We start from the raw sequence: 130,412 nt of genomic DNA on the forward strand, positions 1-130,412 counted from the left end.
GAATCTGGGAATGTGCAACAGGGGATGGATCACTTGATCATGACCTGTTAGGTTCACTCCCTCTGGGGCACCTGGCATTGGCCACTGTTGGAAGACAGGATACTGGGCTCGATGGACCTTTGGTCTGACCCAGTATGGCCATTCTTATATTCTAATCCCATGTTGTCTGCAGTGTTGTTTTAGCCATGTTGGTCCAAGGATTTTAGAGAGAGAAGGTGGGTGAGGTAATATATTTTAAAGCAATATGTTTCAATCCTGTCCACGAAGGATCACCCGTAAAGGTGAATGTGTAGTCCATCCTTCTTAACCACTCTCTGCTCAGACTGCAAACAAAGGTGCTAAAATGTAGGTTGTGGTAGGGGGGTGTGATGTGGACTGTCCACTAGAAATTAGACTGAGCACACAAAGTCATTTCACATAGGTCACTGAACACCAATTGGTAGATTACCACTTTGTCAGTACCAATTTGGGCTCGATTTTGAACTGCTGCTGTAGAAATGAAAGAATCCATAATCCCATTATCAAACCCCGAACCATCCCATCTTCCAAATACTTTGTTTTATAATCTGATCAAATCCTCCTTCTCTACCATGGATTCAGACAGGGTAAACTCCGAATTTGTTGAGAAGATGAAAGAGGAGTAAACAGTAATGTGTCTTCATTGTTCATGTTCCACTGGGAACCAGGCCTCACTGACTAATACAATTTCTTTTAGGCAATTCAGCACATTTTAAGATTTTCTTTTAAATTATTTCTGAGTAGATAGTGAGGCTTCGGAATGTGATCTTTCAATTTTGAATATTGCATATATGTTTTGTAGTTGGGTCTGGGTTATTAAATATGCTGTTCATGGCTGGTAATATTATTATTCACAAATTAAACAAATCTCAGCATTTTGATAATTCAGTCCTGGGTGCTATAACGAACGCTAGGGTAAACAGAAAAATAAATGTCCGCTTTTCAGTAAAAAAGGCTAAACGACATGCCTCATTTAGTTCTATTTAGAAACAATTTTATCTCTGCATGTGATGCTATGATAGTGCTTGTTGAACTGTAATTTTATTGGTGACAATAATGCATTTTTCTGTAATGCTATTACTCTATTTCTCACCCCCCCAACACGCTTAGCTCCAATTTTATGATTAATAATTTCAATATAATTTTCATTTTAAAAAAGAATGATAATCTAGGCCATATACATTTTGTAAGGTTTCCATGGTAACAGTTTCTCTGAGTGGAGAACTGGCTGTTTGTAGTTTCCACAGAAACCACTCCCTGCTGAGACAGGTGCCTTGAAGGGAAGGGTAGAGAATATAAATGAGAGAGACAAAAAGACACACACAGGCAGAGCAATGTCATATGATCTCTGCAGCATCTGTACACTGTAGCAAAGTCAGTCATATTTTTTTTATGTTTTTAGTTTATCGTTTTTCATTGCAAGACCAGCTTCCCTATTCTCCAGTCATGTAAACTTTGATTTGCCAATCCCTCACCTCCATGGAGCTGGCTTTGTGGCCTGTGATTTGGAAATGTTCCATGCCTACAGAGAACTGAAACTGGTTACGTCAGATGTTAAGGTCCAGGGCTCTAAGAATCACTGCATGGGAACATGTAAATGGTAAATGAGAGCTTTCATTTTTTTTTCTGAAAGATTCAACAAAGCTGGATATGGAAACATTTCCTTTTAAAATGAAGAAGGGGAGGGGAGGAGTAATTCTTTATTAATTCTGAAGAAGGTGGGTTTTGTTCTCATTTGGGGGTAAAAATGCCTTGTTAAGGAAAATGTCTGGTGAAAGGTCAGATAACAGTAAAAGATAAATGAACTTTGTTGTCAGCTTTTGCTAGGTAAGGAGTGTTTCTATTTTTAATGGCATTGTGAAAAAGCATTGAATACTACTTCAGAAGAAATAGTGTTGATTTATTTTATTTCTTCAAGGACAATAACACCCTGACATTTGTTCAAGGGTTAGTGTCGCCATAACTACAGATTAACATGCTGGCTGCTTCATCTTCATCCTATCATCTCTCTGCCTCTTTATGAGGGAAACAGGCTGACATGGTTATTAAATCTGGCAGCTGAGTTGCATGCACGTAGGAAGCAAGGAGAGCAGAGCATATAGAAAATGAGTAGCTTTCAGATAGCAGCCTTCTTTTCACTGCTACCAGGCTTGAAAGGCAGTCTATAAAAAAGCTCTTTCTCTTCTTTGTGCTGGATCAGTGCACAAATATCGCAAACACAATTGCAAATGTAAGTATTCCTGGCCTGTGTGCTGCTTTCAGATTGCTAATTAAGGTTTCTAACTCCAGTGTTCTGGTTGAAAAAGCAGTGAGATGAAAGCCAAAAACATCCCCAGTGAGAATGTTTCTTTGCAGTATTGTAATGGTTTTCAGTGAAAATGTTAGAGAGAGAAGGGGATCCTTGGTAGATTTACGGAGCAAATAGGTTACAATTGTGTCAGTTGATTTTTAGGATTTCTGTACTGCTTTGTTTGTGACAGGAAGAGCCAGAAGCCTGATAGAAATGCTATTACTGTAGATAGTATTTGAGGTACAGGAAGAAAGATACCTCTGCATAAAGAGACTATTTGCAAGCACAAAATAGAAATTTCTCCTGGCATTTTTCACCTGGAATCTGTTTGTATTTTAAAAAAAAAGAACATAGAATTGGACTTCTGATTAAGAAATTCTACAGTAACTTATTATAGAAGAAAAACCAAATCCCCATCATCGGGGTACTATTTAGCTTGCATCTGAACTGAAAAGAACAATGAAAATAGCAGGGTGAGCAATGCATGTTTTTCATTAAATCTCTCACTCTTATGTAGTGGGAGATGAGCTTTGTTTGCTGTAAGGCATGAATACAGAATAACATGGTGGTTGGGAAGCAGTGGAGTTGCAGGTTTCTCAGTGCTGCAGACAGGAATTGTAAACAAGAACACAGGTGTTGGTTGGTATGTTTTGTGCTTTTTATAACCTGATCATAGCATCTTGGTTTACAATCTCCTGTATAATGCAAGCATTTTATAGCATGGTTACTCCACTGCAGTGAATTTCAGTTTATAGCTGGTGAACTCTTAATATGCTATGAATGAAATCTGCATATTCAAAACAATCTGCAACCAGTACTGCTTACAAATTTCAGATAATTACACCAGAAATGCCTGCCATGTCCAGTTTGTTTGAGTTGTCATGTCATGTTTATTTATTTACAGGGTTTGTTATTTACTAGGGGCTGTCACAGTACTGTGAACCCTTTATGACCCATGCAAACATTTAATTATTGCAGTTCTTTTAAACAGGTGACCAGCATCAAGTGATTATGAAGGTTTTGTTTGTTTCATGTATCACTGTATGGCAAATAAAGGGCCAAATGCATCCCTGGTGTAACTCCAGTGATGTCAATGTAGTTACACCAGGGATGCATTTGGCTGTCTTTGCTGAAATTGGGGCACCACTGAACATGTAGATGTCTCTCCATTGCAGCTACTTATGCCTCCCGCCCTGCTTATATATGGCGATGAACATGTGCCTTCACCATTAGCTATATATGAAAATGGTCATCTTTGATCACAATTGGTAGAGTTAGGTTTCCCCAGGCAGATTGGCAGCAAACCAACTGCTGAGGCAAGTGGTGACCTCTAAGGGCTACGTCTATCTCAAACATGTAAAAAGATTAAAATAGCAGAAATCGAGGGTAGTGGAGTTAGGGAAAGGTTGCCAGCTGGGGATGGCATTAACCTAATGGTAGCTTATTCAATAAATGCTGAAAGCCAAAAATAAGTCCCTTGAATATAGAGAAATTATCTATGACTTCACTGAATCTATTCAAAAGTTCTTCCAGGAGGATTTGGAACAGGGTTTAAAAATCTGTGCAGGATCTTTCTATCTGCTGTGCTTCAGTTCAGAATCCAAGATTATATTCTCTCTCTCTCTCTCTCTCACACACACACACACACACACACACACACACACACACACACACACAATGGGGGGGGGTGGGGACAGACTAAGAAAAACTGTTTTCTGTTTCAGTTGTGCTACATATTGTACCAGATTTCATCCAAAAAAGTTCCATCTCTGCTCTGAACTGATCGTGCCTAAACAAAGTTCAGTGATGCACAGATATGCAGTGAAATTTGCAAATATGTGCACTGACTTTTTAGGCATATGCTCACTGAATGTTAAACAACCCTTGCAGTTCCTGGTGCTGCTGCCCAGAGACAGAGCTTCACTTTCTATTATGTGCATTAGTGATATTAGACTTTTTTTTTTTTTTAAGCACTGGAGTCTGAACATCCTTGTGTGTGCGCTACTGGGTTCTACCTCTTTGCAGATAATTTTTTCCCTGAAATGGGAGAGAGAGTACACAAGCAGCCTTCCAATATAGGGAGCACTAATGGAACTAAATGTTGTCTGGTTTGTTTGTTTTTTCTGCAAAATACTTTGGATAGGTGTAAAACTGCCAGATTCGCTACCTTGGTATGGTATGGAAAAGCTAGATTGACTATTTGGCTGAGCTATGGGCTAACCTATTATTTTAAGGTTGGTCTCATCCTGAGAGTACTAACGGGGAGTACAGTCCACTCTTGACATTTACTATTGCAGTAGTTACATTTATCCTGGAATTTTTGGTATTCTCCATTCTAAAGGTAAAGGCTGGGGTGTAATAAATGGCAAGATATTAATTTATAGTAAATCCATAACCATCTTCATTACGCAATGAGGTACTGAAGATGAAGAAGATCCTCTTCTCCATAGTTTCCTTGTTTTTTTTCCCCCCAGACCAGGGCCCTGCCTCCCTCCCAGTTACTCCTCCCCACAAGGAAACTTACCCTTCCTATTTTCTTAGCACCCTTTTGCCCTAAAACTAGAACAAACTTTGCGCCCTAAGCTGACTGAGAGACTTGAGCTCATTGTCCACTTCATCTTTACTGCCAGCATTGAATAACTTTAGTCTCTATGTTGGTTTTTCTTTCCCCTCAGTTCTCTAGGCAACACTCCTTCTCCCTCCTGAATCCCAGCAAGAGGAAGCAAAGTAGGTCAGGACAATTTTCCATAAATATTCTGCTGAATTTTGCAACAAATATTTTTCAGGCCTGTTTGTGTTTTCTCTTTCCATGTAAATGCTGTGATTTGAGCTTTACTAGCATTCATGCCCGAGATCTAACTGGAGAAATAGAATTATGCTGGGGGTGCAATGCCATCATCCTTCACCATTTTGTGACAGGCCGGGTGTTTTCAGAGACCTTTCCCCCTCTACAGCAGTGGTTTTCAAAGCCGGTTTGCCACTTGGCCAGGGAAAGCCCCTGGCGGGCAGTACCGGTTTGTTTACTTGCCGTGTCCGCAGGTTCGGCTGATCGTGGCTCCCACTGGCTGCGGTTCGCCGCTCCAGGCCAATGGGGGCTCCGGAAAGCAGCGCGGGCTAAGCGGACTGGCTTTGAGAACCACTGCTCTACAGTACTTCCAGTTATCGGTGTGCTCGGTCTCTCAACGTTTCAAAAGAGTCTACTGGGTGTGGCTTGTTAATGAAGGTTGGGTACAGCTAGATGCCAGGTCACAGCTTGTCTTACAATTCCTCCCTGCTGCACTCAGCTTATACCTGATCTGGTGGGTCCTTGCAGCAAATACTTGTAAGCTGTCTTTCTCCAAGCAGCTCTGTTGCAAGAGTCAGCTAACTCTGGGGCACAGCAGCTTACCTGCCAGTTGCCATCCCTTCCTATGACAAACTCTCCCTTTTAAGCTTTCTTCCTCCAAGTGCAACAGGCTTGCAGGTGTGCCTGTTTACTATAGGTTGAGCCCACAGGAGCACATTAGTCTTTTCCTGATGGGGGTGGGGGTATGTGACAGCAGAGTGGACCTGGACACCATTGTGCTAGGCACTGTATAAACACAGAACAAAAAAGAGTCTCTTCTCCAAAGAGCTAACAACCTATTTTAAATACAAAATCAAAAAGTAAGTGGCAGGGTAAGAAGCAGTGAACATTTTAAATAGGTCCTGTCAAATGCTACATCACAAATGTACTTTCCTCCAAGGCAAATAAATCCATGCAGTGGCTCTGGGAAATAACTTTATATAATTAAACAAATATATTGTAATAGTTAAGAAACTATACTAGGTTTGTTTATTCCTCTTTCAGGAAACCAGGATCATCTTTGGTTAATTGGGATTATTGTCTATATTTTAAAAAAAAATCAAAATAGATTATTGCAGTGTTACAGGGACACCTTCACTTTAATAATAGTCATGCTTCTGTCTGAGATTTTTTTTTACTTTCTTTCATTACAGCACCAAAGAATTCTTTAACTGAAGTAGATTAGAGAAAATAATTTTCCTCCATTTTTTCACTTTGTCTACTTTGTGCATTTAACAGTGTAATGACTCCCACTTTAGCACTAAAGTACAGAGCTCTACCATATGAGATATCAATATAACTCCACTAACAGGCAGCAGTAGTAGGCTGTTATCCTCTATATGGACTAGCCCCTGGAGGTGGACATGGCATACACTTCGCAGTTGTGTTATAGTAGCACCTTGTTTGTAATCAGGTTCACTGTTTCCCCTGTGTAGTTAATCAGTTAGTTAATCTCAATTGTTGTTTACATGGGTCTTTCACACAGCACTGGATAGAGGAAAATATTTTTTAAACAACCAAATAAATAGGAAAATGAGTCAATGGAGTTATTCCTGATTTAAACTGGCATTAGCGAGAGCTCCAGAATGAAACACTGACTGGTGATGATCTTGAACCACTATAAAATAAGTTTAGGCACATTATGCAAACCAGAAGTGGAATTGGAACACACTTTTCATTAAAAACTGTGATGAAAAATGAAGAAGGTTAGAACTCAATTACAATAAGTAATGAGTTAAGTCTGATACAAAGTATTTCCATTGAGTTGAATGGGCTTTGGATCAGGCCCTTATTATGGTTCCACACAGACCAAATACTCTTGTATTTGACATCTCAGATCACAGAACACATTAGATCTCTTCTTCTGCTCCAAAACCAGGTTGCTTGTTAAATCCTGATAAATAGTTGCTTTAATAATTGAAATTGCATAAATGAAACTCCATTTGGCCGTTGTTGTCCTCCAGTAGCAAAAGACTGCAGAACCTATTTTGTCGTTTGACAAGATGATTGTTTAAAGCATGTTTAAAAAACTTGAAGCTCTCTTTCTCTTCTTATTTTCAAATGTGAAAGGAGATACAGTAATTGTCAAGAAAGCATACACTTCCATTAAAACTACACATCTCCTTACTGTATTGTTAAATTACAGTTTAACCAGTTTTCTCGTTTGCCATTTGAATCTAAGTTACTTACATATATATATATATATATGTAGCCAGTAGTCATTCAGGAGGATACCAAAATCCATTTAGATATTTTTTTTTGTTAGTATATAATTAAAAATGGCGTAAATCTTTCTGTGACCTGATTCAAAATAGTCCTGACCCACTGGTAATGTTTCCCTTAAGGTTTTTAATATCCAACTATTAATTTAATGATGTGTATTCATCTAAATTGAATCACCTCAAGAAAACATAAACATGAATTATGAAACAGTTGGGGGCCATTGATAATGATTCCTTTAAGCCCATTAGTATAGAGTCATTATGTTAATGGAGTATATTCACCCACATTTAATCACATCACCAAAACATTAACATTAAATACCCACATATAACAGCTATAACATAGTTCATGCCCATCAAAGAATAACTTCACACATTCATTCATGCAGGCTCTGATCCTGCATTGTGATCCTTGCAGGTGGACAAGGTGTCTCTCTACAGGAGCAGCAGACTGTCAGCATGGGTTACAGTGCTTTAGTTAGTACTGTCTGATAACACCTAGCCCCTTGCTCCCCTCCCATCTCAGCTGTAGATTTCAGTAGTAGTGCTGGCTGGAAAACAAGAATTCAGTTTCCTGAAAACTTTTGAGGTTTTGGCATTTGGTTTTGTTCTGCACTGGGACAAAACTGGGACCCTGAGAACTTTTAATGAAAAAATGAGGGACCAAGAGACCCTGGGGTGGCCAGTAGCCCACTGGTTAGGGCACTCCCCTGGGATGTAGAAAACACAATTTCGAGTCCCTACACTGACTCTCTCTCTCTCTCTCTCTCTCTCTCTCAGCCACTCTGCGTAAATTATTAAATATTCACTGGGCCAGAGAGCGGGGCTGAGACTGTAGCCTGGTGGTTAGAGCACTGAATTAGGCAGAGAAGGGAGTTAAACCTAGATCTCCCAGAACGCAGGTAAGTACTCCAATCACTGTGTTGTTGGCTATTCTGTGGTCCCTCTCTCCCTTTGCTGGTTTTGACAGAGATTTCATCCTGGACTTGAGAAATCGTCCTGTCAAAAGCAGTATGCTTCCACAAAAAGTTTTGGTTTGATTAATCGGTCTTTTCCAACAGACAAACATTTCAGTGAAAAATTCCCAGTTAGCTCTATACAGTAATACATCATACAGTTGTAAACACTGCCTTTTGCGCTCGCTTTTTTTTTAAAGCCAGTGTGTGAACTAGGAGGCATTTATCATGTACATAAGTTAGGGCTGAACCTGCCATCCAGTCTCAGACAAAACTCCCATTAACTTGCAAAACCATCATATAGTATGATCTTCAGTTCTGAAGGTTGTGTTATCCCATTTATTCAATTTGTACATACTCTTCGGATCATCATCATCCTGGAGAGGGTGGACAAATTGAATAAATGGGATAACATAACTCTGCATATTTCATAAATGTTCCATCTACCTAGACATTTATATTATACCCATCACTATGATTTCTAGCACTGGGTTTTTATTAGGTGTGACGGGGACAGGCCAGATGGCAACATGAGTGGCGGAAGGCAGGTATATTAGCTCCAGGATAAGCAGGTCCCTTTTCCCTTGGTAACTGAACAGAGGTTACTCTAGGTTAATTAGGACACCTGAGGCCAATCAAGGGCCTGCCAGAACCTGTTAAAAGCCTCCCCTCCATCCAGATAGGGGCATGTGATAGGAGCTGAGGGAGGAAGGTGAGCTACTGGAGAGTTGGGCAGTGCAGATGCTGACAACCACCAGGAGAGAAACCACACAGGTACAGAGGCAAAGAGTGGAAGAATCCCCGCTCAATGTGGCAGATGCTCCTTCTGGGCCCCAGAGGGCTGAGGGAAGAGAGCCCGCCAGAGGGGAGAGACTGAAGTGACTGTTGGGTCTATTACCACCATGCCTGGAGGGGCTACCAGAGACTGAGAGGCTCCCCTTCCCTCTCCCTGTCAAGGAAGCTGGGAGGAACCCTGCTCCAGCGGGGGGTGTTGACAGCAAGCCCAGGGGTGTGGGGAAAATTCTGACAGAGAACGGAATACCCTGGCCCACTGCTAAACAGAAGCGCGGGACCCACCAAGTCCGAGAAGAAGCTCTGTCATGTAGGGTATAAACCTAGCAGTGTATTTAGTAATATTAAACACTATGTAAGCACAAGGGGCCCATGCTGCTGTGGCTTTTGGAAGTACACTGTGACTTTGAATGTCCTCATTTTTGTTACTTTAAATTCTGAATTATAGTTGGCAGTAACATAGATTTTTGGATTGATTGATTGTACAATTTATGTAAGTAAGGTAACATACACCTAATCAACAGTCAGGATTGATATCAGCCAAAATCAGATATACCCTCACAGTCACAGGGTTGTCTGTTCAATAAAGCAACTAAACTAATGCAAGCCTCTGAACATGAAGGGCCATTGTATCCCCTTGAATGCCTTTTCGGCATCCGAAGAAATGAAGAATGTTTTTCTTATATTACAGAGAACAATGAACAATGTGGTCTTGAAAGATTACTTGAGGGCATGTAAATACTCATAAATCCAGCTTGATCTGGTTGGATGAAGGGTTATTTTATCAAGCTAGATGGCTAGTAGTTTGACAAGGATTTTGCAGTTCTTATTAGTTAAGGGATAATAGGACAGGTAGCTCTTTTTCTGAGGCAGTAATTTGGTTCCCAAAGGGATAAACTAGAAGGCCAAATAATTTATCCTCATGAGAGATCTTGCTTATTATCAAGAAGGTCAGGGTATCGTCTCCAGTCTTTCTCCATTAAACAGCACCATTACACACGCTAACCCAATTAAAAATATACTATAAACTAGAATGAACCCCAAGTGTGCTTGTTCAGCCCTTGTGCTTGCCACTCCCTAGTGCTGAGTCTAGTTGTCAGCACCTTGCGATTCACGTCCTACTTTAAGTGATGCTGACCTGGAAATCTATCGGTTGTAGTTGTTGGTTAGGGCCACAAACTGAGTAAGATACACAAGAGAAGGTTAGACTTAGTCTATTCCACATTCCTCTAATTCAGTTCTAAAAAAGGGGAATCAAGGATCTGGGGTGGGAGAGGAGTGGGATGTACTGAACAAGGAGGGAACAAGGTGTCATCCAAGCAGTTATGTTCTGGAGTTGTAATGCAGTGATACAGCTCCATGGTTTGACTGGCTGAGAATTTCCCTGAGAGTATAATCAGTGCTATGGGGCAGTAAGAGAAAAGGCTAATATCTGATTTTTCATAATTGATAGATTTATTGGGTGAAATACTGCTCCCACTGAAGTCATAGATGCATAGCTTTTAAGGCCAGAAGGGACCATTTTGATTGCCTAGCCTGAGTTCTTGCCTAACATGTAGAGCTGTTTGAAATTTAGAAGTTTCATTTGGGGAAAACTTCATTTCAAACTTTTCATTTCATGGGTTTTTCATCTCGGTTTTATTATCTTTACATTATTTCATGACACGTTAATAGTTGACCTGCATAATATACGTGCACTACTACTGCTGTATCTCATGATGTAGTAGTTGAAACACTGTATTTTTAATTTATTTTGTTTTTAAAATCATTAAAGGCAGCTGCTACTTTGTACTCATTGAAACATCTTCTTTTCTAGATCAAAGTGACTCCTGTTTGTGTTGTAATGAAATAATTTGACACTTGTATTATTTCAACTATTATGTCAATTGTGGTATGTCCAGACTAATCATGCTGACATGTCGTGAAACAATGCAAAAGTAATAAAAATCAAATGTACATGATAAAAAAAAAATTGAAACCAAACTTGGTCATTTTCTGGGGGGAGGGAGTTTCTAAATGTTTTTCTTTCATGAGAAACTTTGTCAAAATTTGTCCAAAAATGGTTTAATCAAAACAGCTTTTTTAAAAAAAACCGTTTTAATAAAAGTATTCCGATCAGCTCTAATAACACAGATCAAAAAGCCCCACCCAGTAATTACTATGTCAGTCCCATAACTTCTGTTGGAGCTATAGCATATAGAAAGATATCCAGTCATGATTTGAAGACAAAGTGATGGAGAATTCACCAGAACCCTAAGTAAATTATTCCAGTGTTTAGCTACCCTGACTGTTGTTTTTTTGCCATTGACTTCAGTGGGGCAACAGTGTGGCCCCATGGCATTTTAGAGGATTTTAAAGACTGAAGGGAAAGTCTATATACTGAAAGATTTAGTAAGCTTTTTCTATAAAAGGCATTATAATTAATTGACTAGTGTGTATGCCCTTCACTGGATTGAATCTGAACTTCTAGAATGTGTGTCATAAGTGCTATTCTGCAGACAGTGATTCCTCATTAATTCTGGGGGCCTGTTTTAGGAATAGGAGGATTTGTTTTTTTGACTTGAAAATCTAAATGCCAGTGGTGTGCAGTCTAGTGACAAATGTGAAACCCTAGGTGGTCATAGATTTGTTACAATATATTTAGCCCACAGACAAATTTTAAATCAGTCATTAGTAAATGCTCAGGCATTAGGTAATTACTAAGTAAAAGGTAGAGCAATGAGGCTGAAAATTGGTTAAAGAATTAAATCAACTAATGCCCAACTTATATTAGCATATCTGGTGCTCCTGAGGCTAGGTGTTTTATTAACTATAGGCCACGTTTTGTCCTTTATACATAAAAAATGTTCATACTGAATTTTCAAGGCAGAAATTTGGCCCTCTTGTCGTCCAAACTTATCATAATGATCCCCACATCCGCTGATGCCCTCTCTTTTCCCACCAAAATGGAGATTGGTTGATGTAGTTTTGAAAATGTATGTGAGAATTTTTTTCAGTGTATTTTAATTTATTGTTTAATCATTAAAGGTCAGTTTTCAAGTAACACTCAGGCTTGTGACATGCTAGCTTGGTGTAGAGCTCATTATGAACACCAGTGCATGGACTCATGTAAAATCCTGTACTCTTAGAAATCAATAGTTATTGATGAGAAAAGAAGCAATTATTTTCATTGTAATTAGTGGGATGCTAGTGAAGGGTTGGTTAGGCTTTGACCTTGACGCTTCACACACTGAAAATAAATAATTTCTGCTAATTCATTATTCCAAATAGCCTGTCTCAGAAAATGTAAACACAGAAGAAATAGTGCACACATCACTGTTGTTTTTACATCAGGGAAAGCCAGGATCCATCACTGGATGGCAGTGAGTGGTTATGGAAGACTCTTCTGGCTCATGTTCATTTAAAAATAGTTCTGCCCTGTTAAAAAAAAATAAAATAAAATAAAAATAAAAAATTCTGAACATTTTTGTTATGCTTTAAGTTGGAAACAGGGAGGATAAGTAGACACTGAGGGGCAGCTTCTCCCTCCCACCCGAGCTCAGGTGTAGTGGAGAGTGAGGACTGAAGAGAATCAGTTGTTGCTTCCTGATGCTCAGTCACATAGCCCTGGCACAGGGTAGAGGTGCACAGAAGCAGCTCTACTTATGCAACTGTGAAAAGGTTTCTCCAACTTTTCACCAGTGGAGAATGAGGCATAGTGGAGCTCCACTTCATCATGTCTCCAACTTTTCCCTCCCCATCCTACCCAGGCCCCACACCCCCAGAATGCCCCCATCACATCTCCTCCCTCCCCTTATGCCATTGGGGGCGGCAGGTGGGATGAGGGTGGCATGGTTTGTGGCTGGAGCATGATAGCATAGCAAAGATTTTCTAAATTTTTTTGAAGAACAGAACAACTTTTAAAACATAAGCCGAAGGGCAGCAATTGGTTGTGGCACTAGCATCCAAATGATAAGTTCCGGCCTTCCCAGAAATAAAAGCAGTGGTTTGTTCAGAGCCTTATTGTTACGTGGCCCTCTGTACCCGCAATGTAGTATTGTGATTCTATAAAAAGTGCTTAATAAAAAGAGAGAGAGAGAGCACACTTTAAATCGGGGTGGAGAATCTACAGCCTGCGGGCCAGATACAGCCTGCTGCTTCATTTCACCCAGCCCTCAGCAAGTTTCTAAACCACAGGCCAGAAGCCCTGGGTCACGGTGCCCACCCCCCACAAAAGACTGGAGCCACGAGCACCGGCTAGCCCTGTGCAGGGGAAGCTGGGGTTGCCAGGCTGTTAAAAGTCCAGTTGGCTCTGCACAGCTCCCATAAGAACGGCCATACTGGGTCAGACCAAAGGTTCATCCAGCCCAGTATCCTGTCTACCGACAGTGGCCAATGCCAGGTGCCCCGGAGGGAGTGAACCTAACAGGTAATGATCAAGTGATCTCTCTCCTGCCATCCATCTCCACTCTCTGACAAACAGAGGCTAGGGACACCATTCCTTACCCATCCTGGCTAATAGCCATTAATGGACTTAACCTCCATGAATTTATCTAGTTCTTTTTTAAACCCTGTTATAGTCCGAGCCTTCACAACCTCCTCAGGCAAGGAGTTCCACAGGTTGACTGTGCGCTGAGTGAAGAAGAACTTCCTTTTATTTGTTTTAAACTTGCTGCCCATTAATTTCATTTGGTGGCCCCTAGTTCTTATATTATGGGAACAAGTAAATAACTTTTCCTCATTCACTTTCTTCACACCACTCATGGTTTTATATACCTCTATCATATCCCCACTTAGTCTCCTCTTTTCCAGGCTGAAAAGTCCTAGCCTCTTAAATCGCTCCTCATATGGGACCCGTTCCAAACCCCTAATCATTTTAGTTGCCCTTTTCTGAACCTTTTCTAATGCCAGTATATCCTTTTTGAGAAGAGGGGACCACATCTGTCTCCCAGAAGAGACGGGCATGTCCCTGCAGCCCCTAGGAGCAGGGGTGATCAAGGAAGCTCTGCTGGCTGCCCCTGCCCCCAGCGCCAGCTCCGCAGCTCCCATTGGCCGGGAACTGTGGCCAATGGGAGCTGCAGGAGCAGTGCCTGTGGGCATAGCGCAGAGCCCGCTGGCCCCTCCGCCTAGGGGATGGATATGGCAGCCACTTCTGGGAGCAGCGTGGAGCTAGGGCAGGCAGGGAGCCTGCCTTAGCCCTGCTGCGCTGGCAACTCGGCGCCACCTGAGGTAAGCACTGCTTGGCCAGAGCCCGCACCTCGAACCTCCTGCCCCAGGTCAGAACCCTCTTCTGCACTGTAACTCCCTCCCAGACCCCGCACCCCAACCCCTTGCTCCAGCTGGGAGCCCTCTCCCGCATCCTGAACACCTCATTTCTGGCCCCACCCCAGAGCCTAGGGGAAGCCCCAAGCCTCCATGCCCTCCCATGGGGATGGAGCCATGAGCAGTGGCTTGCCCTGCTGTGGGAGGAAGCCCTAAGCTTCCGTGCCCCACCACGGGGCTGTGTGGCCCATGACTGATTTTTTTTTTTCCTGTGGGTCATTGGCCCCTGATAGAAAAAATGTTCCCCACCCCTGCTTAAAATTATCCTCATCGTCATCACTCCCATAACCGCATTGGTCCTTGGGGCACCATCATTGATGAGCAATGATACGGTGATAAGGTATAAAAATTAAGAATAGATACAGGGCTCTCTGTTACTCTGGAGATATAGTTTGTCTATCTATATGCAGGGCAATCCATGGCTAAATGTAAATAAAACTATAATGGAATTATTCTTACAATACACAGAAACAGATGCTGCAATAACACAACTTTAATGAAAGAGGAATTGATAAAGAGCTGGGGTCTGGGTGGTACAAGAAACTCCATCCATCGTTTTCCAAAATACATGCTGAATAACTCAATTGTTGCTGCTAACAGTTGCTGGCTGTTTTATGCATGACAGACAAACTACGAGCTCAGACAGGAAAATACAGTGACAGTGGAGTGTCTTTTTCCATTCACTGGGCCCGATTCACTCCCTAGGTTCCACTGGTTTCCACTGAACCCAGGCTCCATTGGTGAGTGCACTTGAGGGGATTCAATAGCAGAAGCTGCCCACCACCTCCTGGTTCCAGGGGGGAGTCTAACATATGTTAACACAACCCCAAAATTGAGTGGAGCCAGCCCAAGAGGCAACAGAGGTAGGCTGATACTCCTTTCATGGGCCTTCAATACAGCCCTATTTGGGTCTCAAAGCTGCCACTGCCTGACAGAAACTACCCTCAACCCTACCCCTTTTCAAAATATAAGATTCTACGCTGTTTCCTAAAGATGGTCAAACTCTATTCTCATCTAATCTCCTCTGCCATAGCGGGATCCCCTCAAAAGAGAATGCTTTGTTCTCCGCTCTCAAAGACTTCGTCCTTGGCTTTGTAATCTGCATTGTCCCAGAGGAGCATAGCTGTCTGCCATGGTGATTCATAGATAAAAACTTGCTTGTCACTGTAGCTGGAGCTTGATCCCTCAATTGCTTTGAAAAGCCTTAAACTGACATCAGAAGCTGAGTGTGATCCAGAGGAGGGACTTGAGCACAGATCTCATGAACTCGTGGCAGAATAAGCCATAGAGAAGGTGGGCAACCGCATTCTATACCATCTGGACTATCTGAATAATCTTCCCATTCAGCTTCAGATAACAGTGAATTACAGTAATCCATCTTGGAGGTGACAGATGCCTGGAGCTTTGTGGTCAAGTCTGAGAGAAAGGTACAATGTTTCCTGGCAAACTGGAGATTAAAGATGGCTTACTGATGTATGACCAGGTAGCATATGATTTAGAATTCTCCCTTTCTCCGTGTTTACAGCTCTAACTTCTCCTGAAAGCACCAGAAGCTTTCTATAATCAAAACTTCTCATCAGTTTGGCTTTGTTCCTGTCTGGTAAAAACCACTGGGGAATTACCTCTACAATCCTCCCAAAAAAAAAAAAAAATGGGGAGGAAGACAAACTTAAATATAGAAAGGCTTCCATCTCTTCATCATCAGTGCTAATTCTTATTATGCTATGATACCATCATCATTTTTAGAGTTCCTCTTTTCTGTGAGAACTGTTTTCTTCTCCACAGTATTGGAAGGAGCAGGTGAGATTAAATAGGCACAAATACATACATACTCTAGAACAAGATCACCCGATCAGATGGGTTCAGAGAGAACATTTTGAGGCAAGCCCCCTTCAGGTACTGGTGAATTCTGTTACTGGAGTGCCATATAAAAAGTGATATCTGAATAGGTGTGGACAATTAATATTATACACAAAAAGCTGGTCACAGGGAGCAGACGGGCAAGTTTGCCCATGAGGAGAGGCTGCAAGGGACCTAGTAGCCTGGGAAGCCTAGCCCATGGCAGTGGCTACCCTTCTCTTCCTCACCCTCCCTTGTTTAGGGCAGATTGACACTGCAGTCCTGAGAGGGGCTCTGGACATCTGCTCTCTGTCAGTACCCTGTAGCTGGGTTTGAGGAGCAGCACCAGGGACTGAAGGCAATTACACCCAGAAAAGATCCCTGGAGTGGGCTTAAGTCCACCAGGGAACAGTGAACTTGCCCAGTAGTGGGGATTCTTGTAGGGGACCCAGGGGCAAGAAACTGGAAGAGACTACAGCCGATCCCAGGCTGAGGGTCAGCCAGCTGCATATGGGAAAAATGTAGATCTGATGAGAAACCTGGATGCAGAGGGAGACTAGTGACTGGCTGGGCAAAGAGACTGGGACAAAGGGTGGGGGACACTGAAATTGGACAAGAAACCTAGGGAAGGAGACTTGGGCTAGCAGCCAGTGGGACTGGGGATTGTGGGAGGCACCTGGAAGCCAGGCAATGGAGTTGCGGGAGGAGCAGGCCCTTTCAGAGGTCCAGAGAGGCCCAGGCCACTTCCAGCTTTTGAGGCCGCTAGCCATAATAATAATAAATGGTGACACATGAAAACAAAATAAGGCACCAAAAAAAGAGAGAGGCATAATTTGAACATTTCTCTTATTTGCTTAAATTTGCAGCTCTAAGCTGAGAGTGTGTCACATTGTGGTCCGATAGGGATGCCCATAAAAACAAGTTGTGAAACTTACTGAATGCCAAAAAATTAACAAGTGTCTAAATTTGAGGCCCCCTTTGAGCTTGAGGCTTAGGCCAAATGGCCCTCCTGGTGCCCACTCTGATTGGCCCTGGGGAGGGGGAAGAGACAGATTAGAATTGGAGTTGGAAGAGAGGAACTGGAACTGTATGGGTAAGGAGACTGGAGACAAGGAGCCATGAGGATTGTCTCGCCCACTAGGGTGGCGTGCATCACAGTTTGGCTACACCCCAAGTTTACAAGCCCCAGTAAATCCTTCCCTTGGGCCCATACTGGGACAGTCAACATGGGAGAAGTCCCAGTCCTTCTCTTCTGCTGTCCAATCTCTGCATATTCACATTCCACCCATGGGCACTCTTTCCTCATGTGCCCCTGTTGCCCACAGAGTATCCAGTTACTGAGCTCATTCCTGTGGGTTCCTTCCCAGCAAGGAATAGGTTTAAATTTTGAGCAGGACCCACGTCTAAGCTCAAGGACTCCACCCTAGTTGTTTGTGTCAGGTGGTTTATCTGAGTGATACCTCATCCAAGCTTGGCCCCGTGACTTGCTGAGGTCTTCTCCTCTCTGTATGGGTAGCTTGGGTTGCTGGGATGGGATTTGTACATGGTTTTTCATCTTGCCTGGGTTCAGCACCTGCTAGTAGGTATCCAGTCCTGTCGGTGGCCCTCGCCGATGAATGGGCAGAGGCTGTGCATGTTCTATCCATAGTGACCAATCGGCTATGAGAAAATTCTCCATCAGCTGCACCGCATTCAACAATGACTCAGAATAATGCTGGAGAACCCGCTCTTTGTTAGGACCAACTCTGCAATTTGGGCTCTGGAGTGCTCCCTTGCATGAAACCACCACCAGCAATGCTCTTTTAATCATTGTACCAGCACCTTGGAGCATGGCCCTTGGGGTAGGTCTTTGCTCTAAAGCACTACCAATGTCTCCTTGCTTATATCCAGAAAATCTAAAATAGTGGCCTTCACCCAAATGTAGTGTTGAGCCTGCTTTGGATCAAGGTTACAGTAGATCAGCGGTGCCTGTCCCATCAGGTATGGAGCTAAAACTAAGGCCCAATGTTCTGGAGGTTATTGAGAGGCCAGTGCCACCCTCTCAAAGATGGTGATGAATGCCTCCAGAGCATCATCTGGGCCCATCTTAGTTAACTTCACTGGCACAAGTGCCAGAGCTCTCCCTGTTATTGAGCCCTGCAGGGTCTCCCTGGCCAGGGGGCGGTGGTCTTAATTGTTGCAGGAAGTCTCTCCAGAGTTATTGCTGCTGGGACACAACCTCCTTCAGCGGCTGATGTTGTTGCACTACTTGGGTCTGCTGCTGCTGGGCCATCCACTGCTGCAACATCTGCTGCTGGAATTGCTGCTGCTCATTGGCCTGCTGATGCTGCCACTCTGCCACCCACTTACACCAGTGCTCTGGGTCCATCTCGGCAGAAGCGCCCTCTCAGTGGACTTGTGTGGAGCCTGTTTCTGTCTCAGGGCCTTGAAACAGGTGTAGGGCTTAATCACCCGCATTCTCCACCAATTGTAGTCACCAACTTGGCTGTAGTCCCTTCCAGTCTCTTGTCCCTGAGTCCCCTACAGGAACCCCCACTCCTGAGCAAGCTCATTGTTCCCCACGGGAGTTAAAAGCCCACTCCTAGGGTTTTTTCTGGGTCTAATTACATCCAGTCCCTGGCTCTGCTTCTCAGGTCCGGCTACAGGGCACTGATGGAGAGAGCAGACGTCCAGAGCCCCTCTCAGGGCTGCAGTGTCTGTCTGCCCTAAACAATGGGGAGGACGGAAGTCTCAGGCTGGGCTTCCCTGGTGGCTCGGTTCTCTAGCAGCCCCTCTTCTTGGGAAAACCACTCCTGCTGCTCTGTGACCAGCTTCACATTTTTAAGCTCTCCTTCTCCAGGTAAAGCATGCTCTGAAGGTGTGCCTAATTGGCATGGCCTGAGTGCAGAGATGCTTGTTAGGCTTGCTTTTAGTGGGGCGGGGGTATGTTCCATCACACCTTGCCACCACCTTCTTCCCACCACACAGGTTCCCAGTCCCCGTCTCCTTGCCCAGCTAGTCATAGAATCATAGAATATCAGGGTTGGAAGGGACCCCAGAAGGTCATCTAGTCCAACCCCCTGCTCAAAGCAGGACCAATTGCCAGTTAAATCATCCCAGCCAGGGCTTTGTCAAGCCTGACCTTAAAAACCTCTAAGGAAGGAGATTCTATCACCTCCCTAGGTAACGCATTCCAGTGTTTCACCACCCTCTTAGTGAAAAAGTTTTTCCTAATATCCAATCTAAACCTTCCCCACTGCAACTTGAGACCATTACTCCTCGTTCTGTCATCTGCTACCATTGAGAACAGTCTAGAGCCATCCTCTTTGGAACCCCCTTTCAGGTAGCTGAAAGCAGCTATCAAATCCCCCCTCATTCTTCTCTTCTGCAGGCTAAACAATCCCAGCTCCCTCAGCCTCTCCTCATAACTCATGTGTTCCAGTCCCCTAATCATTTTTGTTGCCCTTCGCTGGACTCTCTCCAATTTATCCACATCCTTCTTGAAGTGTGGGGCCCAAAACTGGACACAGTACTCCAGATGAAGCCTCACCAATGTCGAATAGAGGGGAACGATCACGTCCCTCGATCTGCTCGCTATGCCCCTACTTATACATCCCAAAATGCCATTGGCCTTCTTGGCAACAAGGGCACACTGCTGACTCATATCCAGCTTCTCGTCCACTGTCACCCCTAGGTCCTTTTCCGCAGAACTGCTGCCTAGCCATTCGGTCCCTAGTCTGTAGCGGTGCATTGGGTTCTTCCGTCCTAAGTGCAGGACCCTGCACTTATCCTTATTGAACCTCATCAGATTTCTTTTGGCCCAATCCTCCAATTTGTCTAGGTCTTTCTGTATCCTATCCCTCCCCTCCAGCGTATCTACCACTCCTCCCAGTTTAGTATCATCCGCAAATTTGCTGAGGGTGCAATCCACACCATCCTCCAGATCATTTATGAAGATATTGAACAAAACCGGCCCCAGGACCGACCCTTGGGGTACTCCACTTGATACCGGCTGCCAACTAGATATGGAGCCATTGATCACTACCCGTTGAGCCTGACAATGTAGCCAGCTTTCTACCCACCTTGTAGTGCATTCATCCAGCCCATACTTCTTTAACGTGCTGACAAGAATGCTGTGGGAGACCGAGTCAAAAGCTTTGCTAAAGTCAAGAAACAATACATCCACTGCTTTCCCTTCATCCACAGAACCAGTAATCTCATCATAAAAGGCGATTAGATTAGTCAGGCATGACCTTCCCTTGGTGAATCCATGCTGGCTGTTCCTGATCACTTTCCTCTCATGCAAGTGCTTCAGGATTGATTCTTTGAGGACCTGCTCCATGATTTTTCCAGGGACTGAAGTGAGGCTGACTGGCCTGTAGTTCCCAGGATCCTCCTTCTTCCCTTTTTTAAAGATTGGCACTACATTAGCCTTTTTCCAGTCATCCAGGACTTCCCTGGTTCGCCACGAGTTTTCAAAGATAATGGCCAATGGCTCTGCAATCACAGCCGCCAATTCCTTCAGCACTCTCGGATGCAACTCGTCCGGCCCCATGGACTTGTGCACGTCCAGCTTTTCTAAATAGTCCCTAACCACCTCTATCTCCACAGAGGGCTGGCCATCTCTTCCCCATTTTGTGATGCCCAGCGCAGCAGTCTGGGAGCTGACCTTGTTAGTGAAAACAGAGGCAAAAAAAGCATTGAGTACATTAGCTTTTTCCACATCCTCTGTCACTAGGTTGCCTTCCTCATTCAGTAAGGGGCCCACACATTCCTTGGCTTTCTTCTTGTTGCCAACATACCTGAAGAAACCCTTCTTGTTACTCTTGACATCTCTGGCTAGCTGCAGCTCCAGGTGCGATTTGGCCCTCCTGATATCATTCCTACATGCCCAAGCAATATTTTTATACTCTTCCCTGGTCATATGTCCAACCTTCCACTTCTTGTAAGCTTCTTTTTTATGTTTAAGATCCACTAGGATTTCACCATTAAGCCAAGCTGGTCGCCTGCCATATTTACTATTCTTTCGACTCATCGGGATGGTTTGTCCCTGTAACCTCAACAGGGATTCCTTGAAATACGGCCAGCTCTCCTGGACTCCTTTCCCCTTCAAGTTAGTCCCCCAGGGGATCCTGGCCATCCGTTCCCTGAGGGAGTCGAAGTCTGCTTTCCTGAAGTCCCAGGGTCCATATCCTGCTGCTTACCTTTCTTCCCTGCGTCAGGATCCTGAACTCAACCAACTCATGGTCACTGCCTCCCAGATTCCCATCCACTTTTGCTTCCCCCACTAATTCTACCCGGTTTGTGAGCAGCAGGTCAAGAAAAGTGCCCCCCCTAGTTGGCTCCTCTAGCACTTGCGCCAGGAAATTGTCCCCTACGCTTTCCAAAAACTTCCTGGATTGTCTATGCGCCGCTGTATTGCTCTCCCAGCAGATACCAGGAAAATTAAAGTCACCCATGAGAATCAGGGCATGCGATCTAGTAGCTTCTGTGAGCTGCCAGAAGAAAGCCTCATCTACCTCATCCCCCTGGTCCGGTGGTCTATAGCAGACTCCCACCACTACATCACTCTTGTTGCACACACTTCTAAACTTAATCCAGAGACACTCAGGTTTTTCTGCAGTTTCGTACCGGAGCTCTGAGCAGTCATATTGCTCCCTTACATACAGGGCTACTCCCCCACCTTTTCTGCCCTGCCTGTCCTTCCTGAACAGTTTATAACCATCCATGACAGTACTCCAGTCATGTGAGTTATCCCACCAAGTCTCTGTTATTCCGATCACGTCATAGTTCTTTGACATCACCAGGACCTCCAGTTCTCCCTGCTTGTTTCCAAGGCTTTGTGCATTTGTATATAAGCACTTGAGATAACCTGTTGATCGCCCCTCATTCCCAGTATGAGGCAGGAGCCCTCCCCTCACAGACATTCCTGCCTGTGCTTCCTCCTGGTATCCCGTTGTCCCACTTACCTCAGGGCTTTGGTCCCCTTCCCCCGGTGAACCTAGTTTAAAGCCCTCCTCACTAGGTTAGCCAGCTTGCTGGCAAAGATGCTCTTCCCTCTCTTCGTAAGATGGAGCCCGTCTCTGCCCAGCACTCCTCCTTCATGGAACACCATCCCATGGTCAAAGAAACCAAAGCCTTCTCTCCGACACCACCTGCGTAGCCATTCGTTGACTTCCACGATTCGACGCTCCCTACCTAGGCCTTTTCCTTCCACGGGGAGGATGGACGAGAACACCACTTGCGCCTCCAACTCCTTTATCCTTCTTCCTAGAGCCACATAGTCCGCAGTGATCCGCTCAAGGTCATTCTTGGCAGTATCATTGGTGCCCACGTGGAGAAGCAGGAAGGGGTAGCGATCCGAGGGCTTGATGAGTCTCGGCAGTCTCTCCGTCACATTGCGAATCTTAGCCCCTGGCAAGCAGCAGACTTCTCGGTTTTCCCGGTCAGGGCGGCAGATAGATGACTCAGTCCCCCGGAGGAGAGAGTCCCCGACCACCACCACCCGCCTTCTCCTCTTGGGAGTGGTGGTCGTGGAACTCCCAACCTCAGGACATCGCATCTCATGCCTTCCAACCAGCGGAGTCTCCTTCTGCTTTCTCGCCCCAGACATATCATCTGGTCCACTCTCCGCAACGATACCTGTGGAGAGAACATGAAAGCGGTTAGTTACCTGTGTCTGTGTTACTGGAACCCGGACATTCCGCTTACCTCTTCTGGAGGTCACATGTTGCCAAGCTTCTTCACTGGCCTCTTGGCTCCTCTGTGCAACCTGCTCTATATCTGTAGAGCTTTGTGCCCCTAGAAGCCTATCCCGAGTTTCGTCCAGAAAATCCTCAGTTTCCCGTATGCAACGCAGGGTTGTTATCTGTTGCTCCAGACCTTCAATCTTCTCTTCCAATATGGAGACCAGCTTGCACTTTGTACAGACAAAGTCGCTTCTGTCCTGTGGAAAAAAGACAAACATGGCACATCCAGTGCAGGTCACAACAGCTGAACCCCCCCCCCCCTTCCATATCACCTTCCTACTATGAGCTTCCTCAGAGCAGTTTGCCTCACTGGGCTCCCTCCAGGCGAACTCCCAGGCAAACTCCTGCTGTGAGCTGCTCTGCTGTCCCCGCTGCTCAGCTGGTTCTCCGCCGCTCGGCTGGTTCGCGAAGCTCTGGCTATTTTTAAACAGCCAGGCTTCCCTGTCGCAAACAAACAGACACCCTACTGCCCGCCCCCTGCAGGCTAGCAGCCAATCAGACACTCACTCAGGCTCTCACACTGCCCCCCCAGCAAACACACGCTCGGATACTTCCTAGTCCCCCTGCTCCTCTCCTGCTTGACGTCTCAAGGTTCCTTCCAGCCCTACATTTCTATGATATCTTCAAGTTAGTGGGTTCAATAAAATTATTGTGTTCTGAAAAAAAGCTTCCTAAGCCTAGGATCTTAAAGATGTTTCAGAAGAAATCTGAACATTAATTAGAGATTTCTTGGGAACTGGAATTTCCATTTTGTGGGAAATTCCACAATTTCAAAATAAAACTTCACTCTGAATTAGAATGAAATGTTGAATTTTTAAATTTCTCACAATGAAATTTTCAAAAATAATTCACTTTGGATCAATTAATGTTTTGTTTCAATAAAATTGAATCAAAATTTACTTAATATTTTTCAAATTGCATATTTTAAATTTATTTTAATTTTCATATGCTTAAAAATTTATTTTTACAAGTTTTTTTTAATAAATTTTCACTGAGATCGATGTGGAATATTTTGATTTTTGACAAATGGAAAAATGTTCTCAGAAAAGTTTCAACTGGGTCCCATGTTAATTAGTGTTGAAACTGAATCCCGCCCGTGCCTTCAAGTGTTGTTTAGGATGCAAACAAAGCTTCACTGTTCCTGCCTATCTTGGGCTGCTCTCTGCATGTCCCCTATGTTGCTAAGTCTCATTAAGTTTTACCTCCTTAAGTACAGTTTGACAGAGGGATTCTTTCGGTTGGCCCCATTTACATGTTTCTCCAGCTGCTCAATGGGACACCTGCTGTGACAGATGCTCTGCCTTTCTTCTTAACACATGTCCCAGATATTTCCATCTTCTTTTCAGGATAACTGTAGAGCAAATAAGTTGTTCTCTGACAAATCTTGGCACTTGTAAATTCATTTAATGTAATACCTAGTATTTTTGAGGCATTTGCTTTCTAAGGCATTTAGTTGTCTGTCTCCTGTTGCTCTGAATTGTTGAGATTCACTCATTTGTGTGGTTTTAAATTATGCTTTGTGCAGATCCACTACTGTCTTCTTTAGTCCATTAATCTAAGCTTTTACCTCCTGTGTTACACCAGCAGATTAAAAAATGCTATCCTTTAGGCACTATCCTACATAAAAGTGCCAAAGGACTGAGTTCAAATCAAGCTTCTATCCTGGTTGACTTGTGCTGCCTGGTATCTTTTATCTCTCCTATATATAACCAAGAAATATAGCATAAAAACAATTACATTAATTCAAGCAGTTCACATAACCCTGGTAATTTCCAGAGTGGCAGCTCTTACTTAGTCAAACACTATTAGGCTGTCTCTTGGCCTGAGCTCTCTGTGCCTTTCATGTGCAGCTCGAGTCAAACCAGCAGTTAAAAGAAGAGTAATTAATTCAGTGACCAGAGTAAGAAGCCTTTTTTTTTTTTTTTAAACATTACATTGCAGAGACGAGTATTCATGTTCATAAGCAATTGAGGCCTGGTTCATGCACCCAGTTTATGTTGATATAAATACTTCACTTAAGGGTGTGACACAGTTATACCAACCTAACTCCTGGTGTAAACAGCACTTTGTTAGCGGGTGGGCTTCTCCTGTCGACGTAGCTATCGCCTCTCTGGGAGGTGGAGGACCTGCCTAAGTAATGTCTGTACTAAGTGCTACAGTGATGCAGTAAGTGCAGACGAGCCCAGAGAAACACACAAACAGGAACTCTGACATGCTGCTTACCTAACAGGTGGAAAACTGGAAAGAGGTCAAACGTTGCCCTGCTTTACAATTCCACATTCACAAGCAGAAGTGAAGTCTGTAGGTTAGTCTACCCATATGGTAGGGATGGTGAGTACACAGGCCAGGAAGAATGACTAAGCATGCTCCAGACAGGAGGCTCAGAAGCTAAAATGTGATTGTTTAAAGTGAGTTGCTTAGAGAGCCAGCGGAAGAGACAGGATCTGCAGAGAGCCTTTTAGTTGTGGAGAGACAATGAGTCTCTTCCAGAATGTTGGGAGAGGGGAAGGAGAGGGGTATCTAACATCTATTTGTGTGTGTGTGTGCTAGTTAAAAAAAGCAGTATAAGTGAGACTGACTATAACTGGTGTTACTGAAAATACATGATTCAAGCTACAAGCAAAATTGTAAAGCATTTAGAGTGGGATTATAATTGAGATTTTATTTCAACCTTTCTCCTCTTGCATATGCTCAAATGATCTCTACTAATATAGACATACAGCTCACACTTCTTCTTTTGCATTTTTTAAAGATTTTATTTATTTATTTTTGCCAGATGAAAACAATCAACTTGCTCAGACTCTCTTCAGGCTAGGCAATATTTAAAAACACATTAAACTTAACCCAGTGGATAAAATTTGCAAAAAAGGCATCTAGGCATCTTACTTTTCAGTTTAAAAAATAATAAATTGAATTACAACTGCCCTCAGATTGGAAGCAAAATTAAATACCACCCTTTTTATTTCCATTCTTGTCCTTTGTATTTCATTTTAAACTATAGATGTACAGCAGTTAAATGTTTTCTTGTGGGAATACATTGTATTTTCACAACTAACAACTTCGTCATTAAACATACAATCTTTGACAAATGATTTTAATGGAGAACTTGTTTAAAATGCACCTAAAAACATTGTTTAAGGAATTTAACAAATTATTCACTTTTTCATATAAGTGAGAGAGTGTTAGTAGAACATAAAGTCATAGAATCATAGAATATCAGGGTTGGAAGGGACCTCAGGAGGTCATCTAGTCCAACCCCCTGCTCAAAGCAGGACCAATCCCCAGTTTTTGGCCCAGTTTCCTAAATGGCCCCCTCAAGGATTGAACTCACAACCCTGGGTTTAGCAGGCCAATGCTCAAACCACTGAGCTATCCCTCCCCAAATCTTATCAGTTTGCATTAGTTTGGTTGTTATTATTGGATTTAATAGACATGGGTAGGAATTTATGAGAGAGCAGTTCCCTGATTCTTCAGTGATCCATTAATTCTTTGTGTCATTGCCTGTTATAAGATCTAATGAACCTTTGGTTGCTCAATCTGATGATATGGCCTGATCTCTAATTTTCAGGTTCTTTATATATTCAATTATTTGATAAATTACTGTGGGAGTATTTTCAGCCCTGGGTTTTTTTGGAACTGATCTGTGCTGCAACTGTAATGTGATACAACATGGTGAAAAGCCCTCTCCTGGTCCCAGTAAGTGGATTCAGACCCTGTAAAGGCCAAAGCTTTATTCTGATCTTAGGGACACAGTTTGGTCCCAGTTACACTACAAAGTTTATCCATATTGTAACTGCGTCAAGGGACAATTATATTTTGACTGAGTTCTGTTACTTGGCCACAATTGTAGTGTAGGTGGGGCCCTAATTTGTGGAAATCTCCATATTGATTCTTCATGTCTGTTCACTTTGAACTTATTTTTCTTCCATTCCTTACACAGCTTGTAAAATAGGGGTTTGCCTGGCACACTAGGATGGCTCTTTTCATATTTGAGTAAATGATTGTCCTTCGTTACAGCCAGGTGACTCCAGTTAAAACGTTTAATTATTTACATGTGTCCACATGCTAGGTAACTAGCACATTTCTTCCGTTCTTTGATAACAGACTTTGGGGGCCTTACGAGGTATAGTGACTGTAGTGTTTTGCTGATAATGCCCCCAGTTTAGAAAATTATATAGGAACATACCTAGGGTGACCAGACATCCCTTTTTGGGCGAGACAGTCCCCTTTTTAAGCCCTGTCCTGGACATCCCAACTTTTTTTCAAAACTGGGCATTTGTCCCATTTGCTCTTGCCAGCTGATCATCAGTTGGCAAGAGCAAATGGGACAAATCGCCCAATTTTCAAACTGGGGGGTGTGGAGGAACATTCTGGGGGGTGGCCAGTGACCCCAGGCAGCTTGGGCCAGTCCTGCGCGGTGTCCCGTTTTTGCTTTAGGGAAATATGATCACCCTAAACATACCTAACTTTAAACACACAATTAGTCCCACTGAAATCAATGGGACAATTCATGTGTTTAAAAGGTAGGTACATGTTAAAGCATGGTCTGAGGTCTAGGAAGGGGTAAGGAACATAGGTAAAACTAGATTAAACCCGAAGGCCAGAGAAGGGGGTGGAGTGAGGTTTTTATAGTTTTTAACCAAATATTTTTTGGTTTCAGTTGCAGAAAACCAAAAGTTTTTTTTTTTTTTGAGAAATTAAACAATTTTTGATGAGAGTTTTGTGTTTTTTCAAAAATGTCCATTTAATCAAAAAGCCAATTTCAAGTGGAAAAAAATATTTAAACAAAAAAAAAGTTGTGCACTAGTAGTTGCTGCCACGGGGTCAGTAGCTTTGGGATCATGTGTTTAAGAAGTGATATCTCCCAGGGGACTCAGCAGAGGATTAGCCAGTAAAAACACACGCACCCAGTCTACAATTGAGCTTACACTGTTGGTAGCATAAGTAACAAACTTCTGCGGGTAGACAAGGCCCCAAGGACAAGGAGCTAAATTCATCCTTGGCATAACCACTGGTGTAGAAGGAATTCTACTGAGAATGAATTTTTCTGAAGAGTGAGCCTTTTCAGCATAGTCCACTCAATCAGCTCATTCTTGCACTCTACTTTGTTTCTTTATTTGTGGCTACACTGCATTAGCATCTTAAAGAAATTGCCATGGAAATCAGAGACAAGATAGCTACAAACAAACTGTCTGTTCATAGCTATTCACAGCTCTGCCACAAACTCAGGTACAGTGTCTGTGCACTTTATACAAATCCATCGCTGATATTTGTTGCCAGTCCCTACCCCTAAGATCTAATAGTAGAAGAGAATAAGCAATATATGCTATGTGGATGAGAGGGAGATAAGCAAATACATACAATTGTTACATATATAAATATTTTATATAGGCATATTTTTTGCATTGCTTTGTAAATACATAAATATCAATTTCCACAACTGTCCCTCATCCACCTCCCTCTGCTGCCCTCTCTCCCCCCCAACTTAGCTATGACCCATTTCTTGTAAGCACTGTGGCAGAAGTGGCTCATGCAAATGGATTTGAAGGGGAGTGAGTGTCTTCTAGATCTGTTCCGGGAGGGCATTTCATTCATAAGAGGCAGGGTGAAATGAAAGTTTGTGGGAGGAGTAGACAAGTGCGCAACATTCAAAGCCAACATTTTTGATGGAGTGGAAAGGATGGGGGCAATGCAAGAAGTAATTAGAGGCAATAAATGGGGAAGGGCAGAGTTGTGAAGGGCTTTGAAGGTTACAACAAAAAATCTCCCTGCTGTATTTTCCACTGAATGCATCCGATGAAGTGAGCTGTAGCTCATGAAAGCTTATGCTCAAATAAATTTGTTAGTCTCTAAGGTGCCACAAGTCCTCCTTTTCTTTTAACAAAAATCTTGAGCTTGTTATGGGTGGGGGGGATTCCAACAAGGATGGTGAGGTGGTCAGAGTGATGAGATGATCTTAGCAGCTGCTTTTCTAAGGATGAGATAGGAACAATATGCCATTAGGGAGGCCAGAGCAAGGGAAGCTGCAATAACCAAAACTAGAGATGATGAGGGTGTAGATGATGATGATGATGTTAGCTAACTGGATAGAAAAGAAAGGGTTGGTTGTAGAACTGTTATGAGGAAGAAGCAGCAAGATTTTATCACAGCCTGGATGTGTGGGTTTGGTGAGATGATTTCAAAAATAACAGAGCACAGAGGAAGTGGAGAGGTCAGAGCTGGATTAGGGTATAGGCACTAGAGGCCCATGTTTTTGGACCCAGATGCTGGAGTCATGTGATTGCACCAGAATCCCAGTGTTCATTTTAAAAAAAAAGATTCTATCCCTCCTGATTGTCAAGGAAAACAAAAATGTGACTCAAGCTTATCTGATGCAGTGATGTGTGCCTGAGTCTGCGGACAGCCTGAAACAATAGCTCTGAGGGGTGTGAACTACCCCATCTTTCTCAATGAGGTGTTAATGCTAACACCTACCTTTCTAGGGGGCTCCATTCCCCCACCCAAGCAAATACGCCCAGGTTGCTGGAGTAAATGCTGGGGGGGCCCTGCTGCCACCCCTAACTGTCCAGGTGGGAAAGAGGACTCCTAATGATATCCTTATTGTTCCCGAGATTCAGAAGGGCCTGCTGCCAGACTGAGGGGAGAAGGCCCTCTTGGGAAGGGAATGGCGGGCCATGGCGCTGGCAGATGGTCATGAAGGTGGAGCCACACCTGTATCATGGTGTGAATAGGGCAGTGGATTACCTAATCTGGCCCTGAATGAGGAATTTGAAGGAAAGATCAGAAGATCAGATGGGGCTAGGTTAAATTACAATTGACAAGACATCTGGGAGGAGATATCCAAATAACAGTCTAAAATGTGATTGGATGGAAGGAGAAAGGTGAGAAGTGAAAGGGCATAACTATGAGTCATTGACATAAAAGTGTTAGAAGTTGTATGAGACGTTGCATATTACCTAGACAGAGAATAGGAGGGTAACCAAGACCATAGCTTGTGGCACAACCATGGAGAGTGGCAGACCCTCTGGAGGGCACGTTAAAGGCTCAATTAAGTAGAAAGCTAAGAGGAGAACCAGGTGAAAGCTAGCAGGTCACTTGACTTTTAAGAAGGGACGTTTTGCTGTTTATGGGTGAGGCTGGAGTATAGAACTTGAGATTTAGCCAGGAAGAGGTCATTAGAGACTTGATGAGACCAAAGTGGTAGCATGAGAAAAGGACCAAAAGGGCTTGGTAGTGAGGACAAGGGAGAGGAAAGAAATTAGAGTGAGGCTGAGGGAAGTTAGGGGAATGGATAGGGCCAAGAGGGCAGCGTGGGGTGTGGCAGCAAGTGAGAAACTTCAGAGTCAGGGGAAAGAAGGTGATAGAAGGAGAGTGTGCTGGGAAGAGGAGAGAGGAGGAAGATCACAGTGGATTTTGTCGATTCTTTTCTCTGGAAACATCTGTAAGAGTGTGGGCAAGAGGAAAGAAAAAATTCTATAGTGAACATGGGCCACAGCTGTGCTTCTAGTGCTTTTTATTGATCTAAAAGCAGGACCAGGCTAAATGCAATGCAGATGCCTGTGAGATTTTTAAAAATGATTATATGTAAGTGAAGCAAATGGCTTTTTCCTGAAATGACATTGATTTTTTTTTTTTTTGCCCCTTCTGCTCTAAGCCTTTTTCCGGTTAGTTGTAAACAGCACAACACTCACTGTTTCTTCCTAGTCAGCTCCTCTTAGTCCCCTACTTTCCTCTTCTTAGGAATGAAACACAATATCTTAAACAAACAGAACCTAAAAAGGCTAATCATTGGCTCACATTGTCCCCTGATACTGCAGTCCCGCCTTTTTGGCTTGTGCTGACAAGCTGTTTATGTTTTTGCAAGGCCACCCTTTAACTCAGCCGCCTGATGACCATAATGGGACCAATTGTCTGAATGCTGCAGGGAACTGAATCTCCTGATCACAGAGACTGTATTTCAGCCTCTGATGCTCCTGAATGGACATTATGGAACACTAGTAAGTAGGCTTCTAACTATGCCATTATAGTTTTTATCAAGGGCTATGGATAATCCTCATTCAGCAGAAATGATAAAAAACTGCGATTCAGATGTGCAGTTGTTAAAATAAATTATATCCTTCTGTATGAAGTGAAATAACAGCTGCTTTGTATTCAATGTCACGGCTACAAAGAACAGTCTATTTAATTTCAAATGAGGATGAGATCTTCCTGGATAAAACAGGGAGATAGCAGGATGAAATTAATGGGACACAAGCTATTTAAACTTGCTTTTTTTTTTTTTTTTTTGGGTCAGTGTTTAAACTATATACGGGGCTTAAGTTATCAGCATCTAGTTCTCTATCAGACAAGTTTACAATATTGTGGCAGCTTTTGTAACCATAAATACAGGACTTCAGAAAAAGGTGAAAGAGTTAGATATGAGATACCCTAAAATTAATGCTCTGTAAAAGTGCTGAAAGGTGTTATCATATTCTAAGATATATTCCTCCTAACTTAGAAAAAGAATCCCGGCTTTAGTATTCTTTGCTGCCTGCTGTTAGAAATGCGTGCAGTTCCATTAAGCAGGAGACCTCAGAGTGGGGATGGGTCCCCAAATGTACCCTTTCTGGTTTTCAATATGTAAAAAAATAATCCTTGGCATTTGGCTAGTTCTTTACACCTTTAAAGGGTTCTGAAAAGATTAACTAGTTACTCCTAACAAACCCCTTGTGAGATAAATATTGTCATCCCTTTAGAGATGAGTACAGACCAACCCCCTCTGAACTCTGGACAAGCCTGCATCTGGATTTAAGTTTGTGGCTTGAACCCATCTGTAAATATGGAAAACTGAGACACAATGGGTATACGTCTACACAACATTTTGGGGCGAGCAGAAGCAAGTCTCCCAGGCTGGGTGGACAGACGTGGGCTAGCAGGGCTTGTGCTAGAGCTCTAAAATAGCCAAATAGATAAAGCTTTGAAGTTGTGGCTTGGGCTGGAGGAGTTCTGAACCAAACTACAGCCTGAGCCATAACTCAAAGCGATCCCTCTAGAGTTTGTTTTTTGGAGCACTAGGTGAAGTGCACTAGCCTGAGTCTGTCGAACCAGGCTGAGACGTTTACTCCCACTCACTCCAAAATGCTTTGTAGACACAGGGGTGCTGGAATGGATGTGTATAGTGGGGGGTGCTGAGAGCAATTGAACCAAACTGTAAACCCTGTATATATGGGAAGCACTTCAAGCCAGGGGGTGCAGCAGCATCCCCTGCATCCCTAGTTCCAGCACCTTTGGGTACGTGACTTTCCAAGGCCACACAGCAAGTCATTGCAAAAGTAAGTATTATAAGTTTGACTTGTGGCACCTTAGAGACTAACCAATTTATTTGAGCATGAGCTTTCGTGAGCTACAGCTCACTTCATCGGATGCATACCGTGGAAACTGCAAGCTAAGCTATTACCAGCAGGACAGTGGGGTGGGAGGAGGTATTGTTTCATGATCTCTGTGTGTATATAATATCTGCTGCAGTTTCCACGGTATGCATCCGATGAAGTGAGCTGTAGCTCACGAAAGCTCATGCTCAAATAAATTGGTTAGTCTCTAAGGTGCCACAAGTACTCCTTTTCTTTTTGCGAATACAGACTAACACGGCTGTTACTCTGAAACCTAACTTTGACTGGCTCTCCATCTGGTACTCAGTTCACTAGACTACAGTGTCTCTTTTTTTTGCAAAATCCCATCAGATAGCAGAATTCGAAGTGATGATGAGTGAACCTCTGAGGTTGGGTTTGGTTAGGAGAAACACCCACATATTTGGCTACTTATCTAAATGACACAAACCATTCAGATCTGCAGTGGGCTGGAAACCTCAGGAGAGCAGATTCCTGCAATATTTTTAGTGCTTCCTTTTTCTGGTGTGGCTGGAAATATCCCATATGGCACACTGACAGCACTTAATAAATAATAATACTTCCAGGATAGCCTTTCCTGCTGCCTCTTAGCTCTTCCTCTTTCAGTCTCCACCTCGAACCTGGAAGTGCAGAGATCTGCAGAACAAAGATCAATTCAGGTTTTGGGTAAAAGGTATACGGACAAGAAAGACTCTTATTGTAAATTAATATGTTCACCATATTTAAAACTAACCTTTTTTTAAGCCAGAGGTCAGAAGTACTTTTACTTTGATTTGATTTAAATTATCATGAAGTTTGAGTCACAGACCAACCAGTATAAGGATGTTCTCAAGGAAGGCCGGGGGCCCAGTTCTCAGGCCTGAGATGACCTGCAGTAAAGCTTTCCTAATGAGCCAGTTGAAAAGTCATCTAATGTGAGCGATTCCCTAGGGATTGTAGCATCAGCATATAGCCATCTTTGCCATACTACTAGGATTCTGTACCATGACAGCTTAACCATACCTGAGAATCAGGCCTGACACCTTTAGCTCAGGTTCTTCATACTCTTCCATGTGGCATTTAAGATCACTCAATGTAAGGAGCTTTGATTGTGCAAGGTCATCTAAGCTTCAATATCTATGTAAAATAGTGGCTAAATTACTATTCATTTAATTAAATATAAACCCTTGTTTAAAATAAAAATTGTCAAATTGTGGGCTACCATCTCTTTTAGTATGTTTTAGCTGGATGTGATCTGATGGTCAAGAAACTAGGATTTATTGTTGGAATTCTAAAGCAAATATTAACTCGGGTATATGGAATGAGGCATTACAGTAGGCGAACCAATGCTAACTACAGAAATAAGGTGTTTCTATGCCAGGCCAGCTATTGTACGTCATAGGTTTTGTTGTGATTCCATCTAAGCAGTGCTGAGATATTGCAGCTTGAATAGCAGGCTTGATACAAATATGAAAATGGATTTTTTTTGTTGTGTATAAGTCAAAGCACCTGGACCGGACCCCATTGTCTATATCCGGAATAAGCAATAAGCTCCTTGTATTGTCTGACTATTGAAAGGAATGCTATGTGTATCTGGGGTGCCGCACAACATGGCTTCCTGAATAGGAGCTAATTGTACTTGTTTAATTTACTTCAGTCTAAAGAGGCAGCAGATTAAAATTAATTTCTTTCTCTCTCCCTCAGAGGGAGATAATTTTCCAGATATATTCAAAGACATTGATAAATCGGAGCATTGCACCAACATCCACCATAAAAAGAACTGACCACAGTGTACCCACATGTCAGCCTTAGATGACGGACACTCTGTGAAAACAAAGCGTTAACAAATATTCATGAACTGAGACTTAAAATACCCTATAAAGCCTATAACTGCAATAACTCAACAATTAATGGAGAATATTAATTTGGTGTTAACGGTAACCCTGACTTTTTAACTGCTGCCTTCTAAATATCCTTACCAACACCTGAATACATAGTCTGTAAAGCTGAGTCTGATCTTCCCCCTGGCCAGCTTCTTGACAAAATGAATGTTGGATCAGCTCCCAAGCTTAGAAGCCATTTGCAGTACTCTTGAAAAATGATATCCTTGTGACAAGTAGGAGGCAATTTTTAATTTGATTCATTGGGTCTGGAACTGGTGGCATGCTGAGCTCTCTCAATGTGCAGTGAAAGCACGGATTTGAGGGTGCTCACCACCTTGCAATAGCAGCCCCTTAATACATGCAGTGCAAGTGTTTGATGGTTCATATTTTTAAACAAGACACTTTTATCCTTTTTCAGTTAAATTTAAAATCCAAGCTGGGTTGGGAGTGAAATACCTGACCTGCCCAGGTATCAAAGGGTCTAATTAAAATGACAAAGGACAACTGGAAAATTGACTTAATGAGCAACCCAGAAAACTTTGAGTGCCCAAAAGAAATTGTGCACCAAAAATGTGACAGCCTAGGACAGGGGCAGGCAAACTTTTTTTGGCCTGAGGGCCACATCGGGTTTCCAAAATTGTACAGAGGGCCGGCTAGGGGAGGCTGTGTCTCTCCCCAAACAGCCAGGTGTGGCCCATCCCCCGCCTCCTATCTGACCCCCCTGCTTCTCACCCCCTGACGGCCCCCCCGGAAATCCTACCCTATCCACCACCCCCTGCTCCCTGTCTCCTGACCCCCCCTGGACCCCCCCCCCACCCCTGACTGCCCCCCAATCCCCATCCAAGCACCCCTTCTCCCTGTCCCCTGACCGCCCCGGGAACCTCTGCCCCCTCCCCAGACCCCTGCCCCATGCAACCGCCCTGTTCCTCGCCCTCTGACCGCCCTGACCCCTATCCACACCCCAGCTCCCGTGACTACCCCCCTTGGCCCCTTACCGCACTGCCTGGAGCACCAGTGGCTGGCGGCGCTATAGCCGCGCTGCCCAGAGCACCAGGTCATTCCACGGCTCTGCAACTGCGCTGCCCGGCCGCCCAGAGCATTGTGCCAGCCATGCAGTGAGCTGAGGCTGCAGGGGAGGGGGAACAGCAGGGGAGGGGCCGGGGGTGAGTCTCCCGGGCCAGGAGCTCAGGGGCCGGGCAGGAGGGTTCTGCGGGCTGGATGTGGCCTGCGGGCTGTAGTTTGCCCACCTCTGGTCTAGGATTTCCCCAAATTTCATCCGGGACACATCAGCACTCACCTCTCTGCTTTTTTTTGTGCAAAGCAGGAAAGTAACTAGAGAAACATGACATGAAGAAATTTTTTTAATGAAGCATCTGGGATAGAGGAGACAAGGCTTGCACTCTTGGGAATTTCTTCCAATTGTTTGCCTGGGGTGGGAGGAGGAGGCTAGTCCTAAAATAATAGTTTGTGTTCACATTGTATTTTACAACTGCACTGTACAAGCATTAACTAATTAAGCTTCATATCTCTCTGTCAGTATTGATATCCCCATTTTGTAGATAGGGAACCTGAGAGAGACTGGTGAAGTGACCACATAGCAAGTCAGTGACAGAGTTCCTGATTCTCACCCATCTGCTCATTTCTGCAGGCCATACTGTTTCTCTCACTAGTATTTTTGTCAATGAGCTGAATCCTGCTTTCACACTGGGATTTATAGGTGTGGAAGGGATGCAGGTTCAGTCCCAATACATAACTAGCCATTGCTGAGCAAAGGAAATGTGCAGCTATATTGCACAGGACGTTAGGAATAGAATATGCCTAGGCCCTTTTATAATCCAACCACACTATCAAAAGGCACATTAGCAAGTAAGGAGTTAAATATTGGTAGTGCAGTGACTGGAAAGAGAGCCATTGTCCACCCAGCCCTAGTTCATTGTGCTGTACCTTAGAACCAACGAAAGGCAAATTGACTTGGAACTAACATGAGCTTTCACTCAAGTCTCCGTAAAGTTTTGAAAGCCTTTGTCTAAAATGTTTGTTGACCTGAATCTGCTTTTTTTCAGTCGTTAGGGTTGCCTAAAATTATTTTTCTTTTCTGGATCTATTTTCCTGGTTCCTAAATGGAAACAACAGAGCAGACATAGGAACGTAGGAATTATTAAACTATACTGGGAATGGATGCTGCTGCCGATCTGACAGGATGTATTTTTGCCATTATAAAAAACCCAAAAGCGTCCTAAGGATATGATTTTTTTTTTTTTTAAAGCACTGTATATAGTGTTCAGCTAGCACTGATACAGCAAGAGCAAGTCTCCCTCCTTTAATTTACAGCCAATTATGCTGGCCACAAAAACAGAAGAGAGTCTCAAACTGGTATTCACTCTGGGCCCAATCTGAAATTGCTTGCTGGGCAAAAGTTTTTAAACAAAACTCTTTTTGGCGGGGGGCTGAAAAAAAGCAGATTCTGGTCAACAAAAACATTTTGCAAATTTGTGTCAAATTGCTGAATTGTTTAGTGGTGGGGAAAAATCAGAAAAATTTAAATTGCTCAATTACATCATTTTGAATTTTGTTTCAATTTTATTTTTAAAAAGGTAAAAAACATGACGTTTTGTCCAACCCAACACTTTTTTTTTTTTTTAAACATTTTATCTCATCGAAAAATTGGAAAATCTTTTGTTTTGGGTTGACCTGAAACAATTTTTTTCTTTTTCTTTTTCAGTTCAACCATGAAACTGAAAAACTGGTTACTCACACAGCTAAGAGAGAGATGCAGCAGGCTGTAGGGGGAAGGAGAGCAAAAGCAGCGTTGTCATCTTTGCACTGCCTGAAGTCTTGGCTCACATGGCCTCTGGCATAAGTTAGAACAGTATGGGGCTGCTCACACTTACAGCAGCCTCCCCAAGGCTGCCAGAACCTCCACAACACTGACTGCTGTGGCTTCTCTCCCTCCTTTCTTTAATATGTCCTTCCTATCTGACTGTACTCTGGCATGCCCCCTATGCCAGGGATTCCAAGGGGGAAGGGGGAACAGCAGCAGCAGCAGCAGCATAAGGCCGCTTCTGTTGGCTATACACTGCTGCTGAGCTGGAGGAATTTTCCCCATGTTGCTCTATGGCACCACAGCAGTTTACAGGAGCTATGGTAAAAAGAAAAGGAGTACTTGTGGCACCTTAGAGACTAACCAATTAATTTAACCTTAGTCTCTAAGGTGCCACAAGTACTCCTTTTCTTTTTGCGAATACAGACTAACACGGCTGTTACTCTGAAACCTGTCAGGGGCTATGGTGGAACCAGAATCAGTCCTCTAATGCTCTCAGTTCCTTTTGAAATCGGCATGTTGCAGGACTGGGCTCCATTAATGCAAGTTATTGGTAGTTCATACAGTGTTAAACACAATACAAGGAGCCAACTTCTTTTGTGTTTAAGCCCACAGAAATGGTGCAAAGTTAAAGTGCTTTTCTTTACTGTAACTTACAGACAGGCCACTCAGGTTCTCCTCTCTGAATTTCTGTAGGAAGCAACTCTCCCAATACTAGTCCCAGAAAGTAAAGTCCAGTCCTAGGATGGGTGATTTTAAACTAGGCAGGAAATTTTATGGATGCCTTTGCTCCTTCATCCAGAAAGGAGCTTTAAAATATTACCATCTCCTTCCTCTTTGCCTGGGAGCTGGGTCAGAGGTCAGGGGAAAGCAGCAATTTAATCTTCTAGAAAAAAATGTCCTTAATTGAGCAGCCAGCTCTCTGAATTCTGTCCTGGTTCCTAATGTCTGAAAGAATTATCAAACCTGTTTTCAGGTTTTCCCCCTTGTTACCGTTATTTCCCTGTGTGGATATTTGAGAAACACAGGCTGTATAATGCCCATTAAGTTGTAAGACTCATGCTATTATTTGCTCCATGAAATCAAATAGCTATGGGGCTCCCTTCTGTGCTGAATGACAGGTTTCAGAGCAGCAGCCATGTTCGTCTGTATTCACAAAAAGAAAAGGAGGACTTGTGGCACCTAGAGAATAACCAATTTATTTGAGCATAAGCTTTTGTGAGCTACAGCTCACTTCATTGGATGAAGTGAGTTGTAACTCACGAAAGCTTATGCTCAGATAAATTGGTTAGTCTCTAAAGTGCCCCAAGTACTCCTTTCCTTCTTTGCGGAGGCTCCCAGAACCTGAAAACACACAGATCAAACCTGATTGCCCAGGTTCTCTAGGTGTTAGTCAAATGTTAAAGAATGTCTCAGTAATCTCATGGGCTGAAATTCTGCAGGCCTTATTCAGAAAAAAAAATCCTGTCAAAATCAACAGGACTACTGGCTGCTTACAGACTGAGAGAGGACTGCAATGTGTAACTCCAAGATAATATAATATCTTCTGCAATGTACTGTTCCAATTCTTTCACTTTTGTTTTGGAAACTCAACCCTAGGGCTGATCTACACTACAAAGTTAGGTTGGCTTAACTACCTGGCTCAGGGCTGTGAAACATTGCACATCCTGTGCAATGTAATTAAGCTGACCTAAGCCATTGTGTAGACATCACTAGATCAATGGAAATCCTTACTACAGTGATGGAAGAACCCCTGATTGTCAATTACTGAACAGTATTCAACAAATAATTTGTGAACAAATTTCAGCCTCTGAATTGAATGTGAATATTTGTTGAACTTTCTGTGACTACTCTTTCAAATAAAAAATTGAAAGTCTGTGGAAAAATAAAAAGCATCAGGGACACTGAGGTGAATTCACAGGTTTTACTTTAATAAAGTAAAGTTAGCAAATAAAGTCTTAAAGTATTCGGCCTATTCTAGTGAGCACCATTGTGCCATGCAAAGAATTGTTTTTCTTTGCTAACTATGAGAAGGCCAATTTAAAGGATAAAATGTAATGTATGTAAAATGCCATTATTCTGGCAGGAAGAAAATGGTTTCTCTCAGATTCATCTTACTCATCTGGTCTTTTATTTATACTTCAGGTTTCCCTGTATGTAACTTTCCACAACTAATTCTCTCCTACCAGTGCATTAGTAAACATTTCCCATCTAATTCCTCCAGAAAACAGAAAGAAAAGCATGTTGGAGAGGAAAGAGCCAAGGCTGCTCTAGTAAGGAAATGGATACTTGATAGCAGAAGAAAGTGAGGTGGGATGGGAGCTTTCAAGGAAGGCCTAGACACTTTGGTGGAGGAGAGAGGGAGTGGGAAACGAGGCAGCAAGCCTATAGCATAGCATAGGGTTGCCAACCCTCCCGATTTCACTGGGAGTCTCCCGGAATCACACCCTGTCTCCTGGAGGCTACTGAAGCCAAACTGAGAGATTTTAGGTGCTGAAAGCCAGCGGCGCAGCAAGGCTAAGGCAGGCTCCCTGCTTGCTCTGGCCCTGTGCCACTTCTAGAAGTGGCTGGCATGTCCCTGAGGCCCCAGAGGATGCAGGGGGCTCCAGAGCCCACACCCCCTTCCATGCCCCTGCCCCAGCCCAGTGAAAGTAAGTGAGGGTGGGGGAGAGAGAGTGAGCAGGGTGGGGCCTTGGACGTGGGGCAGGGAAGGGGGCGGGGCAAGTGTGTTTGGGTTTGTGTGATTAGACAGTTGGCAACCTTACACAGCAGTGTACAGAGAAGAGGTACAGGTGGGGAGTAGATATAATCCAAGATCAGTCTGGAGGCGAGAGGTTCACCAATGGTTGACTTAGGCCTGGGTGGGGTAGAGAGAAACTATGGCCATGTCTACATAGCCATAGTAGACATAGGCTACAAAATTATGTCAAGGTAACTTAAGTCCGCATACTGCCACACTTGTGTGCACCCTAGGCTCCTTGTGTCGGTGGTACACGTCCTCCTCAAGAATGTTTGTATCAATTGTATTGTCAGTGTTGGGCACAGTGGGATGGCTCCTGGAATCCAGTAATAGTCCATGTGAGCAATGCAGTGTCTCCATTGACACTGCATCAACCTGAAAACGTTGACCATGTCTCTACACCACTCGGGGCAGTGGTGTTACTAAATTGGAATATAGAGGCACTTATGTTGGTGGGAACCAAATTTAAGTGAAGATGCTTCCACAGTTAGGTGGATGAAAGGTAGCTTATGTTGACCTAACCATGCAGGGCCTATGCAATGTTGCATGCTGGGTAGTCAATGTGTGTGATAATAGAGTTCTGGGGAGAAGGGAAGGAAATGAGAGAAGCACTATTTTTCCCCATAAGAATGGTGGCCTCCAAGCAGTAAAGTAAGAGCTATTCACAGACACTTGGGATTCAAAAAGTTTTTCTAAACCAATATTTTCTGGTTTTGAATATTAATGCAGCAATCTTTCATCATAGTTCTCTATCTAGACAGCCTTTAATGTAAACACACTGGAGTCTTCCTTTAAGAGAACACACATAATAGGTATTTCTTAATCTTGAAAAAAGCCTAAACTAGCTTTATTTTCCCAATCTTCCTTGGAAGGGAAAAAAAAAAATCTCAGCTAACACTGCAGCCTCAGACTGAAAGGGTTGATTGCATTCACTTTAATATCTCAATGAAAGTTTGAGAAACAAGGTCGGTAAAGTAATATCTTTTATATCTCTTATTGGATAACATTACCTCTCCCACCTTGTGTCTCTTGTATCCTAGGCCCAGTGCAGCTACAATAACACTGTAAATGTCAATGAAAGTTTGTGAGACCATAAAAAGGAAAATCACTGAAAGTAACAATCACTGAACTTGCCCTGTACCATGACAACCAGGAAGACGGCCTGCCTTGCCCAGCAAGTCATGCTGAAAGGAGTACTTCATCTTCTACATATAAAATGAAACCCTTTCTGGCCTACAGATCACTACAGCAGGATCAGGGCTTTTGACTGCACCAAAAAAATCCATGCTGAGAACTTAAATTAGTCACTTTATTCCATTCATTCTCTAGTCAGCGATGGGATGACTCAGAGCTGCCAACTATCCCCATTTACTTTTATTTATGTAAAAGACTAACCACTTTTCAACTGTACCCCTCCCAAAAAAGCCTTTTTAAGCTCCGTTTATGGCAGGGGCATTAAAAGTGTGTTCTCATTTATAGCTTAAATTGTAGGGAGAACTGAGCTAAAAGAGGAAAAGCTAAAATCCAGTCAGAGCCTCTTCTACATTTTGTACACATGGTTGGTACACGTGTTGTCAGCATATTGGGATATGGTAAGGTTTTAGTTGTTGTTTTTTTTAATTGCAATACATTTAAAGGAGACTTTGTTTTGTGGGGGCTGTGTTTTGTGTTTTTTTTTTAAATGAAATGCATTTAAAGGTGGATTTTTTATTTTTAAGGGGAAAACGGGTGGGGAAAGGAAAACGGGCTTGTGCTCTTTTTGATTGCTTGTTTTCCCTGACGATGGTGTGTGTGTGTGTGGTTTTTTTAAAAAAAAACCCACTAGAAATCCATCAAATCCAAAAACAAACCAAAACAGAACAACAAAAATCAGGCAATGCCTCATCTATATTAAAAAAGTCCATGATGGCTAGTGTAATTATAACATCACAAAAGATGGAAAGTTGAGCAAAGGGGAGGGGAAGGAATTTTTAGGCAGACTGTGTAAAGTGTTTTTTTTTTTTTTTTACTTGCAATGTCTAATTGATGATTTGAAAGAAGGATGCTTCTCTTAAAGGTTTTAACACTTGCCCTTTAATTAGGGTCTGAATACTCCTAATACACATTCTCTAATACCTTTTTCAGGTCTTCCCAGAAAAACTAGACCAGACTGTACACTCCTAATATTTCTAAGTTAGAAAACTAGCAAGGGGAAAACCCCACCTAAATTAAAAGCAACTATTCCACTTTGAAGCCTTCTTTATCCATCATAGAATAGCAGAAATCCATTAAAAATCTTTTGTAGATTGAATGTAGGCCCTGAAGTATCAGAAAAATGTTGATAAGTACTCAAACTCTCGGACATTTATAGTAACTGAACCTTGAAGGATTGAAGGTATGGGGTAAATTTTTGAAAAATGCATAAGTGACTCAGGCTTCTATTGACTTTGAACAGAATTTAGGTGCTTTTCAAAATTTTACTTGTTTGTTGCCTTTCGGTAAGCGAGAGATAGCCCAGCAGCTAGCAATTATTAGGCTGGGTAAATCCTAGGGTTCCTCCATAGACTTCAGGGAGAGTTTGCCTGACCAAGAAAGACCTCCAGGTTGACCCCCAAACATTTAAAGGATGTGAGTAGATCGCTAGTCACTTCCCCATTTGTAAATAATGAGCTATTTTTCCAAATTGCCAATCAGTCACAGTCAGCAGTCTACAATTTTTTTTCTCTGGAAGTGCTGCTTGTGTTTGTTGATGGGGCTGGGAGATTAGTTTACTGCTGCAGAAGTGAAAATGGACCAATGCCTTATAAATTCATTCATGATGGCATTGGTCTGCTTTTGGAGAATGCCTATAGGAACATTTAGTCCTCTGCACTCATGAGACCATTTTGGAGCAGGGCACGAAGCTGGCTGTTGCTTTTCAGTCTTTGTACCTTGGATTAGTTGAGGAGGCCAGTGCTTGGAGAATGCAAGCAAGGCAGGCAGTGTATTCCATCCAGCTTTAGCAGCAATTTTCAGCTTATGAAAAACAGATGACTTAATGCTCTGGAAGTGAAAGCGACTGACATAAGAACAGCTTTGACAGAAAATCCTGGGTTAAGAAGATTCAAGCTCAAGCTAGATTGTTTTTCCTTTGTTTATTTTGATTACGTCACTGACATGGCCCCAAAGAGAATCAGACATACCATTTGGAAATACAAGGGGCTGAAGTTTTAATTTTCAGATCTCTTCCGACTGCAGAGCTACAGGAGTAAATGAAGTGAGGAGGGAGAGGGAAACTAAAAGCCCTTCCTGTGGTTTCCTGCTCAGCTGACAGCCATTTAAAAAAAGGGAGAGGTAGCAACAGCCCTCTCCCATTGTCTTTCTAAATACTGTAAATTCTTTCACAATTGTTTGCTACTATTCTTGTGTTTAATTTACACTCGGGTATTTTCTGGAAGTGGTGAAAATCCACTCTTGGTTGCTGTGATTTCTGTCAGGGATTCTGCTGTGTGAGTGAGAAAGAGGGAATCAGCTTGTGTTGTTTCTCCTCATTTTGGGCATTGTAGACAGTTAAGTATTGGCAGTTTGACACCCCTTTTGTTGATGGGCATGTCAATATGATTTTCGAAGGTTAGGTGCTGTTATCCTTCCTGGCGGAACCTTTGCTGCATTTGTGCAGAAACTGTTTGGGACTTGGCAAAAAGACAACAGCGAATGTTTTGATCAACTCTGTGTGTCGAGTGCTGGAAGAGTGAGCTTTTCAAAGGGAGATTGTGTGATGCTGCATAAACAGGACAGGACAGGACATGACAAGGCAAACAAATATTTTCTGCTACTTAATGTTAAAAGGAAAAAAAACTGAAGCAAAGCCCAGGAGCTTGCATGTGAAACAAATGCAAAGCCATTTATTCAACAAAAGAACATGATATTGTCCTGTCAAATCTGCAGAGTCAAGGTACGCTTAGGAATTTTTAAAATAGTTCTCCCCTATCCTCCCCCCCCATTGTTATTTAACCCTTGGAAGCTTGGAACTAAATTCGATTGCCTTACCGAATTGTTCTTCATACAGACTCAGGCTAGTTTCTGATGGCAAGGTATTAACTGCTGCTTGTCTGCTGATACTGATGGATTGGGGTTAATTTTTATTATTTCTCTTGCTCATACAGTGCACAAGGAGCTTCAGACAATTTGTGGTTAAATATAAGAGAGACCAAGGTCATATGAAATTGATAAGGCCCAGAATTTTAGATACCGTACCCTTGAATCTGATGCTTCCCAATACAAAACAAACAAATAACCCAGCCCCCTGCTGCCAAACCTTTTAACCTTGTAATATGCTCCAATATCAGCCTGTGAAACAAGGAAAGCCATAGCTTTGAGGTCAAACTTTCAATAGGCGCCGCAGGCAAAAGCCATGTACAAAACCATACTGAACTTTCTGTGGGCAAATCAGAAGACTGAAGTGAAGATATAACATAGTAGCTAAATAAATAAGGGATCTGTAGGGCTGGGGGATGCCCTATAGGAGTACAGGGGGAGATGTAGTGGGCACTGTTGGAGCCTTTCCAGATCCTGCTTCTAAAGAAAGGGGAGGGGAGCGGGTTCCTTTCCTCTCCCACTGAAGATTCTGGAATGTGGAATTTGAGGGCAGTGGGATGCCTTTTGGGTAATCCCTTGAAGAGCTGAGAAGGCAGTGTTGCCATCTCTCATAATTTTATCATGGGTTTCATAATAGTTGGCATTTTTCTTAAAGTCCCAGTTCCTGGAGTCAAGTGATTTGTATGGGAATCTCAACTTTATTTATTTATTTTTTAAATGAAAGCTTCTAACCCTCCTGGTTGTGGGGAAGAGCTTGAAAACATTAACCCTAAAGTCTTAAAAAAATCAGAGGCAAATGAAAAGAACCCAAAATGTATTACGATTTTTTTTTTAACCGCCATTATTTTTAAGCCAGTCTTGTGGGGTTTTTTGGTGGGGAGACTAATTCATGTTGTTGTTTTTTTGTTTTTGTTTTTTAAATTCCTGGGGTTGGGAACACTGAGAAGAGAGCATCCAGCTATTGTTGAATACATTTGGGAGATGCTGAAGTAGACATCCGTCTGAATTCGTGCACGAAGCTAGAGGACAGCTAAAGATAAAAAGAATGGCAGGTCCTGTTTTCCGGGAGCATATGGATGATTGGCCAAAAAAAAATTGTTTGATTCAGGCCTAGTCCAAACCCCCTGAAGTGTTCATTGAACCCCAGCAAACCTTTTCATCAACTTCAGCAAGCTTGGGGTTTATGACAAAACCCCCTGCATTCTTCTGTCTGGTTCTGGCCTATGTTATGGGTGGTCCTCACAGCTGTTTCTAAATGGAATTTTTAAACCGTGATATTTGATGCTATATCTATGTATCCTGCACTCATTTACTGATGAGTATTGGTGGTGGATAAATAGTTTTGTTCTAAATATCAACTTTTTTAAAATGGAAATTCTTTTCCATGAACCAACCATATTGCATTCAGTGAAATTCAGATAGCTTATAGTTAACTGACATTAAACAGGTTTCAGAGTAGTAGCCATGTTAGTCTGTATTCGCAAAAAGAAAAGGAGGACTTGTGGCACCTTAGAGACTAACCAATTTATTTGAGCATAAGCTTTTGTGAGCTAGATTGGTTAGTCTCTAAGGTGCCACAAGTACTCCTTTTCTTTTTGACATTAAACAGTTTTCAGTTAGGGCCTGACTTTCTGGTGTACTAGCCATTTGTGCATGTTGCCTAGCTGTGAATGCTGTGTGAATTTTGCTGCGCACAGCTGCGTGTGCATAACTTTGAAAATCAAATTCTTAAATGCCAAAAAATTACTAATTTTTCTGCTCTAAACAGCACTTGCTGTAGTTTTTGTGCATGTATTTTTAACTTGTTCAGTTAATACACTATATAGTTACGTGTTTGCAGGCTGGTTGCATGGTTTTATAGACAACAGTGATGGGGAACAGTAACTTGAGCAGACTGGAGTGAAGGCTTCACTTTTTTTAGTACTAAAATTTTTGAAGGCACCAACAAAGACACAAACAAACCATAATGCTCCTCTCCCCTTTCTAAGGCTTAATCTTGTTTGATTCCCAGCCATTTAACCCCTGGTTGTCTGGTTGCCTACCAAGCAGATCTGGTAGGAAAAATGGGTTGTAGGTTTTGGTCTTACCGGGGTGAACCTGGCCAAGCTGTCTGGGGATATTCCAGATATAGGGGCAGGAGGAATAGTCCTAATCTAGTGATCTGATTTTTAGCTTGAAGAAGATGGGATTGTTCTAGATGATCAGTGCTTAAAATTATCGCAGAGACATACTGGGTATGTCCTTGCCTGATGATGAAATGTTGCTAATTCATAACAAATTTATGACTCAGCAGTTTATGTAAATATATTTCTGTTATTACTGATTCCTTCGTGGGAAATAATGAGTAAAATGAACTACCTAAGTTCAGGGTGTCCTAACTCTGAGAACAGTGTCATGTGTTCCCATATGAAAGCTGAAATTTGTCCAGCTGCATGGGACTTCAAACATACACTGTTTTGTGTAAACATGCTGTATTATGGCTCAACACATGGACTATTTGCACAAAAACAAATGCTTGGTATGGTAAATTAGGATTTGTCCTTGAGCCTAATTTAAAAGGACTGTACGTAATCATTTACCAAGTATATCAGTTCTTCAAAATAAAATATGCCTGACCTTGGGAAATTAATGTAGCTGATTAGCACTATTTGCTTATGTATGTACAGCGGCAAAATTTATACAGATTTCTCAGAGCAGTAAAAAGGGACATAGAGTAATTAGGGCCCAGAACTTAATTTACCTTTAAAATTATTATTTTGTGGTTGGGATTAGTTCTTCTGGTTTAAATATTTGTTTTAGGGAACATGCAGCTCTCAATAATAAATGCAAATAGCCACTAATATTGGTGGATCTACATATGGACTCTAAATTCTAGTTTTTTATGCTTTGCTGGCCCGTTAGCAGAAATTAGATGTACTATTTCCAGATAAAGTCCTAATAATACCAAGCTCTTGTAAAGCACTTTTCATTACTAGATCTCAAAGTGATGTGCATATTCCTATTGCGTTATTAACAATACTTATGCATAGACAAGGAAGCAAGAAACATGAAGACATGATGGTTTGTTCTATAGAATCACTGGAATAAGATCGATGTTTGCTAAAGGGAAGAAAAATAAAAAAGGAATGAAAGTTCACTTTCAGGATTCTAAGAAAAATGATGTATAATGAAGGGAAAATAGGTCAGCTAAATACAAATTTCTAACACATAAAAGTGGATGGTATCCTATTTAAAGCCTTCCATGTGCTTTAATTTTTATCATGTAATACTTAATATGTTGAATTAACAATGTTTACTTATGCTTCTTTAGTTAGAGTTGAGGCAACCTGTTTATTCTAGGTTTCAGAGTAGCAGCCGTGTTAGTCTGTATTCGCAAAAAGAAAAGGAGTACTTGTGGCACCTTAGAGACTAACAAATGTATTTTAGCATAAGCTTTTGTGAGCTACAGCATCCAATGAAGTGAGCTGTAGCTCACGAAAGCTTATGGTCAAATAAATTTGTTAGTCTCTAAGGTGCCACAAGTGCTCCTTTTCTTTTTGTTTATTTTAAACAAGCCATACATGGAGTGGAGAGGCATTTAATCAGTGAACTGGTGTATATAGCTATGAAACTGTGATGCTGAGGTTCTAGTTATATATACTTAGAGGTGGTCAGTACCTGGAAATCCTGTTCTGCAGGAAATTCTAAAATTTCAAATGGTTTCATAATGAACTGGAACAAAAAAATAAAAATTTCCCGCAGAATTTCATTCTGCAATTTCCTTTAAGAAAAATTAGAAACATTTTGTTTCAGACTTACTGAATTATTTTCATAGATTCCAGGGCCAGAAGGGATCATTGTGATCATCTAGTCTGACTCCTGTATAAAACAGGTGATAGAACTTCCCCAGAATAATTCGTTTTGAATTAGAGCCTTTTAGAAACACACATAGTCTTGATTTAAAAATTGCAAGTGATGGACACTCAACCATAACATTTGGTAAATTGTTCCAATGATTAATTACCCTCACCGTTAAAAATTTGTGCCTTATTTCCAAGTCTGAATTTGTCTAGCTTCAACTTCCAGCCATTGGGTGGTGGTATATCTTTCTCTGCTAGACTGAAGAGTCCATTAGCAAATATTTGATGCTTGTGTAGGTACTGATAGACTGTGATCACAGTCTCTCTCTTATCTCTCTCTTTAAGCTAAATAGATTGAGCTCCTTGAGTTTATCGCTGTAAGGCAGATTTTTCTAATCCTTTAATCATTCTTATGGCTCCACTCTTACCCACTCCAGTGTATCAACATCCTTCTTGAATCGTGGGCAGCAAAACTGGCAACAGTATTCCAGAAGTGGTTGCACCAGTGCCAGATACAGAGGTAAAATAACCTGTCAACGCCAAATTAAGATTCCCCTGTTTATGCATCCAAGGATCACATTAGCCTTTTTGACCATGATGTTGCACTGGGAGCATCCACCTCAACCCCCAAATCTTTTTCAGAGTCACTGTTTCCCTGGATAGCATTTCCCATCCTGTAAGTGTGGCCCAAGTCCTTTGTTCCTAGATGTATATGCATTTAGCTGTATTAAAAAACATTATGTTTGCTTGCACTCAGGTTACCAAGTGATCCAGATCACTCTGTATTGGTGACCTGTCGTCTTCATTATTTACCACTCCCTCAATTTTTATGTCATCTGGAAGCTTTATCAGAGACAATTTTATGTTTTCTCTCAGATCATTGATAAAAATGTTAAATAATGTAGGTCCAAGAACTGATCCATGTGGGACCAACAAAAAACATACCTACTCAATGATGATTCTTGATTTACAATTACATTTTGAGAACTATCCATTACACACTTAATATGAGCCATGTGAATTTTGTATCATTCCAGTCTTTTAATTAATATGTCATTAATGCCTTACAGGAGTCTAAATGTGTTACATCAACACTATTACCTTTTTCAATCCAACTTGTAATATTATCCCCCCTCCCCCCCAAAAAAAGGTTGAAATTGTTCCATTGCAAAGTTATTGACCTTTTGTTATATTATAAATTCTAAAGCAATAGACTATAAAAGTCAAAGTATTTTAATCCTATTCTGTCATGACCTGGCAAATCATGTCATATCGTATTATATTATGACATGACAAACTACAATTGTCTAAATGTTTCTATTTTTAAAATTGGTATTTAATTACTTTGCAATTATAATCTATAAAATAGAATGCCAGTCACCAATTTTATAGTTTTAGCTGGCAATGAGTAATCACTATTGAAATTAGTGATTTCTATTATAATTAGTTCGGTAATTGGTACTTAGTTTCTTCATTGGTAACTGTCATTAGTGGTCGTTTGTAATTGATGATTGACTTGGTAACTGGTCATTTCTTATGGGAATTGTTATATTATAAAAATAAGGTAAATATAAAAATAAATAACATGACCTGCCACATCATAGTAGAATATATCATGTCTGAGAGACAGGGATCCAGCCAGCTAGGGGAGCTGGGCAGCTTGCCTGTTCACCAGTAGGTCACCCAGGAAGCTGGAGCAACAACTCCTGAATGGATGCCAAATAAAAAGGAAGAGTTGTAGTTCTAAAAACCTAGACTAGATGATGTGATGAATACAAAGGTGGATGGATGAGCAGTGATCAGCTGTATCTGTTTTAGTGCTAGTTAGCAATAGTAAAGTTAAATGAAGTGCAGCTAATTTAAGACGGTGACTAATCTCAGACATGAAAAATGTTAACAATATGTATTCTGGCACTTGCTGCTCTACATGGTGATCTAGTTAATACAGACATAAAAATAAACCCAGGTTCGAAAATGCTAGCTAGACTACTAAGTTAGTTTACAAACAAACTGCTGTATACTGTTTAACATCAGCTAGCAAGAACTACTAGATAACTAACTTTCGGAATATGTTCTGGTCATTAGAAGAAAACAAATGATTTATAAATGAAATGGGGGAAAAAACTTTTTAAAAAAAATTTAATAGCTGCTATCTGTGATTAGAAATATTACTAAAGAAATCAGTTTGAATAAATTGGGCCCTAAAAGACAATAATGTATGGTAGATTAAAGAGAGTATGAAGGAGAGGTGCATATGATATTAGAGGTCATTCATACAAATTGGAAATATAAAAATACAGTTTCTCTTAAAAGAATGAGTAGAGTGGAATGCTTGTCACAGTCTTCTCTTACCTTTTTGCCTATATGCAAAAGGGCTTTTTCATTCTTAATGTTTTCACTTTCTTGGCATAATGTCAGATGAGTTATTGTACATGACAGTGGATAAATTGTACATATTTTCTTAAATTCATAGTTCTTTAAATTATACATATTTTGCAATGAGGATCCACCGTAAACAATGGAATGGATGGAATTATTTTCAGCTCAGCTCATTTTTAAATACATGCTATAGAAGTTTAGCAAACTGTCTGATTGCTTGGTATAGATTTATTTGGCCGAGTGTTGTTAGTCTGCGTAAACATGCATATGATTGCTTTATTTCTGGGTGGCTTTCTCTCTTTTTTTGGGGGGGGGGTCTATATCTAGCTATTTACTTTATATCAAAAGATGTGCTTCTTGATTTGTTTCTTTTCATCCTGGAAGTTTGGAATAAGAATCCATTCTTTTTAATTAGTTCTGAGGGCTACAGTCGTTGCTGGCTAGTGTGCTTTGTAGACAGTGTTTTCCTTCAGTGATTGAACATGTCAGTTGACCCAAAAGAGGTGACATGTGCAGGATGATTTAACAGAATGTAGTGTGAGTCTTTAATCTTTGCAAATGTTTATACAGTGCTTGTTTCATTGTCTGTCAAGGATTAGTGGAACTAATTTTTTAATCAAAAGCTTGAAATTATGCTGTACCACTGCATAGTAGTTGATTTAAGCAGAAAAGAATGGTGGCTTTGGGCTGAGTTATTCTGACCTACTTATCTGTGAGTAATATGGAAATATTCATATGCAAGTATGCTCCCAGACTTTGTCTGCATACTCAAAAAACAAACGAACAAAGTTAGTTGTGAATGTTTAGGATTATTATGCAATACAATTGACATAAAGAAAGATGGTGGTGTATTATAAACATTCCACTCCTAAAATATTTTGGCAAAAACCAAAGTCCTGATTTTAAAAGTACAGTTGTCTGTCTCTCTAATGTACTCCTCCTTGCTGTACCTAATCCCCTGCACTGTTTGACCCCTTGAATAATTTGGGCCACAGTATTTATTGTTAGAGAATTTAACATGCTTTGTGGAATACCAAACTCCCCAAAGTGCAGATATACATGGCAGGTGCCTCTAAGTGCCAAAGCTTGGTATTTTGAGAACTGTTTAATCTACAGGTGCTCTGACAGAAAACAGCATGATGACATTCACATTCTAGTAAGTGTGGTTACTAATACTACCTTTAGTAATGACAAATCAGGAATGGAGAACTATACTTTTCCCTTCAGCAGTTTCACAGCTAGGATAAAGTTGCCTCAGAGAAGCGTACATTTGTGCAGGACTGGGCACGGTGATGTTTGATAGAAATGGAAGTATTACTTGTGAAATGTTTGCAACTCTCTCTCCTGATCCCCACATGCAGTGATGGAAGTGATGGTGAAAATCTTTATTGGATTAGCTCACAGTAGACATAAATTCTCAAAGCTTTTTAAATTTTTTTTTAGTCACATACCTCATTTGCTATTTAGAATCCAAGTAACTGCACCTATATAGTAGAGCCTCAGTAATTTGTATTCTTCTACTTTGCAAAACTCATCCATCATGCACACACATGGAAATCAGTAATCTTTCTCCACTTCGCAACAGATTTTGTAGCAAAGAGCTGAAGTTTTGTAGTGTTCATTATTTTTATCAAATATATTCTAGTAGATTTGCTATTGTGCTATGAACTATCTGAAATTAGAGCCAAACTGATTGTGAAATGAAATGTTCAATATACATTTTGTCATGCACTATCATTGGTTTTTTTGAGTCTTTTTTTTAAAAAAATTCCTCACTCATTCACAAAATTTAATCTTTAGCAATGGGTCCCACAGTCATTAGCAAGGATAACGTGATTTTCTGCATAATACAGAACCTCAAAGTGAGTTGATATGTAATAGAAGATTGTTTATTTCTAAGGAATCATATTCATACCATAGGCCATATACAGTCAGGGATTTTTTCCCTCTTATTTTTCCTCACTCCAATCAATACTCATAAGTAATGTCTGCTTGGAAGTCAGATGCACTTGAAAATGTGTAATTCTTATGTGAGATCTATCCCATGTCAGTATCTGACCATGTCTATGCTTTTGCTTGTGAGTGGCCCAGAGACAGAGAGGATCTAACTTTAGTTGTCTGTGAGTTCAGTGCCACACAGGATCTTGGGTTCGCAGACAAGCAACCAGCATACTAATATGGCCATAGTGAGGCAGGCCGGCCATTAATTTTATAAATGAGCTTTGGGAATTTATGCATTTCTGCAGGTGAAGCTGGTACTTCATAAGTTATGGGAAACACTTGTTCTGATCTATTGTTCTGGTTAATGAAGTGTCAGCCTTTCCCCATAATAAACAGGAAAGAAAAGGGAATAAAATAAAACACCCCTGCTTGCCTAGAAAGGCCTGTTGAGCTGGACAAAATTAAATTCTTATGTGTTTCTAGCTTTGGATGTGCTGAAGATGGATAATGTTAAATCAAATACACCTCTACCCTGATATAACGCAGTCCTCAGGAGACGACAAAAATTTCACTGCATTATAGGTGAGACGGCGTTATATCAAACTTGCTTTGGCCCCCCGTTCCTTGTTCCCTGACCACCCCCTCCAGAGACCCCCGTCTCTAATCACCCCCAGGACCCCAACCCCCCTGCTCCCTGTCCCCTGATCCCTCCGACTGGGGGAGGGGGGTGTTTGGGGAAAAGTCCCACACTCACCTGTGGTGGGAAGCGGAGCTCCGTGGCTGGGAGCTGGCGGAGTGGAGCAGGCTGGGGCCAGGTTGATCCGCTTCCGCCGCTGCTGGTAAGTGTGTGTGGGGGGGCTGAGGGGATCCCTTCCTTCAAGCCCCCTCCCCCCAGTGACGGGGCTGGGGTGAGGGCAGTGGAGTGGGCTGCTCCCGGCCCACCGCTAATCCGCCGGGCCACTCTAGAACTGCGGGGCCCCCAAAGGTGAGGCCCAGACCCTGGGGGGGAGGGAGCCCCTGACCACCCCCAAGACCCTCTACCCCTTATCCAACCCCTCAGCCCTGGCCTGGCCCGACACCCTTAACACGCTGCTCAGAGCAGCATGTTGGAGCTTTACCACATTGTATGCGAACCCGCATTATATTGGGTCGCGTTATATCAGGGTAGAGGTGTAGAATGAACTTGGTGAACCTTTTTAAAATCTGGGCCAAAGAGTCTATTTTTATTGTTATGGAATATGCAAGGCTGCTTTATCTATTTTTCTTCTCTCCCATCTACATTACAATTACCACTATTTTAGACTACCTACTAACAGCATACAGCAGTCCCCGAACATGGCTTAAAAATGGGTTCTGTTTTAGATACTTCCACCCTAAGGAATGTTTAGTTTCTCAGAATATTCCCTTTGGGGAAGTTCAAAAGTAGGTCTAATAGACATGCTCTTACAGATGTTTTTCTGTGACTGCCATTGGAACTGTTGAATCAATGCTAGCATGATTAGGGATATTTTTTTTCTTTGCTAAAAGCCCCTACTATAAACAAGACTCCATTGTGTAGCTGGGCCCATGAAATGCTTCAGCTTTGGATTTTGCAGAGCTGTAGCATAATTGAACATATGGTTCCATCCTGTCTACGCTGCCAGAGAACTGTGTGTCTGGTATACTGGGTTCTCAAATACTGTAGTTCTATTTCTCATGTGTGGGGTTTTTTGTGTGTTTTTTTTTGTTTTTTCATTGGAATCTCCTCTCTGTGACTAATGTGACAAAATAACATGATACCTCATGAAGAGATTACAAGTAGTAAATAAATGACTTTAAATAGAGTGGTTCATGAAGTACATTGACACTAAGTAATTGCAGATGAACTCTTAGCATTAATGAACATATTTGCCTTTTTTTGTTGTTGTTTTGGTATGTTGATGTCAAATTCCTGTTTGTTTTGAACATCCTCTTCTGTGTGCATTTGAATGCATGGAAGAAGCTTTCTGAAGTATCTTCAGACAGAATTTAAAATCTGCACACCTGCAAATCCTGCTGTACCACTCTAAGAGCATGACTTCTGCTTGGACAGCATAGAACCTCCCTATCATGCAATATGACATCAGGAGGAGGTGTAGGGTTGTCAGTTTTGCTTGGACTTGTTCCTGGAGGTTTCATCACCTGGCATAATCTTTAATTAGAGATTGACCTTTAATTTCCTGGAGACTCCAGGACAATCCTGGAGGCTTGGCAACCACAGGGAGGTTAAATGCATGTGTTCCAGTTTCAAATCAGCAATGTCACTCAGAAATAATGCTATAATCCCTCTTTAGACTATAAACAATTTCGGGCCTTGAATATCTTTATCTCTTCTACAGTGCTAAGCAAGTATATTGACTGTGTGAAACGAACTTTATAACAATCCAACAAAATAGCAGATTCAACCAGTCACAAGATCACTTCAATAATTGGAAAGTATTTTAGAGGTAAAATTGTCTGCTTTGGACTTAATGGGATGCTTTTATACTTCTTTAAAAAGTAAATTAGATTATGACATATGTTAGATCAGTTTTTGATAGCTGGAAGGTAATTATGGTTGCAAGAGGCAATCCTGGAGGGACTAGCAGGTATTGATGAGTTCAATTTGTTCAGAGATCATATGACAAGTAGTGATTAGTGGATGTTACATTGGATCTTGCTGAATGGTATGTTTGTCCAACAAAATCCAATCAAAATAAATAGGAATTGAAGCAGGGTGAGGAGCAATGCGTGGTCTTGGTTGATAAAGAACCTTTGACTAACCCTCTAATATTAATTTAATACGTTACACCCTTTCTGAAAGAAGAACTGGAAAAACTAAGGACAAATCCTACCTTGGCTGGTACAGTAATGGGGCACAGGTGTATGCTTGTATATAGGGATGGGAGGATAAGGAGGGATGCTTATAGAAAGACTGAAGGTAGATTCTTTAAAAGGTTTAATCCTCTCTGTGGGGACCATCATCAGAAGAACTGAGTATTTACATCTCCCACTTACTTCAACTTGCAGGTGCTCAGCACCTTTGAAAAGCAGGTCCTAAAGGGACAGATTTCAAAGGTATTTAGGTGCCTAGGCACTTTTGAAAATCCCACTGGGTGCCTAACTCCCATTGCTGTAGAAAAGATCATTTCAGCAGAGGTGTTTATAGAAGCTACAGTAAATTGAGCCAACATTTCAACCCACTTACAAAGCATTTGTTGGTCTCTTTTGAAGGCATGTGTAACAATAAATGTTGAACAATATCAGCTAATCTGAATCCGGAGTATTTTCATACATACTCACATTATTAGTGAAGAAATTTAGACCCACTTCGATTTGACAGATAGCATTGTTTGTTTGTTCTTTTTTTCTTTTTCTTTTGCTCATAGGATCTCCAGGAGTGGGAACAAGAATTGAGAATTTTAGGGGTGGGGGGCAGGGAGTAGAGAAGGAGAATAGTAAATAACAGCAGACACTTTTTGTTGTAATAGCAGAGTGGGGATTTTCCCCTCCCTCACACAGTGAAGGTGGCATTTTTCTATTCAGAACTAATTTCACTAACTGCACAGCACAAAAGGAGGGTGCAGAAAGTCCCCAAGGGAGAGTATTTTATTGGAAAAAAACTATTTGAAGCAGCCTGCTAGTAATTGGTGTGCTGGGCAGCAGGGTTGTTCAATGAACTGTAAATCCATTTCCTCTCCACTAGGGAAAAGAAACCTACATGTCAAACATTAAACATGCAAGAATAAAAGCGTCAAGGAAAGTGCTGCAGCCATGCTCTGTTTCACTTGCATCGGTACTGTCCCCACATTTTAATTTTTTCAAAGACGAATTATTTGTAGAATGTAAAATCATTGCTGGCTGGCAGCGTCTGGGAATTATAAGAGAACTGAACTTTAACACACACTCTCATTTTGAGTTGGTGACACATTAATAGCTCCTAGTGAGAGTGATTATTACCCCAGTGACTCTCTTGCAATCTCCTCCTTCAGCCATGCAGTATGTTGTGGTATCAGCTGTGATTCCAGGGGTGCATAGTCATTACTGTACATTGTAAATAGCTGTATTTATACTGGCGATATCAGTACATATAAATCTTGTAGTAGTAACTAAGTGACGACAGGTAGCTAAATGATACTTGTGTGCATGTATATGACTGAATGTTTCTGTTTCAGCTCAGGGAGCGCTAGTTATGAATTTTTACATGCTTTTTGTTTCAAATGTGCTTTTTGTTCAACTGGCAGAAACAGTGTCCCCAGGATTTCCTTAGTGTGGGAATAAGGAATTCTGCTGAAACTGAAAAATGTAACTGATTCAATCATAGTTCAACATTGGATGTGGGAAGTGAAGGAGCCATATTTGATACCAGGGGCTGAAAACCCTGGCCCTTCATAAGCTGGTTTACAACATGCTTCAGCCCCATCTATGTTGGCCAGGGAAACCATGTTGGAATCTTGCTGTGTTCAAAACCCGTGTGGCTAACATAAATTAACTGTAGTTTAAATAATATCTGGAGCACTTTATAACTGTATCTTTATTTCAAAGTATTTTGTCAAGATAAAACTTAGATCTAGAGGTGGTCAAAAGTTTTCTGATGGAACACTTTTCTATTGTAAAATGCTGATTCTACAAAATCAAAGCATTCTGTAGGAATAAATAGATTTTGTCTACATTTTTTACAGGAAATTATCAAATATTTAATTTCTATAAGGTTGAAATATTTCATTTACTCATTTAGACTATCTTTGACTTTTATATTGTGATACTATAATTTATGTGATAAGTCTAAACTATAAAGTTGAAATGAAACACTTTTTGATAAGGTCAAAACAATTATTTGGAATGTCTCATTTCAAGAAAAATTATGCTATTTCTACTTTTTTTTGTCCCAGAAAGCATAAGGGGGAAAAGCAAATACTACTTTGTATGCAAAAAGATCATGGCTGTTATATAAGAGGACCATGCTAATTTTATTTTGCTTGACTTCAGTTGTTTCTGTGTACTCAACATCCTTCTGATGGGATCAATGACCTGTTTTGCACACCTGAGGACATAAAACTGAAAACAAGTTTTTTTTAAAGGGTGTGGTGGGGTTTTTTTTGTTTTTGTTTTTAACAGGTAAATGGAATAAGGGATGAGACACAACTCTTCATGACAGGTTTCAGAGTAGCAGCCGTGTTAGTCTGTATTCGCAAAAAGAAAAGGAGGACTTGTGGCACCTTAGAGACTAACCAATTTATTAGAGCATAAGCTTTCGTGAGAAGTGAGCTGTAGCTCACGAAAGCTTATGCTCTAATAAATTGGTTAGTCTCTAAGGTGCCACAAGTCCTCCTTTTCTTTTTGCGAACTCTTCATGAGTGATTGGAAAAAAAATACAAACCCCTCAGCAGACTGTCAGCTGTGATTTCATTGTTCGCTGTTAAGATGATAATGAGGAGAATAATTGTGTCTGAGTGAGATGAAATACCCAGTTTGTGGCACATGAAATTTCTGTTGGTTTGTGCCAGAAGTACAATTTTGATGTGTGTTTTGTTTGTTTTTTTGTTAAGAAACTCTCTTGTTCTTTATACATCTGGGAAATCACACAACACTTTTCTCTCATATCTTAAAGTTGGGGTAAAGAAGATATATTTTTAATACGGCTCTAAAGCCTGGAAAATCAGAGTGAAGTGCATTAGTCTTTAAGCTTTTATCTTCTTTATAAATGTGCTTTCATTCTATCTGCAGTGACTGTCCTGATAATTGATGTTCTGTAATATTCACACTCCCTCTCTAAATTAAATCCTTATTCTGATCTGAGTGATATTTGCATATGTATTTCTTAGCTGCATTAGCACACCAGATGCATGGTGGTAGCTGTCTCTGCCTGCTAATCTTGTAATAACATTCTGGTGACCAAATTCAATGGCTCTGCCTGAGCCTTGAAACAGCTGATTGCTGACTAGGGAAGGGGAGAGAGAGAGGGGGAAAAAAAAAAAAAAAAAAAAACCCAGCGAATCTCATTGCAGCTCTCTGCTGCATCCCTATCCCACAATCCCTTGCACAGTTTGCTGCAGTCTTTCAACACAGGCTGAGTGAGAGAAAGATATGCTAAATAAAGATTGATCGGTTTGAACCGTGAAGGGGTCTCCCACTTGTTAATAACCAAGGGAGGAAAAAAAATTCATGATGACTTCACTGGGCCTCCTATTATTTCTTCCATTTTTCTGCACACCTGTCTTCTATGTGGAATGGAGCATCACCACCTAGAACAAAAAATATGCTGTGCCTCTAATAATGACTGTGCTGTCAGGGATTCTTAAACAGTTTCATGCTTGAGGCTCTTAAAGTTGAAATATTACCAGAATAATGTTTTGCTCGTTTGGATTACTGAGGAACTGCAGCTCCATCCCAGAAAGGATCTTATACGCAGCACTGCTCTGATTAAGCTATTTATCTACAAAGATGGGTAGGTCTGAAATGTTCGTTTGCTCAGTATTATGCCTGGTGACTACTATTAGGTCACTCCTTCTGTTCTGGCACCCTATTTGTTCTTTATGATGCTGCATGCTGTAGTAAATGAAGATGCTTGCTCTATATTTTAAACAGTGGCACCAAACTGATTACAAGAGTGGGAGAGAGAGGAATGCAAAAGTGAGTTTTTTACACAAGTGTACTAGGTTTCTGTATGTTGAGGATGATTAATTTACTTATGTGTTCTGAGACAGACTAATTTTGGAGTTGCTGCTGTTACTGGATTGAATTCCTCATTTTATTCCTATGGAGGTAGGCAGGCAGGCATAGTATCTGGTTGCTGGAAGTTTACCCATGTGTAATGCTATCTCTGAAGCAGCATCATTTAGACTCTCTTCCCCCCTTCTTCCCCACCCCCCTCCCCCGAACTGAGTGTCTGACAGTTCCATTGCAAACGTTGCTATTGGAAACCTATTCATTCAGAATACATGAATAGACCTTCTAGGTTTTATATATCATTGATAAGTAGCAGACAAGGAAACAGCAAATGATTTGGTTTGTTCTGATAGTCTTTCAGTCAATCTAGTTGCAGTTCTGGCTGGGTGGAGTTCTTTGATAGCGCTGTCTTCAAGGAGGGAGAGTTCTCTCCTTTTATGAAAAAGAACTATGGAATTTAATAAGCAATCATAAATTTTCTATTTTTTGTGTGTGTACAATCTTATAGAACTTCATAGATGATTAAATTCCTGTTGTAGAAGCATAGGGGGAATAAGATGTAAATTCTTAATGTGAGAATATCTAACCATTGCAACAATTTAAGAGTTGTGGTGGATTCTCCAACACTGACCATTTTTAAAGTCAAGATTGGATGTTTTTCTAAAAGATATGGTCTAGGAAATATTTCTGGGACGTTATATGGCCTGTGTTCTATGGGAGGCCAGACTACACAATCACAGTGGAGCCTTCTGATCTTGGAATGTATGACTCTATTGAAAGTCTAAAGGCTGGTTTAAAAAAAAAAACTGTAGGAAGAATATTATTCTCTATTAAACTGTGCAGGTTTTTTAGAATAAGTCTTATAGACTTATAGAACCCTAATGGGTTTTATCGCTGTGAAATTCTACTGGGAGTTCTTTTCCATAAGGGTGGGGCTGCATGCTGATATTTCTTACTGAATTTGTGTACTCTTATTAGGGTTGGGATTTTTTACACTATTACACAGAACTGGTTTCACCTCCCCCCACTTCTTTGTGCTTTAAAGGATATTTTGAGTGAAAATTGATACATATTTCCAAACAGAAGGATAAAAGAAAGAGACAAAATTTAATATTTGAGCACTGGGTGGGTGACAAAGAATACTACTTTTTTATGAGCTCTTATTCTGGAATTGGTTTAGCTAAGATGAACTGGGCTTCCAAAGTGGTTCTTGTCATAAGATCACAGGGTGGGGTTTTTCATGTATTTTGATGTGATAGTCCACACATCTTCAGCTTTATTGACATATATTACAGATCTCTTCCCCCCGCCCCCGCCCCGTAGAGCTATATGTGGAGACTCCCAAGGTCTTACATTAATTTTAAACATTGATGGCCTTTCTTATTCCACCTGTTCGAGAAGCTAAATTATAATGCCATTAACATGTCGGGTTACCAATTTTGGTTGGCTGTATTCCTGGAGATTACATCACATAACATAATCTTAAATTTAAAAATTAATTTTTAATTCCTGGGGACTAGAGGCCAATCCTGGAGAGTTGGCAACCCTATTAAAATGCATTGTAGTTGTAGCCATGTTGGACCTAGGATATTACAGGGACAAGCTGGGTGAGGTAATATCTTTTATTGGACCAACTTCTGATTGTGAAAGATACAAGCTTTTGAGCCACACAGTGTTCTTCTTCAGCAGACCTGAAGATATTGCCTCACCTACCTTGTGTCTCTAATGCCGTTAACAGACAGGGGAAAAGATTTCCTAGGTTCTGTAAAACAAAGCAGTAGACTGTTGCACCCAAATGTCAGCCAAATGGCTTTTCTGCAATGAGGATATTTGGAAGTTTTAACTTCAAACATAAAAAGAGTTAAAGAATTTTTGGCTAAATGTGACAATCAGAAGATGGTATTATATAATGTTACTCTGGCTAGATCTTTAATTAAAATAACCCTGAAATATAGGTTAACATTGTGTGGTGCTGCTGCTCCATAAATCAAAATAAAATTAGTCTTCAACCAATTTCTAGGAGGGTTATTTAAGACAGGCAGCTCTTACTTAAACAAGTAGTTCTTGATTACTCCTTTTGTAGTCAGTGGGTAAAATTCCACCCTGGCATAAGTCCATTGACTTAGTAGAATTACACTCAAGATGAATTTTGGCTCAGTGGGATATTTGCATGAGTAAGGGTTGCAGGATCAGCGATTTAATCCCCAATCCCACAAACACCCACACATTAAACTATTCTATGGAACTACTGGTATGTATGAAATTTTATACATAAGTGTTTGCAGGATCAAGGCCTAAGATTATAAGTTGTTGAGCTATTTCAGTCTGCTTATATGCAGTGACAGGTGCTCACTATATTTTTGTTCTTTTTTTTAAAGACTCATGTCTGTCTTGTTTAATTAGAAATAACTTCTCAGTCTGTATACCCCTTGATATATCGGTTTTTCTGAAATCCATAGTCTGTCTCCTAAAAATATACGTAAAGGTGGGGGGAAGAGAAAAACAGCCTTCCATAAAAATAAAAACCCTAACTGGACCAAATTCTGCCCTAAATTGCACATTTGAAAACCCATTCATTTCAGCAGAGTGACACAAAGTGGTAGGCGGTAATCCGGGCTTGCTGTGTTTTAGACAAAATGTGTATTGAACATTTTAAATGGAAGTGTAGTTATTTTTAAACTCTTGTCCATGGTTTCTTTGGATGATTAATATCTTAAACCTAAAGTTGATAGGATGAGATCTGTATACAATACTCGATTTACAATGAGATTCAGAACTGTAATTGATCAGACAGATGAAAGATCTTTGACGATAACTAAGTCTCTGCATTCACTTAAACGTTTTAGCTGCAAAGATCCTGTAATCTTTAATGAGCCAAAATTCCCACTGAAATAGTGAGAGTTTTGCCTGAGTAATAACTGCAGCAATGGACTTGAGGAATATTTTTCTTTTAAGAATTTCATTTACTATGATAAATGCTCTTTATAATAGAGACGTGAAATGACTGAGTGTGTTACTTTTTACACTTGACATCCTTATGCTGTTCGTAACCTGCTTTTTAGTGCGTGCAGGCAGTCTTTCTGCTTTTCTCACACTCCTTTTTTTTAAAAAAAAAAAATTCAGGTTAGTACAGAGCAGATGGAACTGTGAATTAATGATCAAATAAATGTCCTTATAATCAAATCTCTGAAACTCCTCAAGGCTCCCAGCCCAGTAGACTGATGCATTTTAATATCTCATACTCTGGTTTTGATCTCACTTCCAGAAGCTGGTCAGTTAGGCTGCCTTTTTTTTTTTAACTCAAGTTTTTAAGATGTAACATGATCACATAATCAATAGTTTGTGTGTGTATTACGCACACGCACCTGGTGTTCCTTCACTTATACAATTAAGTGCGTTTATATTGTTATGGAGAAAACTGAAAGAACAGTGAAAATAAAGAAATACATTCTTAAAATACATTTATACAGGAACAAAAAATATAGCATATGATTTAAGAATACTGTAACCATTAATGCTAGAACTGAAATAATAAAACAAGGGAAACCAGTGACCAGTTCCCCCTTCTATGCATATAAATTTCAGTGTTATCTCTTCAATTCATACTGCTTAATGTTTTAATTGTGAATAATTTTATGACTCTTTGCTCATTACAAGGTGATCCCTAGAGGACTCCAGCTTCCTACAAAAGCCAGTGCAGCATGTCCATAGCCATCACCACTATCCTTATTCGTGTCACACACAATAGAAAAACAAACCAGTAAAACATACTAATCTTGCCAGACACACAACTCAGAGAATGCAAGCTGGGTTCAGCTCTGTTAGGTTTATGTGCTTTGCCTTTGTAATTGTTGCTTATACATAATACATTCAGTAGGAGACCAGACCTTACAATAATTACAAAATACCATGGACCAAACTTTGTGTAATTCCATTGACTTCTGAATTCATGTGACCATCATCATAGACAGATGGGCATTGTTGTTAAAACAAATATCAACTGAACACGAAAGAAGCATTTCTGCAAGAAGTTTGCCAACCCAAGAATATCTCTAGTGCAGGAATAGTGCTGGGTTTATTGGTTAGAAGGAAAATAAATTATTGCTTTTTGACTTCTTACAACTCTTCTTTTGTACCTGCAGTGGTCACTTGTTTTGCTAGCATTTCCTAATACGTTTTAACATGTAGTTTTCAGTTCCTTTTGTTGGATGCTGCTGCTTCTCTTTTCTTCCCCATGTTTTCTCTCCTTAACTATTACCTGTTTTATATATGTTGTCCGTCATTTCTGTATTATTCCACTGACCCAGAGACAGATCTTTCTCCTTTATGATGACCCCATTTTGTGGCCATTGTCTTAGAGGAGCAGGATTTCCAAGTCTGCTTCTGATTCCTATTTCTTAAGGAGTAAAAACCTGCTGCTGTGTCACCAGATTGTCACATAGTTCTCCCACTTTACATTATTTTTGCCATGGGGGGGATGAGCAGACTTCAGTCACAGAAATGTGGGCAATGCCCACTTCATTTTTGGTATGTTCTATTTCTTACAGCTATTCTCTAACTATGCTTCTTGGATCTCCTTCCTTCCTCTCTGCCAACTGCTGCTGGTGGCATTTCCAATGTGATGGGCAGGATGATGTGTTTATCTCTTAGTTTTGGGTCTCTTAGGCATCTAGGCTCTTTTACTGAACCCATTCATGTGGTGTCTCATCACCTTCTCCTTCTCAGCACTCAGCTGGCTCTGAAAATGAGGCTCCTTTTACCTTCCAGAAACCAAACGTGCCCCATCTTTGGCTCTGACTGTTAGGCAACTCACTTTAAAACTTGTTTTATACTAAAGTAATTTGGCTGGCTTGCGCAGTCCCCGCACAAGCATTCAACAAACTGTCTTCCACACTCTAGAAAATGGTTCTGTTTGTGAAGTGCTGGCTGGAGAAACTGGTATGAAGCTATCTTTAAGAAGACCCAGATTTAAAAATTGTTCTACTTCCAGGGTAGATAGATTCTTAGACCTACTTGAATCGTAAAGTATGGAAGAATTGACAAGGGCTGCAGCACAAGCAGCCCTGTAACTTACAACACCGCTGCAACATACTTTTCCAGAGAACCCACCGAGATACAGGTTTTTATTATTTAGTGTGATAGAAATGGCTGACCATTTCCAGGCTGTAGGTGGTGATATTGCATTTTAGACATTTCCCCTCTGTATTTTGATCTAAATGGAAATATTGCCCTCTAAATCAGGATAAAGTATATTGGAGAAGTAGGTATTAAAATTGGCATTTCAGGCTGATTAAAACCTCCCCTCCCTTCCTCTGTTTCAGCAGTGTGCAGGGTAGAAGGGATTGGGACCCATATGTCAGTGGTCTAGGATGGCCAGTGAAGGCTCCAACATCCCAAGTCCTGTGGTGCGACAGATTGACAAACAGTTTCTGATTTGCAGCATATGCCTGGAACGTTACAAGAACCCCAAAGTACTTCCCTGTCTGCACACTTTCTGTGAGAGGTAAGAGCTGTTTTTTCCCATTTGTAGTTCATGTTTTTTTCTTTCTTTTAGTTTTATCCCAGTGCATACCCGCAAACCTACAGTTGTCTTCAACCAACAATGTACCTTCTGTCTGTCTAGGTCATCCTGAAGCATGATCCTAAATTAAAGATTAGGGAGGTGAACTGGCATTATTCATATGGGCAGTAAGCAGGAGACAGCAACAGAACATTTTTGTTTTTATAAATGAATGATGGACACTTTCCCTTCTTTCACTCCACTGTCCCCTTCTGGTTTTGCCTTGTTAAAAAGAGCCATGACCAAACACAGTAGTTACCCTGTAAGATAGGGCATGTCTAAACTTCAGACAGGTGTGTTCTTAAACTGGAATTAGCTAACCAGCATTGTCTAGCTTGGGTTAAAATAACAGAGGAGACTTAGCAACCTGGGTTAGCAGCTTGAGTTCAAGTCTATAGGGCTGTCTTTAGCTCTCTAAATCCAGCTGAAATACCTGCGTGTAAAAGGCTTCTGGTTAAAGGCGAAGAATTGTTCCTGGAGGAATCTTACAGAAACTTCAGAGAACAGTGGGCCTGATTCTATATTTTCAATGGCTTTACTGTGATGAGTAACTCTGTTAAAGTCTATTAAATTAGAAGAGAATCAGGTCAATGATATTTTAAAATCATTGTCCTTTTCATTTACTGTGGTTAGAAAGATGTTTCTGAATGACAAATATATTGGGAGGGGAATGCCCTTTGCATGTAACCATACCGAAGGTTCTGTATCTCCTATACTGTCATAGATTTTAGAGACCTTAAAGCCTGATTCCAATCTCATTTATACCACTGTAAATTAGAAGTAAATCAATAAAGCTAATAAAGAGAGTTACACCAACATGAAAATGGCGTGTAATCAGAATCAAGTCCTTAGATTAACAGTGTCAATTTTATATTGATTAGTCCATTATTAGAGGCAATAAAAATGTTGTTGTTGATTTACAAAGTAGAGAAATAATTATCCCATTCTTTAATGTCCAAGTTTTCTACATGCCATATTAAAATATTGACTTGTAATTAACTATTATTCTTTCACAGTGTAGGTAATGCTTGGTATGTAAAAATAATTTCTCTCAGAAAGGAAATCTGAAAATATATCTGACTTCCACTTTTGCTCTGTTGACTCTCTCTCTAACGCAGCTAGCAATGTTTCAGAATGATATTTTACACTAAATTGAGGGGAGAAGGAAAAAGTGTTTTTTGAAAAGTCAGTTTAAAAAATACAGTTTAGAGTCCTTTGTTTGACTCAGGAGATTTAGCTTGTGGTAGACTTTCTTGTCTTGCATACAAAACTGTTGGAGAATTAAAGACAAATGGTACTTCATGTTAATATATAGTTCAGGTGTTAAACATCGCTTTCTAGCTCAATTTGCAGTGGGTATTACCAATAACACTGAAGTATGATATTTTCAGTTTTGTATGGGTGAAGAGCAAAATGGTTTCTGGCACGTAGAGGTTCTTTCTACAGTGAGCCAAATAAAATGGCTGAGGTCCTTTGTAGAAGGCACATAGCACGAAATCCTGGCTTCACAGAAGTCCATGTCAAAACTCCCATTGGTTTTATTGGGAATGGGATTTGGCCCTAAAATGTTTAAAACCAAAGATTAAAATTGAGGCGAATTGTATGGGAAAGCTAGCAGCTTAGCCAATAGATACCAATTAAAGAGAGACAAACTCTTGAAGGAGCTTATATTTGTCCTATCAGATCAGATCTTGGGTACATCAAATCCAGTCTCCTGTATCCTTTGTGTGTAGGAGTATGATGTATGAGTGGGTGGGAAAGATTAGAGAAGAAATTCCTTCCCTACCTTCATGATGGCCAGCTTTCACCCTTGCTTTGCAAACAAAAGCTGTTCCTGGTTAAAAATGATTCTTTCTTTAAAAAACAAAATACCTTCTAAGAGACTTTGGGTTTTGATGCTACTCTCTGTTTTCAATCTTTCCTCACAACAGGTGCTTGCAGAATTACATTCCCGCCCACAGTTTAACCCTTTCTTGCCCAGTGTGCCGCCAGACCTCCATTCTGCCAGAGAAAGGGGTTTCTGCACTCCAGAACAACTTCTTTATCACTAACCTGATGGATGTCCTGCAGCGAACGCCAGACAACAGCATTGAAGAGTCCTCCATCTTGGAGACTGTCACAGCTGTTGCTGCAGGAAAACCTCTCTCCTGCCCCAACCATGATGGAAATGTAAGTGAAATGATTTCAGGTAATGCATGCTAAACTAATCACCCTAGCTTATAATGATGATGGTTTTTCAGATAGCAGGGATAATGAGAACCACAGCGGTTCTCTCTCTCTCTGTCTGATACCCATCTCAACAAGGATAAGAAACTTGTTTTAAAGGAACAATACTAGAGCAGACTACCTATTCATTAATAGGTGGGTTAAAGCATCTTATAATATGCAGGATATTCTTTTCTTACTGCTCAGCTCAATTGCTATTGTCTCTATACTTGCTTACCTGCTTGTTTTCTAGAGCACAGTAAGAACACATCAAATTTACAGGTCCTGTTGTGCCAATGTCCCCTTTCTGGCCTCTCTGAATGCCCTCCTTCAGGTGTTAGGCCTTTACCTCTTCCAGGGCAGAATTCTGCCTATCCACCACTCTTAGGCTTGGCCCTGGGATACAGTACCCAGTACATGAACCCTCAAGGGCTTTCAGAAAAGTGGCTTATCTTGAGCCATTTGGTTTTCTTTCTGATTGTTTTTCCTTACAGTCCCCTATTATAATTCATTCAGGAAATGTTCCAGTAACTGTGTCAACACTCAGTTTTCATAAACTATTACAGAGCAGCTCTGATTCCATGTCAGTCATGCAATTTCCAAATGTTTCATTGAACCTGGTTTGCAACATTAATGTTCCAACTCTTCTTACCTCTTAGCCTGTTTCTGAAGTATAAAAAGGAGGCCATGTTGCAAACCTTGTCCTTGTTGTGTTATAAGATGAGTGCCGTGATTGCTATATCACCCAAGAAATTTGACAAAATTTCAAGGCAATTTTTTGAGGATTGTTTTATATATGATTCAGTTTTGGTAGTGGTATAATAGAAAAAAGTCATTTTATCTGATGGATGCTGCTATTATAGAGTAACAGTTGCTTACCTTTCCATTATTGACCTGCTGGCTTGATCCAGATTGGCTTGGAAAACAGACCTATAGTGTACTTCAACTATGAAAAAACATAGACTTTTTAAAAAGTATATTGTATTTCTGTGTATACACTTGTTCCTGATTGACCAAAGTTTCCATTCTTATTTTACACTTTTAAGGATGATTTCTCCAGGAAACTGAATAGAAGTTTGGTATAGTTATATTGACTATATGATTGTGAAATGTAGGAAAAATCAAAACCAAGATGTTATCTGGCTTGCCATCCTTTATATTAAGCCTTACAAGCTGATGCATCTTTAGTTGTCTTGGGAGAAGTTTAGATTGTGTTAAACTGGCCAAGGGAGGAGCTTATTAAAATTTGAGACCAGGTTAATTGTTTTGAATGGTCAGTATTATGTAATCTGAGGTATTTAGTCTTAAATGATGGCTTATTGGGGTGTGGGGAGAATACCTTCAGCAGCCACCACTTTGCAAAGAGGCATCATGGCTGTGACATACCAAGGTACAATCTAGACTGGTGAGTAGCTGTATCACCCCTGCCCTGCAACCTTGAGTGCTTTACAGTGTGTCTATGTGTGTAACTGTAGCCTACCAGCCACACTTAGGTTACAATCTGGCTCTCACCAGCGTTGGTTATACTGCATGGTATCCCCAACCCACCCCCAGTCTCAGATTCTCTCTCCGCGCCCCTCTCCCCCGACCCCCAAATGCATGTCTTGTACTGTCCAGCCATCTCCTTGACAGTACAAATATGGTAAGTCCACTATTCCTTTAAGGGAATAATAGGCCATCTTATTATCTTAAAAAGTTATTCAGACTCTTCCATTTAAACACACGCTGGATTAGATAAAAGAGCAAAACAAGTTTATTAACTACAAAGAGGGATTTTAAGTGAGTGTAAGTAATTAGGCATACAAATCAGAAATTGTTACAAGAAAAATAAAGAGAAGACATTTACTAATGCCTAACTTAAACTATAGTAGATTCAAGGAAAAGTTCTCACCATGTCCATAGATTAGTGACCAAACTCTTGGGTCAGGACCTCTCTCCCAGAGTCCAACAAATGCTTCCTTTGTCTGATTAAGTATAGTGAATATAATGGACAAAGAGAGAGTGGGGTGCTTCGGGGTGTTTTGTCCCTCCTTTTTACAGTTTCAGTCCCCCTCTTGAAAAAAACATTTCCAGCTGGGCACTAGGAGACAAAGAGTTTATGTGGAAAGTTGTTCCCTACTTGTTTTTTGTCACCTGTTTGAGTTTCCTTTGTTTCTCTCCCTGCTTGATGACTTTGTTTACTACTTAAATGCAAACTAAGCAGAGCACACATTCCTTTGTTTAGGACAGACCTGTTTCCCAAATTTCTGTTTCAGCATGTTGTGGGGTTTGTAATGTGTGTTGTTAAAACCAGAGGGGAAATCTTATAACTTCACATACAATGTTGCCACATTTATTTTATAAGAACGATACTGACCAGCAAATTGAGTTTTCACAAGATCCCTTACAAGGCATACTTTGTACAAAAAAGATTACAGTGGAGTGTAGGATGTGAAACAGAGGTGTATTCTGTCACAGTGGCATGCAAATAATTCCTCCTGAGAGCTGAGGAGACCACACTGGACAGTAGTCCAGGTTATGCCTTTTTTAAAAGTTGCAGGCTTCCATCTGTCTCTCCCACATTTCAGCAGCTCTGTTCTGTTTCTCCAAAATATAAATACCCATATGTAATTTAAAAAATTATTTTGAACACTACTGCTTTTTGTGATGGTGGTTTAGTGTCTATTTTCCCCTGGTCTACACATCACGGTTTTGATTACCTTTCAACAAATTCCACCTGTATAAGCCAGTCTCCTGAATTAGTTTGTTGAAAGGAAAGATTTAGAGCATCCTGAACTGGACACTTTTTTTTTTTTTTTTTTTTATAATTTTCATTTTGGTGAAACAAGTGAGAACTGGGACTGGCTGGGCAAAAAGATTGGAACAAGGAGTCAGGGAGTGGTGGACTAGGACTGGCTGGACAAGGGGACTGGGATGAGAAGCCAGGGATAAGGATGAGACAGAACTGGGACAGGGCAGAAGAGCCAAGCTTAGAGAGAACATTTGGAAGACACTGTGCTCACTAGTATATGTTCCCTTGCAGAGCCTGGAATAAAGCTCAAGATTCCTGAATTTCACCATTCCTTTCTTATCAGCAAATATCTGTGAAAGGCACTGGTGAAGTGTGTGTCTCATCCTCCTCTAGTGCTGGTCCACATGAAAGATGACAACCTACTATTGCTGTCAGTTACTCTGTTAGCTCAAGTGGCAGAAGTCTATGTGGTCGAGCTAACGATTCCAGCCCTGAGGTTGTCAATATAATGCCACCTGACAGAATTTCTGTTTTTTTGGTTTGCTTTTTTAAAAAACCTAGGAGATTACACACAAAGAACTATATTAAAAAGAACATAAAGGTTGCAAAGTCAAGCACCCAAAAGTTAGGAAATGCCAGAATTAATTAGGTTCTTGATGTGTAAACATCACGATACAGTCTCTAACTTCATAATGATACTATTTTTTCCCATAAGTTCCCTGCCTCATTCAGTGCACTGGATGGACCTGTTTTGGGATGAATCATGGTTGTGGAGTGAGTGAGGCTGCTGTCTGTAGGACATTTGATGCAGGGGTTGTACCGTAGGACTGGAGAATTGCTAACACAGTTCCTATTTTTAAGAAAGCGGGGGGGGGGGGAAGTGATCTGGGTAACTACAGGCCTGTTAGTTTGACATCTGTAGTATGCAAGGTCTTGGAAAAAATTTTGAAGGAGAAAGTAGTTAAGGACATTGAAGTGAATGGTAGATGGGACAAAGTACAACATGGTTTTACAAAAGGTAGATCGTACCAAACCAACCTGATCTCCTTTTTTAAGAAAGTAACAGATTTTTTTAGACAAAGGAAACGCAGTGCATCTAATTTACCTAGATTTCAGTAAGGCATTTGATACGGTGCCACATGGAGAATTATTAGTTAAATTGGAAAAGATGGGGATCAATATGAAAATTTAAAGGTGGATAAGGATTTGGTTAAAGGGGAGACTACAGCGGGTCATACTGAAAGGTGAACTGTCAGGCTGGAGGGAGGTTACCAGTGGAACTCCTCAGGGACTGGTTTTGGGACGAAACTTATTTAATCTTTTTATTACTGATCTCGGCACAAAAAGTGGGAGTGTGCTAATAAAGTTTGCAGATGACACGAAGCTGGGAGGTATTGCCAATTCAGAGAAGGACCGTGATATCATACAGGAAGATCTGGATGACCTTGTAAACTGGAGTAATAGTAATAGGATGAAATTTAATAGTGGGAAGTGTAAGGTCATGCATTTAGGGATTAATAACAAGAATTTTAGTTATAAGCTGGGGAACACATTACTTGGAAGTAACAGAGGAGGAAAAGGACCTTGGAGTACTTGACCACAGGATGACTGAGCCGCCAATGTGATATGGCCCGTGAAAAAAGCGAATGCGGTCTTGGGATGCATCAGGCAAGGTATTTATAGTAGAGATAAGGAGGTATTAGTACAGTTATACAAGGCACTGGTGAGACCTCATCTGGAATACTGTGTGCAGTTCTGGTCTCCCAAGTTTAAGGAATTCAAACTGGAACAGGTACAGAGAAGGGCTACTAGGATGATCCGAGGAATGGAAAGCCTGTTTTATGAAAGGAGACTCAAGGAGCTTGGCTTGTTTAGCCTAACCAAAAGAAGGCTAAGGGGAGATATGATTGCTCTCTATAAATATATCAGAGGGATAAATACCAGGGAGGGAGAGGAATTATTTAAGCTCAGTACCAATGTGGACACAAGAACAAACAGATATAAACTGGCCATCAGGAAGTTTAGACTTGAAATTAGACAAATGTTTTTAACCATCAGAGGAGTGAAGTTCTGAAACAGGTCTTTTGCCCCCACTGCTTCCCTTGGAAGGCTATCTGGCTTCAAGATTAAGCTCGATAAGTTTATGGAGGAGATAGTATGATGGGATAACATGATTTTGGCAATTAGTTGATCGTTGACTATTCGTGGTAAATAGGCCCAGTGGCCTGTGATGGGCTGTTAGATGGGATAGGATCTCAGTTACTACAAAGAATTCTTTCCTGGGTATCTGGCTGGTGAATCTTGCCCACATGCTCAGGGTTCAGCCAATCGCCATATTTGGAGTCGGGAAGGAAATCTTCCTCCCAGGCAGATTGAAAGAGGCCCTGCGGGTTTTTTGCCTTCCTCTGCAGCATGGGGCCTGGGTCACTTGCTGGAGGGTTCTCTGCACCTTGAAGTCTTTAAACCATGATTTGAGGACTTCAGTAGCTCAGACATAGATAAGAGGTTTTTTGCAGGAGTGGGTGGGTGAGATTCTGTGGCCTGCATTGTGCAGGAGGTCAGACTAGATGATCATAATGGTCCCTTCTGACCTTAAAGTCTGAGACATAAGAACTTGTGTCGTGAAAGGAGGGCATCATGGTTAAGCAGCTGAATGATACCCTGGAGAACTGGATTCTATCCCTTCCTCTGACACAGAGTTCCTATGTGATGTCCAGCAAATCAGTGAAACCAACCTTTTTGAAAAGTGTATTCCAAATTTTTTGGGGGGCCTAATTTCAGATTATGGAGTTTGATCTGCAGAATCGCTGAGCACTCACAGCTGCAATTGAGGTCAATGGGAGCTGTGCTTTGAACATATAAAGTGCATTATAATGCTAAGTACTCTGAAAAACCCAAGTCCTAGGAATCTCAAATTAATGTTTGTGCAGAACTTGTATACTGTCGAGATGAGCACTCTAGGAAAACCCATGATGAAATTAATAATCCTAAATGGGGTTTTGAGTCATGGGCAATAAATAAGGCATGGGATGGTACACTGAGCAATGAGAATCAAACAAAAGATTGAATTGTTGCTCATTAAGTGAGCGCTGTCCATCCTGTGCACTGAAGAAGGTAGGGGTATTGTGGAAAAGATAGCATCTGATCATGAAATTAAAGATTGTATCATAATGCACAGATACAGTGGGGACTGAATTAAGCTTACACAGGCAACCCTAATTCAGGTATTTCCTAACTCTTGAGTGTTTGACTTTGCAGTCTTCATATTCTGGTAACATTGTATGTGTGTAAGAGAGATTATTATATTATTTGTCACTATTGTAATAACCCATTGGAATCCCCATCATGGACCAGGACCCCATGGTGCTATGTGCTGTACAAACAAGACTGTCCCTGTTCCAAAAAGCTTAGCGTCTAAATTAGATTTTTGTAGTTATTCCTACCTCTCGTGGGAGTAAGTTCTATAATCTAGGTTCAGGTACTGTGAAAGTTCTGTCTCTGGCATTCATGAGGCTCCTCCTATTAGCCAATTATTCCACTGGTCCATGGGAACATACTGGTAGCTATGATGAGCGGTCGTGGTCCCTCAGGTGGTAGGGCCAATCCCATGATGGACTCTATTAGAAGAGAGATCCTGAACAAAACTAATAATTGGGAAGCCAGGCTTGAAAGTGGCACACTAGGGTGATGTGTCCACTGTAACCTGTGTTGCTAAGCAGTCGAGCTGCGGCATTTTGTTGCGTTTGAAGCTTTTCCAGGGTGTTAGTTTCTGGACATAAGTTTCTATAAATGAACCTGGATCCTATGATTACTTAGATCACTATAGTGAGATCTGTGGCTAGTTGCAGGTAGAAGTGGGCATCTTGTGCAACCATTGCTAATTTAGAGTATCCAATGTATCCAAATGCATTGAGCAGTCCCAAAGACTTTGAGGGCTGCCGACCAACTTAACATAACTATGTGAGGGTAAATGCCCTAGATGATTCAGAATGTTACAGTGAGAGTGAACTTTTCAGAATGCTTCTCTTTCTACCAGCATCAACTCTCTCTTGTCTGGGCTCAGCTTTAGCAAATGGCTCTTCATTTGGGTGCTGAGTTCAGCTAGCGGGTGAGTAAGCTAGGGGATGGTGCCAGGTGTGAAAGTAAGTTAAAGGATTTACTGGTACTCCGGAGTCCTGAGCAGGGGGCAGGGCCTTGACCGGAAGAGGCGTGGCCTCAACCAGAAGAGGCGGGGCCTTTAAAGGCCCCAGTGCTCTGGCTGCAGGGCTCGGGCGGCGCTTTAAAAGGCCTGGGGCTCCAGCCACTGCGGGGAACCCAGGCCCTTTAAAGCGCCAGCCTGGGCAAGCCGGTCCAGACCATACCGGCTTACTTTAACCTCTGGATGTTGCTCATACTGGAGAGCACGAACTGGCTGTCATCTACATACTGTTGACATCCAACCCATGCTGTTTCACCTGCTATCCAAAAAGCTTTATATAAATGTTAAATAATATGGGGAGGTGGACTGAGCTTTGTGGGAGTCCATTTGCTAGGCCTTTGGTAGTAGGGTTGCCAACTTTGGTTGGATGAATTCCTGGATTTTCATCACATGACATTTAAATATTAATCTTTAGTTCCTGGGGGTTGGAAACCCTATTTAGTAGTTGCCATAATGACCTGAATTCTGTCTAAAGGGAAGTACCTCAGCCATTTTAGAACATTTCAGTTCACCCGTGTATCTTCTGAGAGAAGGTACAGGAAAATATAGTGATAAAATGTATCATTTGCTGCAGAGAGGTACAACAGAATGAGTATGGCTGCCCTCCCCTTATCTATGAACAGCAAGAGCTCATCCAGCAGAACAAAAAGTGCTGTCTCATGCCCTGACTGAGACAAATCCAGGGATGGGGAGATGTGTGTTAAATTTCCCCCCTAAAGTGACGTGTGGACAATCTCTCTGTTAATAGGCTGTCCCAGATGTTCCCTACCCCCTTGCTCCCAAACAGGTGTCGCTCCTGCTTCACAGATCTTCTCATTTTTTCATTCTCCATTGGTAACCGCTAGAACCCATGAAAACTGGTAAAGACTTCTGTGAAAAGTCTCCTTTAGGCTAGATGAGAATGAATGGAGTGAATCTGTGACAGTCAGGTGCTGTTACAGGGCACTGAAAGTGCATTTGACAGTCATAGAGAAATATGCTGAGGGCTGAATGTGAGATTTGAGAGAAGATGGGACTTTGGGCAGGGGGCAAGGCAGGGAGACATTAGGTAAACATGGTTATGTATTTGTGTCACAGTTGAAGGAATGGGCAGTCATTTCTCCATTAAAGTCTCTCTTCCTGCTGTTTATTACTTTTTTCCTTATAGTTTGTGTTTTTTATTATCAAGTGAGAAGGAAAACACACACTTGATCATTGTATTTAAATATTACCAGACTTTGTATTTTTAGTTTAGAAATCAAATATATTTTTATTGTAAAGAAATATTTTTTTCATTGCTCCAGTGATGCTGGATTAAGTGCATAAATATCCCCTTAACTAAAATCGGATAACACTGGTGTGTGGGAGGGAGGTCATAACTTTCACTGGCTTGGTGCCTGATTTTAGCTTAACCTTCTTCAGTCCTTGTAAATTCTGTGATCTCTCTACCTGTGTGCCACTTAATCTAACTCCCTTCATTTTGCTAACTTATTTATATCCCTCTATTGATTTTTTTTTAAACAAATCCTTTGATGTGTCATCTTTTGTCATGTGCTCCCTTGTTATATGAGAAATTCAGTCGTATATGTCAGACTATTTCCTGTGTTTGAACTATGAATAGGTGCTTCCTCCATACTTTTTTCCTTAAAATTAGGATGATAGGTCATATATACAGTACTGTAAAACTTTCAAACCTGAGTGCCTAAAGTTTGACTCCTACATTATATGTAGGCACTGAGATAAGAGAGGCTTTATTTCAAAGGTGCAGCTTCCATTGAGTATAGGAGTGAAACTTTAGGTACTAAGGCTTGAAGATTTTGGCCTAGGAACACAGAAATTAGAAGTGAGGGGGAATTATTAGATCATCAAATTCATGTTCTTGCAACTGCAGCATATAGTACTATGCTAGAGAATATGTGAACTGTTGAATTGATACTACACTTGTTCTTTACGTAGAAGACCAAAAGGAAGTGACATGTCAATGTGCATATACCAGAGCCTGTGTAGAACAGAAGAATTTATTGTAAACTTGTGTGGATGCTACTTGCTACTGTACTATCCACTTAAAAATTCACTTATCCCTTGATGCTCACAAGAAGTGTGTTTTAGTGTAACATTAAAATCCTTGTCATTCCACCCTTCTTTGCACTTCCCAGTATGCCATTTATTTATCTATTTCATTAGACTGTAATCTCTATTATTGTATTCTATCCAGTGTTCAGTGCATTGTTGAGGCTAAAGAAATAGTATTTCAGGGTTACCACTTTTGCGAAGAATCTAAACAGCTGAGGTCATTACTGAGAGGTAAGAGCTTTTTGTCTCAAGGGCAGCATTTAGGATACTGGCTGATATTTAACATAGCTGGAGAGAGACAATATTAGGATTCAGATACTTTTGCCTGTCTGGTTGATTTGAAAAGATGTATGTAAGAGCTTTTGGTGTGTTGTTTGTTTTTGTTTTTAACTCCACTGTAACCTTATAAACCTTTTTAAAAATTATTTAAAGTTTTGCCTACTACATATGTGCAATAACAACAGGTAAATGTTGGTAGGACAAAAGTCAATACTGCTAGGTTTGGTGTATTGCTGCTTTAATTCGAGTGGACACAAGATCAGTGAGTGAAAAAATTAAACACAATACAACTTTGATATCCTAGTATAAATGTAGAGAAGTGAATTTTTTTATTTTTATTTTTTTACTACTGACCATCTTGTCCATATAACAGATGTCAGGCGGCATAACAGCTGAGAGCTTGAGATAAATGTGGTGTTACTGTAAGAAATTATTTATCTCCAGAGTACATATGTACTTCACTGTACAGATTAGCTTGTTGCTATAATTGTCAAATGATGGTAGTCAACAAACTCATAGGCTTAAAAGCACCACATTGTGCTGGCATAAGATTGGATGGTTTTAAGGTAGAGTCAGTGAGTGAGTCTTTCAAAAGTACTTAACATTGGTTTAACTCTGATCTCATTACAGCCAGTGGTAAAAACTCTCACTGATTTCAGTGAAAGCAGAGTTGGGCCAATACTGATTGCTTTAGAATATTCTGCCCAATAAGATCAATTCAAGATCTCTTGCACTTGGAAACCAGAGGTTTGATCACATGTTTTCTCAATATATTTTGCAAGAACATTCAGAATGCAAAGTTGTCATCAGCAGAAATGCTCATATGTTGTCCTGTTAAGAAAAAAGCCATCAAATAGCACAGTGGTTCTCACCCAGGGGTACACATACCCCTTGGGGTATTCAGTGGTCTTCCAGGGGTACATCAGCTCAACTAGATATTTTGCCTAGTTTTTACAACCCGCTACATAAAAAACAGTAGCAAAGTGAGTACAAACTAAAATTTCATACAATGACTTGTTTGTACTGCTGTATATACTATACACTGAAAAGTAAGTACAATATTATTATTCCAATTGATTTATTTTATAAATATATGGTAAAAATGAGAAAGTAAGTAATTTTTCAGTAACAGTGTGCTGAGACACTTTTGTATTTTTATGTCTGATTTTGTAAGCAAGTAGTTTTTAAGTGAGGTGAAACTTTGGGGTTTGAAGACAAATCCGACTCCTGAAAGGGGTACAGTAGTCTGGAAAGATTGAGAGCCGCTGCAGTAGCATATGCCTGTAGTTAGGACTAACTATACATATACAAAAGAACAAAATATTGAAAGTGTTAGCAGGTTAAGAGATGCTAGACAAAATCTGGGGAAATCAGTTAATGTAGGCAGGAGTGACTTTAAACTAAGCCTAAATTGCATAGAAAGTAACTCCCCCCTCCCCTCGGCCCCCTTCTTTCTTTTGCCATGAAACTGTCTAGATTGTGTCATATCAGAATGAAAGATGATTCAGTGAAAACATTTAAAATGTCTCTGAGGCAAAGGGGATTGCTCCTACGGAGGCATATAGGTGTTCTCTCTAGAACACAGCCACTCTTGCTATTCAGGTTTTATGTGATTCTTTGGTATTGGAACAATGAGAGAGAAGATTGTTTGTTTGTTTTTTTTTGTTCTGTTTTGTTTTTTTCTGTATGCCAGCAAGAGGTCTTTGAACAAACTGGAGCATATGTTCTAAACTGTTCCAGTCAAGATCTCAGATGTATGTTTGCAGCAACACATCAGGGTGCATTATACTGTATTAAAAAAGGGATCATTCAGTGTAGTGCAGTAAAAATAGGTATTTTAATTAGGGCTGTCAAGTGATTTAAAAAAATAAATCCCAATTAATTGCACTGTTAATAGAATACCATTTATTTAAATATTTTTGGATGTTTTCTATATTTTCAAATATATTGATTTCAATTACAACACAGAACACAAAGTGTACTGTGCTCTTTATATTTTTTTTACTACAAATATTTGCACTGAAAAAACATAAGAAATAGTATTTTTCAATTCACCTAATACAAGTACTGCAGTGCAATCTCTTTATCATGAAAGTTGGACTTACAAATGTAGAATTAAGTACAAAAAATAACTGCACTCAGTGCAATGTAAAACTTTAAAGTCTACAAGTCCACTCTGTCCCGCTTCTTGTTCAGCCAATCGCTCAGACAAACAAGTTTGTTTACACTTGCAGGAGATAATGCTGCCCGCTTATTTACAATGTCACCTGAAAGTGGGAACAGGCATTCACATGGCACTGTTGTAGCTGGCATTGCAAGATATTTATGTGCTAAAGATTCATATGTCCCTTCATGCTTCAACCACCATTCCAGAGGACATGCATCCAGGCCAACGACGGGTTCTGCTTGATAACGATCCAAAGTAGTGCGGACCAACACATGTTCGTTTTCATCATCGGAGTTAAGTGCAACCAGCAGAAAGCTGATTTTCTTCTTTGGTGGTTGAGGTTCTGTAGTTTCTGCATCGGAGTGTTGCTCTTTTAAAACTTCTGAAAGCATGCTCCACACCTCGTCCCTCTCAGGTTTTTGGAAAGCACTTCAGATTTTTAAACCTTGGGTCGAGTCCTGTAGCTATCTTTAGAAATCTCACATTGGTACTGACACAATGCCCCCATAAGGCTTTATGGAAATATGCTTATGAATGTATATATGACATAACTAGAATATGTTTTATGCTACATATGCCATGTAACATATTTATGTAAAGGTTATGATCTACTGAATATATTCATCCTATTTGTATGTATGTATCATTTTTGTATTCTAAGTTATGAATATTGGCTGTGTACTTGCTTGATTTTTAAGTAGCCTTTGTAAAGCGTTTGATCAGCTTCTTGAGAAAGGAATGTGCAAATTAAGCACCCAATCAAGAAGCACTTAAGGGAAAATGGATCTTGGAAGGCTCCAATCCACATAAGACACGTTGGCATGGACGTTAAAAGTAGCATGTGAGCAATGGCTGCTGCCTGTAAAAACTGAGTCATGTATGGACATGTGACTTGCCCAGGTGACTCCAAAACTCCATCTTGGAGCTGGACTTTGCATAGGAGAGAGGAGGGGGTCTCCACCCACAAGAGAAAGTCTATTTAAGCCCATGGGAGACCCCTTCCATTTTGTCTTCAGCTGGCTCAAGAGAGAGCCTCTCCATCCCCAAGGATACCTAAAAGAAACTGGAACAAAGGACAGTAACTACAGGGGGTGTGAGTGATTGCTGGACCCAGACTAGAAGGAGACTAGTCTGTAAAAGGAAGCTTACTGGAATTCCTCTGAGGGTGAGATTTTTATCTGCATTCAGTTTTCTTACTGTATTAGACATAGACTTGTGTGTTCTATTTTATTTTGCTTGGTAATTCACTTTGTTCTGTCTGTTACTACTTGGAACCACTTAAATCCTACTTTCTGTATTTAATAAAATCCCTTTTTACTTATTAATTAACCCAGAGTATGTATTAATACCTGGGGGGGGGGCAAACAGCTGTACATATCTCTCTATCAGTGTTATAGGGGGCGAACAATTTATGAGTTTACCCTGTATAAGCTTTATACAAAGTAAAACGGATTTATTTAGGGTTTCAACCTCATTGGGAGTTGAGCGTCTGAGTGTTAAAGACAGGAACACCTCTTAAGCTGCTTCCAGTTTAAGCCTGCAGCTTTGGGGCACGTGGTTCAGACCCTGGGTCTTTGTTGGAGCAGACTGGCATGTCTGGCTCAACAAAACAGGGTGCTGGAGTCCCAAGCTGGCAAGGAAAGCAGGGGCAGAAGTAGTCTTGGCACAACAGTTGGCAGTCCCAAGGGGGTTTCTGTGATCCAACCCGTCACAGGTACTTTCTTTGCATTTTGTCAAATCTACAGTGAAAGTGTTCTTAAAATGAACAATATGTGCTGGGTCATCATCCGAGACTGTTATAACATGAAATATATGGCAGAATGCAGGTAAAACAGAGCAGGATACATATAATTCCCCCCAGGGAGTTGAGTCACAAATTTAATTAATGCATTATATTTTTAACGAGCATCATCAGCAGGGAAGCATGTCCTCTGGAATGCTGGCCAACGCATGAAGGGGCATATGAATGTTTAGCATATCCGGCATGTAAATACTTTGTAATGCCGGCTACAAAAGTGCCATGCGAATGCCTGTTCCTACTTTCAGGTGACATTGTAAATAAGAAGCGGGCAGCATTATCTTCCATAAATGTAAAGAAACTTGTTTGTCTTAACGACTGGCTGAGCAAGAAGTAGACTGAGTGGACTTACAGGCTCTAAAGTTTTACACTGTTTTGAGTGCAGTTACGTAACCCAAAAAAGTCTACATTTGTTAGTTGCACTTTCACAATAAAGAGATTGTACTATAGTACTTGTATGAGGTGAATTGAAAAATACCGTTTCTTTTGTTTGCCATTTTTACAGTGCAAATATTTGTAATACATAATATAAAGTGAGTACTGTACACTGCATTCTGTGTTCTAACTGAAATCAATATACTTGAAAATGTATAAAAACATCCAAAAATCAACAGCCCTAATTTTAATTATTAATTAATCATTTAATTTTAATCATTGTAGCTAATGACAAAAATATTAAATCACTAAAGAGTTTTTTGTAAAGTCTTTTAAATATAATCGTCAAATAAGTAAGGAACAGAGAGTTAACAACATCTTGACAGTGATGTAGAATAAGGCAAAGGAAATGAAGAGCATGGCCATGTGGCAAAGACTTTGAGTTGTCTAAAGTCTGATATTTATTTTTCTTCATTGTTGTTAATTTCAGTATACTTTACAACCATGAATGTCTCCAGCCTTTGTCAAGCCTTAAAGTCTGGAGTTACATTTCTTAATCCTACTGTCATCTTGAGACTAAACGTCTTGCTGATTTTTATCTGTAAAACGGCAGCTCTCTGTGCATGAAGAAACACAATCGTGATTCAAAGGGCCTCATCCTGTAAGGTGCTGAGCACCATGAATTCCCAGTGAATTTGGTGGGGGCTGATGGTGCTCACCACCTTTCAGGTTTGCATGACTGGGCCTTAATTTGTAAATATTTTTCCCCTGCTTTTATACTCTTCCTGATGCTCTCTTCTCCAGCTACTCTTTTGTCTTCTCTTTTCTGTAAAATAGTTTCCATGAGCTACCAACAAATAAATAAACCCTTGTCATCTGTGTTGTCCACATCTTGGGAGTGGAGACAAGAGAAGTTTATTAGAGGAAAATACTGACTAATTCTCTTAGCAAATAAAAATCTTTCTTCTTTTACCTCATTAATTCTCAGGACCTTCTTGGTCTTGCTAGTTACTTTGTGCAACTCCTATAGAACTTTCTTGGCTCATGTGAAAATAGCTGACTCACTCTTCCTCTCTCAAACTTTTTGGTGTCAACATACTCTGTGCAGATGGCTCTGTTTAAGAGTTCTGAGTGCCAAAAACGTGGGCCTAATTACATGTGAAACTGACACTCTGTTTATTTGGAATTCACGAATGTGCCGCCAGCTTCTCCCTTTAATGCACATTCTATGAGTTTCTTTATATTCTTTAATAAATCTGACATTCCTTGTACTTTTCCAGCTGGAAAAAACACCCACTTACACACAGAAAGTGAGTGAGGATGGTATATCGTTTCAACTAACCTACAGGTTTTGAACATAGGACTTATCTGTTTGTTGTCCGTTTGTGAATATATACAGCTTCTGCTGCATGACCTAGCAAATGTAACAATCAGTTTTGTCTCTAAATAGAATGTAAACATTGCATTGGCAGTGTAACAAGTTGAAACGTTCTCTTTCCCTTTATAAATGTAGATCACTACTTCGATCAGATCCCCACCTGAGATTATAATGTTTTTAGGGGATTGGAGGGTTTTAGGGCTTTTTCCCCTTTTGGTCATTGGCTCAGATATGATCCAGGTCAGTAGTAAATGAAGGTCATGTTTGGTGATCAGTCTCCAGTTCATGTTGCGACATCATGAAAAACCCTGCTTGGCAGTCTCCACAAAGAGGCTATGGATGAATTAGCACCAAGACTAAAGTGACCTGGTTTTCAGTGGTGGTTCATTCCATCGCTGAATGGAGGTATTGTTATCTATTGTTACACAGTGTCAGGAGAGTGTTAAGGCTAGCTGCTGCTGTATTGGTATTCAGTTTCCAGGGCTGCTGATTTGATGTTTCTTACTAAATTCATTTAAAGCAGTTGCATGTGGTAGTTTGAAATAAATCAATGGAAATATCCGCTTTTAAGGAGTATCACAAATTTTAAAACTACCACTTTCTTAAACACGTATGCTTTGTGCCAGGCTGTAGTCTCAGGATTTTGATAATGTATTCATAACATCCTTCCTGTAGCCTAAGAGATGCTGCAAGTGGTGTTGTTGCTGCAATGTTAAATTTAGAACTGCACTCTCTTGCACCAGGTGATGGAATTTTACTGCCAATCTTGTGAGACAGCCATGTGCCGGGAATGTACAGAGGGAGAACATGCAGAACACCCCACTGTACCTCTCAAGGATGTGGTAGAACAACACAAGGCTTCATTACAGGTCCAGTTGGATGCTGTCAACAAAAGGTACACAAGCTTTTCTGGCTCAACCTTGCCATGCTGCTGTGCATTAGGTGATTGGTCTCGCTATTAGTGAAACTGCTGTCTAAATCAGTTCCCACTGCCCCTTGTGGAACTGTTAGATCATCCAACATGGTCCCCTGACTTGTTTTCCTTTACAATGTGGTTTTGATTAACACTTTTGAATATACAATATTTTAGCAATTTTTTTAAATGAACTTGGTCATCATGAAGGTGAGGGACCAAATACACTTGATTCCCCTGGTCACAGAGTAGGAAGCTGCTTATACAAGCTTCTATATACAGCTCTGAATGTTTACCTCACTGTTCCAGTCCTGGATCCCTTGAGGAGAGATGAAATATAACATTCCTGCTCAGTTGTATGGTGTGTTACTCATTTAGTTGAACTAAGATTGTAAGAAAAAAATACTTTTAAAAGTCCCAGTTCTTAGGGAAGATGGAAAGAGTCTGAGTCTTATGGGTAGGGCATTGACCTGCGACTCAAGAGAAGTGTGTTCAGTTCCCAGTGTAACTACATACTTCCTTTGTTACAGTGGGCAACTGTGCATCAGTCCTTCACCTGTAAAACAGGAGTGTACAGAGGCTAGCCGGGGCTCGCCTCTCTCGGGCAGCGGGGACACACATGTCTCACTAAGTTCAGGAAGAGGTCTAGCAGGGAATTAGCCACAGGAGTCTTCCTCTGTGGCCTTTGTGAAGGTAGAAACAACACAGATAGGCCCTAGGTCAGGGCGGGGCAATGGTGAGTCAGATGCTCAGGCCCTCAGGCAGGGGATGAGCAAGAACAGTTTATCCACAGTGAGTCCAGGCCCTGGGTCCGAAGGCCTGGGAGAGGGAGAGACTGCCACCCATGAGTTGGGTGGCAGCGGGGACACAGGCCCACCCACTCCACTGCATCCCAGCCCGGGGCCCTAGCAGCAGCAGAAGACCCGCTGCTGCATCAGTGGGGATCCTGGCTGCAACACACGGACATGGGTTCTGGTAGTGTCGTAGCCAGACTAGGGTCGGCTGTCCCCAGGCTACTTCCAGACTCCCCCTCTTGAGGTACTTGGGTCAGGGTGGTATCCTCAGGGGGGTCCAGCACCATGGGTTCCTCGGGATAGCTGGCCTGGTGCAGGCTCAGCCACTCCTCCGGGTAGCTGGCGTGGGGCAGGTCCGGCCAGCCCTTGGGTCCACCGCAGGTTGCTGCGGCTTCCCAACCGGGAGGTAGGCCAGAGGCGTCTGGTCTCCCCAGTGGCTGCTCTCTCAGTGAGTTCTGGGGTTGTGCCTTTATACTTCCTGCGCCACGCCTGATCCTCTGTGGGGCAGACTCAGAGCTTCCTGGCTCCGCCCACTCTGATGACCGGAGGGGCTCGTCTCACTCTGGGGCAGCGGGGACCCTCACCACAGGGAGTAATACTTCCCTGCCTCACAGAGATGTGGTTGGTTGTGAGGATAAAATCTATTAATGACTATGATGCACTCCAAACAGTAGAACCTCACAGTTACAAATGCCAGAGTTACAAACTGACTGGTCAAACACATACCTTGTTTGGAACCAGAAGTACCCAATCAGACAGCAGCAGAGACCGACCCCCCTCTCCGCACCCCCCCCCCCAAAAGAAAAGAAAATACAGTATAGTGCTGTGTGAAATGTAAACTACTCTATTTTTTAAAAAAAAAAAAAAAAAAGGGAAAGTTTAAAAAGATTTGACAAGGTGAGGAAACTGTTACTGTGCTTGTTTCATTTAAATTAATATGGTTAAAAGCAGCATTTTTTCTTCAGCACAGTAGAGTTTCAAAGCTGTATTACAACTGAATATTGAAAGAACAACCACAACATTTTGTTCATAGTTACGAACATTTCAGAGTTATGAACAACCTTCATTCCTGAGGTGTTTGTAATTCTGAGGTTCTACTGTATTACAGAGAAGAGGATAAAAAAACCCCTAGCTATCGTTTGCATGTTAGAGGCTGGGTCCTGTTTATGCACCCTAAGGGTACATACCTTCCAAGGAAGGGGTGTAGAATGCTGGGGAGAAAAATATTTGGCATAAGTATTTCAACACAGAACACATGAATGATACTTGATCTTGAAAAATATATTAGAACTTTTTGGGAAAGAGAGAAAGATGTGGGAAAGTTCCAACTCCCCTACAGAAGCATGAATTAAGGATAGACAGCCAAAGTCCCCCTGGTGGAACTCCATCAGTTTCAATGGAGTTCCACCAGAGAGGATTTTGGCCCTACAATGTCATTGGTGCATTATCGATCTTTGGTTTTGTTTTAAAAAGGTTAAACGACTGCACTATATGAGGGGTTGCCAACTTTCCAGGATTGTCCTGGAGTCTCCAGGAATTAAAGATGAATCTTTAATGTCATGTGATGAAACCTCAGTCATACATCCAACCCAAATTGGCAATCAATCCTAACTGTAATAAAAGGAGTACAATTCTGTTGCTGAAACAATCCCATTCCCATGTGGTTTTTAAAGGCAGTATTTTTCATCACAGGATTTTAGGAACAAGGGACAAGACAATGTCTTTTGAGATGCCAGTCATTGTAATTTATTTCTTCCACAGACTTCCAGAGATAGATTCTGCACTTCACTTCATATCTGAAATCATACATCAGTTAGCCAACCAAAAGGCTAGCATTGTAGATGACATTCATTCCACTTTTGATGAACTACAGAAGACTTTAAATGTGCGAAAGAGTGTGTTGCTTATGGAACTGGAAGTGAATTATGGCCTTAAACACAAAGTAAGAGATGTGTTCTTTTCCCAGTGACAGTTATTAATTTAATAAGCCAGTTCTTATAACGGGTGCATGATGCCAACAGGTCAAATTATTGTCCAACTATCCTGAAAGAAGGACAGGAGACACTGGATATGGTGTGTGTATATGTATGTATGTACCTTGTTTCCAGACCTCACTTACCAGTTCTGAGGTTCATATGACTTATTTTTTGTGGATTTTAGAGTAAGGGCTAAAATTGAGTGTATAATGGATACTCTGTTGTAACCTAAGTATGAAGTGGCTACTTAAAATCCACCAAAATTTCAGGCTACTGTCCCTGCCCCCCCCCAACAACTCTTCCCACTGTCCTATTACCCGCGACCTTCCTGGCTGCTGAAAACTGGGGAATAGACTTCCCTCCCTGCTTCCTGATAGAGCAGCGGTGGGCAAACTTTTTGGCCCAAGGGCCACATCTGGGTATGGAAATTGTATGGCGGGCCATGAATGCTCAAAAAATTGAGGGTGGGGGTGAGGGCTCTGGGGTGGGGACAGAAATAAGGAATTCAGGGTGCAGGAGGGGGTTCCGGGCTGGGGCAGAGGGGTGGGTGGGGGTGGGGTTACGGCTCTGGCTGGGGGTAGAGGCTCTGGGGTGGAGCTGGGGATGTGGGGTTGAGAGTGCAGGAGGTGCTCTGGGTGGGGACCGAGGGGGATCAGGGCTGGGACGGGGGGGTGGGGCACAGGATGAAGTCAGGGGTGCAGGCTCTAGGTGGCACTTACCGCAGCTCCTAGAAGCAGCGGCATGTTCCCCCTCCAGCTCTTACGTGGAGGTGCAGGCAGGCAGCTTGGCATGCTGCCCCGTCCACAGACACTGCCCCTGCAGCTCCCATTGTCTGTGGTTCCTAGCCAATGGGAACTGCAGGAGCGGCACTTGTGGCCGGGGCAGCGTGCAGAGCCCTCAGCTGCCCCTACACGTAGGAGCTGGAGGAGGGACATGCCACTGCTTCCAGGAGCTGCACGGAGCGAGCCCCTGGCTGGAGCACTGGAGCAGGGCAAGCCCCAGCCCCTGCTCCCTGGCGGGAACTTGAGGGCCTGATTAAAACATCTGAAGATGCGCCCCCCGGGCTGAAGTTTGTCCACCTCTGTGATAGGGAGACTCTCTTTCCTTTCTCTCCTCTCTTGGTTGAGGGCCACTTTCTCCATTCAGCTATTCTGAGACTCCTGCCCCCGACAACCATGCTTCTTGGGGTCTCCAGAGCTGTTTCTCCCCACTCTAAATGTGGGAGAAGAGGAACTCTGGGGAAACTTGCTGCAGCCTCCCATGTAAATAGGGGAATATCTGGTGACTCCAAAACACCAGGATCTCTGTGTGCAGAGCTCATTGTTTAACAACGTGGCCAATCTGTGATTGTTCTCAGACAGAGGGATGGAAGCTCTACCAGCACATTGAGTGGTGAGGCAGATGGAGCGATAATATTTACATGCTGCTACTGGTGGACCTCTGAAGCCAGTGCTTCAGGGTTTCACATTAGGAGGTCCACACCAAACTGAGTCCTAGTGCTCCACAAATCTTGCCATAGCTTACTGGTGGGTTCCAAGGAATTGACACAGCACTTTTAAAAAAGTTGAAGCGTTTAACGTATATGACACAATAGGTTGTGCTTTAAGGGTTTGCATAGCTATGAGTTTGCAATTCCAGCTTGATGTCACACAATCTCATCCTGACATGACTTGAACCAGCTGTTTCATGTTACTTTCAGGTCCTTCAGACACAGCTGAATACCCTGCTTGAAGGACAGGAGAGTATTAAGAGTTGCAGCAACTTTACAGCCCAAGCACTCAACCATGGCACTGAAACTGAAGTTTTACTGGTTAAGAAGCAAATGAGTGACAAGCTGAATGAGCTGGCTGACCAGGACTTCCCACTGCAGCCCCGTGAAAATGACCAGCTAGACTTCATAGTAGAAACAGAAGGACTGAAGAAATCCATTCACAACCTGGGTACCATTTTAACCACTAATGCCATAGCATCTGAAACAGTTGCCACAGGTGAGGGGCTGAGGCAAACTGTGATTGGGCAGCCTATGTCAGTTACCATAACAACAAAGGACAAAGATGGGGAGCTCTGTAAATCTGGGAGTGCTTACCTCACTGCTGAACTGAGCACACCTGATGGGAGTGTGGCGGATGGAGAAATACTTGATAATAAAAACGGCACTTACGAATTTTTGTATACTGTTCAGAAAGAAGGGGACTTTACTCTCTCTCTGAGACTTTATGATCAGCATATCAGGGGCAGTCCATTTAAACTTAAAGTGATCAGATCAGCAGATGTGTCCCCTACTACCGAAGGAGTTAAGAGGCGTGTTAAGTCTCCTGGCAGTGGCCATGTGAAGCAAAAAGCTGTGAAAAGACCAGCTAGTATGTACAGCACTGGCAAAAGAAAAGAGAATCCCATTGAAGATGACTTGATCTTCAGAGTGGGTAAGGAAAGTATCTTCTATCTATTGGTACTAGGGTCATGGCATTCAAATTGTAATTAAGGACACTTTAGGAAAACTGGGTAAAAAGCTAGTTTTAAATTGTCAACACACAAGTGAAATTTAATGCTGGTCAGGTCTAGGCTTTTGAAGTTGTTAGAACAATAAATGAGGAGTTACATGGGACTTCATTCCATGTGTCCCTAAAGGGAAAAAAACCCAGCTTTGTTCTTGGAATTCCTACCCAATGTGTTTGTCTCTGTGACAACTGGAGAGAGAAGAAAGTGAAAGGATAGAAATTCTCCTGTGACTAATATTTACTGTTGGGTTTAGAACTTAATTTATAGGCTCTTGTGTCCTGTGAGGTGAACAGTACATTTAACAGATACCAAAATAATAATCTGAAGTTTAGTGGGGTGGGGGTGGGGGGAGTCTTAATTGATGTAAGTGGGAGTAGAGGTTTAAAGGCAGGAGATTATATCCTACATGATAAAACACTTAGGGCCAGATTTTTTTGAGTTATCCCAGTGCCTAACTCCCACTGGCACCTAATATCTTTAAAAAATCTGTTTCTTCCAAGTTCTCCTTAAAACAGGACTGAGTAGCATCTTCTTTATCAGGGAATTTGAAGAATAATTCCCCTCTTTCAAAATGGCTTCTATCTCCTATTGTTCTCAATAGAGCTGAATCTAAATACTGCTTTCAGTTTACATGTTCTTCTCAAAAGACATTAGAATGGCCACACTGGGTCAGTCCAAAGGTCCATCAAGCCCACTATCCTGTCCTCTGCCAGTGGTCAATGGCAATTCCCTTTGGGGAATGAACAGACAGGTTATCATCAAGTGATCCATGCCTTGTCACCCAATCACAGCTTCTGGCAAACAGAGGCTAGGAACACCATTCCTGCTCATCCTGGCTAATAGCCATTGATGGACCTATCTTCCATAAATCTATCTAGCTCCCTTTTGAACCTTATTATAGTATTGTCCTTCACAACACCCTCTGGCAAGGAGTTCCAGAGGTTGACAGGGTATTGCGTGACAAAATACTTAGTTTGTTTTAAACCTGCGACTTATTAATTTCATTTGGTGGCCCCTTGTTCTTGTATTTATGAGAAGGAGTAAATAACACTTCCTTATTTACTTTCTCTATACCGCTCGTGATTTTATAGACCTCTATCATATCCCCCTTTAGTTGTCTCTTTTCCAAGCTGAAAAGTCCCAGTCTTATTAATCTCTCCTCATATGGAGGCTGTTCTATACCCCTAATCATTTTTGTTGCCCTTTTCTGAACCTTTTCCAATTCCAATGTATCTTTTTTTGAGATGGGGCGACCATATCTGCATGCAGTATTCGAGGTGTGGGCATACCATGGATTTATATAGAGGCAATATGATATTTTCTTTCTTGATGATTTCCAACATTCTGTTGCTTTTTTAACTGCCGCTGCACACAGAATGGATGATTTCAGAGAACTATCCACTATGACTCCAAGATCTTTCTTGAGTGGTGACAGCTAATTTAGACCCAATCATTTTATATGTGTAGTTGGGAATATGTTTTCCAATGTGCATTACTTTGCATTTATCAACATTGAATTTCATCTGCCATTTTGTTGCCCAGTCACGCAGTTTTGAGAGATCCTTTTGTAGCTCTTCGCAGTCTGCCTGGGACTTACCTATCTTGAGTAGTTTTATATCGTCTGCAAATGTTGCCACCTCACTGTTTACTCCTTTTTCCAGATTGTTTATGCATACAGTATGTTAAATAGGACTGGGCCCAGTACTGATCCCTGGGGGACACCACTATTTACCTCTCTCCATTCTGAAAACTGACCATTTTATTCCTACCCTTTTTGTTTCCTATCTTTTAACCAGTTACCAATCCATGAGAGAACTTTCCCACTTATCCCATGACTGCTTATTTTGCTTAAGAGCCTTTTTGTGAGGGACTTTGCCAAAAGCTTTCTGAAAATCTAAATACACTATATCCACTGGATCTCCTTTGTCTGCATGCTTGTTGATCCCCGCAAAGAATTCTAGTAGATTGGTGAGGGATGATTTCCATTTACAAAAACCATGTTGACTATTTCCCAACAAATTATGTTCATCTATGTGTCAGTCAATTTTGTTCTTTACGATAGTTTCAACCAATTTGCCCAGTACTGAAGTTAGGCTTACTGGCCTGTAGTTGCCAGGGTCACCTCTGGAGCCCTTTTTAAAAATTGACGTCACATTAGCTATCCTCCAGTCATTTGGTGCAGAAGCTGATTTAAATGATAGGTTACAGACAACAGTTAGTAGTCCTGCAATTTCACATTTGAATTCCTTCAGAATTCTTGGGTGAATACCATCAGGTCCTGGAGACTTATTACTGTTTAGTTGATCAATTTGTTCCAAAACCACCTCTAATGACACCTCAATTTGGGACGGTTCCTCAGATCTGTCACCCCAAAAGAATAGCTCAGGTTTGGGAATCTCCCTCACATCCTCAACAATGAAGACTGATGCAAAGAATTCATTTTTGTTTCTCTGCAATGGCCTTATCTTTGAGTGCTCCTTTAGCATCTCGATTGTCCAGTGGCCTACCTGGCTGTTTAGCAGGCTTTCTGCTTCTGATATATTTGAAAATTTTTTTGCTATTACTTTTGGAGTCTTTGGCTAGCTGTTCTTCAAATTCTTTTTTGGTCTTTCTAATTATATTTTTATACTTCATTTGCCAGAGTTTATGCTCTTTTTTTTTTCTATTTTCCTCATTAGGATTTATCTTCCACTTTTTAAAGGATGCCTTTTTGCCTCTCACTTCTTCTTTTACTTTGTTTAACCACGATCACTCTTTTTTGGGTCAGTACAGTAACTATCTAGCCAAAGCCTCAACTTGCCTTCTCCTCACAATGTTCCTTTCCACCTCCTGACACCAAAGGAGGCTACCATGTTCTCTGCAGGAAGCTTAACTCTCTCCTCTTCCCCCTCCCCTCCCAAGAACAATGGAAGGTAGTGGTTATTTTGAAGGAGGACATATTAACTGAAGTCAGTCTGTGGCCCCTGTTCCACTGTATACAATGAGATATGGTAATCCTTTTGGGAGGACAAGTCTTTCTTCATGAGTTTCTCTAGAATAGAAGACTTTATTCTTCAGCCTCTACTTACCAGATTAACTTCAAGCTATGAAAAATGGCAAAAAAATGATCATTAACCCTAATTTCTTCCCCCCATAAACTAGCTATTGCATCAGTTCTGCAGAAAGGACAAAAGCTTTAGATTCGAGGGGGAAATGTGATGTGTGTGTCTCTAGGGAAATATAGGGCAGTAGAAACTATCTTATGTATGAGCCGGGAAAATGGGATGCCAGAGGGAAGCGAAAACTGGGGTATATGAGCAGGAGAATATAGGGTGAGGAGAGAAGAGAAAACTCTGGAAGGAGGAGAAAATTGATGTGTACACTGTGGCTGTTTCATGCTGCTCCAGAACAGTGTAAGCACCCAGAGGGTACTGCTGAATTTGGCCCCCAAAATTTAAATTTAAATTAATATTACATCTCTTCAGAACATTAGAAATAGCATATAGTAATATTCTCTTTGGTTTTCTTGTTTATTATTGTATGAAAATGTTAATATTTTGTTAAAAGGGGAAATGTCAAGACAAAAACTGTTAAAATGGGACTCTGGTTGAGAATGTATATCAGTGACTTTGGATAAAGTAGGTTAAAATCTTAACTATTACGTAACCTTGCTATAGTGACACCGCAATAACTACGTGATTACATGTATGGTCTCAGATTAAACATCTTTGTTAAAATTTTTCACATGGTCAGTGGCGGAAAGAAAAGAATCCTATGTGTCTTTAAATTTTTTTAACTAATCTGGGACTACAAAAGCTAAATGCCTTAATCATATACAGCTATTGCATGATGTCACTACAGGGCAGAGTTAAAGTTGTTTGGATGTCTTAACTGTACATTTCCATACCTTAACATATTTGGGCTATTTATTTTAGTTTAACCTTATCTCTAAATTCCTGGGCTTATAGTGCTTGTTTTGGAAATAAATACAACATCTCGGTCTCATTTACAATTACTCTGTCTTAATTCTTTTTTAATATAGTTTGTGCCTGTGAATATAACAACTCATTAACTAAAAAGGCCTATACTTTATTTTACTGTATCTTAAAATAATACAAGGTAACTAAATATTAAATCTATAAATTTCCCTAGGACTTGGGGAGGGGAAAAAATGAGCAAGATTACAATATTTAAAAAATCAGGTCTACAGAGGTTCATGTATGGAATTTGCTAACAGGACAATATGCTGGCTTTGCCAGTCACTGAAGAGAGTGATTGAACAAATGTTAAAGACCACAATACATTAAGAATTGCGATAGGCATACAATCACAACTGGTTTCTTTGTGCATATGATTAGCCATATCCGTTTGATTACATAATTCATTATCATAGTATCTAGGTTAAAATTAACATTCTCTTTTTGAAAATGGACCCAACAATCTATTTTGGAGGGGAGATATTTAAAGTAGAATGGAGAGGAGTAAAGTGCGTATTGGAGGAAGCTGCACAGAGGATCACCAGAAGAAGCAGATCAGTGTATTGCATTGTGAAATAAATGACCCTGTGAATATTACAGATTCAATATATATTAATGAGTCTCTTCAAGGAGAGGATGGTGCTCAGTTTTATTGGCAATAACATTTCTTTTTATGGGGCGTGCAGTCTCAGAAAATTGGAAACAAGATATAGAGCCCTTCACATTTAGGTCACAGGTTCAAATTCAGCCCACTTCAGTAGTGGCCAGACTTTGTATCCTGATGACTGTTTGGTGGCCTAAGTGAAATGCATTTAGTTCCTGTTGAACATTCTCCAGTTTCTAGTGGGCACGTATCCTTCTCACAAAAAATACTACCATATGCAGCATAAACGCAACTCTTGCTGCTAGTCTCATCAGGGAGACTGGTCATTGAAAAAAGCTGTGGAGATTAAACCTTTTTTTTTTTTTTTTTTTCATCTGGGCTGTGTCCACCAATGCAATTCCATTGGTGATAGCAACAACGGAGGGGTTAGAGTAGACATGTCTCAGGCATTTTTAACACAGTCATCTAGCCCTACTCACAGTAAGCTTAAAAAACAGACGTTTCCCACTGTTGCAGCTACACTAGTGGCAAACTGTGTCCTAACTTTCCTAGAGTACACAAGACACACAGGTCAGTGTTGAGGCCTAGCCTAACAGTGCAGCTACATAAGAGCAGCTGTGCAAGCTTTCATTTGAGATGTGCCAGTTCTAAGAATGAACAGGGGACCTCTGTTACCATGTCTGTCAATCTGACCTCCTTCATGAGCACTGGTTTCTCTGTCGCTCATGTGTGTTCGCTCACATGCACACAGAGCAAAGGCCAGATTCATTCAGTTTACCCAGGGAAGAATTTGGCCCATCCTTAAAATAATTCATTTTCTACAGTGTCAGATAAGTTTTTAAAGTAATATATTTTTAAAAATACTAAAATAGATGAAAATGATAATAACCTTGAAAATAATTAAGAGATCTGGATATATATTGATATTATTTCTACCTGTAGTTTCTGTTAGCACTGCAGCATATCTTGGTTCAAGTGAGCAGCTTGTACCATGAACCTGATATCGGGTTGGATTACAATTCATGGGACAGTCCCAATTTTTCACAGCCCTGTCTGTATACTGCAAGCCTCACTTATAAAACAAGTCCAAATGTATTTTGAAAGTTGAAGCACAGCTTCATTCTGTTATAACAGAAACAACATAATGTGATGTTTTTGTTTTGACTGCTTGAAAAAATAAATTTAGAACTTGAAGCTTTGTCTACTGACACTGGAGTTTTCACCCAATGGGATACATGGGTCACTTCCTCCCATTCTGTGGCGAATGCATATCTATTTATTTAACAGAATAGCTCTTCCAGATTAAAAAAATCTATGGAGAAGTAGTTGCCTTGCTGGCCACTGGACTATGTACTGTGTACTACATGTGCACAGTCCATTAGAGAGCTCCAAAAGCGCATAAGTACTGACTGAATGGTCTTGCAACCACAACTTCAATATCAGTGTGCACTTCGAATGCCCTTAATTAATGAGCATATGTGAAGTTTTACCTGCTATTTTGACCTACAGCCCCATTATTCTAAGATTTTCAAATTCCAGACTCATTTGAAAATTCTGAATTTTGGCTAGTTGTGACTGAAAAGAAGTTTTTCATGGTTTTTAATAAAACCATATATCCAATTCTTGAATTCATTGAGAGGGAAAAGGTTCATGTAAACCCTTCGACAATCCTGGGTTGAGTTTGCAGGTTTAGCAGCGTTCTGACTTTTGCAGCCAAAGGTTCATACAGCTCTATTGGAGAACCATAATGGAGCATGTGGATATTTGTTTACAACTAGGATTTGAGTTTTTTATACACAAGAAAACTCATCAAAATCTGGTAGGAGAGTGCTTTTGTGCTGGCCATTAATACAAATGTGGTATTGATTAACACTCTGTTGATGGGACGTGGCATATGAAATTTCTTTCTAATTTTCTATGCCCATGGATTAGCTTGCTTTAGAGACATGCACACATTTTTAGTGTTTTAAACACTACAGAGTCCAAAAGTGCTCAAAATATCAAAATATTATTGTAGCAAATATGTAATTCTATTGTAGATCCCTTACCAGGTAACACTAATGGGAAGTGGAACTTGCTACATTACAGCAATGAAAACCAGTGAGCATATTACTAGCATTGTAAAAATTCTTCCCTTAATTCTTAAAGCTAAATATTCAGTAAGATACATCTAGGTTTCAGGGTGCACAACAAACGTGCCCTTACAATTTCCAGAGGCAATATTAGGGAGCAAAAACTATTGGTCCCCTGAATGAGAGTGTGGCCTGGTTGTCGTCTTAAATATGAAATTTTCAACTTACCCAGATTGTGATTAGTTGCCTAATTGAATGTGTAAGTAAATGCTTTTGCATGTGTAAGTAAATGCTTTTGCATGTGTACTTAAATTTGATTTATTTAAAAACTCACATGCTTTGGTTTCCACCTTCTACTGAGGAACTTATTTGATCTTTTGATTCCTCACATATATTGAAAGCAATTGTGGGGCTTATTAATAATTTATGTGACTATGAAATGCTGAATGGGGCCAATAGAGAGAGTATTGTTTACCTAGATAATTGATGGTACAGACGCAGAATTTCAGAATGGAATGGATAAGGGTATACATTTGACAAATAATTAAACTTAATAGCTGTGAAAATCCAAAATTATTTGTTTATACTTTTAAAAGAGATCCTCTAGGATCTGTTTCTTCTTTATTCCTTCCCACAAACACCTGCCCGCAGTTCTTCACTGAACTGTCCCACCTTTTCTGGTCAAAGAGCACTGAGTGCAGCCTTTTCCTGAGATTGGGTGTCAAGGAACTCTCTCTCCCAACTCTCTCTTTAGGGCATACTTTATCATTCACTTTTTCATTCCCTCCTTTCTTGGCATTGATAAGACAGTGTATGCCTGCTACTGATTTTCCTTCTAAATTTTGAGGCAAATCTACAAAAAAAGGGATGTAGATGCACTTTATCTCAAGTGACTGCGTAGATAGGAGGGGTTTTCTGTGTGCAGCTCAGCACAAGCAAACATTTTTTCCATCAGTTTCTTGGAAATCTGATATTTTCAAAGAGTACACAACCCACTTGCAACTGGTGGTCCCAGGAGATTCATGGGTTTCACTTACAGCAAGCCTTTAGCTTCCCAACAAGCCAACCTGCATTTTTATTGTTCAGACTCCAGTCCTAGCCAAGTTAAAGACTGGCAGTGGAAGGTGGAGAAGGAATGGATTTGAATGTGTAGAGGCACACTGTGCAGTGCATAAAAAGTGGTGTTCACGTAGGATGTGAAGGCTGTTCAGACTGACATGTCTGGATTTTTTGTGCCTGTCAGGCTGATCTTGATTCATTACTATGCAATGACAATGTGCTTGGCACTGTACAAAACAAAGGAAAATGCACTTCCCTTCCCAGGAGTTTATAATTTTAAACATTAAAAACAGAGTGCATCCATGTGACTATCCCCTCAGCTAGCATAAGTAACCTAGCTCTACTGAAGCCAATGGAGCTAGGTTAGTTTACACCAGCTGAGGATCAGGCCTAAAATGCTGCGCATATATATATAGAACATGGATGAGTTACCGAGGGAAAATCACACACCATCAAGTTGTAGGATTTTTATAATCAAATTACTATATGGTTATGTCTCCAGTCCTCGATTGTTCTGAGTATATCTAAGTAAAAACAAACACAGAATAAGCAGTAAGAAATGGATTGATGCTTTTTATGTCAAACAAATATTTCTGGGCAGATGGAAGACTTAGTTAATTGGTAATGGGATTCACAAATTTTCATTGCTAGGTGAGTAGTTCAAATCCTTTCCAGAGTGGTAGGGACCAGAAATGTGTTGCTATTTGATGGTCTGTGATGTGTTTAGTCTCATTCAAGTTTCCAGTGAGAGGTGTCCACATATAACAAACAAAAATCATCCAGAAAGCCCTTCTAACAAAACTCTGTCTGAGTCTGGTGCATAAATGTCTACTGAATTTGCATTTTCAGAAGTTTTAAAAACATTAGATGCACCCTCAATATCCAATACATTGATGGAGGTTTTAAAATTTGCATAGAAGATTTGTGGGTGTTACACACATTCTTCTCCCCCTCCCCCCAGCATATCTCTGTAATATTAGGCATTTCTTACTCCAGTTACTCCTCTTACTTCTTACTCTTCTCCTAAACCAAACATTAGGAGAGGGTGTATGATAGCAAGACATGCATGAAGTTTGAGTAAATATCCTTTTGCAGATGGCTGTCCAAGTAAGAGGGTGGAAGTCTGGGCACAAATCTTCGCACATAGTTAGCCCTTTTGCTTCAACAATATGTACAGAGCCACCACATATGTAGGATCCAAAGGAAACGCTCAAAATTAGAGCTATGTGAAGAAAGGAAATTCCATTTTGTGGAGGGTTTCAATATTTTGAAATTTTGTTTAGGAACAAAACCTCCAAATTTTGAAATTCTACAAAAGGGAAAGCCCTGGATCCAGGACTCCAGGGCAATCTGCCTAGTTAGCTGTCCCAGCGTGTCTGATGCCGGAAGCTCTGGGGTCTCTGGTCCCCAGGAAGTCTTCATGGTGGGTGGCTGTCTCTTGGATTAGTGGACCCTGGAAGCCATCAGGAAACTAGGCAGATTTCGAACAGAAAGCTGCCTGGTAGGCAAGTTTCTAGATATGCCTGTTTTCCATCAGAACTTTGTCACAATCAAACAGTCTCCACAAACCAATCTGCAAATTCCCACAACAAATATTTTGTCAGAATTTGCCAGCCAGCTGTAATAGTAAGATACCGATCCTAAAAGTTGTTGTTCATTTTCCTGTTGAGTGTAAATTAGAAATAAAGTTAATGTTATTTAAGCACAATGAGTCCAGTGTGGATAGCATGAATGGTGTATAGCTGGCTGTTCTCATAACATTTACTTTCCCTTTCGAATGCCATAATTATAAAAAATGTGTATCATATTGAAAGAATGAAAGTGCCCAGTAGTTGGAAGAACAGACTGAGAGAAACAAAGGGATACAGTTTCAGTATGAAGAGCAGAGGAATTAAATGTTCTTGTTGACCAATAACTGGAACTGTGCACCCAGCATCCATGCTTCCCAACGGAAATTGTCATTGAAGGGAGGAGGAGTAGTGCCAAATGCATTGCTCTTGAATGTGCATCCCTAATGAGAGCCAAAGACAAAGTAGGGTTAATACATCGCTCCTATATCTAGAATCCTAGCCAGAACATTTTTAATTGCGTTGAGGGATATTTTGGGTTGACTAAAACAAAATACAATTTTTCAATGAAAACTATATATTGAAACATCTAAGTAGAAGGTCTATGTGGCCAATGAATGCTTGTAAAAATACTTGCCCAATGGAAATAGTATTACAGCCAGTTTTTAGTAAATTGCATAGAATCTTTTTGTTTGAAAAGAAGCTCATTCCTAAGAGTTACAGGTCACCTTGGTGCAAGTTTGGGCCATTCTTGCATGTTTGTACGAGGTGGGGTGAGGACACAGAGAATCCTTCACTCCCACATAGGTACCCCAAGAATCCTGTGGCCTTGGATAAGTCATGTAGGATCAACATTTTCAAAAGTGTTCACTAATTTTGAATGGACCCGTAAGTGTCTCAAAGAGGATACCTAAAATTAGTGAACATTTCTGAAAATATAGTTTTAACTTCTCAGTTTCCCTGGTAAAATCGGAGTAGTACCTAATTACATCACAGCAATATTGTGAGAATTCATTAGTTGATTTGACAAGGCACTTGTAAGGTGGTGGTGGTACATGTATTGGTGGTACATGTATTGCTCTATCTCAGTTGTTGTTATTTAATATTTATAGTACAGTAGCTTTCAGAGACCCCAATCAGAATTAGGTCCCTGTTGTGATAGATGCAAAACAAATCCTTAAGAAAACACAGTCCCTGCCTCAAAGATTTTACCATCTAAATAAGGCCTGGAAAACCTTATATAAACTGGAAATTATATGTACAGATGACTGGCAAGCTTCCCGTTTTGAAATGGCTGGAAAGGTCTCTCACAAATACACTCTCAGATATGGTCTAACTAAACCTCTAATTTCACTGGTCCAGACTGTATAGGCCCATATTTTACACTCCTCCATCTGTCCAGGTTCTTATTTTAATACCCATCGCTATCGTATGTCTGAGCTAACATGAAGCCTAATAGCCACCATTCTTTTGAGAAGCATTTTCCTGTTGTCACAGAAAGATGTAAAGTATGAAGGTACCATGATTTCTGAAAGGGAAAAGGGATTACTACTTGAAGGGGTTAAAATGGCAGTCAGACTGAGGCCTGGGCTACACTGGAGGTGGAGTGGGTGTTCGAACTAACATACACAACTTCCGCTACGCTAGTGGTGTAGCTGAAGTCGAAGTATCTTAGTTCGAGTTACCTGGCCATCCTCATGGCGGCAAGTCGACCGCAGCAGCTCCCCCGTCGACTCCGCTTACTCCTCCTGCCAAGGTGGAGTACAGGTGTCAATTTGGGGATTGAGTTATCATGTATAGACGAGACACGATAAATCAATCCCCGATAGATTCATCACTACCCGCCGAGCTGGCGGGTAGTGAAGACTTACCCTGAGGAATAAGAGGACAATGCCTCTGTCGTTTACTGAGATTTGTTGCTTTCAGATACATGTTCCTTTTGACTGGTGATGGTAACAGGAATATTTCACATTAGAAATCTAGAGTATAAGGACAAAATGAAACCTAATTTAAGTGTTGGAATTGAAAGCCCTAACTGATTTGATATGTGTAACCTGATTTGATATGTGCTTTATATCCAATTTTAGGTACCAAAGGAAGAAACAAAGGAGAATTTACAAATCTTCAGGGGGTAGCTGCATCTACAAATGGAAAAATATTAATTGCAGACAGTAACAACCAGTGTGTACAGGTATTACAACTCTTTTAATATCAGTATTTTACTGTATTAAAGATACCTTTTGTAAGGTACAAGCATGGCTAGAAAATATAGAGAAGCCTGCCCTGCTCAGCATTCAGGATCACGCTGATATTTTTTTTGAAATATAGTAGCTGTTTCAGATTCATATCAGATCTGCTACAGCATGTGCTAGAATTGCTTCCCTTTTTATTATCTTTGAATATAAAGACGAGATTGATCAGCAGTCATATTAGAAAAATATTGACTTTGCATTACAAGTTTTATTACTTCAATCAGTGTTCCCAAATAAAATCCAGAATACAGTGCCCAAACTTTCTGTTGCGTAATCTGATTTTTTGAGGAAAAACAAAAAGCAACGTAGGTTTCATTTTCAAATACCTTTTAGTTTCACATCAGTCTGTTTTAATTTACTCTTCTCTCTGATATTATCATCCAAACGTTGATTTCTATAGCGGCAGCCCCAATAACCACAGTATCCTGGTTTTAGGTGTTCAGATTCAATTTCCTGTGTGAAGATCAAGCTGGGTGGATGGGTTTTTCCCTCCCTTCTATCAGTATCATCTTCACCATTAAGGATTTATCAGCTCCATTCTGACTGCATGTATGGTTGGAGATTAACGTGATAGTTTCCTCTTCCCTCAGAATATTGGATTCGCAGAGTCAACTGCAGTATAAACTTGTTTTTATTAATAAACTAAACACGTTTTCAAAGAGACATGGCATCAAATTTTCATTAGTAGCTTCTAAACATGCTCTTACATGAAATACAAGTGCAAAATTGTATTTGCAGCCACAGATGAAATTTCAATATCTAATTACCTGTCATGAAGACACAGCCAGTGGGCTAAACTCTGAAAGGTGATAAGTACCTTAGCACCTCTCAGGATATCACCCAATATTTACCCCTAACTCAGGTAATTAAATGTTGAAATTCTATTCTACATTCTATCCTCCCTCATCTCTTTCACAGACTTCTTGTGGAACCTTGGTTAAGTGTGTCTGTGCCTCACTTTTTTCATTTATAAAATGGGAATCACAACACTTCCTTACCTCAGGGAGATGATGTGAAGATTAATTCACTAATGTCTGTAAAGCATTTTGAGATTATTGCAAGAATGGTGCTATGTAAGTGCAAAGTAGTTGTTTGCAATAAAGTTAGGGTCCGGGTTGAGGCCTAAATTGGTTTCAAATATGTGCAGTAACATTGTTTCATTATTACAGTCAGAAAAGGGACTGTAACAATTAATATTTCCAGTCCTTTAATTATTTTTCTTTTTGCCAAAGACCATGTGATGAGACATTAATTACTGTGATTCATGTAGAATTACTTTTAAAAGTAAATATTTTTAAATCACAGATATTTTCCAATGATGGCCAGTTCAAAAGTCGTTTTGGTATACGAGGAAGGTCTCCTGGCCAGTTGCAGAGGCCCACAGGAGTGGCTGTGCATCCTAGTGGTGACATCATTATTGCAGACTATGATAACAAATGGGTTAGCATATTTTCATCAGATGGAAAATTTAAGGTAAGGCTATAATATGAAGCTGTGAATGTTTAACAAGAGAATACATTAATGTCTCTTTCGTTTCGAGAAAGAGAACTGGAGATGTGAAACAGGTTAATAAATATATTCTTTTCTTGTGGAAAGCCATGATGCACCTAAAACCAAGTTTAATAAGAAACAGGAAAATGTCAAAACTGAGATACCAAAAGTATATGAATTAATATTTTTAATAATATTTTATCGGCTAGGTGCTCGGGTGCCGCACTACAACTTAGAATTGCGTAACACCCAACAATAATACAGAGTGCCAAACTCCAAACAGTTCCACAGACATATCATTAAATAGTCTTCAGCACTTTAAGACTAGGTGGGAAGATTAACAGATCCTCCAGTGGTAGCCTATTTCATATCCTGGAGGCCATGACTTAACATGAGTTGAGACCTTCAAATGGCAGTTAGAGAAAGAATACAGTGTGTTAGAAGGATACCAAATTGATAATTGGTTCCTCAGAAAGGTGCGTCCTACTCTGTTTACTACATGCATGTCAGCAAAGCACGTTTGTAATTCACCCATTGTCCTACTGGCAACCCATGCAAAGACAGCAAGGCAGGTGTATTATATTCACAAAAGATCACCCGAGTGATGTATTATGGGCTGCCATGTTGTGTGCTGGTTGACTTGCAGGCATCCCAGAGTAGAGAGAATTACATTATTCGAGTAGCAATAAAATAGGACCTAGCAAGATCTCCACTAGAGAGAAGGACAAATTATATAAGCTTTATGAACTTGCTAGAAACACATCTATATTATCCCTTGTCCCATGGTTCTTTGTGGTCAGTATGGTCACGAAGAACCTCTAGTTCTTGACAGATTTTACCAGTGCCAGCTGTGTGCTGCCCACACACGGCAGAACAAACTAGGCCTTAAAGTTTGATGTGACCAAGAAAATCTCTTTTGGATCATGTACTTAGTTGCTTAAGAAAAACTATTTCTGCCCATGATTTTTTCTCTTTGTTCTCGGTGAAATGAAGTTTACAGTAATGTACTGATTTTGTATGTGAGTGCATGCTGTTAGTCTTTAATGGTCAGCACATGGAAAGGATAAGGACCTCCTATTAGTGTTAGACAGAGGTGTTCTTTACTTCAAGCAAAAGAGGCTGTGTTCTTGTCCCACTTTCCTGAGAGTGTTATGTGAGGCCTGATTCTGCAATCATTACTCACGTTAAGTAGTTCTTTACTCATGTGAGTAGGCTCCCACTAAACTTCAACTTGGCCAGGATAGAACATGTTAAATGCAGCGTGCCTTGTCTACATTCGATTTCTAATACACATTAGTTAGCCTGTATTAGCTAATGTGCTAAATCAGACCCTGAGCCCTAGTTTAGACAAAGCCCTGTTGATTTCAGAAGAGCTATTTAAGAACTAAGGTTACTACTCATCAAGGGTAAGGGTGGCAGAATTTGACCCACAGTAAATCATAGACACTGTTGTCTGTAGACTATACTTATTACAATAGGTGTTTAAATGCAGCACAGAAACATAACAGACATAGGAAAAATAAAAGGCAAAAAAAACGGTTAGGTTTGAGATATCCATCCCAGAGGTAATTTTATTGCTGTACCTGCTGTTCATATAGGTTATTATGCTCTTAAAAGAAACAGAATAAAAAGTCAGCTAACACTTTAAAAACAAGGGACTGTTTCCTGGAGGAATTAGAAACAGGCATCTTTGTTGACCATTGACGTTCAGCTTAGCAGGCATTGTACTCAGGGTAAGGTAAAATTGAAGAGAATTAAAAGCAGTGTCCCTAAGTCTGAGACAGAGTCCGCAGGACTGAGTGAGATGGCAATATGCTCTTCAGTCACATAAAAGCCCTCATGAGAAACTACCAATATGCTTTCTCATTCCCAGAGTCTGGCTTTGGAGCATAATTTTCTAGTTGGCATTTTCTAGAAGTTAACCTAAAATCTCAAGCCCTGAGCTCCTGCAGGTGGCTATGAACTGGGAGGAAATGCCCTCCCTTTGACTGCTGTTTTACTAAATAACTCATTCTATAGCAGACAGTTATAATCTCTTCAATGACACCCCTCTTAGTAAATTATGCAGTCATATAGCCTTAGGGTGTATGCAGCTGAATTTCCTACCTGATCTACTTTTACCTGAAGATCGGTAATTAACCAATTGTTGATTTAAAAAAATTATAACAGATCTGTTAAAGAAACAGATATAGAATGTCTCAGGTGTGTGCATGAAACATGAGGTACTTCCCTTATAAATGTAACCCTTCTGCCCGTCAGAGTTGGCAGCAACAAGGGCCGGGTTCAATATCTAGGGGTTCCATTCCAATAACACAATGCAAACCGGCTCGAGCCCCCACCCAGTGACTTGGGACAAATATATACCACCCCCGCTGGGCGCCTCCAAGAGGCAATACTTCCCCTCTCGCAAGCACATAGTCTGAGTGTAGCAAAAGTCTTTTAATAACAGAGAGAAACAATGTGGCATTATGTTGGGGAAACATCACCAACAGGATTCATAACACAACCCATGAGCAAAAAAAAAACCCACCCTAGGCAAATTGGGGCATGCCCTTTTCCCTTTGGTTCTTGAGTCCAGCAACCCCAAATCACCCAAAGTCCCAAAAGTCCAATGCCCCAAAAGTCTCTGTCCCTGGTCAGGGCAGCCCCAGAGTTCGAAAGTTTATCTGCGGAGCTTTACCTCCCAACCGGGGTGGAAATGGGACGGAGGTAAGAGGCACCTTACGTGATCTGAAGCTGACCGCCCCATAGCTCCATAGCGGCGCTCCACTCCGCCAGCCGCCCCACGAACTCCTTCACTCAGCTCCACGGCCCACAAGCAGCTCCTGCCATCCACACACTGCTCCGCATCGAACTGCTTCACCAGCCGTCCCGCAAACTGCTCCACAATATATCTTCAGGCTCCCCCACTACTTAACACAACACTCAGTGATTTCAGCTCTTAAGTGAATTCAGCTTATAGTAGGGGAGCCCCAGTGCTGGTGCACTGTCAGCCCAAAGTGAGCTCAGCAGCCTATAACTAGACTTCTAATGAAATCAAAATTAGCTCTGATATTCCACAGTGGAGAGAGGAGGAAGTGCAATCAGCATGTAAGGCCCTCAAAAAGGGGCCCATGCCACCAAGTATTAATACTTGTCCCCAGCCTCTCTCCGTTCACACAGTTTTGGAACCCATGACCCTTGCCTAGCGAGTGCTACTTAGTTGATGGTGAATCCCTCCAGCATAACAAAAGGCCACGTACAGTTCCAAGCACAGTTCCCATAATCAGGGTAATAACAATTTATTCTTCCTGCCCCAATAACAGAGACACTGGGGATCCCACAGCAGCCAAAGTGACCATTTGGGCAGCTATGATCTCATTCTAGGCGTGGTGGGTGTGCCTATGCAAATGAGATCGGCCCCTGAAGTTCTTTTCCACAACTTGCCACACCTCACCACCAGATGTCAGGGTGGAGCTCATCCTGACACTGCTTACATAAAGGTAAAATAGGTTCCAAAATGTTCAGATACTCAGGGGAGCTGGTTCTCGTCTCTAACTTGGGCAAATTACTCCATTGAAGTCACTGAATGAACTGAAGACAGACTGCTGTAAAACAGGTGCAACTGGGATCAGATTCAAACCTTTGGAGTAATTGAAACAATGTATAAATAATTAAAATCTTTCATGTAAACTGGCTTGGATTGGAGGAAGATGCTGGAGTGCCATTTTCTTTAGTTCCCCTAGATTGACCATAAATTAAGCAAACTGGATGGTTGTCCTGGGAACCAGTATCCCATGCAGCATTCCCTGCTAACACAGAGACAAGTACTCAAAATGTTAATATTAAGGACACTAGTACAAGTCAATAAATCAGACTTTATGGTGCTAGTAGTTAGAATGATTAAATGGGAGAGGAAAACGTAATTACAATATAAAACACTTTTTATATGTAAACGCAATGGACTGTGTTTATGAGAGAAGTTCAAGACTACTACATAAGCATTCTGTATATAGTGGGCAGGCTTGGTCTTGTAGTTGAAACACAGAACAGGGATTTAGAAGATCTGGGTTATATTCCTAGCTCTGCTAGACTTGCTATGGAATTTGAACAAATTGCTTCATCTCTTGTCTCTGTTTCCCATCTGTAAAATGGGAACAATAATACTTTCCTCCTTCACAGGGGTTTTGTGAGGTTAAAGTCAGCAATGTTTGCCAAGCACTTTGAGACTGTAGATAAACATACAAAGTATTAATGGTGACTCTGATTGAAGAAGGGCATGAAATACTGGGCAGCTTATCTGATGCAAGAAGTCTGCTAGTTGTTGGGCTGAACCATTGACGGTTATGTCAGAGTTTTATTCTGATCTTATTCTAATGTCATTTTTATCACCCTTCTTCTTTTTTTCCTCATTCCAGTCACTCCTCCCTTTGCATCATTTTAACAGCAATGAGAGCCAGTAAGCAAATTTCTTTGGAGTTGTGGCCAAGCATCTCCATAATTACAGGACTTGGCTGGTTTATTGTAGCTGACTCCCATGCAAAGGAGAAAAGTTTCACTTTCCTGATGCTTTGTCTCCACTAGCTATAGGGACAGACTCTGAAGTTTTCTCAAGGGTGTGAAACTTGAATATCGCATAACGCGGAACTTAGCAAAATACTACTGTAACACAACAAACCCTGAATTTCTTATAGTGGGAGATGGTGCAGCCTAGTGGATAGAGGGCTGGGTTAGGACTTCAGAAACTTCAGTTCTGTTCCCTGCTCTGTCACTGGGTAATCTTGGGTAAGTCACTTTGCTCCCATGTGCCTCAGTTTCCCCTCTGTAAGTGGGGGTAATGACATTTATGCCCTTTTGTAAAGTGCTTTGAAACCTATTGATGAAAAGCATAAAAAGAGCTAGGTACTATTTCAGACAGAGGAAATACATGCGGATGTGGTATGATTGGTATTAGCATGGCCATATGATTCAAAAACAGTGAAGCAACATGGGATTATCTGCATTACTCACAAACAAGTGGCAGTGAAGCCTTTATATTGCACCAGCATTTACATGGGTAACCATACAGTAAATATTTGCGAGTTTTTAGAAATGTTGATTAATACTGCTTTTTTATTTCTCTGCTCTAGAGCCAGCCTTTCGATGTGCCACAAGTCCAACTGTAAAGGACTCATGCCATGTGAAGGAGAGGAAAAAACTGACAAATATTTTAGATACCTCTGAAGATTATAAAAAATAGCTTTTCTATGCATAGTAATGTCATGACTTAGAAGATCCCTTGATATCATACCCTAAGGCTAAAAGAGGGATTCCTGTCTCTCTGAGGAGATTTTTTTTCCCCCCCCTTCACTTCCAGCCCTGATGGGCCATATGGTATCAGTCCTTAAACCTGTCACTGGTCTAGGATGGTATATCGTCACCACGGGCCTCAGGATAGTATTTGAAGAGTGGGGTAGGATAGAAGGAAACATGTATCTGGCAGGGCTTTTATTTTTAAATAAGAAAAAGTGGAAGCCGTTTGAAATTACTAAGAGGTTTGGATAGTTAGAAATAATCCTGGGCAAGGGGGAGGGTAAAGAGAAGTGGTCAAACTGTGAGTGAGGTGCATGATACACACAGTTTGCTACATAGCCATCTCCCTGCTTTGTGTAACTGAAAAAAATAGTTATCAGACAAAAACAAAGCTGTACACGCATGCACCCACAAAGCTAAGTACTATGAATTAATTTCCATGTATTATGATCCTTTACAGCAACATGATCAGCAAAATTAAACCTTAAAAAAATAAAATCTAACAAATTGAACGCTGGTAGAAGTAAGTCTTTGAACTTTAGATATAAAGTAACTAATGGTTTCAGGCACACACACATCCCTTCGTAGAGCATTTTCCACCTAAGCAGGGTGAATGTACAACATATGAAATTTGGAATACCAGGAAAAAGGGAAAATCAATAACTTAAATTCATAATGGCATATATAATAAGGAACATAATGTGCTTGACAGAATCAATTTTAACACATAATTTGCGTGAAAGATTTAGATGAGCCCTTACACTTTTTCTTTCCTAGTGGCAGAAGTGAGCTGTAGCTCAAGAAAGCTTATGCTCAAATAAATTTGTTAGTCTCTAAGGTGCCACAGGTCCTCCTTTTCTTTTTGAGAAAACTCTGAGAATACTTTCAGTCTCATCATTAACAGAAGTGACGAGATTTCATAATGCTTAGTTTTAAATAATCAAGCCTGTAATCCTGAGAGACCTTCAAGAAGCGCAAACACACAAAAAGTATGTTGCTCCAGAATAATGTCACCAGTATATTTAGCACGAAACTGAAGATGGTATTTTTAATAGCAAGCACTACAAATCATAGCTGGATTTAACTTGTGTGTAGTCTGCAAATTTATTTTCAAAATCCTGACCCAAGACTAATTATTTTATTACTTCACTCATTGAGTGCCCATTAGTAAAGTACACTGGTTTTATTCATGTTATTTTATATGAAGTAATATGGGCAGGAAGACACTGTATTCATGAGATGAATCATTTTTCCATAGGTTTCAGAGTAGCAGCCGTGTTAGTCTGTATCCACAAAAAGAAAAGGAGTACTTGTGGCACCTTAGAGACTAACAAATTTATTTGGAAAGGAAGATGTCTGTCTGTATCTGTACGAGTTTTTTCATGAAGTTGATCGATTACCACTCCATACGGCTAAATTCAGTGCCTTGCATAATGACAGGTTTCAGAGTAGCAGCCGTGTTAGTCTGTATCTGTATTTTTCCATAGGAATCCTGAAAACGTTGCAGAGTGGGGATGGGGCGGAAACAGGCTATCTTGAATCTTACAGCAAATTTAAAAAAAGCAAGGTTTAATTAATTCAGAAAAGGAAATAGATCTACTGGTTTAGGTTTAGCTGATGCCTTTGCTTGTTTGTTACTCTGCAAACCCTAATACGTTTCACAGGTAGGATATGACTACATTCACTTTTTCCCACTGTTGCCAAAACAAACTTATTTTTAAAAATGTTCATTGAAATTATTTTCCGTACAATATCATTAGTCTTTTTTTCTAATAGAAATTTACAGTGGTATGATCTAAGAAAAAATATAATAGCATACAAATACAAGGCCATGTGTTCTTTGTGTGGTGGGAAAACCCACTAGAAATGAAAAAAGTATGCAGAGATGCTGCAGGGTTCACCTTATGGAGTTTTCTCCATATGCTCCCTTCAAGATAGAAGGGTTCAGGCAATCATATAGAGGTTGAGGCTCGCTGGGGAAATGTAGGTTCCATTATGTCAGCGTATAGGGCAGTTCAGGATGGTTCATAAGGGATTGCCCCTCTTCTGCATCTGTGCCCTAGCAACTCCACATGTATACACAAAGCCATGAAAAGTGGGCTTATTACTGTAGTCTTTACTTCACCTCAAACTACCATAAGGATGTCTGCTTCTAAATCCTCTGGTAGTCGAGGGAAACATGCTGTCTAAAAAAGCACCTTCTCCCTGCCTCTACCTTCTACCATCCTCATACATCTGCTCTCAGACCCACAGATCCCCAGCTGCTCCTGTGGGATCTAAGGAAGAGACCTTTGGGGGATTATGCTACAGAAGCACTATTTACCCCAATTTTTGCAGGTTATGTGTCTGTTCCATCCCATACCTGTCAACCTGAACATGGTAGAGCTGTGTGGAGAAATCAAAATCCTGAGTGAAACAGAATTTCTATTTTGAAATACGGTTTCATCCCTATTTGGAAAAAAACCTCAACATTTTGGAATTCTCATTGAAAGGGAATGGAGCCCTGCCTCTGGGGCAGTCTATTTGGCAGGGCTGCCCCAGACCTGTGGAAGCTGGAAGCCCTTGGTTCCCTAACTCTGAGGCAATCCACGTGGCAGACTGCTAAAGAGCCCAGCAGGCAAGCTGGAGGGAAACCAGGCAGTTTCCAGTGGAACTTAATCAACATGGAATTGTCATCACAAAATGTTTCAATTTCAATGAATTGGCAAATTCTGATGAAAAAAATCTTTCATCAGAATTTTTTTGACCAGTTGTAGTTGAAGGTTCCAAAATCTTGAGATTCTATGCAAATGAATCAATGCTCAAATTTGCATCTTTGATTAATACACATTGCCTTATTTACAAAAATGATAGATATCCTAATTGTCAGGCAGAAATTCTGATAAGGAGGAAGCATGGACCAAGCTTTAGAAACATGGGAGTTGCTGTGCTCCTGGGTGCTCCTGGCATTGCCCTGGGTTGATGCCCAGATGGCTCCTTGAGGCTCTGGCCTAGTTTCTCCTTGTCCTGGACTGGGTGAAGCACTGTGGTTAGGTTGCTGGATCCCCTGGGCCTGACTGCAGCGTTTTCTGAACTGAGTGAGTGGGTATGGCTGGGCTGTTGGCCCCTAGCTAGGTGTCCTTCTCTGACAGCTCTCTGCCACTTGCTCCCCGGTTGAAGGGAGGGGTTCTGACTGTGGTTGCTGTTTCCTGGCTATTGTTCGCAGGCCCTATGGCCAAGAAGAAATTATTAACATGTATTCTATGTCACTCTAGACATAGCTCTGAGTCTGTGGCCATGTGACTTGTGGGGACCATACTGTGTCTCTATGGTTACAGTCTATATTCTATTCTGTATAGGTTTGTATATGGTACTCATTATTGTAGCAGCTGAGCACCTTCCAGAAGTAAGCAATGCAATTAACATCTGTCACATGTTTGTCCTCCTGACTGGGGTCTCTTTGCTCCCAGAGGACATCTACAGTGGCCCTAACCATATAGATGGAGCCTAGAGTATTTCTGCAACTCTCCAAGTCAGGAGATGGCAAGATCAGTGCAGAAAGCAGCTACAAACCAGTTAGAACAGACGTGCTTCCTTCCATTGGCTAGTGTGGAGTGCAGCATGGAAAGCAGGGGGAAGAAGGGAAAGAGAAAGAAGGATAAAGAATCTAACCTGCTATCTCCTGTCAATCTCCCCATTATAACAAACTAAATAAGAACATATTCTTTAACCCTATTCCAGTGTTTTGATCACATTATTTCTTTTTATTTTGAGCACTCTATACCACTTTCTCAACACCTGCAGCCTGTGAGAGTTGATCTATATTGTCTGCACTGGAGGGGAAGCATCCTTCCAGTGTTGCAATATTATTTGCCTTGCAGTTTTTAGTTCTATTGGTAACTCTTTTGTTGTCACAAGACATATTTACTGTGTTTGAAATATTGTTCACTACACGTACGACAGGAACAGATTGTGTATGTAATTCAGTGTTTTCGTGACTTTTATTTGTAATTGTTCCACCAAGATCCCTGTCTCTTTTGCACACTTCATCTGTAACCCCACATTTCTAAGCTATGAGCAGTATAATGTCAGGGAGGCCCAGTACAGTATATTTGAAGCTAGATTGGGCTTTGGCTCCATCAGAATTCCTTCCCTGTGTTAACAGGCACTAAGAAAGACTGCAGCATGCTTCACACTCCATATCCCCAGCCAGCTCTGATGGCCTGGGGATCAAGTCCTGGCCCTGCCCTTCTCTATCCTTTCAGGTAACTGGACTTAGAGCAGGTGCCCAAAAGGTAGAGGTCCTTTGTACCTTCTTCCCACCCCTGCATCTGAACAAGGGTTGGCTAAAGTCTGGCCCACAATGTTTCCTCCCAGCTTTCACCCCTTTCCCCAACCCTGGGAGGTTGCTTGCTGCTTTTACTTACAGGCACACACACCCTCCCTACCTCCGGGGAGGGACAACAAGCTTGCAAACTCATGTGGGTCTGAGTAGGGAGCTCAGCCTCTGTTGAATCCTGGTCTGGAGCATCAGATGCTGGATCTGGAGCCCGAACTGTGCTTTGTTCAGAGTTACAGGCATTTCAGTGTTACGGACAACCTCCATTCCTGAGGTGTCTAACTCTCAGGTTCTACTGTATTTGCACTTGATATTAAGCTAAGTGTTTGGCTTCGTATGTGCTTGGCTTCTACAATTGCTGATGCAGTACAGCACACAAATAATTTAGTATATGCAAGGTTAACTTATGCCTTGAATGCTGATAGCTTTCCATCCTAGAAAGGGTCTATATTTCAGCAACTTTTCTTCTTAAAATGAAAAAAATGTAATGAAAATGTTTGTAATAAATCTTACGGCCACAGTTAATCTGTCTGGTAAATTTTAGAGGATTAAGTTTCGCTTGCCACACCATGTTCATAAAAAGATTATAAATTACAGGAGTTCCCTGAATTGTACTTGCTTACATATATCACACAAATTCATTCATTTTTCCTTCTTTTCTCTTGCAGGCAAAAATTGGATCAGGAAAACTTATGGGACCAAAAGGTGTTTCTGTGGATCGTAATGGGCACATCATTGTTGTGGACAACAAAGCATGTTGTGTATTTATCTTCCAGCCAAATGGAAAAATAGTAACCAGGTTTGGTAGCCGAGGAAATGGGGACAAGCAGTTTGCAGGTACACTTGACGGTAATATGTAAATCCCCTTTTCTTGCCTCTTCTGCTCACATTTGCATGATGTTTGAGCATGTTGAAGACGCTAGATATGAATTCTTTTTCCTTGTCATTTAAAAAATGGATGGGAAGAAAAGCCAAAGTGTGATCTTCAGCTTTCAGGAGCAGCACCAGGAAAAGGAAGGGTCTTTGTCTGAGACTTTTTTCTTAAACCTGGACGTTGTTCAGAAATTCATTGTGCTAATTTTCTTAGTTGGTGCTACATTCTAGGAACTTCGGTCATCTTAGTCTTTTTTTCAAAATGAAAATCCATCTTTGAAAGACAGCTCTGAAATATTACTTTTACACCTTGTTAGGTTCACATTTTAATATACTACTCTGCAGTTAGCTTAATCAGTCAGGAAGATTAAAACATTTGTTCTTCACCAATAATTGTAACCAGTTCTTATTAGCCTACTCTCTTTGCCTGGTTATGTTTCTGGCTAATGACCTGGGGAAGATAGATCATAATAGGCATTTGATGAATGCCTTGTAATGTCTGCACTCAACTGCTGATAATAACTAATGCTTGTACAGCACTTTACAATCATCAAAGAACCATGCAACTATTAACTAATCCTATGTAGATAAATGAGTAAATTTTTTCCCCTTCTTGACACCTTTGAAAATGGGCATAGAGACTTTAAGTGCAAATTTAGGCATGGACAATCATGTGAGAGGAAATGGCTACGTTAGGAAAATTGCTAGTTACATGTCTAATTGGCCATTTGCACATGCCATTATGTTTGCACATATAATTGTGAAAATTAGGCATGCACTTTTGTGTATACCTGACTTGACTTGTCTAGATCATTTTGCAGGTGTTCGGTCACTTTGGATAATGTCCCCAATGTTAGTCTGGAGCTCTGATAAGTGTGCAGAAAGGGAGGAATACTGCCTTAAATTGTACACTGTTATAATATTGTCAAAATTTACCTTTCTAGTAGAGTAAGTAGCTGAATGTGTTTTGGCTTTATTAGATTCCCTATTCTAATAGTGCTTTAGGGTACACTTAGAACTGTGCATATTATTCACTGGAATTTTGGCTCTAGCTCTGCTAAATATTAAGTGTTACTAAAAATTTCTGGATATGCTGTTTTCCTTTCTTTTTAAAACTTGTAGGTATGAATTCCTGAGTACAGCTGAACAAGTAATCTCTAACAATTTATTTAATCAATTTACATTCTCTTTCTGCTGGTGGAATACCCATAGCAGATCACAAGTTACTTGAATTCAGTCCTTATTTGAATTTATGCATTGTATATATTTTCACATTTACTTTATGAATTGATCACAAAACTGGAACTTTGTATTGTGTTGACTTGTTGTAATTACTTAAGTAGCATGGCACTAAGATCTTCTAGCCCAAATATTTGTGTATTTTGGATTTAACAAATTGGTTTCTGCCAAAACTTGCATGTGCAGTTTTGATATATGGAGCTGGGTGAAAAATGCATTTTTTTCCTGATGATGATCACATATTTAAGTGAATTTGCTTTACTTATGATAACATCAGTTTTGTGTTTGTTCTAAAACTTGATGACGCAAACGTTTGTGAAAAGCGAACACACAGTATGTGGGTGATTACATTTAAAAATGTGTATGAATATTTCAGAAACCTTGCTGCATTCTATCCCTGAACATTAGTGTCCTTACGTACCAGTGCTGGTTAATGAGTGATTGATTATTATACGGGGTTATAATCTGTGTGTAACTGGGAGGGCATTAGGCATTACTGATAGGTAACTATAACAGATGAGTGGATGGATGAGAGAACATATGCCAATTTTAAAAAAATGTACCATCTTACTTGGAAAATGGAATGAAAAGATTCTAAATTTTAAATTGTTGTTCCCTCCCACTTGACTAGTGATTGCTCTGAAGTCAGCCTTAATTTTTTAAAGAATGCAATGGATTTTTGTCATAACTTAAACCATTAAGTAAAAATCCTTACTTTTGAAGTTTAATTCTTCTTATTATTTTATTTATTTTCCCTCTTCTGTATTGCAGGTCCGCATTTTGCAGCTGTAAACAGCAACAATGAAATAATTGTTACAGATTTCCATAATCATTCTGTCAAGGTACTGTCAATTAATGCCATGTTGCTATTCTGGCAGTTCATATTATCTTTCCTCCTAAACTAAAAAAAAATTAAGCCCTGTTGTAATATAATTAAGTTGTTGGTCCAAGGTCTAATTCATAAAGTTGGATAAGAAAGAAGGGCTTCATTAAGGACTGGGAATCCAGAGATTTAACAAGTAATTTCTTAATGTAGGTACAGTTGATTTCTTGGATTGGGGTAATTTTTTATTTTTTTTCCAATGAAATACAAGTTGTAACTCAGATATTCAAAAAAAAAAAAATCGAATGTGTTTGTTGTTTTGCCCTCCTGTCAAATAGTGTCTTATATATTGTATTCTGTTTATTGTTTTGTGAAAGATTTTTTTCCCCTTCCTTTAGGTATTCTCAATATATGTTTCCCTCACTTCTGGATTAAAACTAGTATAACAAAGAATAGTAAAAGGAGACCACATGTTAAATGTATATCTACATTGTCATAGATACATAGGTTTTAAAACTGGAGGGACTATTTGTGCCCATCTTATCTTAGCCCCTGCATAACACAAACCATAGAATTTCACTCAGTAATTCCTGCATTGAGCAGGATTGGTCACTGGGTTGGTGATGTCTTTTGCAGCCCTAAGAAGAGTCCTGCTTCATGACTGGTTGAAAAGTCCTATGACAAGTCATTATGTTTCTGTTGCCTCAGGTTAGTAATATTATAGGGCAGGAACGATGGTTACCATTCAGGTAGCATATCAGATAGGTGTATGCTGGTGGGAGGCCACTGAGTTTGGAAGAAGTTATTACTCGCCTGCATAATTTTTTTTTTTCTGGACTTAAAGCTTCCTCTCCCATTTGGAATGCTACTTTTTCCCTTCTCTTCCGCAAAAAACATAAACCAAACACACCCCACCACTCCCACACACCCAAAAAGAATGCTGCTATGATTCAAGAAATTCGTAGAGGTGTGCAATTAAATATATTGGTTGAAATCTTGACTCCAGCGAAGTCAATGGAAGTTTTGACATTGACTTTTAATGCGGCTGGGATTTCACTTCCTGTTCTGCTGAATATCAAGATTTAGTTGTCTTGATCAATATTCACATTGTAGAGCTACAAATCTTAACATTTACTTCCAAAAATGTTACTGATTATTGTCACATGAATAATAAAATGTACTGTAATTTACTATCTTTAACCTGGTACTAAATCTCTAGCTTTTGAATTGTGACCTTTCATACGGTTTTTTTGGAATTTGAGAGGCAATAGCAACTCATGTGGTTTGGATTACAACAGAAAAAGCAAGAGCACTGCAGGAGCCATAAAGCAGATTAGTTACATGGCTCAGCAGCAGGAGGGCTCTGATTTGATGAATTATACCTTCACCAGCATGGTTTACTGCAGTAATAGGAGTGATTGCAGAGACCTTCAGAAACTAAGGGCAGTTTACAAGACACGCAAGCCAGTCAAAAGAGAAGTAAGAAAATATGGCATCTAATTCATTAAATATGAATTTAAAATGTGCACATTACTGTCTTCCTTATTAGATTGAAGAGTTCCCATTGGGCCCTGATGTGATTCAGTACATCATAATAATTGTTTGTTCTACCTTGATGGTTTTAAAACTAAATTTGAAAAACTGACCCTTTTTATTCTTTTTTTATCTATATAATTGTCAACATTTTGGAAAGTTCTGTGCATTCTGGTGATATTTAAGTTATTTTCTTCTTAAAAGGTGAGAGGAACAGCAGAGATCAAATCCCTAAAATTCACCTTCTGCACCTGAAACCCTCCACTAGCATCCCCTCACCCCCAACCACCACTCATCCTCTCAATTATCTCCCCTGTTCTTCACCAGAAATAGATAAACACATATCTCTGCCTCTTTTCCTCTTACCATCAATTGATTTCTCCCCCTCCCTTCCTCCCTCCACTTTTTTTATTATTATTATTTAAACTTCAGGAGTCAACCTTACATATTAATTCATCTCCACCCCCATGAATTTTTCTCTTGCCACCTGTCTAATGAGGCAAGTCTCTTGTCCAACTTTTTTTCTTCCATTCCTCTCCGCCATCTTTTCTGACTACAGATTTATTTATTTATTAGCTCCCCGTACTAGTTAAGCACCTCATTTGCAGACGGGCTGGTTTCTTTCTGCACTTAGCTGGTCTGCTTTCTTTCTTGCATTCCCTCACATAGGTTATCGTGAGTCCCCAGCCATGAAACAGAGAGCTGGAAAGGTTCTGTCCCTAATCTTGATGTGAGGAGGAGACATGCCTTTGGGTTGAATGAGACTGAAGAGGGATCACTTTTTCATAATTTGCAACTGTCCTGTTTTGTCTGGGACCATGCTGGGAATTTATAGTCCCAACCAGAGACCCAGGCAGTTGGAAGAGGCCATAGATTTAAAGAAACAGGATGCACATCTTCACAGTGAACAATTTGCTATGCTACCCATACAGAGGGTGCAGCATGCTTTGTTTCCTGTGGCTAGCCAACTCTGATAGCTGGTATGGATGAAGGCTATGCAAAACAATGTTCCTGCTTCATCCCACTGCTCTCTTGCTTATACTCACTAGTTCCTAGTGTAGGATCCATGTGCCCTCCCCGTGTATACTCATGGTAGATCAGACCTAAAGGGAGAAGAGGGGGGTATGTCAGCAGATCACAGGATTGGTGTGAGGAGGAAAGGTTTAAAGAAGAGAAGAGTTTAAAAGCTCTCTTCTCCCATGTATTTCCATATAGGAAAGAAAAGACAGTAGAGGTGGGTTCTGTCTTTAAAGATCAGAAAATGCATGGTTTGGCTCGTATTTGATTCTAAGGAGGGGGTTCTTCTTATTTTAATAAACTGGTTAGTCAAGATGTAGGCTAGTTCAGGTGTTGCCAGTGAATACAAGAACTTCATTCTTCATTCATTCATGACTTATTTCCCCACTCCTCTACACCAGAATAATGAAATAGTAACAATTTAAGCATCTGAACACAATGAAATTTAGATATAATAAAATACACTGGCTATTTAAAAATCACAGATACACATAAGCATCACTCTGACTGTGTGGCATGTACTCTAGTGCCTTTTGGTAAGGTAAATATAATGCTTCTAAATCAGGGCAAAACTTCCCCAGAAAATAAAATGAGAAACATAATTGCCTACATCCAGGAGTACAGAAAAGACAGGCTTATCAAGTAGGATAGAGATTCTTGTGTGCTGGTTAATACCCAGTCTTGTACTTTACTTACCAAGTTGTTCTCAGGTCATTCCAGTGACAATGAACTGGACAACCAAAATGGCTCAGACTAGCTAGAGTTTAAGTAATATTTGACCTAATGCCTTTTTTTTTTTTAAACTTCATGTAGGTATATAACCAGGAAGGAGAATTCATGTTGAAGTTTGGATCTAATGGAGAAGGCAATGGACAGTTTAATGCTCCAACAGGAGTAGCTGTAGATTCTAATGGAAATATTATTGTAGCAGATTGGGGAAACAGTCGAATACAGGTAGACAAAATGTTATATATTTTTTAAGTTATTAGAGCACTTCTGGAAGGTACTGGATTAAGAGTCCTGGACACTGAAGCCCTCTGTTTCCCACAAAACAGGCACAAGTTTTATTATGCCTCAATGCTGACCTACAGGGCCACTTTTAGGACAAACTCCATGCTCTTTCAGTCCTTAGAATCTTTGCTATGACTGCTAATAAGGATGATGGTGGTGTTTGTCCACTTTACAAAATAGGAGTCTTTACCTAAAACAACTCCAGTGTATTTTACATAGGCCACATCACTGACAGCAGTCTGAAGATTTATGGCTTTCTCGAATGAATACAACCCTACCCCTTTGATTTTTCACACTAATCTTGGTATGCTGTGTACCTCCGAACTGGGACGCAGACCTACTGCAGTGTTCAGGGTAGGGAAAACTGAACAATTAAATTGCTGCATGGTGCAGGGATTGGTGCTCTTTGGGCAGCCAAATAACTTTTTAATATCTCACAAGAAATCCTGGGCTGCCAGATATTCATTTTGCTGAGAAGCACTTCTAGTTCTGCCTGCAGGCCCTAGCTGACAACCTTTCAGCCATTTGCCGAAGCAGGGACTATACTCACTTCCTGATCAAAGCAGCGAAGGAAGGAGTAGAAATCCTCAGCTGGCCTCCATGGGGAGGACAAAAAGAATGAAATGGTGCTTTTGGGGCCCTGAAGGGGCTACAGGGTAAAGATGTGTGTGGCTAGAGACCTTTCCTTGTCCTCCAATAGGACCAGCCCATGTCCCCCAAGATTCTCTTTCTCCTCATAGCCTGGGCCTCTCCTATTATTTTTAATTTGTCTTCTGGGAGAAAGGCACAATAATTTGTAATCTGTCTCTGTCTAGGCTTTCTCGTGGATTTCTGGCAGACCCATTTCCCTCATCCTGACTCTTCAGTTAGTGACTTGGGAGCCTGCTCCTCCTAATCTGCCTCCTCGGGGATGAGTAGTTTGGTTGCTCCTGCTTTCTGCAACAGCAGACTGAAAACCCTGCTCTGCTTCTGCCACCACGGGTGCAAACTGGCCCGTTAACACTAGGGCTGAGATACTCCATAAAGCACTGGACTATACAAATCAGTTGAAGTCAGATGAGAAATGGTATACAACTACTGCCCATAGAAAGTTTATACAGTACTGTACAGGCAGTAGTAATGCATAGTCACTGTAACTGAGGGTAGGGGACATACTTCAATAACAGAAAAAAGAAACTATTCTATTCAGGCACTGAGACAAATCCCCAGTAGCTTTTTATCTTTATCTTTTTATTTTTTTTCACCTATTGAGAAAATATTCTGCATTTGTGATGAAAGTTGCACTGTTCTGTTTCAAGTGTGAATCACAGTCCTTTCTCATTAACCACTCTCCCTTGCCAGAGAATATCTAATAAGCAACTAAATGTACGTATCAGCAGAGATGCTTCAGCTGGAGCTCACTTGATATAAAAAAGAGGAAGATACTGGCAGGAAATTCTCCGTGAAGGGCCCTCAACTTTGTAATCTATTCCCTGCTTTTGCTGAACCTGAGGACCTATCTACTAGGATTTGAGAGAAGCGTGATGAAGGCTGATACTTTTGGGGGAGGGAGGTGGGTAGTGGCGGTTTGATTTGTCGGAGATAGTTATTTTTGGAATGAGGAAGAGCTGTTGGTTTTATTTTTAATTTGATTATATGTTTATTTTTTGGCAAAGGCACCTACAGCCCTAGATAAGCTTTCTAATTTATTGTAAGTAAAAATAAATATTTTTATATGTGAATTTTTATACTTGGGAATAGGAGGTAAAGTTCTTTTTGCATTTATACTGGTATAAATCCAGAGTTCCTGAAATCAGTGGAAATATTGCAGATCTACACTCGTCTAGCTGAGAACATAATTTGGCCCATTATTTTTATCCCTATTAATACATATAACATTGCTTATGTGTTTTCCCTCCTTAAAGGTTTTTGATGGAAGCGGATCTTTTTTATCCTACATTAACACATCTGCTGACCCACTTTATGGTCCCCAAGGTCTGGCGCTAACTTCAGATGGCCATGTTGTAGTTGCAGACTCTGGAAATCATTGCTTCAAGGTCTATCGATACTTACAGTAACAATGGGCTCCGGAGCTGCCTGGCCCTTAACAAACGACTGGTCCCAGAGATCCTTAATCAATCTATGTGGAGGATGTGTACTTTAATTATTTTTTAATGCTGAAGGAGTCTCCAGTGGACTTTTCATGTTGATTTCCAAACTTACCTTGTTTACATAGGATTTGCACTTCTTATGTTCCTCATTGAATTTATTGTCAGAGTTAATAAACGAAACCCTCTTTTGCCGAATTCATTAGGACAATGAAATATTAAACATGTGAACTGCAGCTTGTGGAACAGGAATTTAAGTAGTTGACTAATTTTGCAAATAAAATAAAATGAAAATATCTAAACTATTTGAAGGGGTTTATTTAACCTGTGAAGGGTAGCTCCTGTTCAGAGCTTCCAAATTTGAAAAGTGTCATTGTTATGCATTATTTAACCCAACATTGAAGACTGGGAGTCTTTTAGATCCCATTATCATGGTAGGTATTGCACATGTAACATTCTTCAGTCTTAGTATCTATAACAAATAGGCTCTTTTAATAAAGATATAAGGCTAAGTCATGCAAAATCCTTCCAGCTCTATTTGCCAGACCTAACACAGCTCAACTTTTAGTACTACACAAATCAGTGCAAATGTCCTACTCTTTGTGAGATTAACGAGGGATTGTTTCATGTGCTTGTTTCCAACCCCTCCTACTGCTCAGTGTGTTGTAAGCTTTTTCTAGAGATCTAAAATTTCTACAGCTTTGGAAAAACTGTACTGTAACGGTACATTAGTTACTGCTGACTTTCTGTAGAATGACAGCTTCATTAACACCAAACAAAGTCCTTAGAATCAGAGTCATCATAATGTCATACCCTCATGTATGCAACTCTTCCATACATGTTCTTTAGTATACTTTCTAAAGGCAACTTGATGTATTCATCAACATATCACACAGGACAGAAAGCCACACAGGTACCCCTGTGGAGGACCTACATTGTACAACCAAAGGAACTGTGGTTAACAAATGTTGTATGGTGACAACCCAGGGTTATCAAAGTGATTTAACTCAAGAAAAATACGTTACAAATAAGAGTGAATTGAACTAAGTTCTGAAGTCCTTAGTCAATGAAATGTTTTCTGAAGACAAAAAAAGGACTGCAGGATTTGTCCCATTATGTATGTTGTGTATGTTTGTTTGACACAGGAATAAAGAAAATAAGTGTCAATGATTTGAGCAAGCCATTTGAGGACGGCAGCGCTCTAAAAAGGAGTCTTCCCCCCCACCCCTTGCCCAAATCTCTACTATACTTCCGAAACTCCAATTTAATATAACATGCTCACAGTCATATGACTTACTTAAAATAGAGCCAAATTTTGTATTTTCCTGTGTATAATGTGAACCTGCCCATTTTAAGAAGCACTAACTTTGTAAAGAATTGTAAAGTCGAGTCTCAAAATATGTGTTGATACTGTTCAGGAATACAGGGTCATGCCCTCTCTCAACCCTGTGCAGAGAGGCTACGGTTAGTATGGTGCCAATGGCTGAAATAATCTTGGAGTAGTTCCTTTTCTTTATTTAGGAATCTTTCCTCTTTTTAAAAAAAATAAAAAATAAAGTGGATGGGGGACCATCTTAAGTATGTCTGTACAATTGAAGTTTATTTTTGTTAAATTACTTGTATCATCTTGTTTTGAACAGGTTAATTCTGTTGTCTCAGTTCTTTTGAGAAACGTGCTTAACATCAATTTTCTGTAAAGAAGCAGACCTTGAAATTCATGAAGTTCAGTCTATTTTTTTGAATTGTTACATTTCTTGGGGTTTTTTCCCCCTACTCTTGCTTATTTTTTGCACTTAGAGCCCAATCTTGCAAACCCTTGCAGACCAAATTAGTCTCATGATTTTAGTAGGATGATTGGATTGTCTAAAGGCTACAGTGTTGGACTATAAAATGTAGCTGGAAAATTGGTAATAACATTTCTAAATTTTAAAAACCAAGCAAGTATTATCAAGAGGGCAAGGTATTTTGTGTTTGAACTTAGTTTGTCCTAAAATTCTGCAGGGAGGATAGAGTCCCATCCATTATTTCACTATAATTTATCCTCTTAAATTTCTAGATCCTTCTAGCCAACACTCTGACACACAATCACTCTGTCATTGGAGCACTTGGAAAGCTATTAACATACTATGAAAAAAGAATATTCTATATGTAACATTACAACTGAAATTATTAACCAAGAAAAGAAGTTCCACATATTTTCTTTGTTAAAGCGTTGAATAAAATTATAAATCTATTCCTGTAGGTTATTTTTAAAGGACAGTATTAATTTAGCTCAAAATTTAGAGTTTTGTAAAAAATATTTTTATTAAGCTTAAGATAAATGGAAGAGTTTTCATGAAAAGAAGGGAAGGGGTGGGAAATCAGTACAGGCCAAATCCTCCATTGACACAGAAATTCTGAGGCCCACAGGGATCAGTCCCTAAATGGGCTCTTGAAAAAGATAAAACACATACTCAAGATGATACCATTTCATGTGTACATACATGTATGTACATTGTTCCTCTAAAGATTTTCAGAAAATAAGATCGTTCCTTTGATCTGATATTAAGGCTTTTATTAATAAGGCTTAATTAATTAATAAGGCTTTAATTAATCTATGTCAATCTGTCACATCTTGATGAAATCTGGAACTCTTACATAATCCATTTACTAACACATTAAGGGGGATGTGGCCTTCTTCTAGATCCTTGTTCATCTTTTCTGTTGAGTTTTCAGAACCTGTGATCAATGCAGCACCCACTGATATTGACCAGTGCTGACAACTGCCCCTAATCTGGATTCTGCTTACACAGCAAATACTTCCCAATTGCAGTTTTAAACTCAGTGATATCAGGCAGTCCCTAATCTGCCTGGAACAAGAACACTGAGAAACACATTGCTTTCACAATGTGCTTTTGAAACCTAGTCAGCTAAAACACTTGGATTAAAGACCCCAAAACCAGCAGCTGTGGTAGAAATTTGGTAATATTTTATGGTGACAAAGTCTTTTCTCTTCCAGTTAAGTAACTGCCTGAATTGCACTATTTGGTCTACTGAGTTATTAGCATCTATCAAAGGCTCCAGGTAGAACACACCTCCAGTACTGCCATGTACACCCTAACTGTTCCACTGACTTCAGTGGAATGCTAGGAGATTGGCAACACAGCAGAGGAATGGTGGAGGTAGGAGTTCTATGGAAGTAATGTCAGAAGGTTTTCTGGGAGTTATGTTATCTGCAGTATTTTAGGACAAACTAGCAGACTATTTATTAATTTTTGAAATGGAAAAAAAGTATCTGTTCAGTTAAATCCTGAACAAACACTAATGCATTTTTTTACATTGATTTCAGTTACATTGCTGAAACTTTAAAGGAAAATGAAGATGGTTTGAGGCAAACATTGTCTAATGGTGTTGGAGACTTGTTAATTAGTAAATGCTGGTATGTTCTGTAAAAGTTACAGGGCTTTCAACTTTATAATTATGTTAATTTTTTTTTATAACTAAGGATTTAGTGTTGCCATAATGAAAACTATAAGTGCCCATTAAGTTATGATAAAAGGAAATGATTTTTGTTTATGGATGACAACAAGTTATGAAGTCATGATGTACATTCAGAACTTTCTTGAAGATGAATTGTGAGCAGTGATTATTTGGTCTGTTTGTGGAGATTGTATGAAAGATATTTGTACTTAGAGTAGGATGCTCCTAAATTGGTTATGATGTTTCTGATGAATGTACAGCACTTCAGTTAATGTTTGTGAGCAACACAGCCTTAACCCTGATGCTTTTGCTTTATGACATGGGAATGTTCCATATTTTGCATAGCGTATAGCAATATCCCTGTGCTAGAAAGCTGTATCACTTAATACATTATACGTTTCCAGTCCTAGAAGTGAATATACATTTTTTAAGTTTTGTACATTCCATTTTTGTAAATCAGTTTCATATGTTTTGTGTATAGAACATATAAAGTCTTGCATTCTCAAACTGATATTGAAATATTCTAGCCATTTATTCTCCCCCCGCTCCTCCCCTTGGAGGACAAAATACAAACTGTTTGCTTAAGATCGAGGATGAAAGATGTGCATCAAAAAGTGTTCGTATGTGTGTAGTTTTAGCTTCATGTGTGCTGTGGTATTTTTGATGCTTTAGCCTACAATAAAAACTTAAAATTTAATCCGTCTTTGAAAAATCCATCAAATGCTGTATCTTACCGTGCACAAACATTTCAAATAATAAAAATAAAGCTCATTTCCTCTGTTATTTTCAGAGTTGGACTTATTTGTCAGTGTATCATATTCATTGTTCTCACAGATATCCACACTGCACTGAGAAAGGGGCAATTCTTTCAAAAGGAGAACCTCGTGCCACAGGTCACTAGGCAGGAAAACTGTTTTGTATGTGTTTGGCCCTTATCACATACACACAAAGGAAGAAGAGGATTTTTTTTCCTCTTGCCCTCTGTTTTTGAGTGTTTTTATTGATTAGCAGGAATATGATTAAGAACTGTAAGCTTTCTTCCTTTAAGTCATTGAAAGGTGGTATCTATTCAGCTATGCTATAGTCTTTTAAGACCCATACTACCACTTGTTCTGTATACTCTGTTAACACTGACTCTGTCTACTGCAGCCAATGTTTTAGAAAAATAACACAGTATTAGAAAGGCACAGGGTTGGTATAAGGAAGCGGTCCAATGAGACTCCCTCCCTATGCTTACATCTTATTGGCCTGTGTTACCTTTCTCTTTTGATAATATTTGGGATTCCTTCTTAGTCTCTGGTGAAATCGCCCAAAAGCTGAATCCTGTGAAAAGTCAGTTTGGTCCAACAACTCACTTAAAAGTAGCACGGGTTCTTTCGGTGCAGCAGGGATGGCTCTGAGACAGCTGGTTTGCACAGGCTCATGGGGAGTCAGGTCTAGTGCGTTGATAGCAGGACAATCAAAAGTGCAGCACACCTCAAAGGACAGAAGCAGTCACTCTGTTTCTCTTGTCTTTGGCCAGCCCTAAGTAGGCATCCTTTTCCCTTTCTTTACTGCACATCTCAGAATGTGTCAGCAGCCATATTTCAACTGGGCCTCCAGTTTTTTTTCCTAAGGCAAAATTTACTAGTGTAATAGATCTGTAAGGCTTTGTTCTCATTCAACAAGCCTCACATTAATATATGGCTGTGAAGGACAGCAGAGTGCTGAACTTGCCAGAGCACTCTGTGTTTTGAACTTTAGCAGTACACAATCCATTCTATTTGGCTGCCAGCTAGAACAGAACACAATGAAGCCAAGCAGTGTTGGCCAGAATTTCAGAGATGCGGAGCACTTGCTACTCCTATGGAAGAGGAGGAGAGAGAACATGAAAGGAAAAGAGGAGAGAACACACAGCTGTTGGGGATGGGGAGGGGGGAAGGTGAGAAGGGAAGAATTTAGTCAAGAATTCTGTTGTTTTGAACAGCTCTCCAGTTTCTTTGAACATTCTTATTTAGAAATGCTAGTGCAAAAATTAACACAAAAGTGCTTAATGAAATATTTGCCTAAATGACAATGTCAGTGTCCTTCAGTATCTTACTTACCTATTCATTATAATAAATTGTTTAATGCTAGTACATTATTATTCCATATTAACTGTTCCACCTCCATTAGTCCTCTGCAAACATGGGCAACTTTTTCCAATACTCTGATTAGTCTTTCCATGAAGACCAAATCCCTCCCTACTCCACTAAACTGAATACTTTTCAATTATATAACTATTTGGTTTATTCGGTGTCTGGAATTTCTCCTTTAGGGGAACTTTAACAAATACTTTATGAAAAAAATCATTAACATACAAAAACTGTTTTTAACAAAGTTGCAAAGCAGAGCACTTAAAAGATAAGAACTGCCAGAATTAAGATTATTTATTATTTGTACTACAGTAGCACATTGGAACTCTGGTTGTGGAGTAGGACTCCACCATGTGAGGCAATGTACAAAAAGACTGTCCCTGCCTCAAGGAACTTATCATCAAGATTGCCTGTGCAACCTTAACTCGACTCTCCTGTGACCATGCATTATGATATTTAACTACATGATCACATACTGTAGTCTCTTCAACATGACACCTTCCTCATTCAGTGCACAGGATGGATGGTGCTGTATGTGATTATGTAATTAAAGACTGTATCATAACACATACCTTAGTGCATACCTAAATCATAATGCAACCTTAATTCTGGTATTTCCTAACTTTTGAGTGTTTGACTTCGCAACCTTTATGTTCTTTTAATGTAGTTTTTGTATGTAATTTCCTAGGTTTAAAAAAAAATGATAAAACGAATTGTCATGTATATTATCCCCATTATATTATATGATGATGTGGATCATCAGCAAGGTTGGTGCATTTAAATCCACATCGCTTGAGCTAATAGAGTAAATGGGATAACATGTGGACCAACCACTACTGAGAAATATAAGACACACTTTGCTAGTGGGTTTCACAGCTAGCCTCTGACAGCAGAAAAAGAATTTCGGGTTCCGGAGGAAAGTATACTCTAGTAGTTACATATCCTTCTTTCCCCATCCCCTATCCTTTTCTTCTTCTGGTCCCTAGCATATGCCTGTGCAATCTCTCTCTGCCTCACATTCCCCTATCCCTGCCCCAAAGCCTGACTCTGCACACCCTCTGCATCCAAGTCAAACTGTTCTCCCCTAGGCTGCTTGGGCACCAGCAGAAAGAGGCTGAGAGCACAGGAAAGACAGTCTCCCTGCTCTCAGTTCCTGTGCCTGACACAGTAGCAGCTCTCAGCAGCTGGGAAGAGTAATTACAAAGAAAGGTTTCAGAGTAGCAGCCGTGTTAGTCTGTATCCATAAAAAGAAAAGGGTATGCATCCGATGAAGTGAGCTATAGCTCACAAAAGCTTATGCTCTAATACATTTGTTAGTCTCTAAGGTGCCACAAGTACTCCTTTTCTTTTTTACAAAGAAAGGGCTGCTCAGTTGGAGACTGGAGCATACTAAAGACTGATAGATAGGGTGACCAGATGTCCTGTTTTTCAAGGGACAGTCCCATTTTTGTGGACTTTTTCTTATATAGGCACCTATTACCCTCCACCTCCAGTCCTGTTTCCACAGTTGCTATTTGGTCACCCTACTGATAGACTCTTCAGATAATCTGCCATCATCTAACAAATCTCTACTGAGTGTAAGTGAACAGATTTTTCAGAGGTTCAGAACTTGGTCAAATTTTGGTGGATTTTGACAGGGACAGATACTAAATTTCCCCCTCCAAATTTCAAGATCTTGCTCAAAAGCATGAAGGCCCTGGAGTATCTTCACGAAATAGTTGTAAGAATTTAAAGTGGACAAAACAACATTTTTCTCTAATCTTGTTCTAGGAAACAGCTGAACCATTTTTGACTAAACTTAAAAACAAAACAAAAACAAAAAAATTCAGCCTTGGACATGGAAAATTCCAGCCCAATTAGTTAAAATTTGGGAAAGTTCTAGGCAACTCAAGGCTTATAATGGAAATTGTTAGCATGCATTTCGTGAAGGCTGCCGATCAGCTTCCCCTATAATAATGTTACTGTGCATCATTTAACTTGTCTGACAATAATAGTGTAATGATAATAATTGTACAATTAATAGCAGCCTTATCAGCTAATCACATACTTACAGGCTTCAAAAATTCAAATGGGCCTGTCAGCTCCAAAGCTACAGGCTGTTACCTGAAGTGTAAAAGGAGCAGTTGTGCTAACTCAACCAGTTGTGAGAAATGGTAATCACTTGTCCATGTCTGAAGTTCTGTTGTGCATTTTCACTCTGCTTGGATCCACTGCTCCCTACTCAGTGCTCTTCTAATTTAGTTTTAATCTGGCATTGACAAATTGGGATGTGTTAATAGAACTTTTCATTACAAGATAAAACTGATCTAATGATTTGTCCATTTGTCTATGGCTGCCAGGGCTCAGGCCAGCAAACTTGGTTGGGGATTAAGTAGGTTTACTCCAGAGAAAGTAGCCAGAAAAAGTTTCTAATCCTGCAGCCACGCCACCAAGAATGTGATCTTGTAACATTTCTAAGGGTATTAGTGGATTGGGTTGTGACACATGCAGGTGCTTTTTGTGAGCCGATATTGAGCCAATGCACCAGAATAGGGTTAACAGGCATTGTGATGTTAGATGTTTATTCTGTTAGATCAGTGGTTCTCAAGCAGGGGTATGATGAAGAGAGGATAAGATCATATGAAGTCAGGAGCCCAGCTGATTGATAGAAAGCAACCGATCAGGAAATTAGGGCTGGTGTACACAGTTATTGTACTGGCATAACACTGTCTGTTATGGGTATGATATTTTATTTTACTGCCAAAATAGGTATACCAGTACAACCCATTATGATGAGATAACTGGCTCTGTGGATGAGGGAAAAGCAGTGGACGTGTTATTCCTTTTGATACTGTCTCCCACAGTATTCTTGCCAGCAAGTTAAAGAAGTATGGGCTGGATGAATGGACTATAAGGTGGATAGAAAGCTGGCTAGATCATCGGGCTCAATGGGTAGTGATCAATGGCTCCATGTCTAGTTGGCACCTGGTGTCAAGTGGAGTGCTCCAAGGGTCGGTTCTGGGGCCGGTTTTGTTCAATATCTTCATTAATGATCTGGAGGATGTCGTGGATTGCACCCTCAGCAAGTTTGCAGATGACACTAAACTGGGAGGAGTGGTAGATACGCTGGAGGGTAGGGATAGGATACAGTGGGACCTAGACAAATTGGAGGATTGGGCCAAAAGAAATCTGATGAGGTTCAACAAGGACAAGTGCTGAGTCCTGCACTTAGGACGGAAGAATCCCATGCACCGCTACAGACTAGGGACCGAATGGCTAGGCAGCAGTTCTGCAGTTCTAGGGGTTACAGTGGACGAGAAGCTGGATGTGAGTCAGCAGTGTGCCCTTGTTGCCAAGAAGGCTAACAGAATTTTGGGCTGAATAAGTAGGGGTATGGCCAGCAGATTGAGGGACGTGATCTCTACTCGACATTGGTGAGGCCTCATCTGGAGTACTGTGTCCAGTTTTGGGCCCCACACTACAAGAAGGATGTGGAAAATTTGGAAAGCGTCCAGCGGAGGGCAACAAAAATGATTAGGGGACTGGAACACATGACTTATGAGGAGAGGCTGAGGGAACTGGGATTGTTTAGTCTGCAGAAGACAAGAATGAGTGGGGGTTTGATAGCTGCTTTCAGTTACCTGAAAGAGGGTTCCAATGAGGATGGAGCTAGACTGTTCTCAGTGGTAGCAGATGACAGAAAAGGAGTAATGGTCTCAAGTTGCAGTGGGAGAGGTTTATGTTGGACATTAGGAAAAACTTTTTCACTAGGAGGGTGATGAAGCACTGGAATGCGTTACCTAGGGAGGTGGTGGAATCTCCTTCCTTTGAAGTTTTTAAGGTCAGGCTTGACAAAGCCCTGGCTGGGATGATTTAATTGGGGATTGGTCCTGCTTTGAGCAGGGGGTTGGACTAGATGACCTCCTGAGGTCCCTTCCAACCCTGATATTCTATGATTCTATGTATATTCCTGGAAGTATACCGAGGTCTTCCAGAGAGTACATCAGCTCATTTAGGTATTTGCCTAGTTTTACAACAGGCTGCATAAAAAGCAATAGTGAAGCCAGGACTAACTAAAATTTTATACAGACAATGACTTGTTTACATGGTTCTATATACTATATCAGTGGTTTTCAAAGTGTGGGTGAGTTCATTTTAACGGGGTCACCAGGCCAGAGTTAGACTTGCTGGGGCCCAGGGCAGAAAGCCAGGCCACACAGAGCTGAAGCTGAAGCCTGAGTTTTTAAGTGAGGTGAAACTTGGGGTACATAAGACAAATCAGACTCCTCAAAGGTGTACAGTAGACTGGAAAGCTTGAGAATCACTGTGTTAAATGACATAAAACCAAAGTTTGGTACAGTAGTTTAAAGCTCCTATGGCTTTTTCTTGTTGTTGCTATAAGGGGGGTGCTACCCTGGATATCTGAAAGGCTCAAGTTCTGGAGTCCCTGCAGGCCAGAACTACTATATGTAATTGGGCAATATGCGGAAGCTTGGTCTGCCACTTTCTACTGTGTGGTTAAATAAAGAACTCAACAGCATGATTTATGGATGTGGCCCCAAGCACAGCTTTAAAGTGGGTGCCCCTTTGACACAACTTACTTCCAATGCCCTCCCTCTTCCCCAATTGCCAATGCCTTCCCTAGTTTAGTCACCCACTGTGCTACTCACACTTGATGCTTAGCACTTCATGGCACCTCTATGAAGCTGCAGCTCCTCATTCCTGCTTCAGCTGCTGTGTTTCCCCTTTGGCTTTAGAGTGGTAAACACAGGAGGAAAGCTACATTTAATTATGGGGTATGAAGTGGGCAGGAATAAGGCTCAGTGGGGTAGTGTAGGACACTGTGACGGGGAGTGGGGGGGAAGAAACTGTGGGAGGAGGTATGAAGGAAAAATTATTTGTGGGGGATGGCCCAAGGCAAGGCACAGAGACGGAAGGTTACTGGGTCTTCATAGCGGGGTCGGAGCGGAAGGAGGGTTAACATGTCTCATTGTGGGAACAAGAAAAAAAAACAGAAAACGAGACTGATTCTGTTGGAGAGGAAATTCATATTCATTTTCTGCTCCTGGTCTCTCTCATCTGAGCCAGAAGGAACTGGGAGTATCTGAAAGTCCTAGGGAGAGCCTCACTATATGTGATAACAACCTGTCAAGGTGCAAACACTGGGCAAAATAATGAAATGAGAAAATGAGAAAAATAAGAGTGCAAGAAACTTTATGTAAGGTTGGATGAATTTCTAGAGCATTAATAATATATTCTATAACCTACATTTCATGTCTCATCAATTTACAGTAAGGAAAAACAAGATTGCCACTGGGCCAATTTGGGTAAAAGATATGGGGTATTACTTGAAGGTTCCAAGGAAGAACCACTATTACACCAGGAAAAGATTGGGGGTAAGTGTATTTTTCAGATTTGTTTTTTAGCTGGGTGGATTTAAAATTTACATAAGAACACAAGACAGGTAATCATCAAGTGATCCATCCCATCGTCCATTCCCAGCTTCTGGCAAACAGAGGCTAGGGACACCATCCCTGCCCATCCTGGCTAATAACCATTGAATTTATCTAGTTCTTCTTTGAACCCTATTATAGTCTTGGTCTTCATTACATCCTCTGGCAAGGAGTTCCACACGTTGACTGTGCGTTGTGTGAAAAATATTTCCTTTTGTTTGTTTTAAGCCTGCTGCCTATTAATTTCATTTGGTGGCCTCTAGTTCTTGTGTTATGAGAAGGAGTAAATAACACTTCCTTATTTACTTTCTCCACACCAGTCATGATTTTATAGACCTCTATTATATCCCCTCTTAGTCATTTCTTTATTTAGAAACTGATACATTGCTAGTTAAAAATAGAAATTATATTTCTATTCAAATGCAGCAACTGGATCTGTTAATAAAATCTTCTCTTCTAAAAGAAATTTAAAAAATGCATATGCTTTTGAGAAATATTTAAAAATTAATCCAGAATCCTGGAATTGGCTGTTCTTTGACCTACAAGGAATCAAACTCCAAAATCCTTAGAACATTTCTCTGTGGGTGGGTCAGCTGGAACATCTAGTTTATTATTATCTTAAATTTGAATTTTGCTTATTAGCTTGAG

The 130,412-nt window shown here is 40.6% G+C and overlaps 1 protein-coding gene across 13 annotated transcripts; it reads left to right on the plus strand.

Annotated features, from left to right (window-relative positions):
• Nucleotides 1-1,396: 1,396 nt before the first annotated feature.
• TRIM2 (tripartite motif containing 2) lies at nucleotides 1,397-120,331 on the plus strand. Of its 13 annotated transcripts, XM_084625537.1 has the most exons (15): nucleotides 2,085-2,248; nucleotides 8,135-8,256; nucleotides 30,835-30,967; nucleotides 48,112-48,194; nucleotides 63,982-64,163; nucleotides 66,152-66,389; nucleotides 82,147-82,298; nucleotides 84,872-85,052; nucleotides 86,786-87,509; nucleotides 98,932-99,035; nucleotides 100,402-100,569; nucleotides 110,845-111,025; nucleotides 113,060-113,130; nucleotides 116,475-116,615; nucleotides 118,577-120,331. In XM_084625537.1, exons 5-15 carry the CDS (start codon nucleotides 64,030-64,032, stop codon nucleotides 118,727-118,729), a joined length of 2,247 nt encoding a protein of 748 aa, XP_084481663.1. In that variant the 5' UTR covers nucleotides 2,085-2,248; nucleotides 8,135-8,256; nucleotides 30,835-30,967; nucleotides 48,112-48,194; nucleotides 63,982-64,029; the 3' UTR covers nucleotides 118,730-120,331. The 13 variants fall into 13 exon arrangements, with proteins under 13 accessions (XP_084481657.1, XP_084481661.1, XP_084481655.1 ...); XM_084625531.1 differs by lacking the exons at nucleotides 2,085-2,248; nucleotides 48,112-48,194 and adding an exon at nucleotides 1,397-1,618; XM_084625526.1 differs by lacking the exon at nucleotides 48,112-48,194.
• Nucleotides 120,332-130,412: the final 10,081 nt, after the last annotated feature.

The sequence above is a fragment of the Lepidochelys olivacea genome, assembly GCF_965140295.1.
Source record: "Lepidochelys olivacea isolate rLepOli2 genome assembly, chromosome: 4".
Taxonomy (NCBI): domain Eukaryota; kingdom Metazoa; phylum Chordata; order Testudines; family Cheloniidae; genus Lepidochelys; species Lepidochelys olivacea.

What these genes read in the sequence shown, in the direction of transcription:
- TRIM2 (XM_084625531.1), top strand. Translation starts at nt 64,030, where the DNA reads ATGGCCAGTGAAGGCTCCAACATCCCAAGTCCTGTGGTGCGACAGATT. An exon ending in GTAACAACCAGTGTGTACAG is followed by an intron (nt 99,036 to 100,401) that starts GTATTACAACTC and finishes TTTAAATCACAG; the next exon opens with ATATTTTCCAATGATGGCCA. An exon ending in TCCATAATCATTCTGTCAAG is followed by an intron (nt 113,131 to 116,474) that starts GTACTGTCAATT and finishes AACTTCATGTAG; the next exon opens with GTATATAACCAGGAAGGAGA.